Below are 123,939 nucleotides of genomic sequence, written 5' to 3'. Positions count from 1 at the left end.
TGCCTCAAGTACACCCAATATTATTCACATCCAATGTGGCCTTCATACATGCAAAAATGAAAAGATCTAGGCAGGGCCAGCGTAATGATGCAGTGGGTTAGTGGCCACATGCAACACCAGCATCTGGTTTAAGTTCTGGCTGCTGGACTTTCTATTCAGCTCTTGCCCACGCTCCTGGGAACGCTGCAGATAATGGCCCTAGTGCCTGGATCCCTGCCACCCACATGGGAGACCTGGAAGGAGTTTGTTCCTCCTGGCTGTGGCCTGGCCCAGCCCCAGACATGGAAGCTATCTGGGGAGTGAGCCAGAAGCACATGGAAGAGTGTGTGTGTGTGTGTGTGTGTGTGTGTGTCTCCTCTCTCCCTCTTCCTCCTCCTTCTCTTTGTGTAACTCTGCCTTTCAAATAAAAAAATTTCTTTAAAAAACTAGAAACAAGTGACAGGCCAAAGCAGCTGCAGTGACAGAGGCCGGTAACACGCGTGCGTGTGTGCATTCGGCGCTCTGTCTCTGGGTACCCATGCTACCAAGGCATGCAGACACAGGAAGACATTGCCTCAGCCTCTAGGAAGCCACATATGTGGTCAGATGTAGAGGTAACAAGGGGAGCTCCCTACTCCAAGATAGGGATGGTCTACCTCCAAGTTTGTTAAAATGAGAGGGGGGAAAAAATCTTTATCTGAGTTGTTATGGCTACTTTTGGTTTTCTGTAATGTGTAACTTAAACCTGATATTACCCCCTTAATATGTGTCTTAGCCTATTCAAGCTGCCATTAAAAAATACTCCAGGGGATCTGGTGTGGTAGCCTGGTGGTTAAAGCCTTCATCTTTAACGCGCTGGGATTCCATATGGGTGCCAGTTCTAATCCTGGAGGCCCCACTTCCCATCCAGCTTCCTGCTTGTGGCCTGGGAAAGCAGTCAAGGACAGCCCAAAGTATTGGTACCCTGCACCTGCATGGGAGACCCGGAAAAGGCTCCTGGCTCCTGACTTCGAATTGGCTTTGCTCCAGCCATTGCAGCCGCTTGGGGAGTAAACCATCAGACAAAAGATCTTCCTCCCTGTCTCTCCTCCTCTCTGTATATCTGCCTTTCCAATAAAAATAAATGAATCTTAAAAAAAAAAAATACCCCAGGGGCTGGTGTTGTGGCATAGCAGGTTAAGCTCCACTGGCAACACCAGTTTCCCACGTTGGAGTGCTAGCTCAAGTCCCAGCTGTTCTGCTAACAGTTAGGTTTCCTGCTAATTTTTCTGGGAAGGCAATGAAAAATGGACCAAGCACTTGGGTCCCTGATACTCTTGTGGCAGACCTGGATGGAGTTCCTGGCTCTTGGCTTCGGCCTGGTCTAGATTTAGCTGTTGTGAACATTTGAGAAGTGAACCAACAGATAGAAAATCTCTTTGCCTCTGTTTCTTATTCTCTCCTTGATTCTGTCTTTCAAATAGATTAATTTTTAAAAGCATCATATATTGGGCCACTAAAGCAACATAAATGCATTTTCCCCATGGTTTTGGGGGTGAGAAAGCCAAGGGTAGGGTAGCAGCATGGCTGGGCTCCGGCGAGGGTGCTCTCCCTGGCTGCAGCAGCACACCCCCTCTGTGCCGCTTCCCATAAGGGTGCTGACTCCATCGTAAGGGCCACAACCTTGTGACATCATCCTGATCAAATCACAACTTCTGTATGCCAATGCAGACAACCTTATTTAGCTCATATCAATGGGGGACAGGTTTGCTAGTAAATGAATCTTACAGATATGTATAAAACACACAGGCTCACAATCTTGGATAAATGCAAATTGTGATTAAAGTAAAGGTTGTTTCCCTTTTCAGTTGTGTGGTCCTATCCTCCTGCTGGGTAACTGCCTAGCGTAGGTCTTACTCATGTCTTCTTATCCAAATCTGTAGCTACTGCCCCAAGAGGCTGAGGAGCAGGTGGGAAGGCCAACGGGGGGTGAAAGGTCAGCACCTCGATGGTGTGGGAGCCGTGGTAGCCAGCTGTCTCTTCCTGAAGATTCAGAGCAGGGTCACGCTGTCTTCCCCTACTCAACGCACCCCAGGGTTGCCATAAACCTGGGACTTACTTTGACCAAGGAAAGGTCATCAGAGGTGTTGTGTTGCTTCCAGGTGAAAGCCTTGAAGAACCACAGTCCAACTTGCCACACGCCGCCTTTCCTTGCCACACGATGGAGCACCCTCACTGACTGATGAGCAGAGATCCTGCCCATCGCACTGAGTGGATGTGACTGAGATGCCAGACCTGACTGTACTGAAACTGAGATCCGGGCACTGTACATCTTGACAGTGTAATCCACTTTCTTGTCACTGGCACAGAATGGGCTGCTCACCTCCGCTTCTTCCTCTAGTAAGCAGACCTAACTTGGCTGCATTTCCCACCTTCCCTTTCACTTGCAAGTGCCACCTGTAACCTCACTATTGTGGTCAGTGAGAAGTAACATGTGCAACTTCTGGATTGTGCCCTTGAAAGAAAGTGATGCATCCTTCTTACCCTTCTCTGTCTGCTGCCAGCTGGAATTCAGACGTAATGCCAGGAGCTCGAGGAGCCAGAGCAGACCAAGAGACAGATAGCATGTGTTGACGATGACAAGGCAACAAGAAAGAATCTGGGTCCCCATCGCTGTGGAGCCATCGGGGCTGTTCCAAGAGAAGTGAAATTTATTTGATTTTAGCCTCTGTTATTTGCAGCCTGAGATGGAGGGGGCTTCCTGAGGGTGAGCCTTGTCTGGACAAAGAGGGTTATAGCAGACAGAGAGTACATCTGCTCACATGGGCTTGCTGAAGCCAAGCCCCCGTGTCAGGCCGGAGATGTCTCTGCCTCCCTCCTTTAGGTTCAAGTCTTTCTGTCCTGTTTTGCTGATTGCGGTCCAACACTTACTAAAATTAACTGCCTAAAGGGTATGACGGGACTGGCCCTCCAGGGTCCCTGACCACAAGACCCACCCCTCTGCCAGGCCATCTCTCTCCCCTCTAAAGAAAGCTGGAGGCCGTCTCATCTCCAGGGCTTTCTTCCCCAGGAAGTTCAGGCCCTTGCATGTAATCACCATTTGCTCATAGCCCCCAGACTGACTGGAGCCCATTTTGCCTTCATCAAACCTCCCCAAAGCACCCACCATCACTAACAGGTCCAAGGAGAGCCATGAGCACTCCACAGACCAAACAGGGGCCTGGACATGAGCTGAGCAAGCCTGTGCTCACCTAAGCTTCATTCGAGAAGTTTTACCCTTAACCTTTTAGGGAGCCCAAGGGTTCAGTGATAGCTACCTGGCTCCTTACCCTGCACTTTACAAAACACACTCCCCTTTCTTCCAACATCTCCTGTGTCAGTATCTGGCTTGCTGGACATCCTGTGAGCTGACCCTTTCGGAGGGGAGGCTGTTTTGAGCAATTCTTCTCACCACTTGTGTTGGGTGGGTGGCTGGGGGCGTCTATAACATGGGACCAAGTCAGGGAGGTCCCTGTTCCCAGGAACGAGATGGCTTGCAGGGAGGACAGAACATCCATCCAGGACAAGATCCCATGGCAAAGAGAACCCCCCAGAACACCCAGAAGGGTGGGGGCCTCAGTGGACTGCAAGAAGAAGGGGTCTTAGGTCAGACTCCCCAGAAGTGTCCAGTGAGATGAGGTTTCATGAGTAAGCGATTTCAGAGGTGCTTCCAGGAGAAGGCAGTGAGGGAGCAGTTGGGGAGGGGCATGCATTTAAAGCCCCCTCCTCCGACAGGCAAGGCTGTTGAAAGCAGAATACAAGGAGGGCTGTTGTGGGAAAGTGTTCAGCCAAGACTTGTCAACTGCTGCATCTCTAGCTTGGGCCTCCAGGAATGGCGTGAGAGTTTGCCAGTCTTTGAAAACAGCTCGTATCAGGTGTGATAAGGCCCCAGGAAGTCAAACAAAGCTCCCCAGTCGCTAGGGTCAGTTGGCTATCAGAATGGAAGGTTAGCTCTTCTTCTGGCTGGGCAGGCAGCAGCCCCAGACCAGCTGGAGGCCAGACAGCCTGCGCTTGACCTGCGAAGCTCAAAAGGCAGCCGGTCAGCCCGGTTCCTTGCTAGGACTACACAGCTTGGACTTGGAACTTTCTGGACTGCTGAAGCCCAGTTCCTCTTTTGTCCTTGAATCACCTCGGTTCAGGGGGACCTTGCCCAAGTCCATTCTATCCTTTGGGCCAAGTTCCATGTCTGTAAAGCCAGGAGATGAGCAGAGGGACTCAAAACATCACTTTCCACAAAGAGGCAGCTCCTGCTTAACCCCTAGTAACATAGAACACCCGCAAAAACTGGTGGGAAGAATCCTGCTAACTGGGTCCCTTGCCTCACTGACACTGGCTGCTGGGAGAAAAGGAGATTACTTGCAGTGCACCCAGAGCAAGGAGTCAGGCAGCTTTTACTGCACCCCAGGTACCTGAGGGACTAAACACAGGGACTCTTGAGTTCAAAGCTGGCTATGAGCAGGGTGTGTTCAGCTTATGGGTGAGCGGTGAGTGCCTACAGCCTTTCTTTGACTGGTGCCATGGGCTGGTGTGTTTCTCCCGAGATGGTCAGGGTGGGCTGCTGTGCATCTGGGTCCAGGGGAAGACAGAGTGTGACTCTGGCCAGGGCCTGTGAGTTCCTGTTAAGCTCCCAGAACAGACACCAGCCCCGAGGTGCTTACTGCTCAGCCGCAGGGGCAGTTCAACTCTTGCTGATGTCAGGGTCTTGGCTCTGGCTCTACCTTGGGCTGCTCTGTAATTCCATAAGGGATCCTTAACAGATGCACTGCAAGCTAAGCAGGACCTGGCCAAGTGTATACCAAAGGCACAGCATTGGAGCTAGGCTTCCCTAAGTCCCAGACAAGCTTCCTACAGGTAGGAGGTATAACAAGCATGAATATGGATCCAGCATACATGATTAATTTCCTGTAATGCTACGTAGCAGTTACAGTGAATCTAAGAACTATGCCTGGGGCTGACACTGGTGTAGAGGGTGGATGCCAGCATCTCATATGGGCGCTGCCTCATGTCCTGGCTGCTACAGCACCCGAGAAAGCAGTGGAGAACGGCCCTAGTCTTTGGGCCCCTGAACCCACATGGGAGACCTGGAAGAAGCTCCTGGCTCCTGGCTTTGGCCCGACTCGCTACTGTCTAGTGCAGGCATTTGGGGAGTGCGCCAGCGAATAGAGGATCTCTCTTTGTCTCTTCTCTCTGTAAGTCTGCCTTTCAAATAAAAAATAAATCTGAAACAAACAAAAAGAGGAAGAAAGTGAGGCTCAGGGCAAGGGCAGGAACTAAGCCCAGGGTATCCAGCCAGCTCTCCCTGAGACCACGTGCTCTGCAGGTGGAGCCCAGCCCCCAAACCCGCCAGCCAGGGTGAGCACAGCAACGCCATTAACCGTCCCCATCTCTCGCCTTCCCAGAGCAGCCCCAGTCCACAGGGTAGAGATGTCACTGGTTCCTTCTCTCACCTACCACGTGAGATCAGGAAGGAAGTACATCTTTCTATATATTGCACACAGCCCCCATCCTGCAAGGTGCTTGGCAAATAGTCCCCGGAGCAGCCCAAGGGTGGTGACAGACGCATCAACGTTCTCTCAGGTACAGCTGCCTCCTGCCATTCCCTGCTTTTGTCCTTGCTGCACCTGAAAACTCCCCAGAGACCAAGTCTAGCCCCTTGCTATTTATGTAAAAACACTTTCAGACATTTGAGCTTCTCCAGTCGCGATTTGCCAGTGGACACAGTTCCCCAGAGTGTCTGTGTGGTCTCTGCAGCCCCCACCAGCCTCTCTCTGCACTCACTCTCTTTCCTGTGAAGCAGAGATTGGAAGCTGAAGACCCTGACCTTCACCAGGTTCCCCCACACACATACACACCTACCCTCCCTTCTGCCCCTCCACTTCCCTGGGCTCTTGCAGCTGTTAGCAGGGATGGTTCTCATTTCTCTATGAGAGACAGAAATGTGAGCCGTGTAGCAGGATTTAATGATTGGGACACCCATGAGAAGATGGGGCACTTGTGCCAGTCGGATCCGAGAGAAGAGGCGTAGGCAAGGTTACACAGTTTAACAGAGAGACTCCCCTGACAGGCCAGGCAGGCATCTGAGCACTGAGGGTGCAGTCTGCCTGTGGACCAGAGAGGATGTAGTGGGCGCAGGGACTCAAAAGGGCACAGGGTCCAAGCCTTCCTGCTGCTGTTCCTTCCACCTTCTCTTCTTGGACAAACGGGTTGCTGGCTGTGAAATTCCGCGGCAGGTTTTGCTACCCAACGGTCCCAGGCTGGGGAGCCCACTTGGTGCTGGAGAGAGAGGCTTCCCCTGGGGTGCTTTCCTCATGGGAAGGCTGGTGGGCAGGGCTTTGTGGTGTGAACCTGGGCTGCTCCTGTGGTCCTTCCAGCCTGCTCCGCTCCTCTCTGCAAGCACTCTTTTCCTTGGGCCCCTTAGCTCAGTTTAGGGCTCATTTCTATCACCCCACCCACGTAGCCACCTCATGCATTGACCTCCCCTGCTCTCTTTCTGCTCCATTCCCTGAGGCCCAGAATCTCACTCTTTCATGCAAAGTTGCCCACAGGCTGGGTTCCAAGCCTCCAACCGTGACATTCAAGTCCCTGACTGTGACCTAGTCCTGGTTCTCCTTTTCCATGTCACCCTGGATCTCAGCGCTGCATCCAGCCTTTGTTCTAAACTCACTTTGGATTGCACTTCCATAGGCCTTAGGCTCACATGGTGGCCGCATGAGTTGCTTAGATCTGGGAAATGCAAGCAGCGATGGCATCTGCCCCTCCTGGCAGACACTCCTGGCATGTCGAGTGCTTGAGCTGGCCCTTGTCTTTCCCCCTGCCTGCCATGGCACCGGTGACAATGCAGGCGGTGAAACCTCTGTCAGTCGGTCGCAGGCCAGACGCCTTGACAGAGTGAGAATGAAGCCATCTTGTTTTTCGATTGGGTGTTACTTGTTACTGCACCACATCCTACCCAGAGTGACAAATAAGTTACATTACTGAGGCCTGCGGCTCTTGCCAGGCAGTTTACAATCCCTTAAGTATGTTGTGATGCCAGTTCTGCCTCTTGGACTGGCATTGCTTCCTTTTTATGCCCACTTGGAAAAGTCCTTTTATACGTTAAGATGCCACTCGATTGTCACTTCCTTCAGGAAGCCATCCCTACTCCCCAGTCAGGGGCGCACGGGGCATGCGCTCCTGCAGTTCTGGCATACTGCTTCTCCAGCTTTTTCTTTCCTGCACTTGCAGCTCCTGCCCCACTTGGCCTGGGCCTTGTGTCCAAAATGCCACCTGTGCACCCTCCTGCAGACCTCTCAACCTCTGGCCAGGCTCAGTACAGTGAGTACAATGTGGACTTGACTTACAGCACCTTCCTCCTCCTCTCCTTGTGCCCCCCCCCATCTGCATCACTTCCTGATCTGCTAACCCACCTCTAATGAACAGCAAGAGGGTGGGCTTCTGGCCTGGCAGTTAAGAGCTACTAGGTTCCATCCTAAATCAAGCCATCAGTTCTCCCTCGGTGTGTTTCTCAAGAGGCTGTCCTGAGAGCTGAGATTTCTAACACATCCTGGTACTGGGCCCAAGATCAGTTTCAGGGTTTGTGCTGTTTATTTCTATGCCATGAGTCGTGACCTCCCAAGCACAGTTTCCCACTCTGAACCCCTAAGAATGTTGTCCACCCTTCCCTGGGGGCTGGTAGTTCTCGAGCCGTCCAGCTGCTGCTGCCTCATCCGCTGATGGATGGGCTACCTCTGCGTTATCCTCAGACCTGTCCTCATTATTCTGATTCGGCCTTGTTGACAAGAACTGGACTTGTGGTAACAAGCAGATGGGAGCTCTCTGCCTTTTTCGCTTTCCTTCTACCTGTCAAATAAGTAAAATAGATAATGAGTGGCAGAGTGTTTAAGGGCATGGAATTCCTAGGCCCAGGTTCAAGTCTTGATTCCAACAGTTACTTGCTGTAAGTTCCCGAGGGGGCTGTTCAGAACCCTCAAACCCCAATTTCCTCCTCTGTAAACTGGGGACGCTGCCAGTCTCTCAGAGACCCACAAATAGCACATGGGAAAATGCGTTCAGTAAGGGTCTGTGGAGCTCCTCCAATGAGTCAGGTGCTGTCCCCGGGACCCCAAAGCGGCCAAGGAAGGCTTTGTGGAGGAAGAAGCATTTGAGATGGCCGCTGGAGGCTGAGAAAGAGCCAGCCATGCAAAGAGCTGGGAAAAGAACATTCCAGAGAGGAGGCCCAGGGGCACTGGTGTTCACAAAGGCCCAAGGTTTCTCCCATTGCCGATCTACCCTCCATTCTTGGACAAGTCAATCAGGGAACACAGGGATCACGAGCAAACCCCCTGGCTTCACTCATACTCGGTTCACTTGGAGCGAGTGACTGGGGGTGAACCTTCAGCTCTCTCCCCACAACAGGGAGCTCTGGGGCTGCGTGCGAGCAACTTCAGGAAAAGCAGAGATAGCAACGGAGCCAAGTTTACTCTGGGTTTGGGCCCATGTGGATAAGCTGATCAACAACTGTGCCACCGACTCCCAGTGGGCACAGAGGCGGTCACTGCTGCCGCCAGTGACTTGGGCCCTCTGGGTTTGTTTATCCTCCTGGGTGGAACCGCCACAGCAGATAGGGCCAGGCGGAAGGTAAACTCGCTCGTCTAATCTTCCCCAGGGTGACCACAGCCACCCCCTCCCGCCATCCCTGGCCAGCGGTGGCTGCTCCCTTGGCAGAGTCAGGTCCTTCCATTCTTAGAAAGCGCGCATGGGGCAGCACTGATGGCGAGGCTTGGAGTCTGGAACGTGGGGCAAGTCCGGCCTTCCTTTGGGGGTCTGCCTTGCTCTGTCTTGTCTCCCTTGAGGTCTGCAGGGCCACATCCTGTGGATTTTAGCCCTCATGGGACTGCCAGAAGTTGGACAACTGCCTTGGGCATCAGAGACACAACATGCTCCCAAATGCAGCCTGACCTCAGCCTCCTCACTCAGCCAGTGTCTCCTAACAGAGGAATAAGACATGGGTTTCACAAAAGGACAAATATCATATGTTCTGTCTGATACAAGGTAACCTTAATGCAAATTATGAGATCAATAACCTTTAATTTATTTATTTATTCTTATTGGAAAGGTGGATAGACAGGAAGAGAGGAGGAGAGACAGCGAGGAAGATCTTCCGTCCAATGGTTCACTGCCCAAGCGGCCACAACGGCTAGAGCTGAGCCAATCCGAAGCCAGGAGCCAGGAGATCTTCCAGGTCTCCACGCAGGTGCAGGGTTCCAAGGCTTTGGGCCATCCTCTACTGCTTTCCCAGGCCACAAGCAGGGAGCTGGATGGGAAGCAGGGCTACCGGAATCAGAACCGGCACTCATGTGGGATCCTGGCACATGCAAGGCAAGGACTTTAACCACTACGCTATCGTGTCGGGCCCTCAATAACCCTTTCAATGGTGTTTTTGCTGCAACCCATGGGTTGATATTGTGCTTATTTTCATTTCTTAAAATAGTTTTTCTTGTATTGAATTCTTCACGGACTCACGGATCACACAGTAGCATTATTTACTCCAAGAAGCTTTAGGTTTTCTTTTATTTCTTCATTAACACCTCTGTTATTCAGTAGCGTGTTGCTTAACTCCATAGTGCTGTATTCTTTTGTTTTATCTTTATTCCTGTTGTTGATTTTGTTTCATGGCTTCTCATTTAAGGGAATGTATAGTAACTGTGTAATAGAGACTATCATATCCATTTGTAAGGACACAATGCAGTGTGCATCTCCACTTCCAAATCAAAGATGGACTCCCAATGAAACTGATGGATGTATCTTGACAATGGGATTCTGGACTGTCTGCCATTGTCTGTACCAGCAATGTCTGTCTGTAACAGAATGATGAACTTACGACTGTTTATGAAGTACTATACTATTGTAATAATAGGGGGGAAATAAGTTGAGAGGAGGGAATATGGGGAGGGGGCAGGGGAAATCCCAAAGCCTATGAAATTGTACCATAAAAAATTAAAAATAAAATACAGGGAAAAAAATAGTAAAAAGAAAAAAAAGACATGGGTTTCAGTGCCAAAGTCCAATAGGAAAATGCCTCTAATTCCCAATAAAAGGGTATTTCCAAAAGGTTTTACAAAAATGGAACTAAAAGATAAGTTTATCTGGAGCAAAATAATAATAATGATTGAAATCCACGCACGGTTTTTGCAGGATACACATTTTCTGTGAATTTGGTGAAAATCTTTCATGTAAGGAAGGGTCAGGGAGGGTTTAATTGAGCAGCGGAATTGTAGGGCTGCCTGGCTGGGCACAAGTGAGGCCCTAAGGGCGTCACTGCTTCAGGCTGGCACTGCCCTCTGCCTGGCAGTTTGGAGAGCCAACTCCCTCCTCTCCGAGACAGCAGGGGAAGAGGGAGCGCCTGGAACCTGCAGACTTCTGAGACCACCGTAGCAGCCGGCAGCCGTTGGGGCCACTGAGCATTCTCCAATGTTTGCGTTCTCAGAGCCCCTGCCCAGTAAGCGGAGGGGATTCCCCTAGAAGTCCTGGGGTCCGTCACTCCTTGCATTCACCTTGCAGCCTTTCAGTAAGTCACCCCCTCCAGCCCTCAGTCTCCCCTTCTTCCGAATGAGGAGACGGAGTTGTTCAAGTACAGCAGTCTCCCCCCACCCCCCGGGACTGGGTCCTGATAAGGGGGATGCATGGCTAAGGGCGTATGTGTTACTCAGGATTCTGAGGCTGCAGCCAGTGATCAGGGCTGCTGGGGTTGACTGGCCATGTCTGGCCTTGGACTCAGAACAGATAGAGGAGGCCAGGTGCCATGTACCTGCCGTCACAAGCTGGAAGGTTTCTGTGTCCCTGTGGAACATTCTAGCACTCAGCTTCCGTGGGCTGAGAGCCCATGGCTGCTGGTTAGAAGTCGCCGGCCAGGGCGTGGTTTCTCTGCTTGTATCTCCCTCTCGCCCATAAATGGGAAGAAGCAGAAGAAAATGTGCAAACAAGGGTCTCACCTGCTATCCCTTGATCCTCCACCCTGATCAGCTGTGTAAGCATCATCAATAATAAAATTTTAAAAGAAGAAAGAAGTCTCCAGCCAGGGAACCTGCGGATAGATTCTTCAACTCAGTCTCGGTTCTGCTGAGTCACCTTTCCTACAGGGATCAATGACAGTAACAGGACTCTGGGGCCACGATGTGCCAAGAAAGATTAGGTAAATCAGATAACGTCTTTAATGTGGAGGTGTCCTACGGGCCTGCTTTCGCTGTCCAGCCCAAGATACTGCCAAGAGCCACACAGAGATAGAAGAGCTGCTGGATGAGGCTGGTGCCCTTTCCCCAGGCTCAGCAGCAGTGGGCGCTGGCCAGGGCACGAAGGACACTGCTTCCCCAGGCTTGGTTCATCTTCACAGGGAGAGCCAAATGGGCCTGGACAGTGAATGGACCTGCAGAAGCGTCCCCCGCTTCCCTCCCCCAGCTCCCTGCTGCTGCTCCAAAAGCTCCTTTTCTGACAGTTTGCATTCTGCAGCCCTTCGGGTAATGCCCCAGGGTTTCCTCCCCAGCCTAGGGCCTCTGGTGTCCAGCATGAGCTGCCCTCCCCACTACTGAGCTAAAGAATCCCTCTTCTTGGGCCCAGCTCAGTAGCCTAGTGACTAAAGTCGTCACCCTGCATGCACTGAGATCCCATATGGGTGCTGGTTCATACTCCAGCTGCCCCACTTACCATTCATTTCCCTACTTGTGGTCTGGGAAAGCAGTCAAGGACGGCCCAAATCTCGGGACCTTGTACCTGTGTGGGAGATCGGGAAGAGGCTCCTGGCTTCTGGCTTTGGATTTGCTCAGCTCCAACTACTGCGACTACCTGGGGAGTGAATCAGTGGATGATCTTTCTCTTTGTCTCCTCTGTCTCTCCCTCTCTGTGTAAATCTTCCTTTCCAATAAAAAGAAATAAGTCTTAAAAAACAAACAAACAAACAAACAAACCACTGCTTCCCTTCAAACTATCCTCACTGCTTCAGTCATTGGTCCATCCCTATACAACTTCCTGGCTTTATCCTATATGAGTTCCCTCCCAGGGGAGGAAAGATGTTCTCAATTTGTTCATGAACATTTTTTTCATCCTTTCCACTTCCAGGCCCCTACCAGGCCCGTGGTATCAAGAATAAAAGCATGTGCGGCACCCACCAGCATGAGCTGGGACGGAGGAAGGCCAGGTAGAGCTAGGCTTCAGCACCTGCTGATAAATGCTGAGGGGAGGCAGGCCAAGCCATACCGGGCACAGCACCCATTAGCATAGGCAAGACCCCAGGCCCAGGGGAGGGGATGAGCCTGATAAGGGGGGCTGCAGAGGCCACTGCTCCCACTGGTGAGCATGAGAGCTGGGATTGGGGGCGGACTAGGATGGGCAGGTTTGCAATAGTCATTGGCCTTCATGTGGGTTTGGGGGAGGGCCAAGTTAGGCCAAGCCACTGCTCCCACTGGTGCATGCAAGAGCCAAGACAAAAATAGGCTGGTCAGGCTTTGCCATAACATCTTCTGGCAGGTGCTGATACTGGGTACAAGTTGTGTCAAACTGGACTGTAGTACCTCCTGGAAAGTGAAAGATCTGGGATTGGAATTGGGCCTAACAGGGAAACTGAGCAGTGCTCTGCTGGGACTACAGCTCCTGCTAGTGAGCGTGAGAGCCAGGGCTGGGGGCAGGTCAGACTGGACAAGGGGGAAGCACCCGTAGGCATATGTGTGGTCTGGGCTGAGCTAAACTGCATCATTGGTAGGTGTTTATGAGAGCCTAATGGGATGCGAGATGGCTCAAGTCCTTGGGCCTCCATATCCACCTGGGAGACCCGGAAGCAGCTCCTGGATCCTGGCTTCAGATCCTGGCTCAGCTCTGGCCACTGCAGCTATTTGGAGAGTGAACAAGCAGACAGAAGATCTCTTTCTGTCTTTTTCTCTATCTCTCCTTCATTCTGTAACTCTGCTTTTTAAATACTGAGAAAAAGAAAAGATTTCTGTCTTTAGAAGCCATTCCTGTTATCGAACAGAAGTTAGCTTCCATGAAGATAAAGGGATTTAAAAAACCCTGCAGTATTTGTGCTTTTTTTCTGGGATATTTTGACATAATCATCTTACCATTTCACAATAAATACTTTATTGAATACCTTTAGGAGATAGAAGACAGAGCTCTTTGAAAAATATATAACTATAGCAGCACTTTCATTCCAAAATGAATTGTCTACATTGCCTGCATATTCCAGGCTCAGAGCATCTTGATTGTCTTGACATTGCCTTTTCCGGTGTAACATTAAGGGAGCAGGGTCTGGAGAACATCCACTTATGCTGTATTAGGTTGTTGTCTCCTCAGGAGACACATTGACAGTTTCTCAGAAAGCTAAACCTACACTTGCTGTGGGATCCAGCAATCAACACTTCTTGCATTTACCTGAAGGAGTTGAAACTTGTGTCTTCCTAATTGCCAAGCGTGGACACAGCCACACTGTCCCTTGATAGGTGAATGGATCAATGGGTGTTGACCCACTGGAGTATTTACCGGGCATGAGAAAGAAAGTAAGCTATCCAGCCAGGACAGAGATGGGGAACAAACTTAAATGTGCATCATTAGGTAAAAGCAGCCAATCTGAAACGGCCGCGGCACTCTCAGACGTGTGGGAAGCGCCAACGCTAGGGGGACGGCCAGAAGATCAGGGGTTGTACTTAATGAATCTGGCTGTCTGGATCTGTTGTTTTACAGATACACTTCATAGGAACTGCAAAACGAGGAGTTCCTAATCCTATTGCTGCTTCTGAATCTAATCACTCAAATTCTTAAAAAAAAAAAAAAAAAAAGAAACTTTCCATGAACAAAATGTGGTTACCTGAAATACAAGATGGCTTCAACAAATTCATAGAAAATATGTGTTAAGGGAAAAATCATGCATGGGTTTCAAAAATGTTTTGTGCCCAGACATCTTTTAATTGAGCTTTGCGTGCACTGCTTGAAACAGCCTCATGTGCTTCCTACAGAAAAATACTTAGCATAGACATCACTCATCATTGAGTGCCCTGGTCCCTCCCATGAGGACAGCTCATTTTTTAAGCTAAATTGAACACATAGATCTTCATAGTTTTGACTGTGTCCATCACTAGTAGGTGCTGCTCAAACTGTCCACCTGTGACAGCTACTGAGGACATCAGAGCCTTTCACAGCCCAGCAGTGGTTGTCTGAAGTTCTCAGTTGTCTCGCCCTTCAACAAGTTCCAGGCTCCTGTCTTGTAAATTTCTTCAGCCGTGGAAGGGACCACTTTTTCATGAATCCTTGGGTCCTCTTAGAGGAACACAGCAACATAAAGGCCAGAGGTGGGGTCAGCATCGTGGCACAGAGCGTCAAAGCATCAGCTGCAATGCCATTGTCTTGGAGCAGTTCCATTTCCAGGCTCGACTGCTCTGCTTCTGATCCAGCTCCCTGCGAAGGCACCTGGCAGGGTAGCAGAGTGTGGCTCACGTGCCTGGGCTGCTGCCCCCCACGGGTCACCTGGATGGAATTCCAGGCTCCTGGCTTCAGCCTGGCCCAGTCCTGGCCACTGTGGTCATTTGGGAGGTGAACCAGCAGAGATCTCTCTGTCTCTCTTCATCGTTTCACCACTCTTTCAGATAAATTGAATAGGTCTTGAAAAAACAAAACAACAAAAAGGCCACAGGCCAGGCTTGTGCGTTGTCTACTGCAAAATTGTCAGTGCTTCTCAGCTTTCCAGTGGTTGAAGCTAAGAAATGTGAATTTTCTTAGAAAAAGAAAAATATTGAATTAGCACAACTTTCTACTCAAGATTGTAAAATTGACCTTTTCTGGGCCTGGCACAATAACCTAGCCGTTAAAGTCTTTGCCTTGAATCTGCCGGGATCCAATGGGCGCCAGTTCTAATCCCAGCGGCCCCACTTCCCATCCAGCTCCCTGCTTGTGGCCTGGGAAAGCAGTCGAGGACGGCCCAAAGCCTTGGGACCCTGCACCCGCGTGGGAGACCTGGAAGAGCTCCAGGCTTCCGGCTTTGGATTGGCGCAGTACCGGCCATTGCAGCCGCCTGGGGAGTGGATCACTGGACAGAAGATCTGCCTCTCTGTCTCTCCTCTCTGTACATCTGCCTTTCCAATAAAAAAAATAAATCTTAAAAAAAAAAAGATTGATGTTTTCGGTCACACTTGTTCTTGTATCTGTGACACTGAACATCCTGCTTCGTCATAGCAGCATTGTTTGCTTTAACCAATAACATGACATTTACACATTTTTTTTTTTCAAAACAAAAACAGCAGTGTTACCACAGGAAGGTTTTGGAATGCGGTTTCAGATTCTCTTGTAGATTTTTGATGTTGCGTTTCCTCCTTTTTGATTTTACCCTTAGAAAATGTCACACCATGGATGTGGAGTCATAATTCAGCATTTAAAAATCATTTAATGGTATTTTTTTTTTTTTTGCTGTTGTTCTGTGTGATTGTTTCCAAATGGATATCATTTAGTTTTGGTTGTTTTCAATCCTTTTTAATTTTGAGGATTTAAGAAATAGTACTCTTTAAAATCACATACTTAGTTGCAAAGTCAAAGTATAAAACAAGAACACCAACATGTCCCTTCCTGTCCTCTTAGCAAGCAGCACTCGTTATGGGCTTTGGTTTATCTTTTCACTGTTTCTTGTTGAAAGTGTAAACACACGCACAGATGTGTTTATATAAAAACAGCAAACTATAAACACAACTCTACATACCTCTTTTTAAGTAAATATTTATTATTCATTTCCTTGAAAGAGCTACAGAAAGATCTTCCAGGTACTGGTTCACTTCCCAAATGGTCACAATGACCAAACCAGCAGCCAGACGCTCCAAATTCTCTCCAAGTCCCATGTGGGCGGCCAGCACGCAGGCACTTGAGACATCACCCACTGTCTCCCAAGGGTCTTAGTAGGAAGCTGGACAGGAAGTGGAGGAGCCAAGGACTCAAACTGGCACTTCCGCATGGGATGCAGGCATCTTAAACAAGAGCTTAACCCACTGGCCCAGGACACCTTTCACCACCACCACCACCACCACCACCACCACCTCCACCACCACCACCTCCACCACCTCCACCACCTCCACCACTCCTTCCCCACTTTTTTTTTAAACTAAACAAGGTACCCTGGAGACCTCACCCATCACATTCCATTCTCTATTTGCACTACACTCCCTTGTGTATCCACTGTCTGCCTTACCCCTTATGCAATGGTCACCACTGAAGGGTATTTCTAGTACATTTCTAATCTTTGGCTAATCCAAATAATGTTGCAACCAGTTGCTTGTGCATACATCTTTTAGGTACTCTGCCAGAGTATCTTTGAGCTTGATTCCTGGAAATAGAATAACCAAGTTAAAAGAAAAACGTGTGTGTGTGTGTGTGTGTGTGTGTGTGTGTGTGATTTACTAGGTGTTGCCACATTCCCCTCCATCCCCCCCAGTCCTCGCATCATTGAGCAACTCTGAAGCTGAGCCACAGAGCCCTGACTCCTACCTCCCGAGCCTGAGGATCAGCTCAGCCTCCCATGCTCTGCCCAGAACAGTCCTAACCTGGATCCACTGGGCTCTGAACGGCTCAGAAAGAGTGTGAAATTCTCTGATCTTGACTTTGGAGTTTTGCCCTGCTCACATCAGACTGAACTGAAGCTCTGGGTGGTCCTTTAGTGATGTTTTGATTGAGAAGATGCTTTTTAAAAAGTACTGCTTTATATGCTTGTTTTGGCAGACAAATGTTTTAAGGTCTGGATTCTGATGGGGGGACTGGGGTTATAGAAGTTATTCATTCCATGAAATAAAAAAAAAGATTTATTTTATTTTTACATTGTTAGAGTTATGCAGAGAGAAAGAGAGAGAGGGGTCTACCTACTGGTTCACTCCCCAGACGGCTATAACAGCTAGAGTTGAGCTGATCCTAACCCAGGAGCTTCTTTTGGGTCTTCCACGTAAGTATAGGGTCCTAAGAAGTTGAACTAACCTCCACTGCTTTCCCAGGCCATGAGCAGGCAGTTGAATTGGAAGTGGAGTGTCTGGGACCCAAAAGGCTGCTTATATGAGATGCCGGTGCCACTTGCAGACTTAGAACGCTAGGCAATGGCCCCGGAAGTTATTTCTAAGATCTTTGGTTTATCTGCCCCGATGGTCTTTCTGTCAAAACAGAAGGAGAGGGGTTACTGAGGAGCCTGGGGAAGAAGGCAGTGGTGGTTGGAGCCGTTGAGTGGAGCCCAGTGACAGGATGCTGGTATTAGGAAATCTGTACATCCCACAATGGTACAAAAACTCCTGATACTGGGAGAAACAGCAACTTCTCTGCACTTCAGACCTCTGCTCCAAAGACTGTCTGGCCTGGCACAATGTCTCAGTGGCTAAATCCTTAATTTGTATGTGCTGGCATCCAACATGTGGACTGGTTTGTGTCCCAGCTGCTCCATTTCCCATGTAGCTGCCTGCTTATGGCCTGGGAAAGCAGTAAAGGATGGCCCAACCAAAGTCTTGGGACCTTGCACCAACAGAGGAAGCCTGCAAGAAGCTCCTGGCTCCTGGCTTCAGAATGCAGTCATTCAGCTCAGCTCTGGCCTTTGCGGCCATTTGGGAAGCAAAGTAGTGGATGGAAGATCTTTGTCTCTCCTTCTCTCCATAAATCCGATCTGCGTTTCCAATAACAAACAGACAAACAGTCTCAAACTCTGGCTAGCGCTGGTCACGTGGTGAGAGGTTTCACCACCAACATTGTTTCTTGTCTTGTGTTGATGGGTACTGAGGCACTATAGTAGGCGATGATGTGAAAACAGAATGAATCCAACAGAAAGGGTCTGAAAGTCAGGTCCGTCTTGGGGATTTTTCTGTGTAACAGACATTTTACTTTCACTGGGAAAAAAAAAAAGCAACGAAATGGTGAGGATGCATTTGATGGTTTACTCACTCAGCCAAGGGGAACTGAATTCCCTCCTAGTCCCCTCTGGATCCCCACGGCCAGGCTGGCGGAAAACCCTACACAACCTGCACACTGAATGCAACCCACAGTTTCAGGAGGGTTGGCCAGCAACATTGCTGCTTCTTCTTCTTTTTTAACGATTCATTCAGTACTCTGAGGATAGACAAGCAAAACCCAGTCAACCACACTCTCATGGATCTCAAAAACGGCAGGGAAATTTCTCACCACTAACTGCAGAGCCTGCAGAAGACACCAGGGGGCAGCCTCTGACAGCAGGTGGTTCTCACACTGCTTTCCTGGCACCCAAGTCAAATCCCACACGCAGAAGGCTCAGTCCCCAGGCCCGCCATCCTCCTGTGGTTCTGATGCCCAGTGCAGCCTTGGGTGGCTTTGCCTGTGCTTCTGACCCACCCGCTATACCTTGGCAGCCCCTTCCTCTCCTGGGATGATTTTTCTGGAGCCGCCACTGAGCTCGGGAAAATATTTGAGTTTACTGATTTCCTAGGAAGCATGATACTAAGGGGCCAGATAAAGAGCTGTGTGGGCTGGGGTATGTGAGGCCTTCGGGGATAGCATAGAGATGCCATTAAACAGGGGCAACTTATAGAAACAAAACTGGAGAGTCTGCCTCCATGTGAATGGAGCGGGCTAGTGGCATGCAGCTGAGTAGAGGCTGCTCCCTGATGGTGGGACAGAAATTAAAGTTGTGCAAATGTCTGCATTGGTTTGGATCTCCAAAGCCCACCAGCATGGGCTGGCTCATCACATCAGCCCACTCCTGTGGAGGGGCCACCCCCAACATCCTCCCTCTGTGATTTGACCTCTTTTCTTCCCAGTAAACACCTCTGACATTGGGAAAGCAAGGTGTATCTGTTCACAGGGTCCCTGGGAAGACCATGAGATCACCAATGTCAACCCTTGAGCCTGGCACTTGCTTTTATCACACCTCCTGCTATGTCTTTATCTCCAAGACTGCCAGCGTCTCCCCACTCTTTGTTAGACCCTGGGATTGTGTGGCTTGGTTTTGTTTTTTCAGCCAAGCCCCAAGGAAGAGATTACACTAGAAATCTCTCATTTCTGAGAACTTTCTGGGCCCCCTCCTCGGGGCCCAAAGGGGCGAGCTTTTATCAGGAAGGTTTGTATTTCTTATCAAGTCTTCATAGCAGCCCTCCACGGTGACTGTATTTAATGAGCTTCTCCTGGTGACCAGTGCATGCTTGGCTCCCGCCTTTCCTGAAGCCTTTGCTGCAGCAGGAAGGAGGCATGAAGTGGCTTGGGGTCCTTGGGCTGGTAGCCCTCTCGGAGTGCTTGGTCACGTAAGTAGAGGACAAGCAGCAGCAGCTCTCCGTCTGGCCTCTTTCTAACCTTTTTTTGTTTTTTCCAGCCCATCTAAGGGCAGAGAAGGTAAATGTAGTCTTCCTTAACTTCAATGTAGTTTAAGGAGTAGTTTGCCACATGTACTGGAGGCTGGTAGAGGAGGACCCAGATGCCCAGTACAGGCCTGCAGGCATGCACAACTCCAGGAGCACCTTCCACATCATGAGCTATAGCAATGGTCTCCCCAGAACTGCTCAGTGCACACCCTGGGCAGCCGTAGCTGCAGTCCCACACACTTCTTGCACGTTTGCTTAGACATGTTCTTGGTGTTCTCTCAGAGTTTCCAGGAACATGTACCTCTGTGTCACCCTCTATCTAATTCTTCCTTTCATCTCTCCATCTCTTCAGATCTCTCTTGGACTCTTTTTTCTCCGTCTTTCCAATTCGCTCACCTCTGTCCCCCTTGAGTTTGCCATTGCCTGTCTTCCTCTCACTGTTCTCTTCTGGCTGGAGAGATCAGAAGGCAACCCCAGTGTGGCACAGGCAAATCACAAACTCCAGGGGTTCAGATTTCCTGCTGTTAAAAGCCAGTCAGACTCTCCCGTCCTTTTGAGACAGCCACAGGCTATTACTGTGGATAGCCACTAGATGGAGGGTGCCTCCTAGCACTCCTCTCTTAGGCGGCCAGCCCACTGCAGCGCTGCGTGGCCCACGAATTCATATCTGTTTTCCTTCCCAATGCTCCATGAAAGAATTCCTCTGATGAAGGTCAAATCGATGCGAGAAAACCTCCGGGAAAACAACACCCTCCAAGACTACCTGGAAAAGCACCCCTACGGCCCGGCCTACAAGTTGCTTCGCAGGCATCAGGACCCAGGAAAGGCTTTTGAACCTCTGAGGAACTACTTGGATGTGAGTGTGATGGCCATGGGGCTCCAGAGTGCCCCCGTATGGCACTGCAGGGCACTGGCGCTCCCCAGGGGTGTCAGCTATCTGTTAGGGCTGGGGCTCCTATAGGCCTACAGAGTGGGGAATCAGGCTTATGCCAGGAGTAGAGGCACTCCTCCCTTCGGCTGCTGGTGAAGGGACTGGGCATAGCCATGAGCAGGTGCCAGATAGATGTGATCACAGCGCTTGGTTCCAGGGTCTTCGTTGTAAACTAAGTGAACCGCTGAACCACATTGAAGGGTGAGCTCTGTCTGATGAAGTAACAGCAAAACCGCCTGCAAACCGAGTGTGAACCCCTAGATAGGAGATTCAGCCACTCCCACCCCAGGACCCACACCTGTGAAATGACTGAGGGGCTGGAGCACGGGGACCTGAAGTGGTAAACGTGACGGTGATGACTCACCTAGAGGCCCTAGAGTTTCTTCCAGAACTTAGAGCGCAGCCAGAGAAACCGGGCAGGAGTCAGAGTCCAGTAATGAGAGTACCTGTGTAGTGTTGGGAAAGCTGATCCTTGAAGGGTGGGAAGACCTTGGAGGACATCTCCAACAAAGGCCTGACTTGAGCAGGGGTGCTGAGGTGGGGTGATAGGAAATGGTTTGGGGAAATATCAGGACATCCCAGTGAGGGCAGGTGCCTAGGAGCCAGGGAGAGGCTGGGGCAGCCAGGCCTTAGCCTAACCAGCGCCTCTCTGGCCCCACAGCTGGCCTACATCGGCATCATCAGCATTGGAACGCCCCCCCAGGAGTTCAAGGTTGTCCTTGACACGGGCTCCTCTGACTTGTGGGTACCCTCCATTTACTGCTCCAGCCCAGCCTGCGGTGAGTGTCCCCTGTCCCCATCTCTCACCCCCTGGCCTCCCACGGCCCCTTGCCTGGTCCCCAGAGGGCCTGACCAATGCTCACTCCTGTGTGTTCAGCCAAACATGACACGTTCAACCCTCTGCTGTCCTCCACCTTCCTTGTCTCGGGCCGGCCCATTAACATCGTTTATGGCTCTGGGAGCATGTCGGGATTTTTGGCTTACGACACTGTTCAGGTAACATGGAGCCCCCAGGCTGAAGTGGGGCTGGCCCTGGGGGTGGCGGTGACTGCCCTATCCAGGGCCAGATGTAGGGCTAGCAACAAGCCCTTCAGTGGCTGACCACTTTCCTGGGGGGCTGTGCCCTCAGACAGGGCCTCCCAGGAGAGTGGGACCACCCAGCTACAGGTGCTTGACGGTGGGGTGGTCAGGATTGGCAGCCGCTTTCCCTACCCTTGAGGACAAGGTTGGCCGTGCTGGGGACAGGGGAGAAGGGTGGGAGGAATGGCCCTGCTGAGCCAGGTGATGTAACTGGTTGACGCGTCAGTTCTCGTCACAGTAGTTTGGAGACCTGTGGGAGTAGCAGCACTGGGGGGCACCATGCAGGGAAAAGGGACCACATAAGCAAGGGAGCCTGACTCATAATTGGAGTCTTGCTTACAGATTGCCTTCCTAGCTTACCTGAGCATGAGCACACATCACACACACACACACACACACACACACACACACACACACACACGCACACTGCCTGCTGGAGTGCAGGGGTTGTGTCCCCACCCAGGTCACCAGCATCCCACAGCAGATTCCTTCTTTCAATTCCCAGTTACGCTGCCTGTGGTCCTGCTAATGTGCCCCCTGGACGGCAGTAGTATTTGGGTCCCTGCCCCCTACATGGGAGACCCAGATGGAGTTCCAGGCCCCTGTCCTCAGCCTGACCCAACCCTGGTTGCTGTGAGGAGTGAACCATCAGCTGGACGATGTCTCCTTTTCTTCTCTCTCTTCCTTTTGAATAAAATGGGAAAGAAGCGGGGCAGATTTTCCCTAAGAACCTGGCGGCTGCCTGGTGTGATGGGCTTGTCTCTCAGGGGGATGCAGGAGCCAGCACCTCTGGGGTTGGCCATGAATCCCCTTCGTTTCTGTCACCAGCTCAGTGTGCCGCCCTAAAGGAAGCAGCCCTACTCTCTGCCCACCTGTCTGTTCCCCAGGGGGCACCCTCTTAGAGGAAGAGGCCTGCTTGAGCACAGACACAGTGAGGGAGGTGCAGGTGTGGGTGCCGACCCACAGCACTGCCCAGCAGAGCCTGCCCGCCTGAACTCTTCCAAGATGAGCGCATGGGGAGCCCGCTATGCTACGACAGCCTCCGTCCACCTCCTTAGCATTAGTGTCCCTCCCACCTGCCCCCACCCCACCAATCTGCCTGGGCCCCACTTCCCAGGCCTTCTCCCAGAGGCAGCCCACCCCCTTTCCTGTAGATTGCAGACCTGGTGGATGTAGCCCAGCCCTTTGGCCTGAGCCTGGAGGAGCCAGGCCAGTTCATGGAATATGCAGTCTTCGATGGCATCCTGGGGCTGAGCTATCCCAGCCTTAGCTCTGAGAGAATCACCCCTGTCTTCGACAACCTGTGGAACCAAGGCCTCCTCTCTCAGAACCTCTTTGCCTTCTACCTGAGCAGGTGAGTCCTGACTGCATAAGGCCCTCCTCCATCCTGGCTGCGAGACGCTTCCAGTCGCATAAAAGCCACAGATTTCTATCTGACTTAGAAATGCCCTGAGAACTAGCCTGGTTCAGTGACTGTGGCCTGAGAGCCTGACCCAGCCTACTGTCTGGGGAGAAACTCCCTTGGGAATCCACGCCTCATCCGTGGCTGTAACTGTGGGATGCAGGGGGGACTGGGCAGGGCATGCAGTCCAATGTGTGGACCACTTGACTCTTTCCAGGAGGAGTCAGCTGATCCCTGGAGGCCAATGCCCTCATGCGATGCGTGGGAAACTGAGGCTCCAAGAGGGACTTTGCACGTGACTGCCCAGTGGCAGCAGAGCCTTTAGGTTTCCTGCCCTCCCCAGCAAGTGTCTAGTCCCTGGGCTTGGTTGGAGAGAAACTTAAGTGTCCTGAAGAGTTAAGGGGCTGCCTAAGGCCCTGGTGGGGAGAAGGACCCTGTTGCCACATGTGTTTCCTCCCAATCCCAGAGGCAGTGGTTGACCCCATAGGTCCATGGAGGAGGCAGGAGAGCTGGCGTTGAAACTGTGGACTTGGGGGAGCTCTGAGTTCAAGTCCTGACTCTGTGGCATGAACCTTAAGCACTTGCACCCAGTCTAAGGAGATGATGTACCCAGTGTCTACTGCTTGCCGGGCACTGTCCAGACGAAGGAGGGAGACAAGAGGCAGAGGAAGCAGACAGTAATGGATCCTGTGAAAGCAGCAAATCGGGGGAAAGCCCAGACAGGGATGAGGGCAGGGAACAGCAATGGCGGGGACAGCTTCTAGGAGCTGACTCCTCTGGGGTGGGAAAGAGCCAGGTGTGAGAGATGGACAAGTTGCAGGTAGAGCGAAGACGGAGTACAGAGTGCCCAAGGAGGGGCCCATGGGGCTGGAACAGGGGAGGGCCAAGGGACAGGGCTCCCCTGAGGCTTGTTCCCAGTGGGGCTGGAAGTAGAGGCTGATGCAGGCAAGACACACTCTAATCAGGAATTATAGTCTCGCGAGGCTCTGATACGAGTGTGCTGGGTGTGACGGTCATCCCACACGCATGTCTGAAAGTGCAAGGAGAGCGTGGCCCCCCTTTCTTCAAAAAGCACTCAGACTGTCTGAGATGGGCCCTGAGGATGCCCAGGTCCCTCTCCCAGGAAAGGCAGCCCCATGTGAGCCTGCACGTACACCCTCTGCCTACCCATGCTTCTGTTTTCTGGAAATGACAAGCTAGGCAAGGCTGCACCCCAGACTCTGCTCAGAATGCCGGAGGGACACCCGGCCATCCATAGAGCAGGTGGTCAGAGCTCTGTTGGGAAGCTACGGCATCCAGGTTCAGGCTTCAGCTTAGCCACTCATGAGCTATGGGACTGACCCTAGGCAGCAACCCAGGCCTTCCTGGCCTCAACCTCGCCATCCGTGTAAGGGACCAGAGGACAGTACCTGTTCTGGGAGGGGTGAGGGTCGTGTGAGGGAGTGGCAATAAGCAAACCTTAGACCCTGCCTGGTTCCCCGTTCCTGAACTTGAAAATGCTGTACATCATTCACTACCTGCAACAAACCTTCCCTTTGCCCATTCCCGCCTTCGCCATGCCAGCAAGGATGAGAAGGGCAGCATGCTGATGCTTGGCGGCGTGGACCCCTCCTACTACATGGGGGACCTTCACTGGGTGCCCGTATCCAAACCTCTCTACTGGCAGCTGGCCATGGACAGGTAAGCCCCCACCCCCACCTCCTCCCCTGGGAGATGCATGCAAGACACACACAGACAGCACAGTCACATGCATGTGCCTGCAAACACAGACATGCCCCATCACAGAGAGGCACAGAAACGCACAACCACATAACTGTCACAAGACACAGACATGCAGTCACGCTGGCACACGCAGATACAAGCAGTCACAGATGCAGTTACACCTCCAGACTTCTTGTCTCGGACCTTGAGCCAAGACAATGGGTCCCAGGCGTGAAGAGAAGAGGAGGGAAAACCTAGGGGGCACTGAGGAAATTGGGGTGTCTGGGGAGAGGTACCCTGGGGTGGGCATGGAGAGACCTCTGCCATGGCGTGGGGTAGCAGGAAGCATGGTCTGAGCCAACTAGAAAATGCAGTGAAAAGCAGATGGAGGAGCAACCCTGTGGGCTGGACATAACCACGTCACTGACCACTGGCAAGCAGGGAGACACCTCACTGGTAGGATTGCAGTGTGAGAACTAGGGGTGGTGGGGAGAGGCCTGGGCTAGCAGGGAAGGCAGGGGAGAAGACAGAGAGCAGGGCAGAAGGCCTACTCCGTTCTCAACACCTGGAAGCAACTCAGGAAAAGGACGCGTCCCTCCCCACTGCTCCCTGCCCAGTGGCATGGTGGAGCGGAGGCTGTGAGTCTGGAGACTGAGCAGGTGGGGACCAGCCCTTATGGTGTGCTACCATTTCCCCAAAGCTAGAGGTGTCTTCTGGGGGCTTCAGTGGCCCATCACAGACTTCCCCTGGGGCTGGGTCATGGGCTCCATAACAGAGCTAGAGCTGCTGGGGGGATGACCTTTGCCAGGGAGAACCATAGGACACCTCACATGTGCCTCTGATATGTCCTTCACTCGCCAACTCAGTAGCCATGCCGAGATCCATGGGATGGCATGCAGTAAGGGAAAGACACAACCTGCTCCTGCAGAACTTGCCATCCAGCAGGACAGACACACATGCAATCATACAGCCCACACATCATGGGTGAACACTCCACGAGCAACACAAGTGGGGAGGACTTCCCCAGAAGAGTCAGTTGAGCTGTAACCTGGAGGGCAGGAAGAATTAGCCCCTCCAAGGGGGTGGGAATGATTCTAAGAAAGCAGATGCAAAGGTCCTACAGTGAGAATGCATTTGGTACCTTCGAGAACCCAAAGGACTTCAAAGGTGTGGTTAACGTAAACGAGAGAGGCTGCCTGTGCAGCACAGCTGTTCTGGACAGGTGGTGGAGGACAGCAGAGTGACCCTGGTGTCTGCTTTGTGCCCGGCTCTCAGCATCTCCATGAACGGGAAGGTCATTGCTTGTGATGGCGGCTGCCAGGGCATCATGGATACGGGTACCTCTTTGCTGATTGGCCCACGGAATCCTGTCCGCAGCATCCAGCAGGCCATCAATGCCCAACACTCCTATGGCAGTGAGGTAAGAGTCAAGCTGAGGATGGCTCCAGGGTTCTTGGCCTGGTATACCTCACTTGCCTTTCTCTCACAGTACATCATCGACTGTGGCGCCATCAGCACCCTGCCTGACATCACCTTCACCATCGACGGCGTGGACTACCCAGTGCCAGCCAGTGCCTACATCCGCAAGGTGAGGGACCTGACTCGGGGTGAGGGGGGGAGGGGAGGTGGGGTGGGACTGGCCTGGGGTCCTGGACGCTGGGAAGGAAGAGGGCCCTCTGGAGGCCAAACTGTGCCACTGCAGATGCTGCCAGGCCCACTGGGTGCCTCCCACCAAGCAGGTGTTTTGGGAGACAGGGGCAGCCTTCAGCCTCTGTAAGCACTGAGCTGGTGCAGAGCTGTTGATGAGGAGAGGGCACGCTGGAAGGCTCTGCCCCCAGAACCTTCAGTTCAGTTTGGGTGCTCTGATGGTTAAATATGGAACATCCGTTGTAGCAGTCCCAGCAACAGGCCAACAGGAGTGACAGGTGGGCCTGGCTGGCAACTGCCCCGTCACAATTACTATGCTCAGTGACGGCTCCTCCCTATGAGGGGTGGTGGGGACACTGGCATGAACAGAGTGCCCAGGAACGACACGGGCCCAGACACAAAGTTGATGCTCAAGACACATTAGGTCTCCATGAGTCCAAGGGAGACTGGGTGGCTTAAAAGAAGGTGTGAGAAAGGAATATTATTCAGCCATAACTAGAAAACCTGTCACCCACAGCAAAGTGGCTAGAACTGGAGGATATTACGTTATATGAAATAACACCAGGCACCAAAAGACAAATTCTGCTTGTTCTCACTTATTTTTTAAGAAAAAAAAAGTAGATACAGGCATCCACAGAGATCGTCCATCCACTGGATTCACTCCTCAAAATGGCCATAATGGCCAGGGCCAGATGAGGCTCAAGCCAGCAGCCACGACCTTCATCTGGATCTATGTGGGTGCAAGTTCCAAAGGATGTGGCCACCTTCCACTGCTTTCCCAGGTGCATTAGCAGGAAACTGGTTTGGAAGTGGAGCAGCCAGATAACCAACCAGCACTCACAGGGAATGCTGGCGTCTCAGCTTAATTTGCTATGCCACGATGCCAGCCCAATATGCATGTTCTTCTTACCTCTGTGTGCAGGCTAAATCAATGATTGCAAAAACAGTAGAGAACAGGAGAGTCGCTGCCAGAGCCTGGGAGGGTAGGTGTGGAGGGGCGTGGGGAAGCAGAGATGATGGCTTATGGTGGTCCAGGTGAATGAAGGGATAACCTTGAATCTTGTAACTCAATACTTCAAAAACAGCCTCTAGAGGGGATATGGAATGCTCTCAACAGAGAAATGATAAACGTGGGAGGTAACAGACAAGCCTGCCACCCTGATCTGATGCTTACACATGGTATGCATGTATTGAAATGTCACCATATCCCACCAATAGGGACAATTGTAGTGGATCGGTTTTGTTTTTAACAAGACTGCTGTGAGGGAGACAGAAGTTGGACATTTTTTGTTTAAAGATTGCTTGTTTATTACTTACTTGAAAAGCAAAGAGAGAGGGGATGTGGAGAGAGATCCCTCATTTGCTGGTTCACACCTCAAATGGTCACAAAGATCAGGGAGCTTAGGTCTCCCCTGTGGGTGCCAGGGTCCAACACATGGACCATCATCTGCTGCTTACCCAAACTGCATAGGAAGTGGGGCAACTGGGACAGGGATGCTGGCATTGCAGGCAGCTTAACCCACTGCACCACAAAGCCCACCATACTGGCACTGAAGTTGAACATGTTTAAACCCACAGACTCATGTAGGTGAGTGGGGGGCAGTTTGTGTTGAGGACAGATCAAGATAGGGCTTCACACAGACAGGGCCCTAGGGAGCTGTTCACAGGGGGTCAGGAGCAGGCGTGGGAGCAGCCAGGAAACTAGTCCAATCCAGTCTGATGAAGCCACAGACATGCATGCACTGGTGCCAGGGACCACTGTGGACCATCACCTGGTCCAGCCTGCAGGGCTCAGGAGGTAGAGCGTGGGTCCAGGATGGCTGCTCACAGGGGCCCCTGGGGAGGGGAAGTCTCAACAAAGGTTAGAGGAGACATCCCAGGTGAGAGACACCAGGAGTAGATGCAGTACTGAGTGGACTGGGGACAGCCCATTGGTGGCCAGGGCTGGACTGGATGTGGTGGCCAGCGAGAGCAAGGGCGAGGACAAGGGTGAGGGCTGACCTCCGTGTTCTGTGCTCTCCAGTCATCAGCACACATCTGCTACAGCAACTTCGATGAGGCGTCCCCCCAGGAGTTGGACCCCACAGAGGTCTGGGTGTTGGGAGATGTCTTCTTGCGCCTCTACTTCACAGTGTTCGATCGGACCAACAACAGGATCGGCCTGGCCCCTGCGGTGTGAGCACTGGGTACAGCCAGCAGACAGCCAGACCACCCGGAACAGGCACCAGCCCACCGGCTGGGGGAGGGGTCCCCTGCCTGGAGGGCTGCCCACAGCTCTGTGTGGCACCTCTGCTAAGCTCTATCCTTGGGGATGGGGTTGGGAGGTGAGGAGAATAAAGGATCTCATTTTCAATGGTGCTGATCCTCCTGGCTGCTCTCCTGGGTTTGGGGGAAGTCAGTGGAATGAAGCAGAGTGTAGCCCACATGTGGGAGAAGCCCACCCAAGTGGCTTGACTGATGAGGGAGACATGGTCTGGGAGCTGCAAAACCTGAGCAGGCCCCTGACTTGGGTCAGAACCCAAGCCGCAAGAGTCGTCAGTTCACTCTCCCCTCCCCTAACACCTGGTTGTTTGCCTGGCAGCCTTCTTCGCTCAGTCTTCTGTTTACTGTGGGGACCTGGTCTTTGCCTGTCCCCAGCTTTTAAATAACTGCATCAGACAGCAAAGCCATTCAGAAAATATCAGGGCTTCTGATTGGCCCATCTGAGGTCATGGACCAACGTTGGATCAACAGTCATTGCTGAAGAGGACTGGGTCCTGTGATTGGTTCTACCTGGTCAGGTAGACATGCCCACTCTGATCTGGAGGTGATTGACAGTCTCCTGAGAAGCACAGGGCTGGGGATGAGGAGACGTGCCCAAATGTGGCAGAAGAGGTCTTTGTGACAGATGGAGGAATTAGTGAAGACTCCACATACATCTGCCACTGCTTTATTTAGAAGCATGGCACAGAGGGTTGTAAGTGGAGTCTATTCTACTTCTCTTCCAAAGACCTTTCACGGTGGCCTTCTGTTCCAGATGACTCTGAGCAAGGCCCTTCAACCTGGGAAGGGTCCCCTCATTACAAGGCAGGGCAAGGACTCTGGCCACCAACTCTGCCACTTGGACCAGCAACATCCTTCCCAGTCCTGCTCCTCCTGTACTGGGCCCTTAAGGATGCTACCCACAGGCTCCCCGGTGTGGCCCTCCCTTAGTCCTGGCAAGGGACCGTCCTGTATTAAGAGGGACCAGGGTGGACAAAGCCTCAGCCTTCTGGAGTATTGCCTCCTGAGCTTGCTCCTGGGTACAGTTGTCATGCCATTTGGTTTGAGCTACTGCAATTGAAGTTTGGTGTAGGACAAACACTGCCATCCCTGCTGGGGATGCTGGGCAGAAGATTAGGATGGGGCAGCAGTGGTCAGTGGACAGGAAAGTGGGGAGGCTAGAGGGAAGAAGGAATGAGAACAAGCAGAGTGGAAAACCAGGCTGTCTGTGTGTGTAGGCGTGAGAGCATCAGCAAACACATTCTGTTTCCTTCCTTCATCCTCAGTTCATTTACTACACGCCAACTCTGTGGGTAGAGCACTGGACTGGAGCCTTAGCATGGCATCATCGAGACAGAGACAGTCCATTACAACCTCCGATGAGAGCCTGTGGGGCAAACATCAGAGGAGCTGGGGCTCTGTCCTCGGGGGTCAGGGACAGCTGTCCAGCAGGGGTGATGTTGAGCGTGACCATGAGCAACAGGCAGAATGTTCCAGCTCTAGAAGAGGAAGAGTGTGTATGCAGCCACCAAAGCATCAAAGGACAACTTGTGGGTTTCATGGGGCCCGTCGGCTAGACAGGACCTGACCCTGGCCCCTGTCCTGCCTCCAGCCTGCGTCAGGACCGTCCTGTGGACAAGAGGCCATGCTCCCAGTGAAGGTTCTGGGACTCGCCTGTCCTTGGACCCCATTTCCATGTTCATGTGGCTTTACATTAGGACCTCATCTCCACGAGTTCATCAAACTTGGGGGCTAGGTATGGCTGCCTCCTGGGGATCCCCCAGGACTGGTGGTCCCTCTCATCTCCCCACCCTGTGCAACACGAAAACACACTCAGACCCTGCAGCCTCCATCTGGGAAGGGAGTTAGGATTGGCATTAGGATTAGGTTTAAGCTAAGGCAGTGGTGCGAAGTACCCACAAACACGAATGAGCAAGGTTAGAATCCTGTCTCTTCTGGATGGAAAAGTACAGAGCATTTCAATGTCTATGAAAGACTGTGTGTCCGAGCACAGCCCATCACACAACCACCTCAGTCACGTCTTAGGGGAGTATCAGTGCCGTAGAATGTTGCCAAGACAGGCTGTCCTTGGGCCTGCCAAATGCATAGGAGCTGGGGTGGCCCAGTGTCCAGGCACACGGGCCCCAGGGTCTTTCCCGTCTGACACAGTCAGCCATGGGAGCTTGAATATGTTTAGCTCTGGGCTTCGGTCAGCACCTGATAAGAACAGTGTCTCCCAGGCAGGGGGAAGGCAAGTGCAGGAATGGGGACAGATGCTGATGTGTGCTGGGCTTCTCTCTGGGCGTAGAAAATGCTCAGAAACCACATCACTGTGATGCCTTAGACAGCCTGTCTATACCATGGATCTCTGCAATATCAACACCTAAAAATATTGTATGCTGATGAAAAATGTTAAGCAAGCTGTACCATTTACATTTTTTAACCCCTCCTCCTGCCTCCAAAAAAGACCTTTGAGCTGGAGGTGGGAGATCCCCATATGGCCATCCTGCAGTGGATGGTTAAGGAAGCACTGACACCTAGTGGCCACAGTAGATATCACCCCCACTCCACTCCATGGTCTTAAACTGTTTAGCCATACGACGCCTCTGTGACTTTATAAACCCTTCTACCCACAGACCTACTAATCCTACTTTGACAAGTAGAATCCTAAATAAATATATTCTCGCTATAAGTATCCCCCCACCCACCATGGAATTTACTTATACTTGCACACCAGTGGAAATTAGAAGCCATTCTCAATTCTAAGAGTGTTACCCAAAGGCTGGTCCCGATCTCCTATTCCAAATCAAGCTGACGAGGACAAGGTTTTGGGGAGAAGGAAGCAGAATATCTACTCTGTTGACAGATTCAAGTTTAGCAGACCCCTGCTCTGTGGTATAAGAATGTCTGGAGTTTCTAAAGAGGCCATGTGGAGGGGGTTCTTGCCTGATGAAGTCATGAAGCTGCAGGTCTTGGGGGTTCAGGCGACGAGACTCAGTTGTTCCTGCTCTGTTGTCTGCAAAAGCCGTTGAGACAAGGAATAAGACCCAGTGTGTCTTAGGGCCTGGGATGCATTACCCAGACTCTGCCAAGCAGGCTTCAGCCAGCCTGGGGGCCATGTGCAGGGGGCAGTTGTTTCTCCCCTGGGCCTAAGATCCCCCTAAATAAACCCCCTTGAGACAACAGCAGCTGCTGGCCTGCCACTTGGTAGAGAAGCAAATGACCTCTTGAGTCCAGTGATCAGAATCTTATGGGAATGACTGTGGCACTCTGCTAGTTCACTGAGTCAAGCCAAGGGAGTGTGGTGAGGAGAGAGGGTCTGACTGCAACTGGCACTTACATACAAGGCATTGTTTGGGGGCTCGGTTGCAACAGCAGGAGCATTAGCAACAAGAAGGAGTCTGCTCCTGCCTTTCAAATTTTGTCTTACTTTTGACTGACACATAACTGCACATTTTATGGAGTATAATATCATTTTCATATATGCATGGATTGCATATTAAATCAGGGTGATAAACATATCCATTCTCTTGAATATTTGTCGTTTTTTGTGATGAGAACACTTGAACTAATTTTTTGTTTTATATATATATGTGACATGGCCATCGTCTCCTAAAATGTTAAGTGTGGACTGTGTATAAGGAAGAGTGCAATACAAATTGGCGTAACAGGGACTCTCCCTCCAGGTTTCTATGCCAATGTCCTCTGCTGTCTAAACGTCAACAGGGGTGAGTATGTGGCCTGGCAGCTAAGATGTTGCTTGGGATGCCAGCAGTCCATCTTGGGGCGCTTCATGCTAATGTGCACCCAGAGGGGCAGTGGGTGAAAGCTCCAGTACTTGGCTGCCTCTGCCACCCATGTAGGAGTCTGAGATGGAGTGCCTGGCTCGTGGCTTTACAGTGGTCCAGTCCCAGCTGTTGTAGTTTTTGGGGAGTGAACCTCTAGATGGTTGATGTCTCTTAACATTGAGCGTCTCTTGGCTGTGTCTCAGATGTTTTGATGTTTTTATGTCGGTTTATTTGCTTCCAAATAATTTCTTTTCTCTAGTGGAGTTCATCAAGTGCCCATGGAGTATGCAATGGCAACATAGTTCCTAAGAGACTTCTATGTTTCCTTTTAGTTAAGCATGTGCTGCCTACTCAGTGGCACATTACTTAATCAAGGTGCTACAATTTGTTGTTGACGTTGTTGCTGTTGTTATTCATGCTGTGATTGATGTGGCTGTTATGAAATGATGTCAGTCTGAAAAGTAGTTAAAAAATGTTCTAGATATGAGAAAAAAAATGTCTTTGGTATTTTGAGATTGCAATAAGCTTGTAAATTGCTTTAAGTACGATGGGTATTTTGAGGATATTAATACTTTCAATATATAGGAATTTGATTTTAACAGATAATTTTGTACTATGAATGTTTACTGTTAGTACCAGGCGTGAAATATGGCTTTTTGTTATTGTTATACTTTTGTTTTCAAAAGATTAATTTTTCTGGCCAAAAGTCTTAATTATTTTAGAGGTAATCTGTGACTACTTTACATGTGTGTATTTTTCCTTTCTTCCTGCGTGTTCCATGAGGAAGATATTCTGACTTTGTAGATGAAACATGCTTATGCTTTATTGTACAAGAAGTCTTATGTTTTTAAAGCAAATAAAGGTGTTTTTAAAAAAAAAACAATAAGTGAATAAAAATTGAAGTGTCAACACTCACTGACCCAGTGGAAGGAATCTCAATGGGGTGGAGGGCAAGGAGAGCCTCCTGCTAAGTCTTTCTTGCCTTCGGGTCCCACTGCACCCAAATACCACACCACTGTGTCACCCCAGCACTGAGCAGATGCTGCCTCACCACCTGCTAAGGACCAGGAGCCATGGACAGGGCAGAGTCTCCCCTCTCACTCAAGAACCCGCCCGCACCTGGCACAGAGCCCACGGAAATCAGTAGGTAAAAGGGATGAGCAGCAGGACAGTCTGGGTTCAAATCCTGCTCCTGTGTTCATGACCTTCAGTGACCCCCATGGGGCATCAGGGTCCTCATATATAATACAAGACAGTAATAATCCATGCCTGACATGTTGGGTCCTTGGCAGAATATACAGATCCATACAATGGACAACAAAAACTCGCCTGAGTCTTCTCTCCTGGCTTCTGTTGTGGAAAGAATAACACAGGACCTAGCTCATCGTCGGAGCTCTCACAGCACTGAGAACTGACACCACTCATAGACCTCCTTTAAAAAAATGTTTGAGTTACAGAGAAAGAGACACGGAGAGAGTGAGGAAATGTCCAAGGTGGCTACAAAGATCAGAGCTGGACAAGGCCAAGGCCAGAAGCCAAGAGCTTCATCTGGATCTCCCACCTGAGTGTCAGGGACCCAAGCGTTTGGGGCATCTCCTACTACTTTTTTCCAGGTGCATTAGCAGGGAGCTTAATCGGAAATGGAGCAGTCAGGAAAGGAACTGGCACCCCTAAGGGGTGCAGCATCACAGGTGGCAAGTACCCACTACACCACAACATCAGCCCCATAACATCTCCCCTTCTTTTTTTCGTAAATGTCAGTAATTTTATTTTTGTGTGTCCCCTTCATTTTCTTTGTTGTTATAAAAAAGTCATTCCAAGAAAGCTTGAGAACACTTTTTACTGACTTCAAAATTGCAAGATCAGACAAATATACTTCACCCAGGTAAGTTATTCTTGGCATTTTACTGTGAGAGCTCTTGATTACTATCATTCTTTAAGTTGAATGACTCAGGTCACTTGTCACATCATGGCCCTTTACATGTTCAAAGGGTGTCTCCCTCTCCTCTGCACCTCACCAACATGGCTATTGCGTTCGGGAGGCCCTAGGACCCTGGGAAGTGCAGCTCAGGGGAGTCACCGAGGAAGAGGGGAGGGCTGGGGATGCCTTCTCAGAATCCCTTAAAGGACTTCAAAGCCAAGTCCTTGCTTATGCTCCTGTTCCTGGGAATTTACTTAATGGCTCCATCCTCACTTCCGCCTTCACTTGCCATTTCCAGGTCCTATTCATTTCCCTTTCCGTATTCAGTTAACCCTGGTCCTGCCCAGTATTCAATCCTGCACTGTCTCCCCCCAACCCTTCCCTAGTATTTTACCTGAAACTGATGTCAGGAGCCTCGCTGACACCAATCTGGTGTGGGGAGATTGAATTGAGGCTCCAGGCCATTCCAACCCTTCCTGGAACCTGGCCAGCAGCACATTCCTGTCTCCAGGCTCCTGACGTATGCTTTGCAGTTTGGACCACAGTCCCCAGCCCCCTCCCTCAAGGGGAAACGGACTTGGGATCCAGGATCTTTTCCCTCAACTATTTCATTGTGGCACAATACACATGGCATGAAATCCATCACCTCCATCATCTGCAAACACATTTCTAAGTTTCCGATGCTTTTCTAACCTTCTGCAGCTATCACCGCCAAACACCTCCAGCTGGAACTCTGTGCCCATTAAACATCGACTCCCCACCCCTTTCTCCCCCCGTCCTTGGCCACACCCTTTCTTCTTGGTGACTCTATGAAGTGTCTGATTTCTGCAGGCATCTCTGGAGGGGCTTCTCTGGATCTCATCTAGGTGATCATTATCAAGAGGAGTCTATGCCGCAGGATTGGTGCAGTGACACTTTATCCAGATAGCTCCGTTGCCTCCACCCATGTTAGCCACCATCATGCCAATTGTCCTTGGCATGCACCTTGCAATGGCGGATGGTCACCCGATGTCATCCCAGTGTCCCTGATGTGGAGCGTGTTTCGAGGATACTGCTTAAGTGTTTTTTGATAGTTCCAAGATTGAGGAAATCCTTCCAAGGTCCGTTGGTTGACATAGTCCTCCTTACAGTTCTCCACTCACCAGGTTCTTTCTGTCACAGCTTGACTGGGAGAGCTGTCCAATTTGTTCTGCCCTTCACTGCACTAGACGTCCTCTGCAGGCCTCACTGAACTGTTTCTCATGTCCCCCATATGCAGCTGGGCATGCTGTCCACTGCTCAGGCTTCAGTAATCAAGGAGGCCCAGTTTTGACATGTGCACTCCACTGTCAGACCACACATCCTGTGATTTTCCCCATGGTTGGAGTTCTGAGTCCAGTGATCTAGTTGGTGTGGGATGGTCCCCAAAGAAACCTCACCAGATGTGACCCCAAACCTGACTTCTGTGTGTGCCAGCCAGTGCGGGATCTGGCTCAGTCCATCACCCACAGCAGCCTATATACACACTGGTGGTTGCAATTGTTGGGTGAGTTCTGTCTCTAGCCCTGTCTCATATGCAAACCAATGGATGCATCACTTTCTACCACACATGCAGGCCTCATGCACACCAGCAGGAACTGTAGCCTAGTCAAAGTGAACCTCAGAAACCCCCATCAGGCCTGCCCCCAGCCCTAGTTCCTGTGAGCACTAGAGGGTGCTGGAGCCTGGCTCAGTCTGGTATGCCCCAGACCCAATCCACACCTATGCTGAGAGATGCTAGCCATGTCCAGCCCTCTTCATGGCCCCCACTCTGGCTCTCGTTCTCACTGGTGGGAGTTACATCCCAGTTGGGGCATCCTCTTAGCTGTCCAACCAGGCCCCCTCTCAGCCACAGATCATGCTTGTGCTGGTAGTTGCTTTAACTCACCCCAGCATAGCCCATCACCTGGTTTGGTCTTTGCCATTAGCTGTTGAAGCCTGGCCTGGTCTGACCTGCTCCCATAACTGGCTTTCATGCAAGCCAGTAGGTGTGTTAACCTAGCCCATCATGGCCCACACCCCATCTTGGCTCCTACAAATGCCAGTGTGTAACAGTTTGGCCTAACCTTGCTTAGTCTGCACCTCAGAGCTAACCTAGTCACCTGCTGACAAGTGTCCTGACCAACAACCAGCCAACTCACATGCTCACCAGCAGAAGCTATGGCCCAAGTTCCCTTACCAGGTCCACTCCCAGACCCAGATCTCATGTGTGCCAGCAGGTGTTAGGTCCTTACTTGACACAGCCTGTCCTCCAGTTTCAGCCTTTGTGTGTGCTGCTGGATGTTGCGACCCAGCCTGCCTCACACTCCATTCTTGGGTGCACCTGTGAGTGCTGCAGTCTAGATCAATCCAGCCTGTTCCCAACCCCAGTACTCATGTTTGTTTAGTTCCCTGGTCATGTCTAGCTTGGTTCATCACCACTCCCAGCGCTTGAGCAAACCAGCTGGTATGGCAGTCCTACAGAGGTGAGCTCATAAATTGCCCACAGAATCTGCTACCAGACCTCGTTCTCTGGTTCACCTGGTTAGTGTCACGGCCCAGCCTGACGTGGTCCACTCCCTGCTCCTAGGCTCACTGGCGAGTACTGTGATTGAGCCCTGCCAGGGAGGCCTCCAGTCATTGCTTTCATGTGTGTTGATAGATGGTGGTTGATACCAACAAGCCCAGCTCTTGTCTCCCCCGTGGGTGGGTATATTGGTTTGGCTCTGAAAGGATCTCTAGCTTCCCTCCTCCAAGCCACCTGCTCTCAGCTCCCTCATTTATCTGCAAGTACAGAATCCCAGTTGGTGGAACTCCCCCAGATGTCATTCCTCACTTGTCATGTTCTCTTTCAACAATCCTCCCTCCCACACATCTCCTTATCTACTTCCCTGAACAATCCACAGCCTCCCATACCTGTTAGGATGCAGATCCCCAATCCCAGTCTTCCGATGGTGTGCCATGCAAGCCTGGGGCCCTGCCTGCCTACCCAGGGCCAATGTGTAAGTCTCCAAACCAAGTCTGCTGGCATGCTAGCATCTGTCCCTCGCATGTATTTTTAAAAATAGGCAACTATGCTGGAATACTGGTATGGTTAACACAAATTTGGCATTAATCAGGCCTAGAATGCCTGCCATCTATTAGCAGTGTAACATTTGCCTAGGCACAAGCAGCTAAGCAATTGCCTACAGCTGGGGCCAGAGGTTTCCTTTCAAGGGAACTTTCACCTTGTTTCTCCAAGGACCTCTTGGGCCCCTAGTTGTCATCATGACCTGCTTGGTGGAGGAAGCCGGACAATTGAGTGCCTCAGTTCTGCCTCTCCCTTGCTTGATCTCTAGGCATGTTTCTGGACCTCTCTGAGTTTCGGTGCAGCTGTACATATTTCAGATGGTGCCAGGGCAGATACTACATTGACACCTGATATGGCGCCAGGAATGCTCAGGCATGGATTATTATAATTTAGGTGGAGATAGCCACTGGGGAGAGGTTTCCTGTGGGAAACTGTAAAAAAGGATTCCAAGGCAGGAAGAGTCTACCAGCAACCAATTGAAGAGGTTTTCAAACTGTGGTCCTTCTATTCCTAGGAATTCTGTAACAATTCCTGTGGGACTGTTGGATCTTCCTCCTTCTACAGCCTGAACAATTCATCTTTTCTTTTACATCATGCCATGGATATTACTTTATTTGAAAAATATGTTGTGGAGGTGGGCATTGGCACAGCACTTCAAATACCACCTGGATGCCTTCATCCTATATCAGAGTACCTGGCTAGAGTTCCAGCTTCATTTCTCATCCCAGCTTCCTTCCTGCTAATGAACACTCTCAGAGGCAGTTGGTGCTGGCTAAAGTACTCAGGACTCTGCCACCCATGTGGGAACCTGGACAGAGATCACCTCTTGGATTCAGCCTGACCCACCTCTGGTCATTGCGTGCATTTAGGGGAATGAATTAGCAGATAAAAGACCTCTTTTTATCTGTCTGTGTCAGGGTCTTTCTGTCTTTCAAATAAATAAGGGCAACTACATTTTTAAATGACAAAATAGGTAATACTTTGTTCCTACAAGAATTACCTTGTTGGTATAAATGCCTATGAACTGCAGAAGAGAAACCATCAAATGTTGACATCCTATGTCAGAGTTCCTGGGTAGGTACCTCCTCCCAGCTTCAGACTCCAGCTTCCTGCTAATGTAGACTCTGGGAAACAGCAGTACTGGCTCAAATAATGGGGTCCTGCCACCCTTATGGGAAACCTGGACAGCACTCTTCTCTCCCTGCTTTGGCCTGGTCCTGTACCACCAGTGGATGGAATCTCTTTGTGTGTGTGTGTGTGTGTGTGTGTGTGTGTGTGTGTTTGCCTTTCAGATACATGCGCAATAAACTACAAGAAAGCTTCTTCTTTTGCACTGGCAAAAAACCAGAACCTCAAGTGTTGAGGCAGTGGAGTGACCAGAACTTCCATGCAGGGCATGTCTCATAGTTAAATGATATCATCACTTTGGAAAACTGTATAGCACTTTCTACTACAGCTACACAAATGCTCTCACTATGGCTTGGTAGCTCCACTCTTAGGTATATCCCAAACACACACACACACACACACACACACACACACACACACACATCTGTTCTTCAAAGGGTGTGTGCCAGAGTGTTCATAGAGCACAGTTCATACAAACTGCATTTGGAGACTCCTCAAGTTCCCATCAATTGCAGAAGAGATCACTGGGATTTCTACTGACACAATAGAACAACACAGCACAATCGATAAAAGAACAGCTTACAAGTACACACACCACAAATGGCTCTCATAAATGTGATTTTGAGCAAAGGAGCAAGATATATGAATGCAGGACCATGTCATTTATCATCAGAACAGAAACAGGCCAAGTGGATTCAAGCTGTTTGAAGGTAGAGCAATGGCATTCTTGGCCCAGATGTCTGGTTGGTGATTGGCAAGTGTGTGACAGAGCCTTGGAGCCACTGGTAATGCTCTGGTGTCTCTGGATTGTGGTTGCTGGAGACATGGTTAGGACATAGTCTCCCTGAGTCCAGAAAGAGTTTAGTTCCAGAACGCATAAATTAATGATATTAAATGCATGGAAACTTCATCCAACTCTGGTGTGTGAAGAACTAGACTGGACCCCGGTGACTGGACCCCAGTGACTTTATGGGAAGAGAAGGATGCAGACATGCTTACTCCCTGGCCATACCCACATAATGTCCTGGGCTGCCTGAGGCCTCAGCCAGCAAGGACTCCATCATTCCTTTAAAATCAAGAACTGCCTGATTTTAAATTAAGATTCTGGACACATGGGCCTAATACATCTCTTTTCTTTATGAAGCTAGCCTGCCTCAGGCGTTTCGTTGCTTTTTTAAATCATAGCATTGGAAATACAAGTAATAGTCATGAAAGTGTTCAGTTTGTGCAAATTCATCAAGCTATTCCCTTGTCGTATATACTTTTTGTGCACATATTATATTTAGAGAAAAGTTTAAACAATGATATAGACTTCTAAGAAGTCAGTTGGAAAATACATGAACATTTAATTTTTCTTTTAAAGGCAAATTTCCAGACAGTGTGTGCTGTATTCTATGGTCAAATATCTGTGAGTTAATCAATATGTTTAATTACATCACTAATGCTGTTTAGTTATGAATAATGGGGTTATGAACTATACATGTTCTGGGCTGAGACTGTGATAGGAAGCTCCAGGGTCCAGTTGTCTCAAGCCCAGCTCCACAGCACCTGTCATATCTAAGCACTCCATCTCTACCTTTGCAGGAATGGTTTGTTTAATCTCATTCCATTGTTTACTCTGATACTTTCATGGAACATTACTGAACACCTGGGCCCTTGGCCTGGGGTGGCCCACATTAGAGACTGTATCCCCAGTGCCTCTCAAGGCCAGGCACTGCCACACTGAGCGCCAGGAGGGCTCATGGCAAATTAAACGCTGTTGTCTAATCTCTCCGCTAGGCTAACCTGGAATGTGAGATTATGCAGATTCCTAGCTGACAAACCTTAATCAGCCTTGGCTGTTGATCAGTTAGCCCTAGAGTCAAAGTTCCCCTCTGTCCAAGAGTTCTGGAAAAAGGGTCACAGCCATGGCTTCTCTGTTGGGGTGGCCATCATATAGGATGCCCATCAACTCTAACATGGACAGAAATCAAGGGAGATAAGAAACTTCCAAGGCCAGGGCTCTTCTGAGACCCAGGGTCTCTACTAAGTTATAGGAATCTGCACTGACCGCTGAACCCACTTACAAAATGAGGATAAAGCAGAGTCATTTTAGAAGAAAAAAATATCACGGTTCATAGAATTCAGCCAGAGGGGCTAGCATTGTGGTATAGCAAGTTAGCACCTGTGACACTGGCATTCCATGCCAGAGCATCAACTCAAGTGCCAACTGTTCTTCTTCTGATTCAGTTCTCTGATAATGCTTCTTGGAAGAGAGCTAAGTGTGATCCAAATATTTAGCCCTGTCACCCATGTGAGAAACTGAATAATGGAGTTCTGAGCAACTGCTTTCAGCCTGGACCAGCTCGGGCCTTTGTGGCCACTTGGGGAATGAAGCAATGTGTTAAAGATATTTTTCTCTCTCTTTTCCTCTTTCTATCTCTACCACTCTTTCAAGTAAATGAAATCACCCTCATGGGCATGAACCCAATACTCTAAAGACCTCCCATCACGTTTCACCTTCTAATGGTTTCACCCCTATCAACAACACCAGCCTTGGGGACCACGTCTTTAACATGTGGGACTTTGAGGGGTGGGAGGTGTTCAAAATCTACACTAGCATCCAGACTATAATAGGGCCACCCTAAAGACAGTTTGCCCTGTTCCCTGAAGTGCATCCCTAAGAGTGTCAGCTTCATCTGGGTGTCTAAAGCTCTCCTGCAGGAAGACTTTTTGTGCTTCACAATCCCAGAACTTCCCCCAGGGTGATCCAGTAGTCTTTCAGGTGGCAAGGCAAGAAGCCTCCCTGCCTCTGTTCCTTCTCTTGAGCTGTCTTAAAGGCATCAGAGAGTTCAGCAGTTTCCCACATGGTCTCATAATCAGTCTTGTGAGAACAGGCACTCTCGTCTCATCTCTCTTACTTGCAGTCCTGGGATAGCCTGACCCTGTACAACCCACTTCCGTGTAGCTGTAACCTTCTGGAACCATCCTTCCTGTGAGAGTGTCCCTGACATTATTCTAGACACGAGGGGTGTTTCGGGGTCAAGATCATTTAAGGTCCCACAGTGGCAATTTAAATCAGTTAATAACCCACAACAAGGTGCTGGGAGGGGCTCATGCAGCCCCAGCCCCACCCCCAGCCCCAACCCCAGAATAGGCTGCACATGCTCCCCAACATGGAGAAGGTGTTTCCCTACCCCATCCCTGCAGCCTCTACATTCTGTGGGCTCAGGGAAAACCCCAAGAGTACGACCAATGGAATCTCTAGAAGAGCGGATTCCCCTGCCACTCATTTATGACACCAAAATAAGGAACATGCTTCAATTTGATCCAAAACTCATCCTGTACCATGGCCGAGGAGTTATGTGACCACTTGATAGGCAGCCTGTAATGATGTACCCATACATTTTTAGTCTTATGCCACCACCCTCACTATAGCCTCTGGTAGGACTTTATCATCAGGTTCTGGTCACGACACTGAATAAGGGGAAGGACTTATTTCCAGGCCAGACATCACATCTGCTCCCATCAGCCTGTAGGTAAAGGAAGTACAACTTCCTCACCCAAAGCCTGTCCAAACCGTCCACCTTTTATGTCCTATCCATACTAATGTCTATAGGTTCCAACCCCATAAACTTCTCCATCCTACCACTGAGAGCCAAGAGATGCTGGCATTCTTGTTCAACATTTTCTTCATGAACCTGCCTCCTGGTTGCCCCAGGCCAGATTTCCCATAGAAATTTTCATCTTCTGACTTCCTAAAACTATCAGTTGGAATAGGTGCAGCAACCTGGTTTGTAGTTGTCCAGTGTTAGGCAAGTTGTCAGCGTTCCCTTGAGACCATTCAGCCTTCCCATGCTGTATTACATTCACTGCTTTATCGGGGGAAGACCATGTATTTATCATGAGTCAGCTGTGCGGGGTTCAGATGATGCCTAGTGTGTTGGAGCCATGAAAGGATCATAATCAGGACCAATGGAGACAGCATCCTCTTCCCTCCAGATCTCATCAGGGGTTTGGCCATGGCACATCAGTGTGACAGAGCAGCTTCTCCATACCTTCTTTGATGTGTGATCCTCTGTCTTTATCCCAAAATAAGGCTTTTTCAATAGGTCCATTGTCAACTCTGTAAAGACAACACCCACACAGACCATCACAAGGTCTTGAAATCGATTCCTCCTACAGCTCCTTCTCAGCATAACTTACAGTTGACACCAGATGTGCAAGAACACACTCCACACTCTTAGCATTCAGTTCTGCAGAAGTCAATACCAACTGAGTTACCTCCAGTTTGACTGGGTTTCTCTCTTTTTTTTTTTTCAAAGGTTTTATTTTTATTTTATTTATTGGAAAGGCAGATATACAGAGAAAAGGAGAAACAGAGAGAAAGATCTTCTGTCTATTGTTTCACTCCCTGAGAGACCACAATCACTGGAGCTGAGCCAGTCTGATGCCAGAAGCCAGCATCATCTCCTAGGTCTCCTACCTGGGTGCAGGGTCCCAAGGCTTTATACCATCCTCTACTGTTTTCCAAGCCACAAGCAGGGAGCAGCTGGGACATAAACCAGCACCCATATGGGATCCTGGCACAGGTAAGGTTAGAATTTAGCCACTAGGCTATCACACCAGGACCCAGGGATTTGGCTCTTAGCCTATCCTCCAGAGGAAAGCATAGGATCCCACAAGTACAGTCCGGTTCCCAGTCTTGATTCTATTTGGCACTAAGCACAAGACTGACCAGCTACAAATTCTTGATTCTGTGCTTTAAGAGGGAGTGATGAGCCAAGAAACAGGGGCAGAAACTAAATTGTATCTGCACAAGCACAGATCCCATAATATCACAGCTGAATGAAGTCATCTACAAAGGAGGTGTCCTGCGCTCAAATCACACACTGTCCACATGGTCTGGGGTGGGACATTTAGCAATGCTGCCCATGGCTAAGTTGGGCTACTGCTCTCTAAGAACCGCAACAGTCCTGAAACATGGGGTCAGTGCTATATTCTGTTCATCGCTGAGCAACTTTGACAAAATAGCAAACTTGAAATGTAAACAGACCCTTCTCATTCCATAAATCACAGACACCACTCAGTGGTGCCTTGCTTTGGCAGCTGCTCTCCCAAGTGTGGGATGCAGCGTCAGTGGAAAGCAACTGAACAGGCCATATCTCAGATTGTGACTATAGGTAGGGATTACTTTATCAGAGAATGTTCTGTTTGAGAATGTGATAGCAGATGGCATTTACATGCAGATAAGGGCTATTACAGTCAGCAAGTGGCCCCTATATAGGCAGTGGATCTTGTAGGCTGCTGCACACCTGCCACTCGACCTGCCTTCTCCACTGAGTTGTGAACCAGAAAGAACCATGAAGTGGCTGCTGCTACTCGGCCTGCTGGCGCTCTCTGAGTGCATCATCCACAAGTGAGTCTGGCGTCTGGTAGCAGTGGAGCAGCTCCAATGGGGCAATTTCCCAGTACCCTGCTTCCTTCCATGCCCCTTGTCTTTCTTCTCTTGTTTTCTGGGATCTTCCTTCCTGGATTCTTTTTCCACCATTTTGGAGAGGCTGCACTGCAGGTGTGGTTTACTGCCCAGGCCCTGAATGCAGTTGGGGTTTGGTGTCAGCACCATCACTGGTCAGCAGTTGACTCTCCCTTTGTAAACTGCTGTGCAACAAATGGGATTTTCTTTATAATGCCTTTATAATGCCTTCCTTCTTTCTTGGACAAATTGCCTTGCCTTTCTCAGGCTTCGGAAGCATCTCTCAAGCAGAATACTTGCCCAGTTATCAAAATGCCAATATTCTCTCCCAGGGTACCCCTGGTCAGAAAGAAGTCCTTGAGGAAGAACCTGATTGAGAAGGGCCTGCTGAAGAACTACCTGAAGACTCACACCCTCAACCGGGCAACCAAGTACTTCCCCAAGGATACCTTTGCCTCTGGTTCCACTGAGAGCCTGGAGAACTACCTGGACGTGAGTGCATAGGCAGTGGAAGGGGCAACCACAAGGACTGAGGTAGCAGGAGACAGGTTACCTGGGGGATGTGGATGACATGCACACAGGCAGGGCACCAGCTGAGAGAGGACAGCCACATCTGCCTTGGGTGTAAATGTGCTCAGCAGAGAGCAGTCAGAGGCAATCAGGCAGCAATCAGAAAAGACTTCAAGGATAAGTGAAACAGAGTGGGGCTTTGAAGGAGGGTACACTGGATGGGATTGGGAGATGAAGGGTGGAGAAGATAAAGAACTGGTTCAGGAGCTGGTCATTATGGGAGGTTGCATGTGGTAAACCCCTGATATTTGAGCTGTGCTGTCCTGATCCCTACAGACTGAGTACTTTGGCACCATCAGCATTGGAACTCCTGCTCAGGACTTCACCGTCATCTTTGACACTGGCTCCTCCAACCTCTGGGTGCCCTCTATCTTCTGCTCCAGTGCTGCCTGCAGTGAGTACCCTTCATTGCCCCACCAACATTCACTCCTGGCTACTCAGCATCAGGCAATGCCGAGAACCCTGAACACTCAGTGACTTCTTACAGCTCCCACTCTAGCCTGTTGGAGTCATTCAAGGATTCAATCAATAGGACTTGTCCAGGCAGCTTCTGCGAGCCATGCACTGGGCACAGGTATATAAGGGGCAAAAAGGATAAAAGTGGTCAGATGACCTTGGAACCTGGACCAGAAGCCGCTGGGCTGCCCCACAGGACTCTGCGTGGTCCTGGGGGGCGGCCCAGCCAGGCCGGATCTGAGAACGAGGGCTCAGCATGCCAGGACCACCGCCGTAAGGCAGTGAGGGGGTCCCTGGCTATGGGCGGCCAGTGCACCAAATGGTGCCAGGCTCTGCCTGCTGGCCGCCCGGCAGCGAGCTTCGGAGTTTTTATTATCAGAAATCGCTGCTTAGGGCTACCCTTAAATAAGGCCAGCCTTTGTGTAGGTGAGAGATAATTTTCTGTGTATTCCCAGTAATAGTAACCATAAACACTAGGGCAAGAGTGGGACAGAGACCTGAAGGTTTGAATGAGAGCACCCATAAAAACTATTAGAGCCAGACTGATCCACCAAACAAACCAGGACCCAGAAGCTCGAGAGGCCTAGTAGGGAGATGGCGGGCACCTCCTTCGTAGTTTCTTTTAGGATCCCCACAATCGAGCTTTCGGTCTCTGGAAGATAAACATCAAATGACAGAGGACAGAACAAGTCAATCGACCACCTCAGCTGTGTGTTGACAATGAAAAAATCGGGCAACTGGAGACTATATGATGGACAATGTCAATCAGTGGATTCTCCAATGACCGCATCATGCCTAAAGTGGTGAGACTGGCAACAATACAGTTCTGTAGAACTATCAAAACCACTTTGCCGGCTCTGCCTTTGGACCAGAGATGGTCTCCCCAAGAAACTGATGGACATTTTTGGACAATGGGTTGTGGGTCTTCTTACCTGGTGGATGCGCGCAGTGGGGGAATCCCATCTGAAATTGATCCGTGGTGGTGCAACAAAGTTGAGGAATACATCATGGTGGTGGTGGGGAGAATCTCAGGGCCTATAGAACCATGACACATAATGCAATGTAATAATAAAAAAAAAAAAACCAAAAACAAAAAATCAAAAATGTAATATGGCAATGGGGTGGAGCGGTCCACCGAATGGGAAGGTTACAGGGAGGGGTTGGGCAAAAAATAAAAAATGAATAAATAAAATAAAATAAAATAAAAAAATAAATAAAAGTAGTCAGATGGACTCATGCAGGAAAAAAACCTATGGGTGCGAGGTCTAAAAGGAGGCAGTGATGAAGAGTTTCAGGCTGGCTGCCTCACTGGGTCCTACATGAGACAGTGGATTAAAGCTGGGCTGGGACATGATGGAGATAGAGAGCAGCACACAAGTCAGTGCTTTGCCAATAAAAGAGACTTTGTCAGTGGAAATCACCACAATGTTTAAAGCTCCATCCTCTTCCATTTTGTCTTTTTATTTGAGGAGTGGAGCCTGAGCTGTGCACAGGGCTTTGGCAGTGCGCAGCACCATGGATAGCACTGTCATTTTTGGTGTTTACCTGTGGGTCTTAGGAAGGACCTGAGGTTGACTGTGACAACACAACAGTGAAATGGTGCTGGTTGCCAAAAAATTGGATTGGATCCTGGAAACTCTTGCTTTCTAAATGTAATCTTAAATGTCATCCTGGGATGAAGGTCACCTTTCTCTGCAATATCACCACACAAGAAAATAAATTCAATATCAAGAAGACATGCCAATCCCTTGCAATTGGAGGTTAATGATGTCATTCTTTATCTTTGCAGGCGTCCATAACCAGTTCAACCCTGATGACTCCTCCACCTTTAAAGCCACTGGCGGGACGATCTCCATCACCTATGGCACGGGCAGCATGAGTGGCATCCTGGGATATGACACTGTGAATGTGAGCACATGGGGTCTCCATGTTCTCACACTCTCTATCCCTGGGGCCACATTCCAGACCCTGGTGACTTCAGTGAATGACCCAAAACAAAGTCTTTCTAACAACATGGTCTTGGAGATCACACAAGAGCCTAATGGATGGTGACACGTACATTCTGGGGCTGAGCTTACAATGCATAGGTACCTGGTTCCTGGAGTCCTCAGCTAACCACAATGTGGAATGTTATGGAGAAAGCAGGGAGAAAGGGCACAATTGTTTGATTTTCTATTAGCATCTTGCCTCCCCCTCTTGCCCCTCTAGTGCTGTAAATGGATCTCAATGCAAGTCATATCCTAAAATCATAACACATCAGTTGCCAAGGTTTTGTACAGTGGGATGACACAAACATTGCAGGAGGCAGTGCTTCTCCAAGTCTCTCAGCCTGATGACCTGGAAGTTGGATCCTCTTAGAATAATGCAGGATAGTTCTGTATCCACTAGTACTCCATGAACTTGTGTTCATGTTGGACATCATCTCTGTCACTCTTTCTTCCTTACACAGGTTGGAGGCATTGAAGACACCAACCAGATCTTTGGCCTGAGCGAGTATGAGCCCGGCTCCTTCCTCTACTATGCTCCCTTTGATGGCATCCTGGGTCTGGCCTACCCCAGCATTTCTGCCTCTGATGCCACACCTGTCTTTGACAACATGTGGAATGAGGGCCTGGTGTCCCAGGACCTCTTCTCCGTCTACCTGAGCTCGTAAGTTGGTAGCCCGGGGTTTTCCACCTCACCCAGCAAGGCTATCCAGGGATGCATGGCCAGGGGATCAGTTTAGAAGAATGAAATTTTCAAAGTCAGTACTGAAATCCAGAAAAGTATATAGGGTTGAGTGCTGCCAAATCCCTCTTGAGTTCACTCCCTTTCTGTCTTCCTCATTCAGAGTTAAGTATTGCCACTTGACTCGTTTAATTTTGAAATCATTAATCATTTGCTCTAGGACTAGTTGCATCATCCTTAGCCCTCAAAGATACTATTAAACTCACTGGAAACAGGGTCAAGATTCACAGCAAAAAAAGAGCAGAAAGGTCTGGAATATAAAAGAGGTGCTCACAACATTGGTAGAAAATAAAATTGACATTTTAGGGAGTGTTGGTTTGTTGGGGTTAAATTCACCATATGAGGTGCCAGGATCGTTAGTCACCACAGCTAGACCAAGGCAGTAGATATGAGAACAATGGGCAGTCTGGAATGGAATTTGTAGATTATTGGGGCTGTCCCATGCATAGAATGGTGTGTAGTAGAGCACAACCTCTGACACATTCTGCCTAAGTGGCTTCACCTACAAACACTCAATCACAAAAGTCACAGATATTTGTAAATGCGGAAACACAAGCCCTGTCCCAGAATAAACCATGCCCAACATTGAGTCCTTATGTCCCAACTGCATTGAATTAATTCCTCTTGTGGTCAATGAGTATCAGCACACTAAGGACACAATTGGGAACACAAATTTGTAGGTTCGATCTTGACTACAATTCCGCAACTATGTGGACTCGACCAGGTGACCTTACTTCTCTGAGACACAGGGTCTTGAAAAGTCAAAATGGTATGGACCACTGTGTAGAACTGGCATTACAAGAGAAGTACTCATGCCAGCTACATATTGAGCAGAGCTCCTGGCTCTCACAAGTACCCCATCAATGGGAACTCCAGGTCTGTACACAGTAAATATGCAATGTGTGCCTTAATAAATGAATGAATGAATGCCTGTCTTCTCTCCCTGCCTCTGCACTTCCCACAGTGATGATGACAGTGGCAGCGTGGTCATGTTTGGTGGCATCGATTCTTCTTATTACACTGGAAGTCTGAACTGGGTGCCTGTCTCTTATGAGGGCTACTGGCAGATCACCGTGGACAGGTGAGACCACACTGCTGCCTGCTGTCCTGGTATAATCTTTGAGCTCATTTCTTTGTGGACTTTGAATGATGTGCTGTCCTGATCTGCTTGGATCAGCCAGCACATTTGGGAGTAAGTTGGGTTCTTCCCCACACACACAGAGAGTCCAGGAAAGCTACCTCACAGAAAGGGAAGAAAGCAGAGGTCTACGCTGGCACCTAGATCTACAACAGGAACAGGACATCCACTTCTTTGCTGTCTGGGTCACCTCACCACATCTCAGCACACTTGGCGAGGCATGGCAAGCCAAGTATCCAATAGCATAGAGGCAACCTGGGAATAATCTGAAATTCTTTCTCTGTAGGAAGACTGTGGTATGCATTTTAGGACTAAGTCCAATAACTGAGAAACTGTTTCAGTCCAACCATTCCTGGTCTAATTGAAGTCTGACTTCCCAGCTGTTCTGGTCCCTAGGTCACAATGTAATGGTGGGGACTCATTGAACCAGTTTGGTCTCTCTCCGTCAGCATCACCATGGATGGGGAGACCATCGCTTGTGCTGATGGCTGCCAGGCCATCGTGGACACTGGCACCTCTCTGCTGACCGGCCCCACCAGTGCCATTTCCAACATCCAGAGCTACATTGGCGCTTCTGAGAACTCTGATGGCGAGGCAAGTCACACAGGGATCTGACCTAGCACACAACCTGTGCGAGTATCATGCTCAAGAAATCAAACCCGCTAATTCTTTTTTGCTTTTTTTTTCCTGTTCTTTTCTTAAACCCTCTAATTCTTTACACTCATACCTTCCAGATGGTTGTCAGCTGCTCCTCCATGTACTCCCTGCCCAACATTGTCTACACCATCAATGGAGTCCAGTACCCTGTGCCTGCCAGTGCCTACATTCTGGAGGTAAGGGAGCATTTGGCCAGTTGCTGGGAAGCCCCCACAAAAGTGGCCACACATTCTCCTCTGCATGAGGGAATGGACACTTCTCCTAGCTGAAGCCAAGGCTCAGAGGGACTCCTGCTTTGCACAGCTGTGGATAGTGTGAACTCCCAAAGAGTGCACGAATGAGTATTGGATTAAGCCCCTAAGCATAACGTGAGGCGAAAAAAACATGATTGCATGAAGAGTGGATTTGGTTTGTATAGACACCTGTAATCAGATTGCAGAGCCTCAATATCTTGCCTTTTAATGCTGAGCGAAGTGTTACCTCTGTCAGCTTTATTTTTTCTTCTAAAACTAAAGGTGTCAGCTTATCCCACCATGAATGTGGTTGGGGGTCAGGATGATACTGATCACTTCTGTATACCAATGACCAATAGAAAACTCCTTGCTGCCTACTAATCTCCCAAACAAAATCAATTATTGTTAGTGGGATGGCCTTACCCAGTAAAAGTTCTCCTACCTAGCCACTCCCTCAGTTTTTGTAGCCTTTGTAGCCAAATCTGAGCCCAGTTATGCAGGAATTATAGGAAATCATGGATGCCTCCTGTGCCATTGCCATTGCAACAGGTCTGCACCTCAGTGATTCCAAATCTCTTTCCCAGAACCTGACATCTCCCTAGACACAGTGCTGAGATCACGGTCCTGTGTCTGACCATGACAGTATACAGTGCTTAGCAATTGTGCATCACAAGAGGGCAGAGAGGAGCTTCTGCAGGCAAATCCACACCAGCAAGTACCACAGCCCCAAACACTGAGAAAATAACACCCTTTTGCACACTACTTGGTGTCAGAATAAGGAACCCTTAATAGTTATCATTTAGTTCCACTAACCCTCACTCTGCTTCTGATGCCCTTCTCTTCTCCAGGAGGACGGTGCCTGCATGAGTGGCTTCGAGGGCATGGATGTCGACACTTACACTGGCGAGCTCTGGATCCTGGGTGATGTCTTCATCCGCCAGTACTTCACCGTCTTTGACCGTGCCAACAATCAGGTTGGCTTTGCTGCCGTGGCTTAAGTCTACAACTTCGAACCCTCTCTGAGAGGTATCTGGCCTCCTTTCTGCATCCCCTTAGAAGGATAGAATTCTCCTGATTGTTCTACAAAGACAGTCACCTTGCAATGCAAGTAGATTCTTGACCCTGTTTCCAACCATTCATATAGAATTAAAATCACTGATGAAAAGATGTATATCTTTTTTTTTTTAAACTGGTGTGTCACCTCTCATTGCTGGGGTGACAGCACCAGGCACATATCTGCTCCACTTCCTCCCCAAGGGCCTTCTTGTGTCTGGGAGCAGGCAGAAAGGAAGCTGGTGGGATCTTTCAATAGGGGCTGTCATAGTCCTCATGAGCAAGACCAGTTGCAAGGGCTGTGGTTTGAATACCAGTTCAACCACTCACCTAAACGTTGCATCCCCAGATTGCTATGTTCATGTGAAAGGGGTTACATGAACTCTTACCTGGCTTTAGAGGTGCTCTTTGGGAAGTGATTGGCTTTAGATAAGAACATTGGGGAGGCACCTATGTTTGTATCCTGGGAGCCTTCTAAGAAGATAGATCCCAGACCTCACTCTGGCATGCCTCTCTGTGCTGCACCAGGTACCTATCAGCAAAATCTCCTCACCAAATTTGACAGCATTCAGAGTTCTTGCGCCTGAGCTGCAAAAGTGCGAATACTTAATTTTTAAAAAAATTTTTTAAATTTTATTGTATTGTTGTTGACAATCTTTACATAGTTAATTGCAGTAAAAAAAAAAAAGGTTCAGGGGGTATAGGGAAGTGGGTAATACTATTATGTCCATATTGTTTCCATCATGTATCTGAGGTAAAGGGGGATATTGAGGGAGAAGCCCCACCCAGTTTCCCGCCCACCCCAAGTCCCGGGTGTGGGGCATGCTCTGAGATATTTGCTCAAGTAGTTTTAATAGTTCTCCAGTTATAAATCGCTGCCAGTTTCGCTTGATGAGGTCGTCCACTGATTGATATGGTCCATCATAAGGTCTCCGTTTGCCCCTTATTTCACTGCCAACATATAGCTGAGATGAATGATTGACCTGTTCTGTCTTCTGTCTTTTCTTGGTTAGAGTTCTGAGTCCAGCAGTTCGATTGGGGAGATCTCCAAAGAAACCTTGAGGTATTCCCAGACCAGATTCTTGTATGTTCTAGCAAGCACAGGGCCCGGCTCAGTCCATCACCCTGATCAGCTGGTGGTTGCAATTGCTGTCTTGGTTCTGTTTTGAGTCCCGAGTTGCACTGGAACCAATGGGTGTTGCAGTCCAGTCTGGTTCTGCCCAGCACATACTCGGCTCTTGCATCAACCAGTGGGAGCTGCAGCCTAGTCGGGGTGACCCACGATAACCCACCAGGCCCACCACCTACCCTGGTTTGCCAGTATGTATAGCAGACTAGTCCAGTCTGTCCCACATCCCATTTGGCTCTTGTACTTGTCAGTGGGTATTAAAGCTTAGTTCCATCCAACCAACTCAACCATCCAGCTCTCACGGATGTTGTTGAGTGCCTCTCTGTCTAGCCACCCCAGCCCCCGTCCTAGTTTTCATGCCCTCCTGTGGGACTAGTGACCCAGGAAGGGAGAACCCACTTTTTCCCTCCCAGGTCTCTCTCAGTCCCGGTTTATGCACTCTTTAGGTGGTTCTGTGATTTGACTTGACAGAATTAGCCCCCAGTGCCAGCTTCTGCCAGCTGATGCTGCGGCCAAGCCCAAACATCCCTCACCCACTCTAATTTATGCTTGCACCAGCAGGAATAATCAGCCCAGCCTGGCTTTTCCCTGATCTAGTCCACATGCAGCGCACAGGTGTTGCAGCCTTGCTTAGTCTGGTCTGTCCCCATCCCAGCCCAAGCTCTCCAGTGGGAGTAGCTGTTCGGCGAGGGGACGAGCCCCTTAATCCCCCTGCCAGCTCTGCCCTCTCCCTTCCTGGATCTCACGTGTTCTGGTTGGGTGCTGCAGTCAAATCCAGTACAGGCAACCTCACCCTGGCATTCTTCATTGTGCACTGGTTTTGTCGCGACCAAACCTGGCTCGACCCACACTCTGTTCTGGTGTTCGGATTTGCCAGTGGATGACATGAACTGATTCAGCCTGGTCTGCCCCTGATCCACGCCAAATGTGTGCCAGTGGGAAACTTTCCATGGCCTATTCTGGGCTGTTTCCTATCATGCTTCTTGCGCTTACCTGCAGGGACTGTGTCCTGCCAGAGGAGTTGCCCAGGCTCCTCCATCAGAACCTCTCCCAATGCCAGATTTTGCGCACACCAGGGGGTCCTTGAGCCAACCCTACTCAGTTCACCTCCTGTCCTAGCAGGAACAGTGGCTTTTCCTGGCTTGCTTTCACCCCATTCTGGTTCTTGTTGTTGGATGTTTCAGCCCAGCCATGGCTCATCCATATCCACGTACAGCTCACAAAAGTGTGAATACTTTATATCTCCTTTTCCTTTAAGGTTCCATTTCCTCAGGGGTTTCCTAATACTAATAAAATCCTGACGAGTACTGCAGGCCTCCAAGAGTGAGGATCAAGATCAGGGAGGCCTGCCCCTGCCTCTCACACCTTGGGGAGGGTTGTGAAGTCCCCTTTGAGTTCCGGAAGGACTGAGAACCCACAGCAGTGAGCAGCTCACTGTCACCTTGATTGGCCTTCTTCTCACGACTCTCATCCCAGCTCTTCTTTCTTGCTCTGCTTTGGGAAAACTCAGTCATAGGTGAAGTAGTCATGACACCCACCATGATGGTGGCAAATAACTCTTCTGCTCACCCTTCATTCCAACATCAGCACCTTCATCAGCACGATTAATCCCAATTACCTACAGGAGGGACTCAGGTTAAACTCTTGGCCTCAGGTTGGTTCCACAGAGTGGGTAGGATCAGGCATGAAGGAGGGTGTGTATGACACACCTTTCAATTTTTTCTTTTCTCTTGTGTCCAGAGGGGAGTTGGAGGGAGTTTCTCCTTCATGCCAAACTACATTGGCATGCAGGGAGGGGGGGGTGTCAGTTGATGGTGGCTTAGAGATGGTGATGTTGGGAGGAGTTTTCCAAGGCTGTTACTTTAGTGGTTTTAAGATGTTTTGAGAAGTTGTTGACTTCATTGTTCTGGTGTATAAAATCTTTCCAACGTTGACCAATCTACCTTTGTGCATCATAGACGCAGACTGCAAATCTTGGCCAGAAGAATTGCCCAAACTGTTCTGCTTTCCATCCAGTGACAAGGCAGTCCATGTGCCCTGCTTGCCTAGTTACGCTGGCTGCCATGCCTCCTGTGTGCATATGGGCATGTTATTCACTACACAGGTTCAGCAAGTGAGGATGTTGAGTTCAGAAACATGCACTTCAGGGTGTGACAACACATCCTGTGATTTTTCCTTGTGGCTGGAGTCTGACTCCTCCAAGAAACCTCAATGGGGTGATCTCAGACATGACTCTTGCGTGCACCAGCCAATGTAGGTCAGGTTCTGATGGGGTCCATGCAGTAGGTGTGAATAACACGAAGGTGTGAAGAGAACAGCTCCCTGACTGGCAGGGCCCGGCTAGCTCAGTCGGTAGAGCATGAGACTCTTAATCTCAGGGTCGTGGGTTCGTGCCCTACATTGGGCGCCACTTGCTGGAGTCCAGCTCCAGCTGAGTCCGGAACTCAGGAAGGGTGCGTGGATGAGGCGTGAAGAGAAAGAAAGAAAGGAGACGGACCACCAGGATTCCTTGATCGTAGTGTACCAAGCGAGAAAGCTGTCCGCTTTATTTATACAGAAGCAGTACAAAGTTTTTTCTTAGGGGCATATTGACATAGCTTCAGGGGGGCACAATTTACAACTTCTTGAGAAATGATTGAGGAAGGATTCCATATTCCTTGCTTATCTTGGCTTGTCAGTCTTCATCTGCTCTCCTCAGGTCTGGGCTATAACCTAGGCGCCGCCTGTGTCAACCAGACCCCTATCTTGTATGAGTTAAAAGGTCTGGGGCCTTGGTCTATGGGGATCGGGGTAATTGACATTAGTTGGCCATTAGGTCTGTAAGCTCACACAGTTTGTTAAAGCAAGGGTAATAACGGCAGAAAGAATTGCAGTTAGCAATGAGCTAAGTTACTCTATTTAAGTTTCAACTCTACAAAGGATGAGTGAGTGTTTCCAAAGACAATTCTACAAATTGTTTCAGTATTAGGCAAGGCATTATCCATTCCAATGTTGCAACCAAGAGTTTCTCAGTAGACGACACATCTTATGCAGTAATACACTCCTAATACAATTCTTATTCTACAACTTATCTATCACTAAATGGGAGAAATACATCAAGAGAGAAAAAACATGAAGATCTAAGACAAAAAGTTATAAACATTACATTCCTCTACAACTGCAGGCTCTACAACTTCATAAGTGATCAAACAATAATCAAAAATATATCTTTATGATGTTAGTGAAATTACCCTGTATTTCCTCTAGCTAAAAATTTATGAAAACAACTAAAGCAACTACATTTTCTATATTCTAAAGAATTGCAAGGACAGGCTAACCTTTAAGACCACAGTAACTATATTTTTTGCCTTAGCAGGATAGCCTTCAGGGTTACAGTAGCTATATTCTTCGTCATAGCAGGATGGCCTTTAGGGTCACAGTAACTATATTCTTTGTCATAGCAGAATGACCTTTAGGGTCACAGTAACAGGATAACTTTTAGGGTCCCTCTTATCAAGCCATTTCCTAGAAAGCATGATAAATATCTGGGCCAGATTTTCTGGCAATGGGAAAACAGCACAGACTTAATTATACTCCTGTGTGTAGTTAAAGGCCCACTCACCAGGACATCCTCAGTAACATTAACTCTTAAGCTCACGTTGGTTGTAAAAGCCATCTCATACCCTGTCCTGGTTCTTGCTCATGCCATTGTGTGCTATGACCTGGCCCAGTCTGACCCTCCCTCCATCCCCAATACCGCCCAGATCTGGCCCATACATATGCTGACAGGTGTTGTAATCCAGCCTGGACTGGACTTGCCTTCTCCCAGCTCTGGATCCCATGTGGGCTGGCTGATGCAGTAGACATATTTTACCTGGTCTTTGTGTTTGCTAGTGGATGCTTCTACCTGGCCTTGCCAGACTCCCGCCAGCTCCTGCTGCTGTGAATGTCAGGTGGGTTCCTGTCAGGTGAGTTCTGTGCATGCCATCACCCCAATTCTACATGTGAAATAGTGGATGCTGCATTCCCATAAATGAGCGCCCTTAAGTCCACTATATATTTAGCCCTCAGATTCAGTTATTTCACATTCTGGAGGGTGCTGTGGCATGGCCTGATGTGGTCCACTTCCTGCTCTGATACTTTGGGTGGTTACTGTGGCCCAGCGCAGCCAGGAATTCCCTCTAGTCTTAGATTATGTGTGCACCAGTGGGTGGCATTGCCAGAGTCCAGCTCCAGCCCGGGTTCGGAACTCGTGAAGTGTGCGTGGAAGAGGCGCAGAAAGAATAAAGAAAGAGACAGACCAATAGGATTCCTTGATCATAATGGACAATGCGGGAAAGCTGTCCGCTTTATTTATACAGAAAAAGTCAAACTCTGGCTCAGACTTTTTACGTCATAGTCAAGTGGGTGCTTCTAAGGATAATTCTGCCGTTTGCTTTACCTAAAAACAATAGAAATTCCTACTACAATTCTTACTCTACAACTTAATCTTGTATCACAAAGAAAAGGAGAACCTAAAGATCAAGGAAAGAATGAAACCCTAAATATAGGTCCCTTGATTAGCATAAGGTCAATGGGGACAGCCAAGACAGTAGGAATAATAGAAGGCCCTTTTGTAAGACATTATTATTGACATTAACCTCCAAGCTCACATTGTGTAAAAAGCCAGCCTCACAGTAGCAAACAATACCTGGATGGATTAGAATTCTTCCGTAGGGTGGTCCGGTATCCATGCAAAGGGAAGTGGAGCTGCATTCAGGTGGTTGTAGAGGCATCTGCCCTGGCCCTGCCATACAGCGGGAAGTTCCTTGCAGCCCTACCTACAATGGAACAATACTCTTCACACCATCCTGTCCCCCACATCCACTGCACGGACCCCAACATGGCATGTAATACTATTTAACCCAGTCCAAGTCTCCCAATTGGACAGGTGGCCTGACCCAGAAATGCCCTCTGTTTTTGCCCCTCTAAACCACTCCAACTTAGTTCCCTTTTCCCTTGGGAGTACATTGGCCTGGTGCATGGAAGACCCTAGAAGTCACTGTAAAACATGTTCTTAGCCACTACCACTCCCATACTTCCCTAGACCCTCTGCCCTGGGCAATCTACAGCACCCCCAAGCCTTCAGCCTGAGCCATGGTGGTATGTCCCAATCGAGTGTTCTTTGCCTTCCCCACATGTCACCTAGAGAAAGAAAGAGAGAATCAAGATGGTGGAATAGGTAAGGACACATTTAAACTGACAGAGAAATATTAGCCAGTGTGTAGTAGAGAGGGCACATTCCAGGAAATAGGAGAGGATAGAACAACTGCAGAGGGTTATGCGGAAACTGACAGACACAGGAAAGCAGTGGACAAAAAGGTGTGGTGTTTCTGTGACTGATACCCCAGAGGCATTCAGCTAACTGTGGTTTCAACTGCACAGGCAGTCAGAACTCCATCAGCAACAAGGTGGGAAGGGACTTTCATTTGGAGCTCCGGAGGTGAACCCAAAGAACTGCCTGTCCTGCTGGTCTGTTTGATTTGGCCAGGAGCAGAGACAGAGCGGCAGATCCCTGACAGGTGGTGCAGGAAAAGGGTGAACTTCACAGCCCAGCCTACCTCCTAGAGACAAATTATTTGCCATTTTGTTTAAGGGGGCAAGGGCTATGGACAGTACTGCACAGGCACTGAGCTGGGAGTGAACTCGTTTCTGGCTCAGTGAACTGCAGCAACGTGGCATACTACAAGTTACACCAAAGATAGGGCCAGGTAGCCCTCAGACCTCATGGCCAACAGATGAAGAATGCTAGTAGTGGCACATCAGGTGCCATTTCTTATAGTGTGGCAAAGAATTTAAGACTGCAGGGATCAACAGTGAGCTCGGCATGCACTGAGCTTGGCAGCACTCACTGAGCTCAGTGCATTGCACTTGTCTCACAGGAAAATAATACAGACTACAGCGTTGTATGGGTGAAAATAGGTCTGTGTGGCCCTCAGATCTAATGGCCAACAGGTTCTGGCAAGATCAGCATCACCAACAACCTAGCTATATAGGACACCTGGTGTCTCCCTAATCCTGGGATCTGCTCCAACCGATAGTGGGAGAAAGGTTGTACAGACAATGGTGCAGACTTGGCATGGTATCACAGAAGGTGGAGACTAGTGAGCCAGGAGCTAGGGATACGGAGACCATGGTGGAAACCTAACAAAATAACCCAGACCTGGAACTCACTGGAGGGAGTGGCACAATTGGTTGCAAAGAAAGAGCAGTGTACCAATTGCAATAAGTAAAATCGAACTGTAGACCTGTGGGTGACACAGCTTAGAAACCTGCCACAAGGAGAAGAATCTGATAACCTGAAGTACAATGACCAAGAGCAAAAGAAGAGATAAAGGCACAATGAATACTATTGAAGACTCCCCTGCAAAATAGCAAAACCCTTTGCCAACCTCAGAGTTAACTGAGGATGACATTGAGAAAATGGAAGATACAGAATTCAGAAAACTCATTTTAAAACTTCTTATCAACAATGAGAAGCACGTAAAATAGGCATTCCAGGAATCCAAGGAATAAGTCACACTGGAAATGAATCAAATGAAAGCTGATATATCAGAAGCGAAGAATATAGTGGAGCCAACAAAAATACAGTGGAGAGTACTCAAAATAGAATGAAGGAGGCAGAAGAAAGAACCTCAAAATTAGAAGATATTTCCTGTCATCAGAGCGAAACAAACAAAAAGCTAGAAGCAGAGCTGGATCAGGCCAAAAAAAGTATTCAAGACTTGAAAGACACTATTTAAAAGGCCAAATATAAGAATTATGGGAGTCCCAGAAGCTGCAGAAAGAGCAGTTGGGTTTACAAATGTGTTTAATGAAATAATAAAGGAAAATTTCCCTCATCTAGAGAAAGAATTGGGAAACAACATCCAGGAGGGGCACAGAACTCCCAGTAGGGCTGATCAAAAGCAATCTTCACCACAACACATGATAATCAAGCTCCCTTCTCTTAAACATAAGGATAAGATCCTTAAATGTGCATGTGAAAAAAAAAACAATTGACATATAAAGGAATGCCAATTAACCACACAGGAGACCTCTCACAGGAAACTACAGGCCAGGAGAAAGATGAGCAACATATTCTAGATCCTAAAAGCAAAAAATTGTCAGCCCAGGATAACATGCCCAGCAATACTTTCCTTTGTCTTTGAAAATGAAATAAAATCCTTCCACAGTAAAGAAAAACTAAAAGAATATGTCTCTTCCAAACCTGCCCTACAAAGGATACTTAAAGATGTTCTCTTGACAGAGAAAATTAATAGCGCCCACCAAAACCAAAGGCAAATGTGAAGAACATCTCAGTAAAATAACAACAGAAGACTTCATCAGTGAACAACCCATTGCTATAATGACAGGACCAAATTACAACCCATTCTTATTAACCCTGAATGTAAATTAATTAAACTCATCAATCAAACATCATAGATTAGTAGACTAGATTGAAAGACAAAACCCATTTATCTGTTGCCTACAGGAGACACATTTCACCAACAAAGATCAGTGGAAACCATATTTTATGGATTTTGATTTTTTTTTAGTTTCATCCCTTCAAAACATTTTCTTCTGATTAAATCATTCAGTAACATGTTATTTAACTTCATGGTGTTGTTAATTTCTATTTTTCTGTCTGTTGTTGATTTTGTTTTGTGGCTTTTCATTTAAGGGGATGTATACTAACTGTGTAATGAAGACTATCATATCCAGATGTGAGGATACAATGCAGTATGCAACTTTACTTCCAATCAAAGATGGACTCCCAATGAAACTGTTTACTCTATCTTGACTATAGGATGCTGGACTCTCTGCCAATGTCCATGCCTGCAATGATGGACATATGACTGTGTATGAAGAACTATACTATAGTAATGACAGGGGAACTCAGTGAGGGAGGGAGGGAGTTGGAGAGGAAATAAGGGAAATCTGAGGGGCCTATGGAATGGTATCATAAAATGATAATAATAACAGTTTATAAATATAAAAAAGAAAGAAAAACGAAGGAAAATAGAAAGAAAGATAGAAAGAAAGAAGGGAAAGAAAGAAAGAAAAAAGGAAAGAATAAGCAAATATGTCAACTTACTCATATAACTAACACAAATTTGGCATTAATCAGGCCCAGAATTTCTCACCAGCTACTGGATGGTTTTCTCACATCAGTGTAAAACATGGCTAGGTACAAGGACACCCAGGCAGTTGCCTACAGCTGAGGAATACATATATTTTTAAAAACTATGCATTGATTTTATTATGTTTGCACCAAAAGAATAGTTTACTATAGGTGTAATTTTTAGATAGCCTCTCTTCTCTGCACAGTAAGAACTCTAGAGAGGCAGAGACCAATGCAAGGTAGTGCCCTCTGGAGGTCGAGGTTTCTCTGGACAAGTTTCAGTGAATGCACCAGACACCAGAACCTGAGGGGCCACTGGCATCCTGATTGAGCACCTATTCCTACCTCCAGGGTGAGAAGGTCCTAAAGGAACCATGAAAGGAAGAGGACAGCTTAGCCAAGTGGCTCTGCCAGAGACTCATCGTGTGACCTGGTGCAGGGAACATAGCTCCTACTTGATTTGGCTCTGATCCCATTGCTGCGTATAGAAACTGTAGTCAAAACTGTATTACAGTCTCAATCAGGAGCAAGGGACATCCACAGGCTGGAGTGCGCAGAGGAAAAGGAAGGCAAGGCAGAGGATATGGAAGAAGTATTAGAGAGAGAGAAACAGGTGGAGAAGAAAGAACACTGCAGTGGTGAGTGGGAGACAGTTGTTGTGAGACAAATTCAGAAGCTGAAATGGTCCTAGGTGAAACGCCACTGTCAGGCTGATAGCACATTCTCCAAACAGGATGCATCTCACAGAACCATACTTTCTGAACTGTGAGTCATATGGCATAGGAGTTCTATGTACTGCATTAAGAAGTTACTTTCTTTAAAGGGAGGTCTTGTTGGGAGGGGGGCATGCGGCAAATAGCCTAAGCATTATGTCCACAAAATGAGGTTGGGCTCTGTATGTCTCCTCTTACTTTGGACTCAGTTTCTTTGCTTGGAGGTAAGACAGCAGAGCACTGAGGAGCATGGGATCAAGGACAAGAAAGATCAGACTTAAGCCCAACACTCCCCGCTGCAAAGTTATCTTATCACAGTCCCTATTTGCCCACCTGCAAAACAGAGAGAGAGAGAGAGCAGCAAACACTGTGCCCAGACACTGGTGCCAGCTTGTGAGTGAGCTAACACAGGCAAAATGCTCAGAACACCCGGCACATTGGCTACCAGATCATCTCAAGTGTTCCAGTGCAAGGACAGTGGCCAGCTTGCAGAGGGATGTGCAGTAGTTACAAGGAAATAAATCTATAAACAACTCATCCATCAAATCTGATGACTTTCTGGGCTAAATGGGAGTCCACAGGCCATAGAGCTACACTCACACAAAGACAGAACACACCTTTTGGAGGTTATAGAAGATTAAGGGACATATTTTATTTTGTTTTTTGTTTTTTTAAAGGTTTTATTTATTTTTGGTGGAAAGGCAGAATTTCAGAGTGAAAGACTTTCCACATGCTCATTTACTCCCAAATGACTCCAATAACCAGAGCAGAGCCTATCTGAAGCCACAAGCCAGGAGCTTCTTATGGGTCTTTTATTCGGGTGCAGGGTTCCAAGGACTTGAGCCATTCTCCATTGTTTTCCCAGGCCATAAGCATGGAGCTGGAGGAGAAGAGAAGCAGATAGGACATGAATTGGTACCATGTAGTGCACCAGTGTTTGAAGGTAGAGGAGTAGTCAATTGAGCCATTGTCCTGACGTAAGGGACACATTTTCTAATAGCAAATTATAACTAAAAATCGTTGAAGCAATTCACTATTTTCTGAAAAGTTTACAAACTGTAGCTGGTATGCTATCTCCTCTAGTCCTCTACGTCCAAGGACAGATATCCCATACGGGTGCTAGTTTGTGTTCCAGTTGCTGTACTTCCCATCCAGCTCTGTGCCTGTGGCCTGGGAAAGCGGCAGAAGACAGCCCAAGGCCTGGGACCATGCAACCATGTGGGAGACCCAGAAGTAGCTCCCATCTTTGTATCAGCTCAGCTCAGCTCAGGCTGTTGAGGCCATTTGGGGAGTCAATCAGCACATAGAAGATTTTTCTTTCTCCTTCTCTGTAAAGTTGCACTCAAGAGAAAATAAGTAAATCTTAAATAAAAGGTTTATAAACTAAAACCAGCAGCATTTAAGGCCTTCTACATATAATGAGAATGGGTCCGGTGAAAATCCTAAGTGTATAGCGTTTCAGGCACATGGAGACGGAACATCAACCCCGGAGTGCCCACTTGGCTTAGGATCTCAGCAGGGACTGAGCTGTGAGTTCAAGCAATGCCTCCTCACATCCTCCACACAGCCACTGCCCTTTTCTCACACGGCTCAGGGGAGTACCTGACCTTTCACCACCTTCCTGCCCTGGTAGTGGCCGTCTGAATCAGGCACAGGACACTGGACCTGTGAGACCTAGATCCTAGCTGGAAGCCTTGGCTGGGGCGGCTGGTCTCACTCATCCTAGACACAGGGAGGAAGCACGCCCTATTAGTGTGGAAAGGGTAGGGACAAACAACTGAGAAGCACTGGAAATAAGCCCCTGAGCTCAACTACAGGACATAGATTGTGTGCAAAGTCCCTGCTCATGGCAGCTGACAGATTCTTGGCAAAACACAGGTCACCACTGGCTACCAATCACAACAGTCAACCTCACAGGAGATGCCCCTGTGGGGACATCATCCCACAGGCACACAAGCCCTAAAGGGGCAGAGTCTTGGCCTTGTCTGTGAGGGCCCTGTCAGCAGGTGTCTATGTAACAGATACATGCACTGCCCAGGAAAGAGCATTACCCAAAAGCAGGAGCAAGGAAGCCTGGAGGCAAAGCATCCAGCTATGGATACTGCAACAACCAGGCAGCAGCTCCCTCGGAGGCCACCTGCACCTGTGCCCCCAAATTCTCAGTCCGTCTGTGGACCTGGTCCCTTTACATGCACGCATGTAGACGAAGCTCCGGATCCCTGGGAAGGTGAGGCAAGTGTATTGCCAGTTTCACTACAGCACAGAACAGAGATATGTTTTCATCTTTCCAATTCTAAATGACACTATGGCTTAATATGCTTTCTCACTCTGAGAGGCAGTCTGGCTTGGGGGTCAGAAAGGCATCGTGGGACTTCCATAACTTCACATATTGGAGCACCAGTTGAAATTGGAGAGCCGCACTATGATTTAGCTTTATCTTTGTGCACCCAGGAAAGCAATAAGTAATGGCCCAAGGGCTTGAGCAGCTGTCACCCATGTGGGTTACCTGCATAACACTTGGTGCATATCTTCGTCTGGTCCCAAACCACAACAGGATGGAATCCCTCTCTGTGTGTGTGTGTGTGTGTGTGTGTGTGTGTGTGTGTGTGTGTGTGTGTGTGTTTGAATGGTGAGCCTCAGAAACAAATAATACAATATTTCTCCTTACACATACTGGAATGGTTAAAGTGGCTGACACATACAACTGCAGCTACCATAAGGAGCAGGTGGCATAAGTTAACAACATGATCACTTTGAGAAGCTGTGCAGCAGTTACTACACAATCCAGAAATGCCTCCTCCACAATTCAGAAATGCCCTCTTTGCAAACAAAGTATGCACATGTGCTGTGAAACACATCTACTAGAATGTTCATACAGCACTGCTTACATGAACCCCACATGGAAACTCCCCAACTAAACCACAGATGAATCTTAGGAACATCATTGTCAGCCATGAAAGAAAGAAAGAAAGAAAGAAAGAAAGAAAGAAAGAAAGAAAGAAAGAAAGAAAGAAAGAAAGAAAGAAAGAAAGAGTGAGACACATCAGCATGTTTTACACAGTGCCATTTATCAAGAGGACAAATAGGCAAAGGGACCCTTGTTGCTTGCAGTGACAACACTTATACTCTTGGGCTAGAAGGCTGTTGTCAGCTGGCAGAAGTGTGAGAGAGTTTTGGGACACTTGTGCTGCTGTGTCTCTACCTAGATCATGATGTTGGTGCCATGGTTTGAACAGGGTTGTCTCTCTGAACAACAGCAGGAGTTTACCACCATAATCCAGATCACATATCTTTTCCTTACAGTGTTACCTGCCTCAAGTAGATAACTACAGCAACAACAATCTAATATTCATGGATGTACTCAGTTTATGCAAATCAAATGAGATTACAGCATGTAGCCTTTTCTGTGCACACTGTGTTTAAGCAATGTTTAGGGGCTGGTGTTGTGGTGTGGTGCTGTAAGCCACATCCTCTCACACTGGTATCAGTTAATGGATGACAGGTTCAAGTTCCTGGTTCTTTAGCTCTGATTTAGGCCTTCTGAGGTGCGTGGGAAATCAGTGTAAGATGAAATAAGACCTTGACCCCTGCCATTCACTTGGGAGACTGAATGATGTTCTGCCCTTATGGCTTCAACAGGGACCAATAACACCTTTGTGACCATTTGTGCAGTGAACCAGCTGTTTGATTCCCTCTCTCATGCAATCACACATACTCTCTGTCACACATTTTCTCTCCCCTTCTCCCTTCCCTCTCTCTGACACTTGATAAAAAACAAGCATTAAAAATAAATGTCAATAATGATGTAGAGTTAGAAGTAGTCACCTGGAAAATACATGAGCAGTTATTTCTTTCTTTTGCAGACAAAGCGAAAACGCAAGAATTTGAGCAAAATATAAGCATGTGATAAGACAATGTGGTCTCTCTTGTATGGTGCCTTATTTATAAGTAAACATATACATTCGTTCACATTAAAGGAGGTCAGTACTGGATAGTGCGGTTAGGAGTCATTTTTAAAAGATTTAAACATATTTTGAGTTAAGACAGACGAGAGAGAGAGAAAGAATCATTTGGCTGCTCCCCAAATGCCTGCCACACCAGTAAATGGACCTGGATAAAGCCAGGAGCTCAGAAATTAATTTCAGTTGCAACAGCCCAAGTACTCAATACATCTATCACTTCCTGCCATCTGGGGTGCACATTTGAAAGAAGCCAGAATTGGGAAGAGAACATGGATGGGGACCCAGGAACTGTAATATGCAATGTGGGCATTCCAAGAAGCATCTTAACCATTCCTTTAAGCATCTGCTTGTCAATTTGTTCTTCCCTACACTCTATCCACAATAACCATGCATGGGAGAAGGTAAACACATTTGTGGTATATGTGTACTAAGAAAAACCTAAGCACAGACTTCAAACCTTTGGCATCGAAGAACTCTCCACTCAACTGCACTTTGCATGAACTCATGCAAGCCCCTCATGTTATAAAGCATACTTGAAATCAAACGCATCAGTTTATAGAGGTAAAGTGAACATTTCTCCCACAGCTCTGGAAGTGAAGCCACTTGTGGGGATGAGCAGTGCAGCACAGCCTTCCTGCATGGTGGAAGACCATGCCTCAGGCTGAGACCTTGACGCAAAGATCAAGGGGTCCATCTGTTTCAGGATGATCAGCAAGCTCCATAGCACCTGTTATACCTAAGCACTTCATCTCTGCCTATCAGGAGTGGTTATTTTTTTTTTTTCAGTTTCTTTCCATTGCCTCATATGATATGTCCATATATCAGGACTGAACACTGTGGACCTTGGCAGGTGGAGGTCTGCATTAGAGATCTTATGCCCTGGACCCCTTCAGGCCAGGCACTGCCAAACTGGGTGCTGGGCAAGACTAATGGCTTAGTAAACATTCTTGTCCAATCTTTCCATGGTCCAGCCTGGCACAGCGAGATTGCATGGACTCTTTGCTGCAAGTCATGGGTATTCCTGATTGCTGATCAGAGAGGCCTGAATTAGGATTCCTATCTCTCTCCCAAGAGCTCTGACACATAATGAAGATCAAGTAGAGTGCTGCTGGAAGAGCCCCTGGGGTGGCCATTATGGAATGCTCACTGACATGCTGACCTATGACGGGAACCAGGTGGGACAAGAGCATTCCAGGACCACAGCTCTTCTGAGAGACAGGGACCAGTCCCACCAGCACCAGTGCCTGCTAAGAAGAACTTGTGATGAACACCAAATCTTACCACCCCAACACACACTGAGTCAATGTTGAGACAATAAAAATAATGATCTTAAGAGGAAACAAAGGAGCACAGCTCTGAAAGTATTCAGAAAAGTGGAAACACTCAATGAAATTCGAGCATTGTATCATGAAGGTTTACACAGAAACCAAACAGTTGCGTCAACCTATACATACTCCAGTTTGATTATTCTGGAACTACAAGACTAGCCAGAATCACAAATTACTCATTTCATACTCCTACTCTTTCCTTTTCTTATGCCAGCCCTTGTTGAGTCAGAGGCATCTCAATCTTCTTGTCATAAATCCCACACAGAGCTTCATGAGGTCTTGGATTTGGGTTTCCCACAGCTCATCCCACAGAGCTCATGGCTGATGCCAGATGTGCAAGGATGTATTGTGTACTCCCAATAACCAATTCTGTGGGCTCCAACACCTGCTGAGGAACCTTCACCTAAGTGGATTCAGTTCAATTCTCTCTGTTGGAAGAGAACACAGGATCCCATTAGCAGCTCCCTAACCTCAGTCATGCCCTAGTTCAGATCCAGGTACAAGTTTGACAGGAACAAAGCTGGATTTTCACAGCCCTTTGCTCAGGATCAGTGAATTTTCTGACTGACGAACAGGAGACATGGAAGCATACTTTACTGTACAATTTTGACGACAGAATTAGGCAGCCGGATGGTGGAACTCAGAGGGAGAGCTGGGAGATCTTGGAGATACAACCTCCATCCCATGGGGTTGAGCTGTGGTCTCACAACATGTTGGTGACTTTGGTTTTGCCTTCAGAAGACCTCTTTGAAAAGCTTCTGTATTTGGGAAAAGACTATGGGACACCATTTTGGGACATGATTGCTGACAGATTGGTTGGGAGTCCCAGTAGGGACATGGGCCTGCTGTAGTCCCACAGATGTTACCATGGGACTCCTCAGCTGAGCAGAGTCTGAGGACCAAGTATGAAACCAATCATAGCAAAGAATTTCTTTATGATTCAGTGAAGCATGAGAGATTGCGGATGCTATGTCCCACCTTAGAAAAGAGAATTCGGGTGTGCATGTCTTGGGTGAGGGAATGCTGAGCCAGCTACCAGGGTGAGAAAACAAATCCTTTTCCACACACATACATCCTATAGTAACAGCAAGCATGAATCTATTTATACTGAAAAACGAGACCTGCTAGGATACACAGAACACTGCCGGTATTCTCCATGTGGGCTCACACAGCAGCACGGACCTCAATCACCTCAGGCAGCTCTAAGCATTCCAACCATCTGTGCCATTAGGACAAACTGGGGGACAATGAGCTTCTGCAACACTGCTGCAATGTTGTGCTCAGTGCACTGCTGAATAATTTATTCAAAATAGTAATTGTGGAAGTCATAACATGGGCTATTCTCATTTGTGAAGTAATAGTCATGACTCTATGGCTGGGAACTCTTGCCACGTGCACTCCAAACCATGGGATGCAGGGTATAGTGGAAAACTACCATTCAATAAGCAACTACTAAGAACGTGACACCGAGCAGCAAATCTTATCAGTGACTATTCTGTTTGCTGCTAAGTGTGATAGCAGGTGGCATTGACATGCCTGATAAGGGCTATTACAGTCAGCAAGTGGCCCCTATATAAGCCGTGGCTCTTGCCTGCTGCTGCACACCTGCCACTCGACCTGCTTTCTGCACGGACTCAGGAGCCAGGAAGAACCATGAAGTGGTTACTGCTGCTTGGCCTGCTGGCACTCTCTGAGTGCATTGTGCACAAGTGAGTCTGGGCTTGAGCACCAGGAAGACAGGTTCCAGGGGTTTCTCAGCCTGTTGAGGCTTCCCAGCCAGCTGAGGCTTCCTGTGCTCCTTGTGTTTCCTCTGCAACTTTCCTCCTTCCTTCCTCTCAGTCTTCCACCATCTGTTCTTTCCCTTCCTTGCCTCTATTTCTGCCACCATGGGAAGCTACACTGTGATGTATTTTACAACCCAGACCTGGAGGACAGATGAGGTTAGATGTCAGCCCCATCACAAATTATCTTGTGACCTCACCTCTGTGCAGTGCTCTGTAACAGGTGTCTCTTAGTCTAGTTTCTCAGGCTTCTGCAGCATCTCCTAATTAAAACCCGGGACCAATTATCTATAATCTCCTAATCATACATGATCCGATGTTCTGTTTAGGGTCCCCCTGGTCAGAAAGAAGTCCTTGAGGAAGAACCTGATTGAGAAGGGCCTGCTGAAGGACTACCTGAAGACTCACATCCTCAACCGGGCCTCCAAGTACTTCCCCAAAGATGTCTTGGCCTCTGGTTCTGAGAGCCTGGAGAACTACCTGGATGTGAGTGAATGGGCAGTGGAAGGGGCAGCAATAAGGACTGAGGTAGCAGCACAGGGGCATGCAACACACGTGCATAACGGTCAGGGATTGTTCCCTGGACCTCAGAAGCTCAAAGTTGTAGGGAATCACAATCACTGTTGGTCCTTTCCCATGTCCTTCATTCAGTTGTTCATTGTTTCAGTGGTTATGTAATCTGAGAGCTGCATTCTAGACCCAGGCTTGTGATGGAAGCAGAGGGCAGCATTGAGCTTTAAAGTCACAGTTCCCTAGAGGAAACAATGACTTCATTGAACCTCATCAACCCAGTGAGAGGAACACTGGGTTCGGGGCCATTCACTGAGAGTTCTCTTTCTGAGACTATGGCTCCTTGAGGACAGGCAGTGCTCATAGGGGCAGTGAAGGAACAACTGGAGTTCCCAGGAAAGGAAGGGACTTCCAGGGAGCATGAAGTCTCCTTTGGCCACAGGTCTAAGAGAGGCCTAGTGCATTTGTGGGTTGCAGAAGAGTGTGAGACAAAGATGAGGAAGGAAGGAAGCATGGTGGTGCTGGTGAGGTGAAGGGGACATGGATTTGGCAAAACACACAGAGCAAAGATGCTGGCATGACCTGAAGCTTTTCACTTCCAGGAACAGTACAAAGGCTGGGATACTGGAGCAGAGTGAGCAATGGGGAAATGTTGACTCTGAGAATAAAAACGTTGTTCCTTTCCTAAAACCTGCTGTTCACAGAAAGTTTTAGGGACAAAATGATTTACTTGAATTACAGTGTTAGTGACTTGTATGTCTCCTCATCAGCCAGTTAATGAATGAACAGCTGAGCCTTGCCTAGTTTGTGCTCCAGGTTATGCCACATCCCCTGAGAAGTGTGACACTGACACAGGAAGGGCACCAGCTGAGCGAGGACAGCACATCTGCCTTGGGTGTAAATGTGCTCAGCAGAGAATACTTAGAGGCAATCAGGGAGCAGTCAGAAAAGACTTCAAGGAGGTGTGGAGACCAGAGCTGGGACATGGAGCAGGTAGCACTGGATGGGAATGGGAGATGAAGGGAGGAGAAGATAAAGAATTGGGAAGAGAGTTGATCATTATGGGAGGTTGCGTGTGGTAAACCCCTGGTATTCAAGCTGTGCTGTCCTGGTCCCTACAGACTGAGTACTTTGGCACCATCAGCATTGGAACCCCCGCTCAGGACTTCACTGTCATCTTTGACACTGGATCCTCCAACCTCTGGGTGCCCTCTGTCTACTGCTCCAGTGCTGCCTGCAGTGAGTGTCTGCCATCCACACCCCCTCAACATTCACTCCTGCCTACTCAGCATCAGGTGATGCTGAGAACCCTAACCACTCAGTGACATCATACAGCTTTCACTCTAGCCTGTTGGAGTCACTCAGGGACACAAGCAATAGGACATACTCAAGCGGCTTCTGTGAGCCATGCACTGGGCACAGGTGTACTAGGGACAATGGGAAAAAGGTGGTCAGATGGCCTCATGCAGAAAAAAGCCTATGGGTGGGAGGTCTAAAAGATGCAGTGATGAAGTGTTTCAGGCTGGCTGCCTCACTGGGTCCTACATGAGACAGTGGATGAATGTTGGGCTGGGACATCATGGAGAAAAGAGAGGAACACACAAGTCAGTGTTTTGCCCAAGAAAGAGACTTTGTCAGTGGAAATCAGCTTTTCCAGCTTTACCCTCTTCCAGATTTTGTCTTGAGGTTTTAATTTACTTTCTATTGGTATTGTCATTTTCCATGGTGCAGTTTTGTAGGTATAGATTTCCCTCCTTTGAGGAAATGACTGGGGAATCAGTGGCACCAAAACACAAGCAGGCATTGTGTGGAAGCGCTCAGCACCATGGACAGCGAGACTTCCAAACTCTGCTTATGCTGGGAAATGTGGGAGGACTTAAACTCAGTTGTGAGGTTAAATAGTGACATTCTGCTGAGCACCAAAAAGATGAGATTGGAACCTGGTGACTCTCGATCTCTAAATGTTATCTTAAACATCATCTTGAGTCAGATGTCCTGTTTCTCCTGTATAATCCCACAGAAGAAAAGAAACCCAATTCCAAGAACACATGCCTATACACTTCCATAGCTTTACAACTGGAGGTTAATGATGACACTCCTTGCCTTTGCAGGTGTCCATAACCAGTTCAACCCTGATGACTCCTCCACCTTTGAGGCCACTAGCGAGACAATCTCCATCACCTATGGCACTGGCAGCATGAGCGGCATCCTGGGATACGACACTGTGAATGTGAGCACTTGGGGTCTCCATCTCCTCCCATTCTCTGTCCCTGGGGCCACCTTCCAGACACTAGGTGACTTCAGTGAATGACCCAAAACATACTCTTTCTCACAGTGTGATATCAGTGATCACACGAGCAACCTCATTGGGGAGAGATGTGGCAGAGCTGTCACATACATTCTCGGCCTGAGCTTATGATGCATAGATGCATCGTTCCTGGCGTCCTCAGCTAAATATGGTGCTAAATGTTATGAAGAAAGCAATGAGAAGGGACACAATTGGTCAATTATCTATTAGCATCTCCCTTCTTCTTCCTGTTCAATGTAATTTCAGGTGCTCCATCAATTGCTAGGGACATGTCCAAGGTCTGGGCACTTAATTTCTAGGATACATTTGACTGACCAAAATCCACCCACCCAGTGATCATCCATTTCATCTTAGCCTCACACAGCAAGTCACATCTGTGCCTATGAACACATCAGTGCCCAATGGTTTGTACAGTGGGATGATACAAACATTGCAGAAAGCAGTGTTTCTCCAACTCTCACAGCCTGATGCCCTGGACATTGGGTACTCCTATAGTGATAAAAGGAAGAAGACTAGTTCTGGGTCCAAGCCTGGAGTCCACTAGTACTCCAAGGAACATGTGCTCATGGGGGACATCATCTCTGTCACCCCTTCCTCCTTACACAGGTTGGAGGCATTGAAGACACCAACCAGATCTTTGGCCTGAGCGAGTCTGAGCCCGGCTCCTTCCTCTACTATGCTCCCTTTGATGGCATCCTGGGTCTGGCCTACCCCAGCATTTCTGCCTCTGATGCCACACCCGTCTTTGACAACATGTGGAATGAGGGCCTGGTGTCCCAGGATCTCTTCTCCGTCTACCTGAGCTCGTAAGTTGGTAGCCTGGAGATTCTTCCACACACATCATTTCCACTTCACCCAAAAAGGATTATCCAGGGCTGGATGCCTAGGAATGAGCTTAGAGCAGGGAAACGTTTGAAGTACTGAAGTCTAGAACAGCACAAATGGGGTAGTAATATTGTCATATCCCTGTTGGGTTCACATGTTCTTTCTCCTTTTTCTAACAATCAGTCCTCATTCACAGTTATTGACAACAGTAAGTGTTATCACTTGTTTAATTTTGACTTCATGATCCATTTGCTCTCGAGGAGCAGTTCCCTCATCCTTAGTGCTCAAAAGGAAATATGTAATTTGCATATTATTGGGGCTGTCCAACACATGGAAGAGCATGCACTAAATATGGGCCTCTGATCCATGTGCCTCAGTAACCTCTGCTGCCCTATTTAGTCATAATCATGACCACCAAATATGTCTTTAGACACTGACAATAACTAGCCCTAGGCCTGAACTAGCCATACCACCACAAGGCCTTAAGAGCCAACTGCACTAAATTCACTTTTCTTGTGGTCCACAAGGTAACAACAGTGAGTATCAGCATGCTAAGGACACAATTGGGAACACAAATTTGTAGGTTCGATCTTGACTACAACTCCACAACTATGTGAACTTGACCAGGTGACCTTACTTCTCTGAGACACAGGGACTTGAAAAGTCAAAATGGTATGGACCACTGTGTAGAACTGGCATTACAAGAGAAGTACTCATGCCAGCTACATATTGAGCAGAGCTTCTGGCTCTCACAAGTACCCCATCAATGGGAACTCCAGGTCTGTACACAGCAAATATGCAATGTGTGCCTTAATAAATGAATGAATGCCTAACTTCTCTCCCTGCCTCTGCACTTCCCACAGTGATGATGACAGTGGCAGCGTGGTCATGTTTGGTGGCATCGATTCTTCTTACTACACTGGAAGTCTGAACTGGGTGCCTGTCTCTTATGAGGGCTACTGGCAGATCACCGTGGACAGGTGAGACCACACTGCTGCCTGCTGTCCTGGTATGATCTTTGAGCTCATTTCTTTGTGGACTTTCAATGATGTGCTGTCCTGATCTGCTTGGATCAACCAGCACATTTGGGAGTAAGTTGGGTTAATCCCCACACACACAGAGTCCAGGAAAACTACCTCACAGAAAGGGAAGAAAGCAGAGGTCTACGCTGGCACCTAGATCTACAACAGGAACAGGACATCCACTTCTTTGCTGTCTGGGTCACCTCACCACATCTCAGCACACTTGGCGAGGCATGGCAAGCCAAGTATCCAATAGCATAGAGGCAACCTGGGAATAATCTGAAATTCTGTCTCTGTAGGAAGACTGTGGTATGCATTTTAGGACTAAGTCCAATAACTGAGAAACTGTTTCAGTCCAACCATTCCTGGTCTAATTGAAGTCTGACTTCCCAGCTGTTCTGCTACCTAGGGTCACAAGTGTAATGGTGGGGACTCATTGAAGCATTTGGTCTCTCTCCGTCAGCATCACCATGGATGGGGAGACCATCGCTTGTGCTGATGGCTGCCAGGCCATCGTGGACACTGGCACCTCTCTGCTGACCGGCCCCACCAGTGCCATTTCCAACATCCAGAGCTACATTGGCGCTTCTGAGAACTCTGATGGCGAGGCAAGTCACACAGGGATCTGACCTAGCACACAACCTGTGCGAGTATCATGCTCAAGAAATCAAACCCGCTAATTCTTTTTTGCTTTTTTTTTCCTGTTCTTTTCTTAAACCCTCTAATTCTTTACACTCATACCTTCCAGATGGTTGTCAGCTGCTCCTCCATGTACTCCCTGCCCAACATTGTCTACACCATCAATGGAGTCCAGTACCCTGTGCCTGCCAGTGCCTACATTCTGGAGGTAAGGGAGCACTTGCCAGTTGCTTGGAAGCCCCCACAAAAGTGGCCACACATTCTCCTCTGCATGAGGGAATGGACACTTCTCCTAGCTGAAGCCAAGGCTCAGAGGGACTCCTGCTTTGCACAGCTGTGGATAGTGTGAACTCCCAAAGAGTGCATGAATGAGTATTGGATTAAGCCCCTAAGCACAACGTGAGGCGAAAAAAAAAAAAAATGATTGCATGAAGAGTGGATTTGGTTTGTATAGACACCTGTAATCAGATTGCAGAGCCTCAATATCTTGCCTTTCAATGCTGAGCAAAGTGTTACCTCTGTCAGCTTTATTTTTTCTTCTAAAACCAGAGGTGTCAGCTTATCCCACCATGAATGTGGTTGGGGGTCAGAGTGGTGCTGATCATAGCTTTATTCCAATGAGTTTTAGGAAACTTCCTGTCTCCTTCTATACATCCATGTGCAAAACCAGTTTTTCTTAGTGGGCTGACCTTACCCAGTGAGAATTACCTGTGTTTAGGCCTCTCCTCAGGTGAATGTAGTCTGCATTCATGGCTGAGCTCAGTGATGCAGGGAGTGAGATGACCCCACGGCTGACTGCTATGCTATTGCCCTTGATCTGAACACTGCACCCTGGGTCATTCCAAATCTCTTTCCCAGAACCTGACATCTCCCTAGACACAGTACTGAGATCATGGTCCTGTGTCTTGCCATGACAGTATACAGTGCCTAGCAATTGTGTACACCAAGAGAGCAGAGAGGAGATTCTGCAGGCTAACCCAGAGCAGCAACAGCCACATCCCTGAGCAGAGACAGAAGCTCCTTTAGGCACACTACTTGAAGTCAGAACAAGGAGCTCTTGATGGTTACCATTGAGTCCCTGCAAACCTCACTATGTTCCCCATCTCACATCCTCTTCTCTCTTCTCCAGGAGGATGGTGTCTGTGTTAGTGGCTTTGAGGGCATGGATGTCGACACTTACACTGGCGAGCTCTGGATCCTGGGTGATGTTTTCATCCGCCAGTACTTCACCGTCTTTGACCGTGCCAACAATCAGGTTGGCTTTGCTGCTGTGGCTTAAGTCTACAACTTTGAAACCTCTCTGAGAGGTATCTGGCCTCCTTTCTGCATCCCCTTAGAAGGATTGGATTCTCCTGATTGTTCTTCCAGAAAGACAATCACCTTGCAATGCAAGTAGATTCTTGACCTAGTTCCCAAACATTCCCATAATACAGAATAAACCAGCTGATGAAAATGTGCATGGCTGGCTTTTTTTTCACTGGTATGTCGCCTCCCATTGCTTGGGTGACAGCATGAGACTGACATGAATAAAGAAGTGTACACATACTTGGATATCACCATAGTGAAATTTCCTATCAGGCCAGAAGTGATTATAGGGGAACCCTTATGGACAGCAAGAACTCACAAGGGCTGAGTGAGAAGAATTTGTTGTCAGGTGCATTCAAATTCTGGAATTATTTTTATGAAAAATACAGCATGAAAAGGTCATTGCAAAGTCTAGAAATACCCTAAACCTCACTCAATCATACATTCTAAAATCTATATGGGAAGGGAAAGGGCAGTCATCAGGAAAATTATTATCTTTTTTCCTATTAGTGAGAACTAAATAGTTCAGATTCTACTTCAATAAATTCTTCCCTTAAAGTAACAGGCACAAATCTTCAACAGTGTTTACCATGAAAGAGAACCTAGTGAGTTCTCTGTTGGCCTTTCGGTTTTGCAATTGGAGGCAGGAGAACAGAAGACCATAGAAATTGAGTTAGGCATAATGAGAGACCTGGGCTTCAGTCCAACACTCTCTACAGGAAACCAACCTTCACACACTTCTATTTTTCCCACCTTCAATCTGAGAGTAGTAGAATCCATGGCCTGACCCTGTTTTGGGCTTATGAGTAAGATAACGCAGGCAACATCCTGGGACACCTGGGGCATGAGCTACCATTGTCTGGGAACTCTGAGGCCTTGACAGGTAGCAGCTTGTAGAGGAGTGTGTAAGTATGAAAATGAAGTAAATCTACAAAGTACATATGCTTTCTTTTAGAACCTAGAAATCTTCCCAATCTAGTAGACTTTAGAACTCAGTTGGTTCTGCAGCCCCAAGAAAACCAGCTGGAACCATCACCCACATACTTCCAGAGCTGCACACAGGGACATCATACTATTCACAGGTCAAAGTAGTATAATGGACAAATATTCCAAGAGGAAACTCCAGACAGCATGTAGCACGTCCCCCAGAAGGAACACATTTGTGTTCCCCAGATTTCTCAGTCTATCTGTGGACATGGTTCATTTCCAGAAACACACATAGGCACAGACACAGGGAGGGAGGGATGGAGGGAGGGAGGAAGACAGAGAGAGGGAGGGAGGGAGGGAGGGAGGGGGGAGGCAGAAGAGAGAGAGAGAGAGAGAGAGAGAGAGAGAGAGAGAGAGAGAGAGAGAGAGAGAACTCAGATTATCTGATGCCTGTGGAGGTGTGGCAATACCAGTTCCACTGCAGGAAGGATGAAGAATCTGTTCCCATTTTTCCAAGTCTAAATTACACTGCTGCCTAACATGCTTTTTGTCTCTGAGAGTCAGTCTGGTTTAAGGGTAAAAAAATAAATGATGGAATTCCATTAACTTCTTCAAAGCTTTTATTTTTTCTTTTTTTCATAAGGTTCTTTCAGGAAATGTTTTTGTTGTGATGATTTTAAAAACTGTAAAAGTCTTAGGAAATACTCCAATAGAACCAGATATTTGGCATTCCAAGTCCAGATTATAGAATTGGGGGGGGGTTGAGTTCTTATTATAAAATTGATTTTCTTGTTGTCATTATTTTATGATACCATTTCATAGGTCCTGGGATGTGCCTTTCCTCCTACTCAAGTCCCCTACTCGCTCCCCCACTGAGTTCCCCTATTTTATTACTAAAGTATAGTTCTTCATAATCAATCATCTGTCCATCATTGTGGGCATGGACAACGAAAAAGAGTCCAGCATCCTATAGTCAAGATATAGTAAACCGTTTCATTGGGAGTCCATCCTTAGTTTGGAAGTAGAGTTGCATACTGCATTGTATCCTCATATCTGGATATGATAGTCTCCATTACACAGTTACTATAGAACCATAATACAAAATTAACAACAGGAAGAGAAACAGAAATTTACAATACCATGATGTTAAATAACATGCTGCTAGATATGATAGTCTCCATTACACAGTTACTATACATCCCCGTAAATGAAAAGCCACAAAACAAATTCAATAATAGACAGAAAAATAGAAATTAACAACACCATGAAGTTAAATAACATGTTACTGAATGACTAATGTGTCATTGAAGAAATGAAAAAGAAAACCAAAAGCCTTCTTGCAGAAAGTGATGCTACTTCATGATCTATGAGTCATTGAAAAATTTAATCAGAAGAAAGTGTTTTGAAGAGATGGAACTAAAAAAAAAAAAAAGCATCAAATCCATGAGATATATTTTCCGCTGATCTTTGTTGGTGAGATGGATCTCCTGTAGGCAACAAACAGATGGATTTTCCGGAAGCTGGAGTGGCTTAGTTGGGAGATAGTGGGCACCTCCCTCATGGGTTACCACACCCACTGGAGAGCACAAAAACCACCACAGAGGCAGAGGTGGCTAGACAGAAAGGTATCTGCCAGTATGTGTGTGGGTTGGATAGTAGGTTGGTTGGGTGGAACTAGGCTTCAATGCCCACTGACAAGTATGAGAGCTAAATGGGATGTGGGACGGACTGAACAAGCCTGCGGTACATACTGGCATGCATGGGAACCAGGGTAGGGGGCAGGCCTGGTGGGGGTGATGGGGAGTCGCCCCAACTAGGCTGCAGCTCCATTGGTTTGCATGAGGACCGAGTATGAAGTGGGTAGGATCGAATTGGACTACAACAACCATTGGTTCAAGTGGAAGACAGGGCTGGAAATAGAACTGACCCAGCAATCCCAACGACCAGCATGTGCATAAGCTGATTGGGGCGACAGACGCTGCCAGACCCTGTACTGGCAAACTCAAACAAGAATCAGTTTTGGGATCATCTCAGATGAAGTTTCTTTGGAGATCCCTCCAACTGCACTGCTGATCTCAGAACCCCAACCATGAAGAGACTATGTCAGCCAGTGGATTCTGAATAGGTTTCATCGCGATTGGAACAGTGAGATTGGCAGCAATTCAGACCTGTTGAACTATCAAAACTGCTTGAGCAGGACCCTCGGAGCATGCCTCACATCGGGGGCCTTGGATGGGTGGGAGGCTGGGTGGGGCTTTAACTTTTGTTTCCCTCGTGACCCCAGATACAGGGGGAAAAACAACTGATGATATTAGTGTGCAAACAATGGTCTTACCCACTTTCCTGTAGCCCTTGACCCTTTGTATGCTAATCAACTAAGTAAGATTACAAAAAAAGTAAAAATAAAAAACACAAATAGATGGGTTTTGTTTTTAATCCACTGTACTCATCTATGACATTTTATTGATGAGTTTAAACCATTCACATTCAGGGTTAATATGCATGGGTGATAATTTGGTCCTATCATTTTGGCAATGGGTTGTTCACTCATTAAGTCTTCTATTGTTATTTTACTGGGATGTTCTTCACATTTGCCTTTGGTTTGGGGGCGCTATTCCTTTTCTCTGTCTAGAGAACATCTTTTTTTTTTTTAATTAATTACATTGCATTATGTGACACAGTTTTATAGGCACTGGGATTCCCCCCCACCCCTTCACAAACCCTCCCCACATAGTGGATTCCTCCACCTTGCTGCATTGCCACAGTTCAAGTTCAGTTGAGATTCTTTCATTGCAAGCATACCCCAAGCATAGAGTCCAGTATCTTACTGTCCAGATAAGTTCAATGGCTTCTTGGGGAGACCATCTCTGGTCTGAAGGTAGAGCCGGCAGAGTATCATCCCAATCAATTGAAACCCCAAGATAACATCAGCAACACTTTATAACGTTATGGAATTAGTGGACATAGTATTGAGTAACTAATATGTTGAAAAAATGCAAGTTCTTAACCACATCCTGTGACTTCTTCATTGACATTTCAATTTTACTTTATATACAACCGGGTTCTATACACCTTAAAATGGCTATAGATTACTATTCAGCTGTCTCGTGTCTATTTTCATTGTAGTATTTAGCTTTTTATAGCATTGAAGTGTAATTTTGCTGAACCTGGCTGGTTTTTTTCAGGAAGTCCAGACCGGCTTATAACTCTCACAAGACATATGTCAACAGTTGAGGTGCAGAACACTTTTAAGGAGAGGTGTGCAGAGAAATCTTCAATGCCCTAGTGAGGAGTAACTAATCTTTGTGTCCCACCTAGTAAGATATAAGTGAGTCCACGCTGACCGTTTCCTGTCTGATTCCAAGCTTTCCTTGTTCTTCTCTATCTATTCTAGATTTTTTGTTTGTTTGGTTGTTTGGTTATTTGTTTCTTTTGAGAGGTTTCCAGAGTGATCCTGATGGTCATTGCCAGAGAGGGTGTGGACCCAAAGTTGGAACCAAGCGAGGACCAGAGAGCTCCCCTCCCTAGTCCCGAAGGAAATTTACTGTTCTTCTGTTTCTGCGGACTGCTCAGGGATCTTGGCTGTTGTTCTGATGCTCTTGGATAATGCAAGCGAGGATTTGGACTTCTTCCACCCCATGTGGTAGATTCAAGTGGGAGTGGATGACCTCAGAGTTCTTGGCCTCCGACGGCACTCCAATTCCCCGTGGTCTCCTTGGTAGTTGGGACGTAGTCCTTGGTGCTCCTACTGATAGTCCTTGGTGAGGATCCAGGAGTCTCCGGGGTTGGGATACAAGCCTCCTGCTGTCCCCCTGCTCCGCTCTGGGGTGTGATGAAAATCTATGCTCAGATTTCACAACTTCTTACGCAAAATGCATTTCCAAATAAATTTTCCATGAGCTTGTTATAATCTACATGTCATGTGCATACCTTTTTTTTTTTTTAAAGATTTTATTATTATTATTGGAAAGCCGGATATACAGAGAGGAGGAGAGACAGAGAGGAAGGTCTTCCATTCGATGTTTTACTCCCCAAGTGAGCCGCAATGGGTCGGTGCGCGCCGATCCGAAGCCGGGAACCAGGAACCTTCTCCAGGTCTCCCACGTGGGTGCAGTGTCCCAATGCATTGGGCCGTCCTCAACTGCTTTCCCAGGCCACAAGCAGGGAGCTGGATGGTAAGTGGAGCTGCCGGGATTAGAACCGGCGCCCATATGGGATCGCAGTGCGTTCAAGGCGAGGACTTTAGCCGCTAGGCCATGCCGCCGGGCCCTCATGTGCATACCTAAATAGAATGCTAACAACTGTTTGCATCTCTGCAAGACCAGTGGGTCTGGGGATGAGAAAGGTAGAGCAGTGTGCTGCTGTGTTTGAAGTCCATGCCCTGGCCTGAGATTCTGATGGAAAGCTCTGCAACCAGCTGTCTCATGGAAAATCAGTCCAACTCCACACCACCTGTCAAGTGTGAAGTGCTGCATATCTCCATCTCACCAGGTTTGGTTTATTCAACCTCATTCCAGTACTTAATCTGATACATTCAAGGAACATTTCTGAATACGTAGGACCTTGGCAAGGAGTAGCCTGCATTATGGAATCTATTCCTCTTGCCCCTCAAGCCCAGGCACTGCCACACCGAGTGCCAGGCAGGACTAATGGCTGGGTAAACACTGTTGTTCGCATTTGCTGCATGGCCACCTGGCACCGTGAGATTAGGCAGCTTCTTTGGTGTATGCCCTGGATTACTTTGCTGATCTGAAGGCTCCAGCATCAAGATCACCCTCTGTCTCCCAAGGGTTCTAGTACATTAGGTCATGGTATTGACTTCTCTGAGTGACCCTGGAGAAGCCATCATAGAACGCCAACTTATACTCAAAAACCCATGGATAAAGTAGGTTTTACAGTTTTTCGATGTAGATCTTAAGTATTTTGACATTAATTGTTGGTTTATAGTTTATATAGCATTATCTTATTACATTGGATGCAGGTTGTTATAGATTGCACTATTATTACAATATACAGTTACTATCTTCCAAGATGTCATCTTACTATCTCAGATTAAGGCAAACATGTGGTATTTAACCTTTTGAGATTGGTTCATTTCTCTTAGCATGATGGATTCCAGTCGGGCCCGTTTGGCCACAAAGAACTGCATTTCCTTTTATTTAATAGCTGAGTAGTATTCCATAGAGTACATGAACCATAGCTTTCTTATCCAGTCTTCTATTGATGGGCATTTTGGTTGCTTTCATGTTTTTGCAATTGTAGATTGTGCTGTTATGAACATAGTCATGCATGTTGGTTTCTTGTGGAGGAGATGTTCTGGATATATCCCTACTTTACCCTCAATATGCTATCCCTACTTTACCCTCAATACACTATGTTAATCCGTGATGGGGGGGAATGCAGGGAAGTCTTTCAAGACCATAAAAAGAGTGAGGAAAAAGTATAATATAGCCTATCAAGATGAAATCTGGTAATTCATAGACAACAGACTCAAAGCGGCACTAAACAATAGCAAAACTACTATACCAATGCATGAGGGGGGGAATCGGCTGCGATCCTGACAACCTCTTAACAGGAGGTCATGTGCGTGGAGCATAGGGGCACTCCAGAGTGGAGCAGGTGGTAAGGAGGAAGCTTGGATCCCAATCATGAAGGCTCCCAGACCTTCACCACAAACTATTAATACGAGCAACAAGGACTACATCCCAACTGCCTAGGAGACCACAGGGAATTGGATGCCCTCACAGGCCGAGTACTCTGAGGTCACCCACCCTCAACCAGAGCTTCCACAGGGGATGGAAGAAGTCCAAACACTACCATGCAGAAACCAACATCATCGGGAAGACAACCAGAAGCCCTGAGCGGTTCGCAGAAACAGAAGAACAATAAACGTCCTTCGGGACCAGGGAGGAGAGCTTTCTCTGGTCTGAACCTGGCTCCAGCTCTGGACCCCCACCCTCTCTTGCAATGACCATCGGGATCGCTCTGAAAACCCCTCATAGCAAACAAACAATCATACAAACTAAAAAAAAAACCTAAAATAAATAGAAAAAACAACAAAAAGTAGAGCTTGGAATCTGACAGGAAAGAGCTGGTGTGGATTGGCTCATGCCTTGCTGGGTGGGACACAAAGATTAGTCACTCCTCACCATGGTGTTGGGGATTTCCCTGCACACCCCCCACAAAAAAAAAATAAAAAAATTGTTCTGCACTTTAATTGTCAACAAATGTCTTGTTAGAGTTACAAGCCAGTCTAGATTACCCTAAAATCTGCCAAGATCAGCAAAGTTATGCTTCAACACAACAAATGGCTAAATACTAAAATGAAATAGACACGAGACAGCTGAATGGTACCTTAGAGCCATTTTAAGGTATATACTAGTCGGTCCTGTATATAAAACGAAAACTGAAATGTCAGTGAGCTAATCATAGGTTGTGGTTAAGAACTTGCTTTTTTTTTTTTTTTTTTTTTGTAACATACTGGTTACTCACAACCATGTCAATTCCATAATGTTGCAAATTGCTGTTCATATTATATCAGGACTCTTAATTGAATGGGATGATATTCTACCAGCTCTAACAACGTACCAGAAATGGTCTCCCCAAGAAACTGTTCAACCCATCAGGACAACAAGTAGCTGGACTCTATACTTGGTATATGTTTGCAAGGAAAGAATCTTGATTGAGTTTGAACTGTAATACTACATCAAGGTGGAGGAAGCCACCAGGGGGGAGGGGCGTGAGAAGGGGGGGATTCCCAGAGCCTATGAAACTGTCACATAATGCAAAATAATTAATAATAATAAAAAAACATGGATAGGATCCAGGTATGACAAGAGCCTCCCAAGGACAAAGCAAGGACTGACACACAAGGACCAATCTGGAGAGTACCATTCTTTGGTCATGAAAACTAGCACTGACAACTCAACACCTTGACTGCATCCATGGTAATATGGCATACGTGGTAACCACTGCAGGCTCCATTGTACTGCCACATCCTTCATGTTCTTTTGGATATGCTGCCCAATGCTCCATCTAAGCCACCAAGGAGATCCAGCTCTAACACTTGCATTCCACAGTCAGACCATGGAACCTGCAATTTTCTCCATGGTTGGGGTTCTGACTCCAGTGGTCCAGTTGGGGGGATTCCCAAAGAAACGTCATCTGAGGTGATTCCAGACCTGATTCTTGTATTACAATGCCAGTACAGGGTCTGGTAGAGTCTGTCGCCCAAACCGGCCTGCTCACAAACTTTTAGTTGCAATTGCTGGGTCAGCTGTCTCCAGCCCTGTCTTCTACATAAACTAATGGATGTTGTGGCCCAGCCCAATCCTGCACACCACACACTCGGGCCCTATGCTAATCAATCAGAGTTGTAGCTTAGTAGGAGCAACCCGCAATACCAACCATCAGGCCCACCCCCTGTCCTGGTTCCCGTACTTGCCAGTATGTACAGCAGATGGGTCCTGTCTGTTCCACATCCTATTTAGCTCTCATAAATGTCCATGGGCATTGAAGCCTGGTTCAACCCAACCAGCCCCACTGTCTAGCCAACATATGTGCTGGCGGGAGACACTCTGTATAGCCATGCCTGTCTAAGTCCTGGTTCTCCTGCTCAGCAGTTGTAGTGGCAACCGAAAGGGAGGTACCCACTGTTACCCTACTGGGCTCACTCCCACCTTTGGACTTTGAACTCTCCAGGAAGTACTGCAGCTTAGCTCGACAAAGTTTGTCCCCCATGCCAGCAGCTGTTAGCTGATGTTGCAGCAAAGCCCAACCATCTCTCACCCATTCTGGCATATGCATGTACCAGTAGGTACAGTCCACTCAACACTGATCCAGCTTACATATAGGTCAACAGGTGTTGTTGCCCTGCCTAGCTTGGTTCATCCCCAATCCCACCTCTCACGCTCACCAGTGGGATAGTATTCTAGCAGGGAACCTCCTTGCAGTGGGGATAGTATCCTAGCAGGGAACCTCCCTGCAGCCTCCCTACTGGATTCGCCCACACTCCCCCGGGTCTCACGTGTGCTGGTTGGGCTCCATGCCCCAGTCTGGCATGGCCTGCTTCACCTCAGTATTTGCAAGCGGGTGCTGTGCCCTGGCCTGGCCTGGCCCACCCCCAATCCCAGCTCACACTGGTGAAGACTATAGCCTAACCAGGCCAGCCAGTCCCCACTCCCAGCCCTCATGTGAACTAGCTGGTATTGCAGCCTGACCTGGTATGACCCACACGCCATTCTGGTTCTCAGATTTGCCAGTGAGTGGGTGGTATGAACCGACCCAGCCTGGTTTGCCCCAGACCTGAGCCAATGTAAGCCAGTGGGTATCACTACCTGGCCTAGTCTGGGTTGCTCCCTTTCTTGGTTCTTGTGCTCACCTGCAGGGACTGTGTCCCGACAGAGGTTACCCAGGTTCCTCCATCAGAGCCCCTCCCAATGCCAGATCTCACTTCCACCAGTCGGTCCATGTGCCAATCCTACTTAGTCCACCTCCTGTTCTACCAGGAAGAGCAGCCTTTCCTGACTGGCCCTCACCCATTCCAGTTCTTACTATTGGATGCTACAGTCCAGCCAAGCCTAGTCTACACCCAGACATAGCTCATGCATGGTTCAGCAGGGACAAAGACCTAGCCCAGCCTGTCCTACACCCATCCTAGTTCTCACTATCATCAGTGGGTGCTGGAGTCTAGCCCTGTCTGGTGTACCCCAGAACCAGTCCACATCCATGCTGAGGGAGACCTCAGCCATGTCCAGGCCAGACTGCAACCCCAACTAAGGCCCCAGCACTCACTATTGGGACCCACAACCCAGACAGGGCATCCCCTTAGCTCCCCAAACAGGCCTAATCCATGTGTGCCAGTGGTTGATCTGACCTAGCTTGGCAAAGTCCCTCCCCTGTCTTGGCCTTTGCTTTTGGATGCTGCAGCCTGGCCTGGTCCAGCCATTCTCCGGTCCTAACTCACTGGTGGGTGCTGTAATCTGGCCCTGCTCAGCCTGCTCCCATTCCTGGATCATGCAAACCTGTAGGTATGACAGCCTAGCCCGGAATGACCCATCCCGGTTTCTGCACTTGCCAGTGGGCTATGCTTTGTTCAACCCTGCCCGGTTTGACCCCTTCCATAAGCAACTCACACACTTGCCAATCGATGGAGCTACCCTGCCAAGCCTGCCCAACACCCAGGACTGGACCATGTGTTCATCAGCAGGATTTGTGACTAACTGGGCAAGTTTATAGGGTTCCCTACTTAGGCCACTCCCAGACCCAGATCTCTTGCATTTCTGGCCTTTGTATGAGCTGGTCAGTCCGGCCCACCCAACACCTGATTTAGGGTGTTCATGCTGCTGCTGCTGCAGCCTGGACCTGCCCCACTTGTTCCCAATTCCAGTACCAGTGAGCATTGGTGAATGTCAGTGAGTTGCATGGTTACTCCTACCTCAGCCCATCACCATCCCAACGTTCAAGCTAACCAGTGGGGCTTGTTGTTCCATAGGATTGGGCCCACATGTCCCCCACAGAATCTACCCTCGGACCTGGTTCTCTTGCCTACTGCTTAGTGTCATGGCCCAGTCTAATGTGACCCATCCTCGGATCTGACACTCACTGTAAGGTACTGGGATCTATCTCTCTAGACAGGTCCCCAGCCAGAGCTTGCATGTGCTCTGTCATGTGGTAGTCATCCATGTTCCAACCCAGCTCCCACGTAAGCTGGTGCATCAGTCTGACTCATACAGATCTTTAGGTCTCTCCTCTCCAAACGACTAGGTCTCAGTCCCTTTGTTTACCTGCAAGTACAGTGGCCATGCAATGGGTGTCCATAAGAATTTATTTCTCACCTACATGTACACTGGCCTTGTCTATGGATGTCCCTAGGCTAAAATTCAATACACACAAGAATCCAGTGCTCGCTACTGTGGTCCTGATCATGGTTCTAAGTCATGGTCCTGAGCATGTCCAGAGCCATCTGTTATCCATTCCCAATATGGTTACTGTGGATGGAGGAAATTCTTGGACCTCGGGTTTAGAAAAGCTCAGGACCCTCGGCCCACCCATAAGCACTGGATGTGGAGCCAGGATCCCCAGCAGGAAGCCTGGCCCAGCACAGGTTCCCCTAGCTATAGCCATGTGACTGGGGGATCCAGACACCCACTCACTGCTCAGATTGACCTTGCAACCAATGACTTGGACCTCTGGGGTCTCAGATCACTCACATGCAATGAATGTTACTGACTCTTAGACATCCAAGCGGCTCATGTAAGACACCTCAGGAGGCTAACCTGATGATGACAAGCACATGTTGAACACAAAATCCTCACATTTATGATTCCACAGTTTCTGTGTCAGAAATCCAGGACCAGCAGATATGGGTTCTGTCACAATTTCACAGGGCTGCCAACCTTAGGTCTGCCAAAGCTATGGTTTTGCCTGTGGCTAAGTGGAGAAGGATTATGTTCACACTCATGGGAAGGATTCACCTCCTGGTGCATTGTCACACAGGGGCTTTCACATTCTCTGCATGATGATTGAAATGACACTCCATGTCTTGTTATGCGCACCTGTCAATAGAGCTTCTTGCTTTCTCAGAGCCAGCAGAGAGACAGACAACACCTACAGTCAACCAGCAAGACAGGTGTTCCAATCAGCACAACACAACTCAAGCTCTCTTCTGCTCACCTTTTCCTAAAGGATCAGAATCAAGTCATATCCATGTTCAAAGGGAGTGGGCTATAGCATTGCATCAATACCCCTGAAACACGAAAAGGGCCTGTGTTAGCCTGATTCTCACTAATGCAAAGAAATATTTTAGCTGATCTACTTCTGTGTGTTCAATATTTCAAGACCAAATAGCATTAGGTAGAATTTTGTCCTGGTGAGGAACCCACAATGGATGTTGGCATGTGTGCAGAAGCACAAGATGATAAGCCAGATTCCAGAGACAATGGCTTGGTGGACATGCAGGGTGACAGCAGCCCTCTCCTGAGGAATGATCATCATGGACAAAAGCCCGCTGACCGAAGGACTTCCCACTAGGCTTCAACTCCTGAGGCTTTGCTCCTGCCAACAGCATTACCATAAACAGGCAACCTAAGACATAGCAGACTCAGGGAAGTATTTAACATCCGAAAGAATTTTTCACTCACATCAGGGCCATCCTAAAGAATGTCTGTCCTACTCCTTGAATTCTCTTCCTAGGCATTTCAGGCTCCCATTGGAACTCAAACTCTCCCTCTGGTGAAAAGATTAAGTGTTTTTCTCAATTAAGTGTCTTTCTCAATTCAAAATATTCCTCCAGTAGGATCCAAAACACCTACAGATGCTCAGGCAAGAGGCCTCCCTTTCTCACTGCAGTCCTTTCTTCTCTTGAGCAATTATGCTTGCAGCTTAGAATACGGTACCTCCCCCACAGTCCTACGATCAGGCTAGGGCAAAAACAAACTCCCGCTCTTATTTAATCCTTTCATTCCTGCAAAAACTGCCCCTGTAAATCCAGCTACATATCACTGTGAACTCTTCATGGATGGTCCCCATATTAGAGACTCCAAGAATCATCTAAGACACTTAGGCCATTCTGATCAAGATCATTTCAGGTCACCCAGTCACACCCATAGTTTCAGTCAAGGATTCACAAGGTGGTAACTGCAACTCAGAGCTGGTGGTGCTGGGGAAACTGTCCAAACTCCCAGTAGACATTGTTGTCCAGCTCCAACATAGCTGAACATGTGGTCATCACACTGTCAAATGTGTCCGCCATTTCAGGTTATACCTTCTGTTCCACACCCTATGTCAGTATCTTGCCAGGGATGAATGTTCCAAGGATATATGTTGTGTTTTACAAGCACAGTGCCTTTGGCCCACAAATGTGGGTAGTCTGTACCAGACAATTTCATTATACATGGCCTGAGGCAGGGAATTTGGAGTTTCTATGACCTCCTTATCAAACAGAATTACAGATTCTAAGCCATGAAGACGAATTAATGACTCAGGGTCTGTAAACAGAAGGCAAATCTACACTCGTTTGCACAGATTCCAAAAGACATACCCAATGAAACAATCTGCACAGGAGTGTGGGTCTTGCCCAACGAGCCTCTCACTGCCCCCATGCTTTATAGAAATAGCACACATCGCTATTTTGAGCAGCTGCTCTCTAAAAACCCCAAGCATTTGTTGGTTGACCTGGGACAAATCCGGGTATGCTGAGCTTCTCCAACATTGGATTGATGCTGTGTTCTATACATCTCTGACCAATTCTATACATCTCTGACCACTTCTGTCAAAACACTGAGCTTGGAAAGCTCCCCCGCCCTGCCCAGATGTACTCCAACTGTGTGATATCATTTTCGTGAAAGCCACTCAGCAGGTAAATTCTTTAAACGTGACTCTAGGCGGGACTGTCTTATCATAATTTTCTTTATGGAGTGTAACAGCTGGTGGCATTGACCTGCTGATAAGGGTTATTAGTGAGGATTTGGCCTGAATGTATATAAGCAGTGGCCCTAGTCTGGTGCTCTACACCTTCCACTCATCCTGCCTTGCTCATTGACTTGGGAGCCAGGAAAAACCATGAAGTGGCTGCTGCTGCTCGGCCTGCTGGCACTCTCTGAGTGCATCATCCACAAGTGAGTCTGGGCTTGGGCAGCAGGATGTAAAACTCCAAGGACAACTCTCCAGCCCTCTAGTACCTCCGAATATCCATCTGTCCTACTGAACACATTCCTTCCTTCCTGTTTTCCAGCATCTTGAGTCTTCCTGGGCTCCTTTTCCTCCCTTCTGAGGCCACATGGTAGGCATGGTTAACAGCACAGTCCTTCAGAGCTGCTGTGGTGTGGTTTCAGCACCATTGCAGTCACCTCCCCTCTGTGCATTTTGCACAAAAGATGGGAGCTTCTCTTCTCTCCTTTCCTTGCTTCTCTTAAGCCACTTTCATTGTGTAATAGGGCATTTGTAGCATCCTCTGCAGCATCCTCAGGACAGGATCCTTAGCCAGTAACCAATCATCCCTTAACTGGGACTGTCTCAATGCTCTGCCCAGGGTTCCTCTGGTCAAAAAGAAGTCCTTGAGGAAGAACCTGATTGAGAAGGGCTTGCTGCAGGACTACCTCAAGACTCACAGCCCCAACCCGGCCTCCAAGTACTTCCCCAAGGATGCCTTTGCCTCCACGTCCACTGAGACAATGGAGAACTACATGGATGTGAGTGCATAGGCAAATGGAAATAGCAGCAGCACCACGGACTGGGCTGGAGAATGAATGGGGAATTGGGATGGCAGTCAAGACAGCTGACTGATGTCAGGGGCCCAAGGATACTCAGGGAAACTCGCAATCTGAACTATCACTCTCATTTATGATCATTCATTTCTTCAATATGTATACTCTGTCCCAGCTTATATGTCAGGTATTTTTTTGAAGGGGAAAATATTGAGGAAGCACAATGTTAGGGGCATGGGGAAGATGACATGAGAGAATCTCTGAACTCAGGAAGAAGCCAGACTAGGAAAAAGGCTACGAACAGGAGTTGTCATTCAGTGGCCCAGCTGCTCTAGGAGGGCACAGACATATCCTGGGAGCTGTGACAGAAGAATGCATGGTTCCATGAGGTGGAAAAGATTTCCTGAGAGCAGGAGAGTTTGTGTCCAGCCCATGGCAATAAGAAGCCAAGTGCTTATATAGAAGAAACAAGAGAGTGCAGGAGAAGCATGGAAAGGAAAACAAGTTTTTCCAATGAGGCAAAGCTGCCATAAGTGGGGAACATAACATGGGTGCAAGGGCCCAAACACTTGGCCTGTTATCCACTGTCTTCCCAGGCCATAACAGCGACCTGGACATGAAGTGGAGCAACTGGAAATTTAATGCATACCTGTACAGAGTGGCAGTCATGAGGCAGGCAGAGACTTAATCATCTTTGCCTTTTCATGGGCCTGCACAGGTGACATTTGACTAGAGTTCTGAAAGATGAACTGAAGGGACAACCAATGCAAGTTCCTTGCCCTGCAATCCATCTTGAATTCTCTATCAACATGTCAGGGAAAGTGGAGTAGAAAGGGCAAGAACTAAAGTGCTGCCACTGAGAATGGAAATACTGAGGGTGACATATCTTATAATCTACAAGTAACACCAAAGTTGAGTAATAACATATTTCCACAAGCCCTAAGGTTAAGTGACCTCTGTCACCTGATATGAAAATGAACAAAGTGCACTTGAGGCTTCACTTGCTGCTACCACAGGTTGCACTATGTTCTCTGAGAAGCTCACAACACAAGAGGCTGAGACTAACACAGGGAGGCAACCAGCTAACAGTGGACAGCACATGAGCCTTGGGTGCAAATGACTTAACAGGGAAGAGTCAAGGGAAACCAGCAAGCCATCAGAGAAGACTACAAGGAGGAATGGGGACAAGAGCTGAGCTTTGAATGAGGGAGCACTGAAAGGAGAAATGAGAAGACAGGAGAGGATGATGGAGCAGTGAACTGAGAAGATGGTCTTCAGGAAGACCTGGATGTAAACGTCTGTGTCCTTGAGCTGTGCTGTCCTGACCCTTGCAGGCTGAGTACTTTGGCACCATCAGCATTGGAACACCCCCTCAGGAATTCACCGTCATCTTTGACACTGGCTCCTCCAACCTCTGGGTGCCCTCCACCTACTGCTCCAGCCTTGCCTGTTGTGAGTACCTGGACCTGCACGGTCCCTCCCACTCTTTCTATCCTGGCATCAGCTGACAACCTGGGAATCCTGACCACTCAGACACTTCTCAGAGTTCCCCTTCAGCCTGTTTGAGACACTCAGCATTCATACAACAAGGCTGATCAGGGATGTGGAGGAGTCAAACTGGGAAAACTGGCTGTGTGCCATACAAGGATGAACAGACGTGGTAATGTGCACCAGCAGCACAAAATTTGTAGGTGTCCAAAAAGAGAGCTTTTAAAGCCTGAAAATGACAGGGTGCAAGGGCCTGAATGATAATGCAGTGTTCACAAAACACACACAACAGGCACTGAATTGTTCATCAGGTAGATCTAATCATTGACAGTCACCACAATGTTTCCAGTTTCACTCCCTTAGGAGCAATGTGATCTGTGTTCTGTTTCACAGGGAGTGCCCATGTAATGTTTGGTTCCCATAATGGAGCATTACCTGCCAGAGGGGCCTATGACAGTGTTCAGTGTTTGATGGAGGTCATCTGGGGAAGTTAAGGGATATCCTGAGACTGTCCATCAGTGACATGGTGTGGGCTGACTACAGGATCCAGCGAACTAGAGTTCTAATGGTCACCTCAAGTCATGTTAGGGCAAAGGTTGTTCTTCTGGAGTGACTCACCCTGGGACAAGAAACAGGACACCAGAAAGCCATTACCAGCTCATTTCTTTCCATTCATGTACTAATGAGTCACTTCCTCACTTGCAGTCCTCCACAAGCGCTTCAACCCTGATGACTCCTCCACCTACCAGGCCACCAGTGAGACTCTCTCCATCACCTATGGCACTGGCAGCATGACCGGCATCCTGGGATATGACACTGTGAAAGTGAGTACCTGGAGACCCTGCTCCATCACAATGCCCATTTTAAGAATACCTAGGGAAATTGTGGGGAGCCCAGAGATTCACAATTAGAACTTCACATTATTAGTATTGTTCTTAATGATGACACAAGCAACAAACACAGTTAGCCAGACAGCAATGAGACACAGGTGGCACACACGTCAGGGACAGGGCCAAGTGTGCAAAAGGAGTGGTAGCTGGCTCCCTCACACCAGCTCTGGGATGAATGTCATGGAGCAAACAGGGATTGAGACCTGGAAGGCGAAAATGCCTACAGGATTCTCTTCTATTTCCTCTACCTCCCTCCAGTCACAAGACTTCCACAATCCCTACTGCTAGGACAGGGAGCAATGAACAAAATTTGCTGGGGTTGCAGTTTCATCTCTCTTACAGCAGAATCTCATACGGAATCACACACATGGTCATACAAGCAACAGCGGTCATTGACATGTCCTGTGGGCAGTCAGAAACACCCCACTTATCAGCCTGATGTCCTGCAAGCTCAGTCCTTCAGCAAATCAAGCATGATGGCTATAGCTCCAGCACAGGGGTCCAACTGTGCTCTCTGGACTGTGCTCATGGATGATACCATCTCTCTCTCTCTCTCTCCTACACAGGTTGGAAGCATTGAGGACACCAACCAGATCTTTGGCCTGAGCAAGACAGAGCCTGGCATCACCTTCATGTTTGCTCCCTTTGATGGCATCCTGGGTCTGGGCTACCCCAGCATCGCTGCCTCTGGTGCCACACCCGTCTTTGACAACATGTGGAATGAGGGCCTGGTGTCCCAGGACCTCTTCTCTGTCTACCTGAGCTCGTATGTTCGCTAAGGAGGGCCCTTACCAAACTGAATACTTTCACCAGACCCACAAATGAACTTCTTCAGGCTCACCAAGACAGGGATGATTTCAAAAGCACACAATGTTAAGTGTCACCATCAAGGTGTGGAGGAGGATGTCTTTGAGCAATCATGCAGCCAATACTCTGTCTCTTTCTCTCTCTCTCTGTCCTCCTCCTTTCCCTTGACAGTGATCTGCATTCACTGTTTTTGACCAGCTGAAATATTTCTCACTGAACTTCCAAAGCTTAAATGTTAGTAGCCAGTGGATTTTTCGAGGACAGACTAAACATTCATGCCAAATGAGATTAAAAACTACAGTGAGGCAGTGGGTGTGAGTTCAGATATTGCTTCAGGTACCCACTTGCCATATCCACCTCCTGATTGGAGTCCCCACTCCACTCTGCGCACTTCAGCCTCCCCATATTGCCCACTCTGGTAGGAAATTGCGGATGGCTCAAATACTTGGGTTCCCAGAGGAGAACAACTGAGCTCACGTTCATAGCTTCAACATAGGCCCAGTACAGCTTTGGGGACATTTGGGAAACAGACAAGTGGACTTTGCTAGATTGCCCACACATGTGAAAAAAGGGCTAATGTTTCCAGACATTGGCATCACCAGCCCTGGCTGAGAACCACCGACCATGCCCCTGATTGCTGAGGAGCAAACAATGGCCCACATTCACATCTCTTGTGCCCTCAGGGCAGCTGTCATGAGGATCTTAACACAACAAAAGCATATTTGGGAACCATAATATCTTTGCTCTCCTTATGCCTAACACTTCCAGTTGTGCAATCTTGAGCAAGTTGCTTTCTTCTCTGAGCCTCAGATTTCTTTGAAATAGGTAAATATGCAAATAATAATAATGACCACTACCTGAAAATGGTTAAACAAGAAATGTACCATGATGTCACATTAACACAGCTCTTGGCATGCATGGGTGATCTAGCTAGGGAGGTGCCTAGGCTTTACAGAACAGAAATGTAGCAAATGAATGAGTTCATGTCTTCTCTCCCTCTCCCACAGTGATGATGAGAAGGGCAGCTTGGTGATGTTTGGTGGCATCGATTCTTCTTACTACACGGGAAGTCTGAACTGGGTGCCTGTCACTTATGAGGGCTACTGGCAGTTCACCTTGGACAGGTGAGACCACACTGATGCCGAATGATCAGGACCTGGACCCTGAACTCATTTCTTGCTGTAGTCACAGGTGACTCACTGTCTTGATAGCCAACAAAGAAGGAACTTGAAACATGGGCACACCAAAGAGAGCCCAGGAAGGAGATTGGGGGACAGAGAGGACACTACACGAGGGAACCCAGGTCCAACACAAGGTCCAAGACAGTCACTTGCTGATGATCAATCATGCAGCTTCTCCTGCCAGCATTTCAGACCAGGTGGCTGAAGCCAACTCTACACAACTCTCAACATTTAGGCAACATGGGAAGTATCACACAGCCTTCCTCTCTACAAAGAATGTCACTGAAGGTATAGGATAAGGAGCAAATGAGTAGGAAATCGGCTCAGGTCAATCCTGGACAAGCCAAGTTGTACTCTGACTTCCCAAGTGTTGAATGCCCCGTGGTACATCCAAGTAGATCACACACATAACTTGTGTACACTCATGAAACAATTCCTTGCTTCTCACCCTCAGCGTCACCATCAACGGAGAGACCATTGCTTGCGCAGACAGCTGCCAGGCCATCATTGACACGGGCACCTCTCTGCTGGCTGGACCCACCAGTGCCATTTCCAGCATCCAGAGCTACATCGGAGCTTCTGAGAACTTGTTGGGAGAGGCAAGTCCATCCCCAGATGCTCTCTTCTAGACTCAAGTGCTGGGAGTCCCATGCACGAGGAATGAGCCCCTGCTAATACTCCTATCCTCACGCCTGCCAGGGTACCATCAGCTGCTCAGCCATCGACTCCCTGCCCGATGTTGTCTTCACCATCAATGGAATTCAGTACCCTCTGCCTGCCAGTGCCTATATCCTGAAGGTAAGGGCCACAGGACCAGGCTGGAATGAGCCACTTCACCAGGTGATCACCCACTGTGCCCTGTCACGCAGTAATGCATATTTCTGCAGCACACTCACAAGAGGTTGATGCCACCTGCTCTGTAGGACATTTAGTGAGACAGCGTATCTATAAGCAACACACAAATGAGAATCTGGAAGAAAACCCTGAAGGAAAAGTGAGGCAGACGATGACAACCTGAAAAAATGACTGTGTCCAGGCAGATCTGTGCCTCAGTCCTGAGTCTCAATGACCTGCCCTTTAATACTCAGCAAACTGCAACCATTCTCAGCTTTCAACTCTTCATCTCAAAACCACACATGTGGGATCAACCCACTCGCAGATTGTGCTTAGTGTCATTCCCTGAAAGTGACCACATCTGAGTCTAGTGAGCCACAAGAATATGCCCTAGAGTGTCAAGTGAAAAATCCATTTATCCTAGTGACTGTTGCTGCTAGTGAGAAGCATTCACACCTGAGCCTCTCCTCAGCGAGTCTTACCTACAGGCACAGCTATATCTAGGAACTCAAGGAGGGGAATGGCTGACTCATCCGGATGTCAGACATCCTTTATGGAAGCTGGCATTACAAAGGCCAGGACTGCAGCTCTGCCAAAGACACTGCACAATGTCCAGCAATGTATGAACACCTAGAGTGCACTGAGAAACTAGTACCAGTACATCCAGGTCAGCAGCAACCAAAGCCCTGGACACTGAGCTAGGAATCCCTTCTGGGCATAGAACTTACAGACACACCAAGGAACCCAGGGTGATTATGAGTAGCTCTTGTCACCGGATCCACTGTCCACTCTCCCATGCTCTTCCTTCTCTGCTCTGCAGGAAGATGACGACTGCATCAGTGGCTTCGAGGGCATGAACCTTGACACCTCCACCGGCGAACTCTGGATCCTGGGTGATGTCTTCATCCGCCAGTACTTCACTGTCTTTGACCGGGCCAACAATCAGCTTGGTCTGGCTGCCGCAGTTTAACTCTGCAGCTTTGAGCCCTCTTCCAGACACATCTGCTCTCCATACTACACTCCCTTAGCTTGAATTCTCCCCATAGTTCTTCCTGAAACACAGTCTCTTTCCAAATGTAGTAGCTGCTTGACTGTGTTCCAAAAGACACCCATCATGCAGAATAAAAACAGCTAATCAAAATGTGTGTGTTGTTTTTCTTTTCACTGCTTTGTCTCTTCCACATTACAAGGATGGGAATTCCAGTTAGGCAAGGAGGGGTTTCTGCTATCTGTTCAATCTGAAGTAGAAAGAGACAGAAGCAGACACTCAAGACTCTGTGGGTCTAGATTGTGATGAGATCTCAACCAAGAATTTCTGACTCTTATCTAAGAATACATGCGATTCTTCTCCTTTCTTCAATGGAACCAGAATAGGTTTTGGGTGTCCATTTCACGCAGTGTTCAAGAGAGCTGTTGGGACATGTGTATCCCATTTCAGAATGTGCAACCTCAAATCGAAATTCCTCTTGCGGGGTTTAGGGGCAAGTGCTGCTCCTCACAGTTTGGCGGCTGTGGGGGGTGCCCCTGCCGAGTTGGACCCAATGCTGGGGGCTCCTGCCAAAGACACTGCTGCAAGGCAGTGAATGAGTCCTCGGCCTCCCCCAGGGAGGCCAGTGCACCATGTGTTGCCAGGCTCTGCCTGCTGGCCGCCTGATAGGGAGCTCTGGGGTATTGGTTGTCTGAATCACTGCTTAGATAGCTACTTGAGTCAAGGACAGTAAGTTATACTATCTAAGGCAGAGGCCAGGACAAGTGAGGGACTGAGACAAGCTGAGTCAGAGCAACCACTGGCAGGTGCATGATCTACAGCTAGGAACAGGCCCAGTTGGGGAAGTAAGGGGACACCTTAACTGGGTTGAGGTTCCCACCAAGGGGCGTGTGTGCTGGAATGGGGGCTGCATTCTATCTAGGAAACAATTGCAATCTCCCAAGTCACTAGTGTGGGCTGGGATTGGATGCACCAGGCCAGGCCAGACCCCAACATCATCTGGTGTCCTGGAGAAGCAGGGTGGATGTGGGACTGACTAGGCTGGGTCTCGACCCCATACTGAGCCATGTGTGAGCTGTACGTGGGTATGGATGAGCCATGGCTGGGCTGAAACATCCAACAACAAGAACCAGAATGGGGTGAAAGCAAGCCAGGAAAAGCCACTGTTCCTGCTAGGGCATGAGGTGAACTGAATAGAGTTGGCTCAAGGACCCCATGGTATGAGTAAAATCTGGCATTGGGAGAGGTTCTGATGGAGGAGCCTGGGCAACTGCTCTGGCAGGACACAGTCCCTGCAGGTAAGTGCAAGAAGCATGATAGGAAACAGCCCAGAATAGGCCATGGAAAGTTTCCCACTGGCATACATTTGGCATGGATCAGGGGCAGACCAGGCTGAATCAGTTCATGTCATACACTGGTAAATCTGAACACCAGAACAGAGTGTGAATCAGGCCGGGACTGGTCACGACAAAACCAGTGCACACTATGGAACGCTAGGGTGAGGTTGCCTGTACTGGATTTGACTGCAGCACCCAAACAGCACACGTGAGATCCAGGAAGGGAGGGGCAGAGCCAGTGGGGGGATTAAGGGGCTGGTCCCCTCGCCAGACAGCTACTCCCACTGGAGAGCTTGGGCTGGGATGGGGACAGACCAGACTAAGCAAGGCTGCAACACCTGTGCGCTGCACATGGACTAGATCAGGGAAAAGCCAGGCTGGGCTGATTATTCCTGCTGGTGCAAGCATAAATTAGAGTGGGTGAGGGATGTTTGGGCTTAACCGCAGCATCAGCTGGCAGAAGCTGGCACTGTCAAGTCAAATCACAGAACCACCCGAAGAGTGCATAAACCGGGACTGAGAGAGACCTGGGAGGGAAATAGTGGGTTCCCCCCTCTTGGGTCACTACTCCCACGGGAGGGCATGAAAACTAGAACGGGGGCTGGGGTGGCTAGACAGAGAGGCACTCAACAACATCTGTGAGGGCTGGAGAGTTGAGTTGGTTGGATGGAACTAAGCTTTAATACCCACTGACAACTACAAGAGCCAAATAGGATGAGGGACAGACTGGACTAGTCTGCTATGCATACTGGCAAACCAGGGTAGGGGGCGGGACTGGTGGGGATTATTGTGGTTTGCCCCGACTAGGCTGCAGCTCTCACTGGTTGATGCAAGGGCCGAGTATGTACTGGGCAGAACCAGGCTGGACTGCAACACCCATTGGTTCCAGTGGAAATCAGGACTGAAAACAGAACCAACCCAGCAATTGAAACCACCAGCTTATCGTGGTGACGGACTGTGCCGGGCCCTGTGCTTGCTAGAGCATACAAGAATCTGGTCTGGGAGTACCTCAGAGTTTCTTTGGAGATCTCCCCAATTGAACTCCTGGACTCAGAACCCTAGCCAAGAAAAGACAGAGGACAGAGCAAGTCAATCAACCATTTCAGCGATATGTTGGCAGTGAAATACTGGGCAAATGAAGACTCTATCATGGACTGTGTCAATCAGTGGACGAACTCATCGAGTGAAACTGGCAGCGATTCATAACTGGAGAACTATTAAAACCATTTGAGCAAGGATCTCAGAGCATGCCCCACATCCGGAACTTGGGGTGGGTGGGAAACCAGGTGGGGCTTCTCCGTCAATATCCCCCTATACTTCAGATACATGATGGAAACAATATGGACATAATACTATTACCCACTTACCTATACCCCCTGAACCTTTTGTTTTTTACCGTAATTAACTATGTAAAGATTGTCAAAAAAATACAATAAAAAAAATAACAAAAAAAAAAAAAAAAAAAAAGAGATTCCTCTTGCAGTTCCAGTTTCTATAATGCCCAACTGGGGAATCATCAAATGATTGGTCTAGTGCTATGTCCCTGCCAACTAGAGGAGACCCAGGTTGAAGTCCAGCCTCTAGGCTTCTGCCTGGTACACTCTAGCTATCTTTTGCATGGGGGGAGAGAAGTAGTCGTTCTAAAGTCTCAGTGTCTCTCTCTGTGTCCCTGCCTCTTTCTCCTTTTATTACCAAGCCTTTCAACAAAGCAGAGACGAAGCTAGAAGAAAAGGCACAAGCAAAGCATATGGTTTTCCACTGCAATGAGCAGGTCATTTCCCCCTTGCTGCACATTCAATGTATCTTTAAATCCAGCTGCTCATTCTGCTCCTTCTGCAACTCCCACAGGCCTTATATTTGCCATTTCCATAATGTCCTTTACTTTTGAACACTATACTTGGCTTGACTGAGTTCTTCTTCCACCCTCTTGATTGCTTCCCTTTCTTGCAAGAAATACCACCAAGTCTGACAGTCTTTTCTTCTGCTTCACCCATTCTACTATTGAGGCTCTCCAGTGATTTTTCATTTGCTCCATTTTTGCTCATAATTTCTAATATGTCAGCATTCTTCTCATTTCTTGTAGCTCTTTCCTGTGTGACTCACTCCTAGAACTCCTGTATGTACTCCTCATTCTTGGCTAAGAAGCTCTAAAATAAGAATTAAAACTTGTTTCTGCCCCATTTCCTCCATGTCTTCCTCAGTTCCTCCTGACATTGACAAAGGCTTGTGTTCCTTTGTTGGGAGGCATCAGTCATATTCACTGTGCCTCTGTCTCTTCTTTTGCTCTTGGTCATTGCAATTCTGACTAGCAGAATCCTCTCTTTAGGACTTGCTTCTAAGCTGCAGTGACCACAGGGCTACAGGTCAATTTTACTTTTCCATAAGGCACCTGGTTCTTTGTTGGGAGTCACTTGTATCACTCCCTACAGCAAGTTTCTGTCTCAGGCTCTTGTGCTAGCATCCACCACAAACTCCAAGCCCCAGCTTCAGCCTCACTGCTGTGCACCTACAAGGATCCTCACTACACTTTTTTTTTTTTTTTAGTTATAATTTTTTTCTATTATTTATTTATTTTTTTATTATTGTATTGTTGTTGACAATCTTTACATAGTTAATTACAGTTAAAGGAAAAAGAAAAAAAAAGGGAAAAAAAGGTTCAGGGGGATAGGAAAGTGGGCAATGCCATTATGTCCATATTGTTTCCATCCTGCATCTGAGGTAAAGGGGGACATTGAGGGAGAAGCCCCACCCGGTTTCCCCCCACCCCAAGTCCCGGATGTGGGGCATGCTCCGAGATATGTGCTCGAGTGGTGTTAATAGTTCTCTAGTTATGAATCGCTGCCCGTTTCGCTCGATGAGGTCGTCCACTGATTGATATGGTCCATCATAAAGTCTCCGTTTGCCCCATAATTTGCTGCCAACATATAGCTGAGATGAATGACTGTCCCGTTCTGTCTTCTGTCTTTTCTTGATTAGAGTTCTGAGTCCAGCAGTTCGATTGGGGAGATCTCCAAAGACACTTTGAGGTATTCCCAGATTAGTTTTTTGTATGTTCTAGCAAGCACAGGGCCCGGCACAGTCCATCACCCCGATCAGCTGGTGGTTGCAACTGCTGGGTTGGTTCTGTTTTCAGTCCCGAGTTGCACTGGAACCAATGGGTGTTGCAGTCCAGTCTGGTTCTGCCCTTACATCAACCAGTGGGAGCTGCAGCCTAGTCGGGGCGACCCACATTAACCCCCGCCAAGCCCGCCCCCCACCCTGGTTTGCCAGTATGTGTAGCAGAAGACCCGTCTGTCCCCCATCCCATTTGGCTCTGGTACCCGTCAATGGGTATTAAAGCTTAGTTCTATCTAATCAACTCAACCATCCAGCCCTCACAGATGTTGTTGAGTGGATCCTCACTACACTTCACCAGCCCCTGTGTCTCTGTGCTAGAGCCAGAGCTTAAAGACACAGTCTTTCTCCCACTCACAATGCGAACAGTGCCTGGGTATCGGAAAGGCATCAATTGTCCTAAATCAGAGTTCTCGGTGATGTTGGTCTTGTAGGTTGTTTGGGCTGAGATCCATCTGAAACTCTTTCAGTAGGACAGAACCAGTAGGATATAATGTTGTAAGTAGTATTTTTCCTGTGGAATTATTTCAATGTGTTGAGCCCTAAGTGAGTTCAATCCAGGTTTAGTACCATTGCAGCTCACCTCACAGTCTGTCCCTCAGTACACAAAATGGCATTTAATGTGCTGCTGATATGGGTCTGGACATGCTTGTCATAAGATCTGGGGATCAACTGATCCTACCTTTGGTGGCAGCAACAAAATGCAATACTGGTACTGTTTTCCCTGTGGGACAAGGGCACTGCATTCAAGCAGAAGAAAGCTTGCTCGCAGCTCAGCGCATGGGCAGCTCACTTTGAGTTTCCAGCCCGCAACAACCTTTTCCATTTGACCACAAAATGGCACCTGTTGCAGTGCTGAAGGGTCTGAGTCAAGAAATCCCTGTATTCCTGCGCCTGCTTGATAATGCTCTGCCATTCCGCCACTCTGCTTATGCCCATGGGCAGATTTAGCACATCTGAATGGCTGTTCTGTGCCTGTTTGCACCTCCTGAGCTGACACTGAATTCCCCATCCCACCTGGCCCCTGCTGAGGCTCTCATCAATGAGCTCCAATTGTAGCAGGGTTGACTGGTTGGTATGACACTGCTCTGCTGTCTCTATTCTTCCCAATGTTTTGTGTCTCAAGATGTTCATCTGCCATTGGCTTGTCCTCTCCTCTGTCTCAAAATTGTATTCTCTTCATGTCACCTGACTCATAATTCTCCATCTGTTTAACCCTGCCCTCAGACTATTCTACCCCTATTCACAACCAACAGACAAAACCCACTTTAAAAAATATTTCTAAAATGAATCAGAAGGAAACAGTTCAAATTCCAATTTTTTTAAAGCTGATTTTCCTTAGAGGTAGCTCAGTGGAAAGCAGCATGTGTCTGCATGCCAGCAAATGTGGATCAACTCTGTAAATCCCAGTTTAGCCTCCGTTTGACCACCTGGAGACACATGAGCAGAGCACCAACCAGCACAGGGTCACAAACAGAAAACAGAGAGACTTGGGCTTCAGCACAATACTCTGCACTGCAAAGTTATCTTATCAGAGCTCTGTTTGCACACCTGCAAAACATATAGATCAGCTATAGTACACACAGCCTGCTGCCAGCTGGTGAATGGCATGACACAGGTAAAATGGTCAGGACACCAGCACATTGGCAATCAGATTGCCAGGAGGGTTCTAGAACAATCACAGTGACCTGCTTGCATAGGACTGCATAGATTTTCAGAGCAAGTAAATGTAGACAGTACCCAAGCTCCAGACCTTATGCATGTAATATTAAGAAACTAAGGGCACACACTAATAGGAAATTTCAGCCATGATTTGAGTTACTTCATCATTTTCCTCAAAGTTTACAATGGGCAAAAGCAGCCACATTAAAGGATTTATATCCACAGAGAATTGGAGCAGTGAAAACCAACCCAGCAGTTCTCTCTTTCTTTGAAATCCAGTAGAACCTGTGTTTTGAGCTCAAGGAGTTGCTCCACGTGACCATGACACTCATTGCCCTTTACCCACATCTCTCTGTGGACCTAGTCTCTTTCCATGTACTTTACACAGCTGAAGTCTAGACAACAGCAATATAAGAGGTCTGTATTGTCAGTTTCGTTACAGCATGGGACAAAGATATGTGTTCATTCTTCCAATGCTATTTTACATGCTGCTTAACAAGCTGTTTCACTCTGAGAGGCAATCCGGTTTAGGGATCTAAACTGGATGACAGGCCACCCCTAAGTTCATGGAAAGGAGCACCAGTTGAAGTCTCAGTGCTCTAACGCTAACACAGCTGTATGTTCGTACACAAGGGAAAGAAGAAAATAATGGCCCAAGGCCTTGGGCACCGAGCCCCGGTGTAGGTGAGCTTGATAACACTCAAAGTCCATTCGGCCTTCCAATTTCCTAGCAAGAGGATGGCATCACTCTATGGGTTGTGGAAGCTGCAGATGGATGAAGATAGTCTGGCTCCCAAATAAACTAATGATACAAGTTAGAAATTCTCTCTTTACACTGGTAGGAATGATTAAAAGGAAAATGACTGCCACAACAAGCATGGTATATAACTGAATCTCCCTTACAAGACACATGGCAAAATTAAACACCACAATCATTTTGCAACAAGAGGTAGGGGTAGGTATACTCTGGCCGTTATGTGAATGTCAGGCCATGATGGGCTCTAGGGGAACAAAAATTTGAATGGAAAGAGATGGGGGAGGCCTGTGTATGCTTAATTGACACAGCCCATACTGTGAGTGTCATGAAATGCATGTTAGAGGCAGGACACACAGCTCGCCACTGAGGGCTTCCCTGATATGTGTAGAAATGTCACAAAGGCATTCCGGAGGCCATGACACTGCACCAGCTCATGAGCACCAGGACCATGGAAGGGGCAGATCAAGAAGCAGCTGTTGGGGTCCGTGCAGTGGATGTGGGAGACAGGAAGGTGTGAAGAGTATTGTTCCATTGCAGGCAGGGCCGCAAGGAACTTCCCGCTGTATGGCAGGGCCCAGTGGATGTCTCTACAACCACCTGAATGCAGCTCCACTTCCCTTTGCATTGACACCTGACCACCCTGTGGAGGAATTCTAATCCATCCAGGCATTGTTTGCTACTGTGGAGTTGGCCTTTTACTCAATGTGAGCTTGGAGGTTAATGTCAATAATAATAACGTCTTGCAAAAGGACCTTCTATTATCCCTACTGTCTTGGCTGTCCCCACTGACCTTATGCTAATCAAGGGACCTATATTTAGGGTTTCCTTTTTTCCTTGATCTTTAGGTTCCCCTTTTCTTTGTGACACAAGATTAACTTGTAGATTAAGAATTGTAGCAGGAACTTCTATTCTTTTTAGGTGAAACAAATGGCAGAATTATCCTTAGAAACACCCACTTGACCAGGATGTAACAAGTCTGAGCCAGAGTTTGATTTTTTCTGTATAAAGAAAGCGGACAGCTTTCCCGCATTGTCCATTATGATGATGAAATCCTAGTAGTCTGTCTTTCTTTCCTCTTTACGCCTCATCCACGCACCCTTCTCGAGTTCTGAACTCAACTGGAGCTGGATCCCGGCAAGCAGCCTGGAAGATGTCATGGGGCTGGCTTCTTGCTCCCACCATTAGAGCCCCTTCTGCTCCCAAATTGTTTCTTGACTCAAAAGAATCTTTATAGTATGATACTGAATACTTAAACACATTTATACAAAATGTGTACTACGAAAAACTACACACAGACTTCAGAAACTTTTCAACTAGAAGAAATCTGCTTTCAACTCCATTTCTCCAGGAAACAACTGATCTCTTCTCAGGTTATGAGTTTACTGGAATTAAAACAAACCATCTGTAAATGGAATGTTAACCACCTGCCTGCTTCTCTATGGGGCTGGGAAGTGAAGAACATGGTGCTCTTATGTGGAGAAGGCCTTATCCTTGGTGAGACCCAGATGGAAAACTAAGTGCACCAGGTGTCTCACTGCTAAGCAACCCAGCTCCATAGTACCTGTCATGCATAATGGCTCCATCACAACCTAGTACCCAGTGGTTTGTTCAACCTCACTCCATTGTTGAATCTGATACATTCATGGAACATTGCTGAACACCTGGGCTCCTGGCAGCATGACGACTACATTAGAGACTCTATCTTCCTCGTCCCTCAAGGAAAGGCACAGCCACACTGAGTGCCAAGCAGGGCTAATGGCTGGGTAAATACTGTTGCCCAATCTTCTCATGGGCCAGCCTGGCACAGTTAGATTAGGAGGGTTTCTGGCCCGAAGTGCTGTTTATTCTTTGCTGCTGATCAAACAATTTCCCAGTTGTCTCCAAAGAAATTGTGATTAACAAATAAATCTGGCACTTGGCTTCTCTGGGAACCCCTGCATGAGCCATCACAGAATGTCCACTGACACTCACCTGTGACAGAAACCTAATGGGACATGAACATCCCAAGGACAGAGCTCTTCTGAGAACCAGGACCAATCCTGCCAGTGCCACTATCACATTATGAGAATCTGAGGTGGACACTGAGCCACTTCTCTGTTTCAAGTGTGATAAAAAAGAAAGTGATTTAAAGGAAAAGAACATATCAAACTCTTCATAAAAGTAGCAAAAAAGAAATTCAAGTATTGTCTAACGAAGATATGTGTAGAAACCAACCAAGAGGTCACCATAATGTGCTCTAACAATGGTCTAGAGTAGAGAAAAGGTGAGTGAGGCACATGGCTGGGTCTTGGCAAACTTCTCAAGAGGGTTGCAGCGCTGGCTGCTGCTGCTCATGACAAACTCACACACATTTAACTCATAGTGCTACACACCCAGGACCTCACAGCCTCTGTGCTGATGTGGGTTCTCCAGGTTAGCACCTCCTGGGCTGTTGGTGTGGCTCAGGGAGGTCTTATGTCTCATGGAACCTCTCTAATGGACAAGGTTCTGCTGTCACACTCACAACATGTTGTCAGGATGGAGTTTCTTGATGGACTTTCGAAAACAGGCTCTCTCATTTCCTCTACTTGTTGCCTGAAATCATCCTCAAGCCTTGCCATGGGGGCTGCCTCACAGTGCAACGTCCTTCATGAGACTCGGCAGGGACACAATGCACAGAGACATGACCAGCAGGACACAAGTTCATATTCTATATGCTGCAACACCAACAGTGTTGGCCTATCTGATTTGTGAATCTTCTTGGCTAAAAGTAAATTCCAGGGAATTCAACCTTGGCGGCTCAGGTGACAGCAGCCCTCCACAGTGGTGGTGACCCACTTGTGCAGAGTACTCGGGCCAGGTCGGACCCAATCCCCAGGACTCAGCCCATCAGCACCATTGTCACACAAGTCCTAGGCTTTGGGACATCCAGGGATAAGGCTAGTGTGAGTGTAGGTGATGGACGATTTCTTTGTGATTCCTAGCAGTGGGGCCACGGAACTTGCTTACAAGCATGGGGCCTGAAATCTGAGTGTTTGCAGGGGAGAGTCCTTAAGTTCTATTTGGGCCAGACTGATTCATCAAGCCACATGGAAATCCTGAGATAGGCTGCTAGTGTAGAGCATGACTGACTGCCACACACCAATCCACATGAAAGCTATGGCTGGGGGTGTGTCTGGCAGGGCTAGGTACCAGTACCTGACTGAGAGGTGAAACAGGGGACAGGTCACACTTGGCAGGGTTAAGACACTAACCAACACACAAGAGAACCAGATTCAGGGGTAGATTCTCTGAGGGAAGTTTGAGCCCAACCCTGTGGAGATACATGTCCTGCTGGTTACATTGAGAGTTGGAATGGTGATGGGCTAAGCTAGGTGTGACCATGCAACCTGCCATCACTTACGGGTAAAGGAACCAACAACAGTCTGGGCAGGTCAAGGCAGCACCACCTGAATGTGCATCCTAAAACAGGATGTGGGGTGGGCCAAACTGCAACTGCAAGGGAGTGGACCAGGAGAGTTAAGCAAACCTTAACTCACAAGCAACAGAAATCAGGATGGAACACAGGTCATGCCAAGCTAGGCTCCTTCACTGGCTGGTCTGCTTGAGCCAGGGAGGACAAGACACAGCATCAAAGGCAAAGGATATGACAGGTGAGGAACTATCCCAAGCTGGGTCAGAACAACTGCTAGCATACACATGATTTAAGGCTGGGAACAGGCTCGGCTGGGGAGGTAAGAGAACACCCTGGCTGGGTTGGGGTTCCCACTGGTGAGTATGGGGGCTGGAGTCGGGAGTGCATTCCAGTCTGGATATGCCTGCCATATCCTTTGGCACAAGTGTAGATTTGGACTGTTTACACCTAAACGGACTAGACTCCAGCACCATCTGGTGCTCTGGAGGACCAGGGTAGACGTAGGATGGACCAGGCTAGGTCTCTGCCCCTACTGAGCCAAGAGTGAGCAGTGTCCGGGTATGCACGAACCTTGGCTGGGCTGAAACATCCAACAGTAAGAACTGGAATGGGTAGGTGAAAAGCCAGGCCATTGTCCCTGCTAGTAGCACAGGAGGTGGACTAACTAGGGCTGGCTCATGGACCCACTGGTATGCACGAGATCTGGCATTGGGAGAGGTTCTGATGGAGAAGCCTGGGCAACTCCTCTAACAAGACACAGACCCTGCTTGTGAGTGCAAGAACCACAATAGGGAGCACCCCAGACCAGGGCACTGAAAGGGACCCACCGCCATGCATTTGCCTGAAATCATCCTCAAAATATCAAAACAATCAAAACTGCTTGAGCAGAACCCTTGGAGCATGCTCCATGCCGTGAACCGGGGATGGGTGGGAGGCTAGGTGGGGTTTTTCCCTTTATCTCTTCCCTTATAATGGATACAGAAATAAAAAATATATTAATGTGGAAACAATGGTCTTACCCACTTTCCTGAAGCCCTTGACCTTTTGTGCCCTAATCAACTATGTAAAGATTACCAAAATAAAAGAATTTTAAAAAACGTAAACTCCAGGCCCTATCCATATCAAACAAAGTGAATTAAACAGATGCATGAATATCCATGCTCAACTACAACAAGGAGCTCTATAAGAAAGCAGTTGGCTCTTAAAGAACATTCCAATCCACTTTTGAGGAAAAGATATTTACTTAGCTCACATGTGGTTCATTAAAATCTAAATGCCGTTATACAGGATTGTTTTCTGCTGAGATCAATGGAGCATAAGAGAGATAAACTGAGAATATTGACATAACCAAAAGACTCGGAGAATCAGACTCCAGACTCAAGCCTTCAGCAACAAGGACATGAGAACATCCTCCCTGAGTGTGAACCCAGCACTACAAGGACATCCCAAGAAGCTTCACCACTCTCAACTGCAGCACCCTGGGGAATGACCCTTTAACCCATGTGCCTACGGTAGGACTTTTCACATGCAAACTAATATCCTAATCACATCAGCACCATGCTAGAGATAGTCTGCCCTGCTCCCTCAAGTCCGTCCCTAAGCACATCCAACTTCCTCTAGGTCTCAAATCTCTCACGTGGGAAGAATTAGCTATCCTTCACATTCCAACAGCTGCCTTCAGTATTATCCAAAGGACCACCAAGGGGTCAAGCAAGAGACTTCCCTGCTCCTCCCATTGCATCTTCTGGAGGCAAAAGAGTGTCCAGTGAATTCTAAACAGTTCCACATTCAGCTGTAGGGAAACAAACTCCCTGCTTCTATCGCATTTTTGAACTCCTGGGAGAGACTGACCCTGGACAAAACCATTTGCAATAACTGGGACCTTCGTCTCCCTTACTTTTACTGACATCTTCTCAGACACAAGAGGAATTTCAGGGTCAAAATCATTTCAAATCCCTCACACACAGGCACAGTCAATCACAGTGGCAGATTCCATCAAGGACCCACCACCGGCTACAGGGAGGGGTCTTCAACATGGTGTCCTAAGCCATAGTCTAGACTGAACAAGAGATTACCATCATAACATGGTGTCCCACCAGGGGCTGTGGCATGCATTGCACCCTCTGAGGACTCCAGGAAAGTCCCAGGCTCACAGGGGACATATCCAGGTGAATTCACCTGAAGGGAAGGTTGTACTAAAGTCTGTTCTACAACATGATGTAGAGGAACATTCCAAAGTCAGATTCAATGTCTTCCCCTAACACAACTTGAGGAGAGACACAAAACTCATCCCCAGGCAGCATGACCCATTATTCAAATAAATTTTTATCTTATGCCAGCCACCATCACTTTCCAAACAGCAGCCTCCAGTAGGACGCTACCACCACGTTCTGCTCTACAACAATAAATAAAGGATGGTTTGGTTGTCCAGCCAGACGTCATGCCTGCTCCCTCAGCCTGTGGGTAAATGAAACACAGTGTCTTCACCTAAAGCCTGTCTGAACGATGCATGTTCCGTGGTATACGCACATTCATGCTCCATTTTCCACTTTCATGCACGTCTCCACCTTCATGGAGAGCCATCACAAACCTGATATTTTGGCACACCTTGGTCCTAATACATATGCCAGACACCTGTGCAATACAATGCCAGGCCATACAATTCATTGTAGTCTATCTCGTCAGATGCCCTCAAGCTACACCAACTGGGTTCATGCTGCAAACTTCCTTTAGTGGTCTATGTCAGGTCAGTTCCCCTGGATCCCTGGTTCAGTGTTGTTAAAACCATGGCCTTATGGCTGGGGTGAAACATCCAACAACAAGAATCAGAATGGGGTAAAAGCCAGCCATGAAAAGCCACTGTTCCTGCTAGGACAGAAGGTGAACTGAGAAGGGCTGGCTCATGGACTCCCTGATATGCGCAAAATAAGCACAAGAAGCATGATAGGAAACAGCCCAGAATAGGCCATGGAAAGTTTCCCACTGGCATACATTTGGCATGGATCAGGGGCAGACCAGGCTGAATCAGTTCATGTCATCCAGTGACAAACCCCAACACCAGAGGAGAGTGTGGGTCGGGCCAGGTTTGGTCGCGACAAAAACTAGTGCACAATATGGAATGCCAGGGTGAGATTACCTGTACTGGATTTGAACGTAGCACCCAACCAACACGCGTGAGAACCAGGAAGGGAGAGGGCAGAGCCAGCGGGGGGATTGAGAGGCTGGTCCCCTCGCCGGACAGCTACTCTCACTGGATAGCGTGGGCTGGGATGGGGACAGACCAGACTAAGCAAGGCTGCAACACCTGTGCGCTGCACGTGGACTAGATCAGGGAGAAGCCAGGTTGGGCTGATTATTCCTGCCGGTTCTAGCATAAATTGGAGTGGGTGAAGGTTGTTTGATCTTAGCCGCAGCATCAGCTGGCAGAAGCTGGCACTGGGGGCTAATTCTGTCAAGTCCAATCACAGAACCACCCAAAGAGTGCATAAACCGGGACTGAGAGAGACCTGGGAGGGAAGTGGTGGGGTTCCCCCCCTCTTGGGTCACTACTCCCACGGGAGGGCATGAAAACTAGGACGGGGGCTGGGGTGGCTAGAAGGAGAGGAACTCAGCAACATCCCTGAGGGCTGGAGAGTTGAGTTGGCTGGAGGGAACTAAGCTTCAATGCCCATTGACAGGTACAGGAGCCAAATGGGAAGCGGGACAGACTGGACTACTCTGCTATGCATACTGTCAGGCCAGGGTGGGGGGCGGGCCTAGTGGGGGTTATTGTGGGTCGCCCCAACAGGGCTGCAGCCCCCACTGGTTGATGAAAGAGTCGAGTGCATGCTGGGCAGAACCAGGCTGGACTACAACACCCTTGGTTCCAGTGCAAGTTGGGACTGAGACCAGAGCCAGCCCAGTGATTGCAACCCCCAGCTGATCATGGCGATGGACTGTGCTGGGCCCGGTGCTTGCTGGAACATGCGGGAATCTGATCTGGGAATACCTCAAAGTTTCTTTGGTGATCTCCCCAATCGAACTGCTGGACTCAGAGCCCTGGCCAGGAGGGGATGGAGGACGGAACAGGTCAATCAACCACCTCAGCTAAATGTTGGGCAACGAAATACTGGGCAAATGAAGACTCTATGATGGACTGTGACAATCAGTGGATTCTTCAATGACCTAATCAAGCTGGGAGTGGTGAGACTGGCAGCGATCCATAACTGGAGGACTATTAAGACCACTTGAGCAAGTATCTCAGAGCATGCTCCACATCCGGGACTTTGGGCGGGTGGGAGACTGGGTGGGGATTCTCCCTCAATATCACCCTTCACCTCAGATACATAAATAGTATAATAAAAATATATATTAAAAAATAAATAAATAAAAACAAAAAAACATGGCCTTGTGGAAGGAGCATGCATTTCAATGAGCTATCTGGGTTTACTGTGGATGTTAATTGTATTGTGATATGAAAATATCCTAATTGGGAGCCAGTGGCATCTGAAGCACATTTCCTCCATTGCCTCAGGGGGATGACCTTGCCATATCAGTGTCACAGCCTGCATGATCTTAGGTTTGGTGACCTTGACATCCACAGTGAAAACAAGAGCATGGTTCTTTATCTGCTTCACACTTGACTCAAGCTCAGGAGAGAAATTGCTGAGGCCATTATGCTCCTGCCTGTTTTCTGATGAGACCTTCTTCCAAGACAAGTTCCAGGGGAGCAGTTTCTAAAGAGTTTCTAGTGTGACAGGTGGAGACAAAAACCCAGTTCTGCTTTCTTGGAGCCAATAAGGAAGAAATATCAATGGGATGCTGAATTTGGATTTGTTTTCTTGTCAGTTTGCACTTCCTGCTGCAAATACTCAACTAGTTCCCTAGAGTGCTGGATCCACCCCAGGATTCCAATGAGATCTGGACAGCCATGAATGGATTGAGGAAAAACTGCTGACACACCAGAGATAACCATGAGGCCAATCACAATATCAAGCTCCTTAAACCTATGTTCTGACACTTTCTCTCCCCAAGCCCATTGTCCCTTGAGTCAGGGCCATTTCCTAACCTGTGGAGACAACATCAACACAGAGCATGTGAGATCTCAGTCTTGGTTTCTTCCACAGATCCCTCCCAACACAGCTCACAGCTGGTGCATGAGGTGTAGGGAAAATTCTGCACACTCCCAACTACCAATTCTGCAGAATCAACAACAACCAAGCAACAGCCCAGTTAACAAAATTCAGGTCAAAACATATCTACCCAAGGAGACCACCGATCCCGGAAGTAGGGCTCATCTCCAGCCTTGGCTCACTATAGAGCCAGATGCAAGACTAATAGGCTACACATTTGCATTCTCACAGCCCCATCCTTTAGTTCACTAAATTTACTGAGTGGATCATGAGACTCAGGGAAATACACTTTACAGCACTTTTTAAAGGACGGAAATAGATGGCAAGATGAGGAGATGCAATGGCAAGGGCTGGAAGGGTTTCAGGCCATCTTCTCCATCGTGCCCATCAGGGTGCTCTCTCCAAGCATATAAATCACTTCCTGTTCATACTCCCAGAAACCAGAGGATCTGCTCTCAAGAAGCCCAGCAGACAGCACCTGTAGGGAGGTTCTCGGAACTTCATGGGTATGATTGCTGATATATGGGTGAGGTTCCAGCTTTGATTTTTCCAAGGGTCTTCTTCCTGTGGTTGCTGCAGAAGCCCTCTGAGGTAAGGAGGATCTTACAATCCACTATGGGAAAATCCCAGGGCTCACAAAAGGCATGCGAATGAGTTCTATGAAACTCCAGAGAAGAAAAATTCTAAAGCTGTGCCTCATAAAAGGAATGATGAGCCAGGAACCAAGCATAGAAAATAAAAGTCTCCACATGAAGTAACTGATCCGCATAGGAAAGTATGTTTTCATCCTAAATCACACACTGCCCACATGAACTTTGGTTGAATATTCAGCAATGCTGTCTCTTTAAGTAGCACATCTGCTCTCCTAGAATGCCATTAATCCTCCAGCATCAGGTCAGTGTTGCACTCTGTGCTCCGATCACCAATTTTGGCATTTTAGCAAATTGGAAAGTTGCAACCAGCCCCATCTCATTCCATAAGACATACCCACCACTCAACGGCATCTTGTTCTTGCAACAGAATTCCAACTGTGGGATTCTGAATAGGCAATATCTCAGAACATGACTCGGGGCAGGGGTCACCTTATCAGAACATTTTCTGGTAAATGTGATAGCAGGTGGCCTTTACACACTGATAAGGGTTATTAGAGTCAGCAAGGGGCCGCTATTTAAGCAGCGGCTCTTGCCTGTTGCTATACACCTTCCACTTGTCCTGCTTTCCCCACTGACCTGGGAGTCAGCAAGAACCATGAAGTGGCTGCTGCTGCTCGGTCTCCTGGCACTCTCTGAGTGCATCGTGCACAAGTGAGTCTGGCTTTTGCCAAAGGGAACAGTGGCTCCAAGGGGGATTTTCCAGCATCTACTGCCTTGCCCACCCCCATGTAACACCCATTTCCCTCCTTTCATTCTTTCCAGCTTTTCCCCATATGGAGTCTTCCTTCATGGTCCCTTTCTCCAATTCAATTCTGTCACCACATTATAGACACGGTTTACAGACCAAGCCATGACATCTACCAGGGTTTGGGGTCAGTCCCATCGCTAGATGACTGCTCATGTCCCTCTGTGCGCTTTGACTTACTGATGGGAACATCTCTGCAACACCTTTTTTCACTCATGAACAAGTTTTCTTGTCTTTCATCTCAGCTTGGAGTCTTCACCAACTACTCCTTCTCTCCTAATCATGCATGTGCCAACATTCTCTCCCAGGGTACCCCTGGTCAGAAAGAAGTCCTTGAGGAAGAACCTGATTGAGAAGGGATTGCTGAAGGACTACCTGAAGACTCACACTCTCAACCGGGCCTCCAAGTACTTCCCTAAAGATGTCTTTGCCTCTGGTTCCACTGAGAGCCTGGAGAACTACCTGGATGTGAGTGCCTGAGCAGCTTGAAGAGGGAATCACAAGGACTGAGCTAGCAGGAGACATGGTGTTGGGGGGATGTGGCTGACAGCCAGAGATTGCAGCTTGGCTCTCAGAAGCCCATAGTTGAGGCAATCACAACCACCCTTTCCCTTCTCGTGTATTGTGTTTTATCTGTTTATTTTTTCAATGCTTTTTTATTCTGAGTACTCCCTTATGTATTCGGTCAGGCATTGGGTTGGATAGACTCAATAAAACCACAGTTCCCAAGAGGAAGAAAGATGATCTTGACTTAGCCTCACCAGAAAATGAGAACAATGACAGGCTTGGGGCCATTAACTGAGAGGCCACTGTCTCAGTGAGTGGCTCCTGGAAGAGATGCAGGACGACCTGTAGCAGTGTAGGAGCAACTGGGATTCCAAAGAGAATGAAGGGAATTCCAGAGAGTATGAGGGCTCATGCTCAACCTGTGGCCAGTCCTTCTGATTGAGCATATTTGAGAAAAGAATAGAGCAGTGTGAGACAAAAACGGAGGGAAGGGAGGTTGCACTAGTGAGCCCCAGGGGCCATGGATAATATTATCCGCTGGGAGGGCAGTTAATAGAAAGGCTATGAACTGAAGAGGACTAGATCCTAACTGCAATAGATGTCTCTGAGTCACTGGGCTGACATGATCAGACTTAAGTCTCAAAAGCTTATTGCCTCTTATTTGGGGGAACCAATGGCATGTTCAGCCCAACAACACACCCCTTGTATTATCTTTGTGAATAGGACAAGGCTGAGGGCACAAAGCACCTTTACCTGTGCTCAAGGGCTAGGCCTCTGAGATCCACCAGACCCACTGCACAAAATGTTCAGGGTCCAGGCCTGCTGAACCTCAAAAGCGCATTCACATTCTGTGAGCCTTACTGTTCTGTATACACAACAGATCCACTCAGAGTCACAATCCATAGGTGACTTCAAGTCAGGAACTGCATGGATCTTCAACATTGTTCAGTACAGGCAGAGCTGGCACCTGGGAGAGCCCAGAAACATAAGCCTATTTAATCAATGAGCATATATTTTTAAAGATCTATTAAGTGACAGTACATTGAGCCAACCAAAGATCAGGGGCTTATGTTCCAGAGAGAAAAACAAATTTAGAAAGCATGTGAGATGAATGCAGCTTATAACAGAAGACAAAACAAACTAAGACTTCAAGGAGCAGAGGAGACCAGGGCTGGGCTTTGAAGGAGTGTGCTAAGATGGGGAGAAGAGATGGAGGGTCTTCTACATAAGAAACAGACTAGGCTGAGAAGTGGTCACTATGTGAGTTTTGACATGGAACACTCCCAGTCTTTGAGCTGTGTTGTCCTGGTTCCTGCAGACTGAATACTTTGGCACCATCAGCATTGGAACCCCCGCTCAGGACTTCACCGTCATCTTTGACACTGGCTCTTCCAACCTCTGGGTGCCCTCTGTCTACTGCTCCAGTGCTGCCTGCAGTGAGTGTCTGCCATTTCCCCAACACATTCACTTCGGGTTACTCAGCACCAGATGGTGCTGGGATTCCTCACCACACAGACAGCTTTTACAAGTCTCATGAACACATTGGCAGTCATTAAGGGACTCAAGCAATAAGACTTGTACAGGCTGCTACCAGTAGGAAAGCATGCAAAATAGGTGCTCCTGTGGATAGTGGTGATTGAAAGTTGTCATAGGGACTCATGGATGAGAAGTCCTATGGGGGTCTAATACAAAGTTTTGCTGAGGGCTCAGAGGGGTCAGCCACACTGGAGCCTAACCTCTGAAGAAAGCCCAAGCAATGTGGATAGCAAGGCTGATGCACTCAGTGCTTGCTTGGGGCCCTTGCAAGGACTGGAGTTCAGCAATGAACCACAAACAGTGGAACAATATTGACTGTCAAGGAGAAGGGATTAGAACCTGGGGTCTCCTGGCATTCAAAGGTCATCTTACAGGTCATCCTAGGCAAAGGTCAACTTTCTCTTCCATAGTCTCAACCAACACAAGAAATCCATTCCAGAAACTCACGAGTCTTGTTGCCATTTGAGGTTACTGATGACACTCTTTGCCTTTGCAGGCGTCCATAACCAGTTCAATCCTGATGACTCCTCCACCTTCGAGGCCACTAGCGAGACAATCTCCATCACCTATGGCACTGGCAGCATGAGTGGCATCCTGGGATACGACACTGTGAATGTGAGCACCTGGGGGCTCTGCCTCCTCACACTGCCAGCCGTGGAGCCTCCAGGAACTTGGTGACCACACTCAATGGCCCCCCAAAAGAGCAGTATTGTCTTGGAGACCATGCAGGCAACAAGATGGGTGGCACAGGGAGTGATGTGGCACAGTTGTCACTTATGCTCATGAGCTGAGTCTAATATGCATAGGGATGGTTCCTGGAGTGCTCAGTCAAATGCAGTGCTAAATTTCAAAGAAAAAGTAGAGAAAAGGGACACAACTGCTTAATTGTCTTGTAGCATCTCCTCCTCGTTTTCCTCCTATTCCAATCACATGAGCCATACACACTCCTTAGCCTATGGCAGCTCTCCTTGGCTCTAATGTGCAGCAGCTGGGTGACCAACCAAAATCCAAGTGCACCTTGACTAGGCATTCTATGTCAGCCTCTCACAACAAGTTGCATCTTGTGGCCTCTGAGTCATCAGTCACCAAGATCCTATCCAGTAGATGCCACAAGCATTCCAGGAGACCCTCTCCAGGTCTCACATTCTGTTACCCTGGAATGGGAGTTCTCTAAGAAATGTAGCAGCATGGCTCTCGGTCCAGGCCTGGAGTCCACTAGTATTCCAAGGAACATGTGCTCATGGGGGACATCATCTCTGTCACCCTTTCCTCCTTACACAGGTTGGAGGCATTGAAGACACCAACCAGATCTTTGGCCTGAGCGAGTCTGAGCCCGGCTCCTTCCTCTACTATGCTCCCTTTGATGGCATCCTGGGTCTGGCCTACCCCAGCATTTCTGCCTCTGATGCCACACCTGTCTTTGACAACATGTGGAATGAGGGCCTGGTGTCCCAGGACCTCTTCTCCGTCTACCTGAGCTCGTAAGTTGGCTAGACCTGGGTCTTCTTCTCCCACATGGACCATTTCCACCTAGCCAACCAAGGATTATCCAGGGCCAGAAGGGCAGCAGATGAGTTGAAAAGGTTGAAAATTTCAAAGTCAACCTTCAAGTCCAGAACAGCACAAAACGGGAGTAATGCTGCCACATCCACCTCATGCCTGCTCTTTCTCTCTGCCTTCTGACAAACAATCTTCATGCACTGCTATATAACATCATTAGCCATTTGCTCCCTGGGCCCAGTTACTTCATCTTTGTATCAGAAAAGGGACTACTTAAGTGAACCCACCTAAGGCAGGCTCAACATTGACAGCAGAAACAATGAAATAACAAGATTGGAACACAGGATGGGCCTTAAAAATGCGTCTGGAATGTGAAAGGAGAGACACATTTAGAGAGTAGGTGTTCAGTTCATGGGTTAGGTCATGGTGTGGGAGGTCTGCTTCCCATACCTAGTCCCTGAATGTTTCCTACTCCTCTCTACTGGATTCATCTCCATCATACTACAACACTAAGAAGGGGCAAGGAAGTGGTGAAGTTACCTTGCCCACTTGGAACATCCAGACTAAGTGTTGTGATCCTTGCCACAGCATGAGTCACCCAGTAGATGGAAGACTCATGAATGCCTTAATCTGTCATTCATATTACGCAAAAATAAAATGTGAGCTTACATTAGTGCAGATATTTTAAATGGACAGGTAATTTGTCTAATAGTATGCATGTTCCATGAACATTCTGGAAATTGATTGCATGCACAGACTCCAAAATAGGCACCAATAGGATTTCCTTCAATTGTATTATTTCTAGGGCATTTTTGGAAGCACTCTCATACATCTTGAACTACAAAATTGCAAAAGCCAGTAACAAAGAACCCCTATATGGGGGCTTCTATCCTTGTGGCACTTGGCTAGTCAATCTTCAGGAGACTCTGAAACATAACATGCTTTCATGAGAATGAAGTATTGCCTGTGGGCCACTATATTGACACTCCTAGAGCAAAGTACTAGATATTGGCACAACACACAGTCTGGGGCAGATATTTGCATGCTGTTCAATCTATCCCAAATACCAAACCTGTATGGTAGATCCTTGACCCTGTCCCATTGGATCACAATAGTGCCATCTGACCCCCATCTGATCACGATAATCAAAATGATCCCCAGACGCAGGCAACAGTAGCTCTGGCTGACGAAGAGCATCTCCACCATCCACTACTTAGGGACATACCATCCCAAATACACATTTCTTCTGGTCCCAAAGACTACTACAACCACAATTAGGATGCAAAGGATACACTTGGGTACACATATTTGTAGGTAATACTCCCTGCTACAACTACACAACTGTGTGAACCCGAGCTGGTGGCTTTACTGCTCCGAGACAGCAGTGTAAAGTCAAAGCCTATGCACCAATTTATGTGGATGTGCTGTCACAGAAGAAGCACCCATGTGAGTCACACATTCAGTAGAGTCCTAGCTCTCAAACGCAGCTCATCGATGGGACCTCTTGGGCTGTACATAGCAGTTATGCAACGCATGAATGAAAGAATGCCTGTCTCTCTCCCTGCCCCTACACTTTCCACAGCGATGATGAGAGTGGCAGCGTGGTCATGTTTGGTGGCATCGATTCTTCTTACTACACTGGGAGCCTGAACTGGGTGCCTGTTTCCTATGAGGGCTACTGGCAGATCACTGTGGACAGGTAAGACCATGCTGCTGCAGGACACCCTGCTCTGAACCCTTATTACTTTGCTTGATGCACTTATACTTAGTCAGCTACCATGATCTGCCTGGAGCAGCCTGCACACGATGAATCTGCAAACCAGACAAGCCAGCGAAATCCCAGGAAACTTAGTCCATGGGAAGAAAAGCAAAGAGAAGGATTTCCGGGAGCCCAGATCCTTACCAAGGACAGGACAGCCAGTTCCAAATGGTTCAGGAAGCATGGTCAGATTACAGCATACTAGGGGTGGCATAGCAATCCCACCTGTCTATACCTCTCAGGATAAAGGCAGCCTGGAAAGGATCAGAAAGCCTGCCTCAGTGGGAAGATGGCTACTGGCAGTCTAGGATTAGAAATTACTCAGAACAAGAGTTCTTTGCCAATGTTGAAGCCTGACATCCCAGATGTTCTGCCCCATAAGCGGCTTAGGGGTAAACCTGGGGCCTCATGGGAGCCAACCTTGCATCTCACCCTCAGCATCACCATGGATGGAGAGACCATCGCTTGTGCTGATGGCTGCCAAGCCATCGTGGACACCGGCACCTCTCTGTTGGCCGGCCCCACCAGTGCCATTTCCAACATCCAGAGCTACATTGGAGCTTCTGAGAACTCGGATGGAGAGGCAAGTCCAACCACGACTGCTCTGTTCTAGCCACAGGTATGGGGAGGAACATGCACAAGGAATGAACCACTCACACTCTAACCTCTCATATTCACGCCCTCCAGATGGTTGTCAGTTGCTCATACATGTACTCCCTGCCCAACATTGTCTTCACCATCAATGGAGTCCAGTACCCTGTACCTGCCAGTGCCTACATTCTGGAGGTAAGGGAAAACTCTGAAAATCGTCTGACATGCCGATATACACCGAGGTCACACATCAACCCTGTAATAGGAAGCACTCTTCTCTTTACTTAAGCCAAGTATTCAACTCACATCTCTCCTGTACAGCTTACAGAGGAAAAGAGTTTCTTCAGAAGCAATGCGTGAATGAGAACTGCCCTTAACGGAAAAATGAGGCATCACATGCTGGCACAAAAAGAGGTCATGGTCCGTTTAGGCTCAGTCACCTGAACCCTGAGTCTCAGTGTCACACACATCACTTCTCACTATGGTGCACCCTTTCTCAGTTTCTAGTCCTTGGTGAACACTAGAGGCTCAGTTCATCCCACCTTTTCCATTGTTAAGGGGTCATGGTGAGTCTGACCATACCTTTATTCCAATGACCCACGACAAACACCTTGCTTCTTACTGAAAAACCATGCACAGAATCGGTTTCTCACAGTGCACTGTCCTTGCTCAGCACAGGCCTAGTCATCTTTTCAAAGACATTTAGCCTGCAGCCAAAGCCAAGCCCCATTGTCCAGAGAAGGAAAGCACCCCATGGCCGCCTACTGAGCCAATGGTCATGGTGAGATTAATGAGAAGGGCTGTATTTTGGAGGATTCCAAATCTCTCTTCCAAAACCTGACATGTCCTGAGACATGTTGCTCAGAGTACAGTTCCATTATCTTCCAATAATAGCATATACTGCCCACAAACTGTAAGCAGCTGAGTTGCAGGCTGACCCAGACCAGCATGTGTCACAGCCCCAAACAAAGGAAAGGAAGATCTTTGCATGCTACTTGCGGTCAGAATAAGGAACCCGTAATGGTTATCATCGAGTGCCACTAACCCTCACTCTGGTCCCCATGCCCTTCTCTTCTCCAGGAGGATGGCGCCTGCATGAGTGGCTTCGAGGGCATGAACCTCGACACCTCCACTGGCGAGCTCTGGATCCTGGGTGATGTCTTCATCCGCCAGTACTTCACCGTCTTTGACCGTGCCAACAACCAGCTTGGCTTCGCTGCCGTGGCTTAAGCCTGAAGCTTTGAAAATGATTCCTGAGATATTTGCATCCCCTTAGATGGATTGACCTTTCCTGGTTGTTGTTCCTGAAACACAGTCTCCTTGCAATAGAACTAGATACCTTGCTCTATTCGCAATCATGCCCATAACATAGAATAAAAACAGCTGATGAAAATGTGTGTGTCTGCATTTCCTCAATGGTACATCTCCTGCTACTGCTGCTGTCTGAACACCAGGGAGATAGGAAGAAACGCACACACCTGCTCACACTGCATCAAAAATACTGACATTTCCTAAAGAGGCAGAAATGATTGCAGAAGCAGTCAGAGCATTCAGTGCAAGACAGAGCACTGAAGGCTGAGTGGGAAACAGACATCATCAGGTACATTCAAGCACTGAACTGATTCTATGTGGAAAGCAATTGGAGATACATTGCAAATTCTGTCAGCAGGCTAAACACCACACAATCATATTCCAAATGAAACTGTATGACATAGGAATAATATCTCAGGAAAAGTCTTCTCTTTTTTTAAAGATTTATTTACTTTATTACAAAGTCAGATATACAGAGAGGAGGAGAGACAGAGAGGAAGATATCCCGCAACGGCAGGTGTGCACCGATCCAAAGCTGGGAACCAGGAACTTCCTCGGGGTCTCCCACGCGGGTGCAGGGTCCCAAGGCATTGGGCCATCCTCGATTGCTTTCTCAGGCCACAAGCAGGGAGCTGGATGGGAAGTGGAGCTGCCAGGATTAGAACCGGCGCCCATATGGGATCCCGGGGCATTGAAGGTGAGGACTTTAGCCGCTAGGGCACGCCGCCGGGCCCGAAAACTCTTCTCTTCACACACACAGATACCGCAGACATGTGAACAACTGAGATTCTATTTCAATTAATATGTTTTGCCTAAACGAAGCTCTTATTAGGAAGCCACATGTTTCAAACAGTCTAAGAAATGCATGCCAGCAATAATTAACTAAGTCCTCTATATTGTGTCTTAGGTGTCCTACATGAAGGCAGGAGAGAAGAAAAAAATAAAATTTTGAGTGAATGGTCAGGAATTAGAAGGAGAGAGATGGGGGTTTATTCCACAATTTCCCACACAAAACTGAACTTATAAAGCTTCTATTTTCATCCCTGCACAATTGGTTTTCACAAGGTGGCCTAATAGGCAAAAGGCTATTGCTTTTTTAATCTTTTATTTTTTATTATTACCATTATCATTTTAGCATACAATTGCATAGAACCCTGGAATTTCCCTTTTCCCCTCTCCAATTCCCCCCGTCACCAAGTTCCCCTATATCATGACTATTGTATAGTTACTAATACACAGTTATATTTCCATTACTGTGGGCATGTACAACGGCAGGGTATCCATCATCCTATTGTCATGTAGTAAACAGCATCATTGGGAGTCCAGCTTTAGTTTGGAAGTAGAGATGCATACTACATTGTATCCTCACATCTGGATATGTCAGTCTCCATTTCACAGCTACTGTACATCCCCTCAAATGAAAGGTCATAATACAAAATCAACAACAGCAAGAAAAATAGAAATTTACAATGCCATGAAGTTAAATGACATGTTACTAGCTATGACAGCCTCCATTACACAGCTATTATACATCCCCTTAAATGAAAAGCCACAAAACAAAATCGGTAACAGGAAGAAAAAAGAAATTAATAACAACACCATGAAGTTAAATAACATGCTATTGAATGACTAATGTATCGCTGAAGAAGTATAAAGGAAAATAAAGACCACCTTGAGGAAAATGATGCTACTATATGATTTATGAGTCAGTGAAAAATTCAATCAGAACAAAGTGTTTTGAAGAGCACTGAAAGCTAGTGGAAAAGCACAGCGAGTACATTTTTATTTTTATTTCTTTTTTATTATTTTATTTTGGTAATATTTATGCAGTCGATTAGTGAACAAAGGGACAAGGACTGCAGAAAAGTGTGTAAGACCATTGTTTCCACATTATTTTTTTTCTAGATCTGGGGTTAGGGGAGAATAAAGGGAGAAGCCCCACTCAACCTCCCACCCATCACAGGTCCCCAACATGGGACCTGCTCTGAGGGTCCTGCTCGAGCGGTTTTGGTGGTCCAACAGTTCTGAATTGCTGCCAATATCACCATTGCAAGAACAATGAAATCTCGCCAGAATCCACTGGCTGACACAGTCTACCTTAGAGTCTCCATTAGCCCAGATCTTCAGTGCCAACTCATGGCTGGGACAGATGATCTATTTGTTCTGCCCTCTGCCTGTCGTGGTACCATGTGTCCTCTACAGGTTCCAATAGACTGCCATATCCTCCATGTGCACTTGGATTTCCTGTCTACTGTTCCATCTGAGCCTCGGAGGAGGCTCAGTTTTGTCACTTGCACTCCATGGTCAGATCATGGAACCTGCACTTCTCTTCATGGTTGGCTTCTGAGATCAGCAGTGCAGATGGGGGGATCCCCAAAGAAACTTCATCTGAGGTGATCCCAGACTTGATCCTTATGTGTGCTGGCCAATACAAGGTCCGGCACAGCGCATTGCCCCAATCAGCTTACACATATGTTGTAGTTGCAATTGCGGCATCAGTTCAGTTTCCAGTCCTGTCTTCGACAAGAACCAATGGGTGTTGCAGTCCAGCCTGTTTCTGCCCAGCACACACTCGGCCCTCACACAAACCAGTGGGAGTTGCAGCCTAGTCGAGGAGATTCCCAATAACTCCAACAGGCCGAACCCTGCCCGGGTTCCCATGCTTGCCAGTATGTACAGCAGGCTTGTTCAGTCTGTCCCACATCCCATTTAGCTCTCGTACAAGTCAATGAGCATTGAAGCCTAGTTCAACCCAAGCAGCTCCACTATCCAGCCCACACATATGCTGCTGGTTGCCGTTCTGTCTAGCCACATCTGCCCCAGTCCTGCTTTTCATGCTCTCCTGTGGGAGTGGTCAACCAAGAGGGAGGCCCCCACTGTTTCCCTAATGGGCCCACTCCCAATCCCTGGATCACTCTCCAGGTGGTTCTGGAGTTTAAATGGACAGAATTTGCCCCCTGTGCCAGCATCTGCCAGCTGATGCTGCAGTAAAACCCAACTAACCCTTACCCACTCTGATTTATGCTTCTACCTGTAGAAACAGTCAACCCAGCCTGGCTTCACTGATCTAGCTCACATGAGGTCCACAGGTGTTATAGCTCTTCTGGTCTGGTCTCCCCCATCCCAACTCACACTCTCCAATGGGAGTGGTGTTCTAGCAGGGGAGCCCTCCACATTTCCCCTACCAGCATTTCCCTCCTCCCGCACTGGTTCTCACATGTGCTGATTGGGCACCATAGCCTGGTCTGGCATGGCCTGCCCTACCTCAGCATTTCCCAGTGGGTGCAATAGACTGGCCCACCAGGCCCAACGCCAATTCCAGCTCAGGGTGGTAGGGGCTAAAGCCTAGCTCAGCTCAGTACAAGTACATTTTTATAGTACAGTTGAGGAAATGTAGGCAGGGCCATAATGTGCATCTACCCCTTTTTCCTGCTGCTTTCCTGTCATGCATGTGGACGCTGGCTCTTGTCCCAGTGGCCCTGCTTCCCATCCACCTCTCTGTTTGTGGCCTGGGAAAGCAGTCAGGATGGCCCAAAGTCTTGGGATACTGTACCTGTGTGGGAGAGCCAGAAGAGTCTCCAGGCTCCTGGCCTCAGATAGGCAAGGCTCTGGCCATTGTGGTCACTTGGGGAGTGAATCAGCAGGCAGAAGATCTTCCTCTCTGTCTCTCCTCCTCTCTGTATATCTGACTTTCCCGTAAAAATAGAATAAATATTTTTTTTACTACACTGGAAAATCTCAATGATAGGATGAATAAAGCAGAAGAAAGAATCTCAGATTTGGAAGATACTTCCTGGAAAACAGAACTGGGTCAAGCTAAAAAAACGTATCCCAGAATTAACAGACACTATTAAAGGGACCAAAATACAAGTTATGGGAGTTTCAGAAGGCACAGAAAGAGAAGCTGGGGTTAAAGGTTTATTCAACAAAATATCAAATGAACGCTCCCCTAATCTGGACAAAGAATTGGAATGCAATATTCAGGAGAGGCACAGAACTCCCAACAGGGTTGAACAAAAGTAGTCTTCACCACGACACATGACAATCAAGGTCTTTTCAATCAAACATAAGGAAAGCATCCTAAAATGTGCACATGAAACAAATCAATTAACACATAAGAAATGGCAATCCGACTCACAGCTGACCACTCACAGGAAACTCTACAGGTAGGAAGAGAATGGACTGACTTATTCCAGAGTCTAAAAGCAGAAAACTGTCGGTCCAGAATAATGTATCCAGCAAAGCTTTCCTTTGTCTTTGAAAATGAAAGATAATAGTAAAGAAAAGCTCAAAGAATCTGCCTCTCCCAGCCCTGTCTGAAAAATGATACTTAAAGATGTTTTCTTCACAGAGCAAAGTATTAGCATTCACTCAAACAAAGGCAAATATGAAGAACAGCCCAGTAAAACAACAGAAGACTAAATCAAACAATGAACAACTCTTTGCTAAAATCACTGAACAAATTACCACCCATTCATTTTAACCCTGACTGTAAAAGGCTGAAACACATGAATCAAGTGTCCTAAATTAGTAAACTGGATTTAAAAAACAGAACCCGGGCTCAGCCTGGTAGCCTACCAGCGAAAGTCCTCACCTTGCATGTGCCAGGATCCCATATGAGCACCAGTTTTAATCCCGGTGACTCTGCTTCCCATCCAACTCCCTGCTTGTGGCCTGGGAAAGCAACTGAGGATGGCCCAAAGCCTTGACTTCCTGCACCCACATGGGAGAACCAGAAGAGGTTCAGGGCTGCTGACTTCGGACTGGCACAGCTCCAGCCATTGTGGCTGCCTGGGGAGTGAATCAGTGGACAGACGATCTTCCTCTCTATCTATTCTCCTCTATGAATATCTGACTTTCCAATAAAAAAATAAATCTCCTAAAAAACATCTATCTGGTGCCTATAGAAGATATATCTCACCAATAAAGAGCAGTGAAAACTGTATCTCATGGGTTTTGATGTTTTTGTTTTCATTAATTCAAAACATTTTTTTCTCATTAAATTCTTCATTAACTCATAGGTCATACAGTAACATTTTCTTCAACAAGGTTCTTGATTTTCTTTGTCATTTCTGCAGCTATACATTAGTCATTCAGTAGCATGTTATTTCACCTCATGGCATTGTAAATTTCCATTGTTTTAAGATTTATTTATTTTGTATTGGAAAGGTGGATATACAGAGAAGAGAGACAGAGAGGAAGATCTTCCATCCGATGGTTCACTCCCCAAGTGGCCACAATGGCCGGAGCTGAGCCAATCCTGAGCCAGGAGCCTCTTACAGGTCTCCCATGCGGGTGCAGGGTCCCAAAGTCTTGGGCCGTCCTCAGATGCTTTCCCAGACCACAGGCAGGGAGCTGGATGGTAAGCAGGGCTGCCAGGATTAGAACTGGTGCCCATGTGGGATCCCGGTGCATTCAAGACGAAGACCTTAACCACTACACTATCATGCCAGGCCCAGTAAATTTCCATTTTTTCCTGTTCATTATTTTTGTAGCTTTTCATTGAAGGAG

At 47.9% G+C, this 123,939-nt stretch overlaps 5 protein-coding genes and 1 non-coding gene across 6 annotated transcripts; all 6 read left to right on the top strand.

The window, feature by feature from the left end:
- The first annotated feature begins 19,182 nt into the window (after positions 1-19,182).
- On the top strand, positions 19,183-28,240 carry LOC101532770 (pepsin F). Its single transcript, XM_058662419.1, has 9 exons — positions 19,183-19,235; positions 19,989-20,148; positions 20,885-21,002; positions 21,101-21,219; positions 22,458-22,657; positions 24,269-24,385; positions 25,682-25,826; positions 25,896-25,994; positions 28,077-28,240. The coding sequence occupies exons 1-9, from the start codon at positions 19,183-19,185 to the stop codon at positions 28,230-28,232; spliced, it is 1,167 nt and encodes a 388-aa protein (XP_058518402.1). The 3' UTR covers positions 28,233-28,240.
- A 15,300-nt stretch (positions 28,241-43,540) lies between these two features.
- LOC101528147 (pepsin-3) lies at positions 43,541-50,432 on the top strand. Its single transcript, XM_004585261.2, has 9 exons — positions 43,541-43,596; positions 43,986-44,145; positions 44,500-44,617; positions 46,469-46,587; positions 47,129-47,328; positions 48,371-48,487; positions 48,994-49,138; positions 49,279-49,377; positions 50,283-50,432. The coding sequence occupies exons 1-9, from the start codon at positions 43,541-43,543 to the stop codon at positions 50,430-50,432; spliced, it is 1,164 nt and encodes a 387-aa protein (XP_004585318.2).
- Positions 50,433-53,950: 3,518 nt separating this feature from the next.
- TRNAK-CUU (transfer RNA lysine (anticodon CUU)) lies at positions 53,951-54,023 on the top strand. Its single transcript has one exon. It is a non-coding gene; the product is annotated as a tRNA-Lys (tRNA).
- Positions 54,024-67,394: 13,371 nt separating this feature from the next.
- LOC131480049 (pepsin-3-like) lies at positions 67,395-74,105 on the top strand. Its single transcript, XM_058662418.1, has 9 exons — positions 67,395-67,450; positions 67,852-68,008; positions 69,154-69,271; positions 70,144-70,262; positions 70,947-71,146; positions 72,029-72,145; positions 72,651-72,795; positions 72,936-73,034; positions 73,956-74,105. The coding sequence occupies exons 1-9, from the start codon at positions 67,395-67,397 to the stop codon at positions 74,103-74,105; spliced, it is 1,161 nt and encodes a 386-aa protein (XP_058518401.1).
- Positions 74,106-87,590: 13,485 nt separating this feature from the next.
- Positions 87,591-94,514, top strand: LOC131480048 (pepsin II-4). Its single transcript, XM_058662417.1, has 9 exons — positions 87,591-87,675; positions 88,089-88,248; positions 89,598-89,715; positions 90,457-90,575; positions 91,208-91,407; positions 92,456-92,572; positions 93,084-93,228; positions 93,329-93,427; positions 94,284-94,514. The coding sequence occupies exons 1-9, from the start codon at positions 87,620-87,622 to the stop codon at positions 94,431-94,433; spliced, it is 1,164 nt and encodes a 387-aa protein (XP_058518400.1). The 5' UTR covers positions 87,591-87,619; the 3' UTR covers positions 94,434-94,514.
- A 16,560-nt stretch (positions 94,515-111,074) lies between these two features.
- LOC131480047 (pepsin-3) lies at positions 111,075-118,347 on the top strand. The gene is made up of 9 exons (XM_058662416.1): positions 111,075-111,130; positions 111,533-111,692; positions 113,050-113,167; positions 113,764-113,882; positions 114,549-114,748; positions 116,350-116,466; positions 116,965-117,109; positions 117,214-117,312; positions 118,198-118,347. Exons 1-9 carry the CDS (start codon positions 111,075-111,077, stop codon positions 118,345-118,347), a joined length of 1,164 nt encoding a protein of 387 aa, XP_058518399.1.
- Positions 118,348-123,939: the final 5,592 nt, after the last annotated feature.

Source organism: Ochotona princeps, chromosome 4 (assembly GCF_030435755.1).
Source record: "Ochotona princeps isolate mOchPri1 chromosome 4, mOchPri1.hap1, whole genome shotgun sequence".
In the NCBI taxonomy this organism is placed as follows: domain Eukaryota; kingdom Metazoa; phylum Chordata; class Mammalia; order Lagomorpha; family Ochotonidae; genus Ochotona; species Ochotona princeps.
The sequence above is the reverse complement of the archived record's forward strand: the minus strand, read 5'-3'. Positions and strand labels throughout refer to the sequence as shown.

Coding starts and splice junctions, on each gene's coding strand:
- LOC101528147 (XM_004585261.2), top strand. CDS start 43,541: ATGAAGTGGCTGCTGCTACTCGGCCTGCTGGCGCTCTCTGAGTGCATC. Junction 44,618..46,468: donor CTGCTCCAGTGCTGCCTGCA/GTGAGTACCCTT, acceptor TTATCTTTGCAG/GCGTCCATAACCAGTTCAAC. Junction 49,378..50,282: donor CCAGTGCCTACATTCTGGAG/GTAAGGGAGCAT, acceptor TCTCTTCTCCAG/GAGGACGGTGCCTGCATGAG.
- LOC131480047 (XM_058662416.1), top strand. CDS start 111,075: ATGAAGTGGCTGCTGCTGCTCGGTCTCCTGGCACTCTCTGAGTGCATC. Junction 111,131..111,532: donor TCTGAGTGCATCGTGCACAA/GTGAGTCTGGCT, acceptor ATTCTCTCCCAG/GGTACCCCTGGTCAGAAAGA. Junction 113,168..113,763: donor CTGCTCCAGTGCTGCCTGCA/GTGAGTGTCTGC, acceptor TTGCCTTTGCAG/GCGTCCATAACCAGTTCAAT.
- LOC131480048 (XM_058662417.1), top strand. CDS start 87,620: ATGAAGTGGCTGCTGCTGCTCGGCCTGCTGGCACTCTCTGAGTGCATC. Junction 88,249..89,597: donor CAATGGAGAACTACATGGAT/GTGAGTGCATAG, acceptor TGACCCTTGCAG/GCTGAGTACTTTGGCACCAT. Junction 92,573..93,083: donor TGGCAGTTCACCTTGGACAG/GTGAGACCACAC, acceptor TCTCACCCTCAG/CGTCACCATCAACGGAGAGA.
- LOC131480049 (XM_058662418.1), top strand. CDS start 67,395: ATGAAGTGGTTACTGCTGCTTGGCCTGCTGGCACTCTCTGAGTGCATT. Junction 69,272..70,143: donor CTGCTCCAGTGCTGCCTGCA/GTGAGTGTCTGC, acceptor TTGCCTTTGCAG/GTGTCCATAACCAGTTCAAC. Junction 71,147..72,028: donor TTCTCCGTCTACCTGAGCTC/GTAAGTTGGTAG, acceptor CACTTCCCACAG/TGATGATGACAGTGGCAGCG.
- LOC101532770 (XM_058662419.1), top strand. CDS start 19,183: ATGAAGTGGCTTGGGGTCCTTGGGCTGGTAGCCCTCTCGGAGTGCTTG. Junction 20,149..20,884: donor CTCTGAGGAACTACTTGGAT/GTGAGTGTGATG, acceptor CTGGCCCCACAG/CTGGCCTACATCGGCATCAT. Junction 25,995..28,076: donor CCAGTGCCTACATCCGCAAG/GTGAGGGACCTG, acceptor TGTGCTCTCCAG/TCATCAGCACACATCTGCTA.